The following is a 144,179-nucleotide window of genomic DNA, read 5'->3' on the forward strand; positions in this document are numbered from 1 at the left end:
TTAGCTCTCCTCCATGTCTCTCCTTTCTCTGTAGCACTTCATTATCCTTCACTCACTTTTCTCTATTTCTTGTCCCAGCTTCTTTCTGTCTATTTAATCTGTCCTCTCTCCTCTTTCCTGAGTTTCTCCTTGTTTCCCTCTCTCCTTTCCTGTGTTTATCCCATTTCCTTTGTCTCTCCCACTTAATTTATGTTTGTTTCTGTCCATTTTCTCCTCTCTTTTCTGTTTCTCTGTTCATGTTTCTCTTTCTCTTCTGTGCTTTGCCCTGTTCCTTATCAGTTTGTTTCTTCCATTTTGCCTGACCAGTTCTGTCTCTCCTTTCTCTGTGTTTTGCTTTTCCTTCCTCCCTCTTGTTCACTTTCGACCTGTCCCTTCCCTCTCTCTCTCTTCCCTGTGGTTCTCATTGTCCTGTTCTCTTTTTTATCATGTTTCTCTTTTTCTGTTATTTTCATACTCTATTTCCATTTCTTCCCTGTCTTCTCCCTCTCTGTGTGTATTTGCTGTGATCCTGTCTCACACTTCGCTGTTTCTTTCTGTTCCTTTCCTCTTTTCCCTGTTTTCCCTCCACTTTTCCCCAGTTCCCCATCCCTTTTCCTCTCCCTCTTTGTTCTCCAGCTTCTTTTACTTTCCTTTTATGTTTCTTGCTGTCTTATATCGCTTCCTCTTTGCTCCCCCGTCCCTTTCACTCTTCCTCTCTTCTCTTTCTTTTCTGCATTGTGCCTTTTCTCTCTCTCTCTCTGCTCTTATCACTGATCATTTCCATTTCCTCTATGCTACCTTCACTTTGCTGTATTTCACCTTGTTTATTTCTCCCTTTTTCTGTTTTTTTCTTCCTACTCTGTTTTCAGTGTTCCTCTCATCTAATCTGTGCTTCTGCTTGTTTCCCTCACTCTTTTTCCTGTAATTCTTCCTATTCTTTCCCTTTGTGACTCCTCCTGTTCTTCTCCCCACCTTTGATTCTCTGTCCCTTTTTCTCTGCATTTGACTTTATTTTATTGATGCTCTCTAGTGGTCGGGACGATGGGCTGAGACCAGGCGAGTTCTCCCCATCCGGAGGGGGCGCTGTGGCCGGAGGTTCTCCCTGTCCGGAGGGGGTGCCGTGTCAGGAGGTCTCCGTGTCCAAAGGGGGCGCCGTGTCCGGAGGTCTCCCTGTTCGCAGGGGGCGCTGAGTCCGGAGGTCTTCCTGTCCGGAGGGGGCGCCGTGTCAGAAGGTCTTCGTGTCCAAAGAGGGCGCCGTGTCAGGAGGTCTCCGTGTCCAAAGAGGGCGCCGTGTCAGGAGGTCTCCGTGTCCAAAGAGGGCGCCGTGTCAGGAGGTCTCCGTGTCCAAAGGGGGCGCCGCGTCCGGAGGTCTCCCTGTTCGCAGGGGGCGCTGAGTCCGGAGGTCTTCCTGTCCGGAGGGGGCGTCGTGTCAGGAGGTCTTCGTGTCCAAAGAGGGCGCCGTGTCAGGAGGTCTCCGTGTCCAAAGGGGGCGCCGCGTTCGGAGGTCTCCCAGTCCGGAGGGGGCGCTGAGTCTGGAGGGTCTCCTTGTCCGGAGGGGCGCCGTGTTCGGTGGTCTCCCTGTCCGGAGGGGGCGCAGAGTCTGGAGGTCTCCCTGTCCGCAGGGGGCGCTGAGTCTGGAGGTCTTCCTGTCCGCAGGGGGCGCTGAGTCTGGAGGTCTCCCTGTGTCGGCAGGTGCGGCCGCTCTCGCGAGTTTGCTGAAGTCCCGTGTTTCGTGGCTGAAGAGGAAGCTCCACGTCAGAGGATCGATCCGTGTGGCCCGGCCTTGGTGTGGGAACGGTTGAGGCGCGGAGGAGATGGTAGGTGTGACAGGGGCATTACTCGGAGCTGTAAGTGGCAGGGAGCTGGATCCCAGCTGTAGGCCCGGTGTTATCATCACAAATTGACTGGGACAAGAGACACTGCGAGCGGCTGCAGAGTTTTCCCGGTCTGGGAAGGCCGGATCTATGGATGTGGTCGGCAGAGGCCGAGCTGTGCTTCATGTGTGAGGGAGGGATGGAGATGCAGCCAGGAGGGTTTCATAACAATAACTGTAGGCAGATAGCAGCAGGGCCTCCACCAGACTTTCCAGGTCTGTGATTTAACAGGGACAGTGTGTTATTGTGGGGTTTGGAAATACGTTTTGCTTCACTTTAGATGCAGTGATCATGTTTATATTATCTTGGGCATCTAACATTGAGCCCGCAGCTAGTTTGGACTAAGTTCTTGGGTTGGAATCTAATTGAAGTGGTTTAGTATCTTGTAACACAAAGATGAGGCTGACGAGTTCTCTAAATAAACAGTGAGATTAAACGCTTCAATTCTCTTAGAGTCAAAGAGAGATACAGCACTGAAACAGGCCCTTCGGCCCACCGAGTCTGTGCCGACCATCAACCACCCATTATTTTGTGTTCTGTAGGATTGCCAGCTATTAGTCAGGTCTGGAACGTTGTTGTTTACATGCCCCTTTAAAGCTCCCGTTTAAACGACATTGTATCTGAAGTCTAAGTAGATAAATCAAGGTACTGCAAATTTCTGGCTGCAGGTCAGAAGAAGTTATGAAGCGACTTGTGTACTTAAAAATAATTTTGCAGTTTATTATTTTGGAAGTTATTAATACCTGGAGTGTAATGAATATGCATTACGTGCATGATTTCTATGTAAATCAAGTGATAAATTTTGCTGTTCGACCAGTCTGGTGTATTGCTTCATGATGGTGTGACCCTGCCAGGTGGAAAAGATGTTTAGAATGTACACTAGCACGCAATTAGCATCTTGTTTCTGTTGGAAGTTCCTCTACTATCCTTGCTTGGTTTCACTCTTGCCTGTCAAATCATTGAGCATCTGCACAAATGATTGCTCTTCCTGCCCCTGCTTCGTTATCTCTGGAGTTTCCCAAAGATCTGTCCTTGGCTGCATTCTCTCTCTCATCTGCATGCTGCCCTGTGACAACATTATCCAAAAACATGGAGTCAGTTTTCACATGTATGAAATTGCCCACTTTGGCAGGAAGAATAAAAAAATAAGCATATTATCTAAATGGTGAGAGATTGCAGAATTCTGAGATGCAGAGGGATCTGGGTGTCCTAGTGCATGAATCGCAAAAGGTTAGTATGCAGAAATAGCACGTAATTAGGAAAGCTAATAGAATGTTATTGTTTATCGCGAGGGGAATTGAATACAAAAGTATGGAGGTTATTGAATACAAAAGTAGGGAGGTTATGCTTCAGCTATACAGGGCATTGGTGAGACCACATCTAGAGTACTGTGTACAATACTGGTCTCTTAAGGAAGGATGTAATGCGTTGGAGGCCGTACAGAAAAGGTTTACTAGACTAATACCTGGAATGGGCGGGCTGTCTTATGAGGAAGATTGGACAGGCTAGGCTTGTATCTGCTGGAATTTAGAAGAGTAAGAGGCGACTTGATTGAAACATATAAGATCCTGAGGGATCTTGACAGGGTGGATGTGGAAAAGATGTTTCGCCTTGTGGGAGAATCTAGAACTAGGGGTCACTGTTTAAAAATAAGGGGTTGCCCATTTAAGACAGAGATGAGGAGAAATTTTTTCTGAGTGTCATGAGTCTTTGGAATTCTCTTTCTCAAAAGGTGGTGGAAGCAGAGTCTTTGAATATTTTGAAGGCAGAAATAGATAGATTCTTGATAAGCAAGGGAGTGGAAGGTTATTGGGGGTAGATGGAAATGTGGAATAGTTAGTTCAGCCATGAACTTATTGAATGGCGGAGCAGGCTCGTAGGGCCAATCGGCCTACACCTGCTCCTAATTTGAATGTTTGCATGCTTATACCCAGTTCTACTTCTCGACCATCTCTCTTGAATCCTCCATTATCTGTGCTGTCAGACTGCTTATCTGACATCTTGTCTTAGAGCTGCAATTTCCTCCAGTTAAATCCTCAACTTCGATCCCTGTCAAAAACTTTACCCTTGACACTGATTCCATCCCCTTCACTGGCCACTCTTGTGGTGAACTAGGCTGTTGAGATAAAATTATGATATAAACTGTAAGAAATTGATAAAATTGCAAGATATTGCTATTTTCAGTGACCATGGGATTAAATAGTCAGAAATATATTAGCTTATTTTTCATTATGGAAATGCATTGGTAATTTAAATTAGTTACAGAAAAATCCATATGCAGTAGGATTGAACGATTAATGGTGGATTTTAACTGTTGTCAATGGAAATACTGTTCCTACCGAAAGATTTACTGTGTTTGTTTCTTCTCTTGAACGTAGCGAGTCACAGCGTATGGTTCATTGGAAGTCAATGGCCCTTTGTTACCATGCACAAGTGGCTGTCCATATATGAATCTGGACAATGAGTGTGGTTGGCTCAAGTTTCAAATTGATCAAACTTTCTGAACTTATCCAGTAAAACTCTGCTACCACAATTCTATGTAAAGAACTTTTTTGATATTTATATAGCACTTTTCATGACCTTAGATTAACCACATATAATATTATATTAAGTCTTCCTTGGAGCCCCACAGAGGCTAGACTTGGAGCACTTAACCCAGTGTCAGGATCAAAGACCCATATTTTTATGGGGCTATGAGTTCAGTCATGCTTGCAAAGCTGACTCATGGTTATTAAAGTAAAAAAATGCAACAGACTTTAATTGGATCAATTCATGAAAACTAAAGGGAATTCTTCTACCTATAAATTGGCTTCATGTTGGAGGGGACTGCTTTTATTTTTTTAAAAAACCGTGGTGCTGCATCTTAAACTTTATAATTAAGGCACAAATAATCTTACTTCCATCAAGTAAGAAGTGTTAAAATTGTGATGAATAAGAAATGTTTGGGTATAAATGTAAATGATAATGCAAAGTCGGCAGTAGCAATTAGACTCACCTTTTGCACTTCTCCCGATTTTCTATTCAGATGCGCTACTGCTTGATGCATTTATATCTCATTTGTTTAAACTGTCCCAATGTGCAATTTGTTTAAGTATCCATTCTTTGGCATAATATTAATGCTGTTTTAACTTTTGTTTTCTAGCCTTTGAGACTAGACATCAAACGGAAGCTGACCGCTCGGTCTGACCGAGTGAAAAGTGTAGACTTGCACCCAACTGAGCCATGGATGTTGGCCAGTCTTTACAATGGCAGCGTCTGCGTGTGGAACCATGAATCCCAAGTACAGTTGCTTTTTATTCTCTTCCATTTCTGGTGCATGTTACCATTGTTAAATAGTATTTAATAAAATATATAGTATTTCAGACCTGCTCACTGGGATTCTCTCCTAAAATTGCTTTGCTTCACTATCTGTTTCTCCCTCCTAAATATCATTTGGTGTTTTTCTTCTTTTCCCTCCCAAGAAAGATCCTTCTTTTCTTGTACGGTGCCCAGCTTTCCTCTTGTAAAACATTGACACATTTTTTATTGCTGAAGAACTGTGTATTATTGAAGTTTTCCTATATTTGAAATTTTAGTTTTTAATGAAGGAACTTTCAGTATGGGGTCAGATACTTCAGAAGTGAAAAATCATCTTGCATAGAATAGTAATAAGTAAATTACTTTCTTGTATCTAGTTCCCATGAATAATTAGCAGCATCTACAATACATTTTACACTGTATCTTTATGTAACATGAATATACAGGGTGATGGAATGTAAAGAAATAGATTACAAATCTTGCACTTCTGAGATTCAAGTTAGCACATCATGCAAATTCTCCCCTCAAGTGAATGAAAATTTAGATAGATTCATTAAGAGCCCAAATTACAAAGCAGCTCAGAATGAACCTCAATTTACAATGTCACTTAGAGAGACCACAGTGGACAATAGAAATTTGTCAGTCATGCTGTAGCAAATGCTGTTTTAAGTTTGTGTTAAGAGACCTCTATATAACAGTTCATATCTGCAGTTCCTGATCTGGGAATGCCTAATGTCACTGGGCAGAAAATATGGGTAAATATTTCATTTTCCAGCTCAGATATCCATTATGTGATCAAATTAAACATGTTTATATTTTGAGTACTCAAAGATAAATAGTTCTATCACACGGATCCATTTATTTAGTTCTCCTTGTTTTCATTTCTCAGTGTTGTGTAGGTTTTGTATAGTGTAAGCAAATGAACATGTATGTAATGTTTTAAATTGAATGACTTACAGTTAGCAGTGAAAGTGGGTTTTGAATAAATGGGTCACATTTTTTTGTACTATTTGTGTACTCTTCCAGACTCTAGTGAAGACATTTGAGGTGTGCGATCTGCCTGTGAGGGCATCCAAGTTTGTGGCACGGAAAAACTGGGTCATCACAGGAGCTGTAAGTACCTTTCGTTGTGAATTTTGAGAGTCCAAAGAAATGAGCTCCCTTGATAGCTCAGTCACTAAATATGCAGCTGGATGTGATTACAGAGCCATTCAGAACTGAAGATTATGGGAGCAATCCATAGTCTCTCGAGCTAGCTGATCTCAGCTAGACAGTGATGGATGGGATCAGTGCTTTTGGCCTCTCAGTCCCCAGTCAAGAGGATGACAACAACAACTTGTATTTATATGTTGGGACTGTTTTCCTTGGAGAAGAGAAGCTGAGAGGTGATTTGATGGAGGTATTCAAAATCATGAGGGTCTGGACAAAGTAGATAGAGAGAAACTGTTCCCACTCATGAAAGGATTGAGAACATGAGGGCACAGATTTAAAGTATTTGGTAAGAGAAGCAAAAGTGATATGAAAAACTTGCACATGCAGAGAGTGGTTAAAGTTGGCAATGCACTGCCTGAGAGTGTGGTGGAATCAGGTTCAATTGAAGCATTCAAAAGGAAATTGGACTTTTATATGAAAAGGAAGAATGTGCAGGGTTATGGGGAGAAGACGGGGGAATGGAACTGAGTGAATTGCTCTTTTGGAGAGCCGGTGTGGACACGATGGGCCAGATGACCTTCTGCACTGTAACAATTCTGTGATGTCGTATCTTTAACTTAGTGAAATGTCCCAATGTGCTTCACAGGCATTTTATTAAACAAAATTTGAGATGGGTAAAACCAGGCATGTTTGCTTCCCCCAATCACCATCCTTTTAAAGTGCATGTGTTGAACTTCTATTGAGAAGCTACCAGCCTAAACTGTGATGACCCATTTGAATTGAATAGCAAATTGACACTCAGTTTTATGATTCAGATTTGAATGGTTATTTGGTTGAGGAAGAAAATGATTGTTGACAACAGTGGAACCAGTAAGAAATCAGTACTTTCAGGAGAGAAGGGGTTTTAGAATTCAAAAATGGATTGGTGAAGGACAAAGTAACTTATTTTAAACAAACCTATATGCCTTAACTTAAAAATTGCCTGAACTTTAATTATTTGGCCAGACCTTCCCCCATGTAAGCTGTTTTCATTGGGTTACCGGTTATGAAAGTGACTCTGTTTGGTTAAATTAATCTTTTAAAAGGAATTTATGGTTTGGTTTAGTTTAGAGATACAGCACTGAAACAGGCCCTTCGGCCCACCGAGTCTGTGCCGACCATCAACCACCCATTTATACTAATCCTACACTAATTCCATATTCCTACCACATCCCCACCTGTCCCTATATTTCCCTACCACCTACCTATACTAGGGGCAATTTATAATGGCCAATTTACCTATCAACCTGCAAGTCTTTGGCATGTGGGAGGAAACCGGAGCACCTGGAGGAAACCCACACAGACACGGGGAGAACTTGCAAACTCCACACAGGCAGTACCCAGAATTGAACCCGGGTCGCTGGAGCTGTGAGGCTGCGGTGCTAACCACTGTGCCGCCCTCTAAATAAATGTTAGATCATATTTTTAATCGAGGATTGAGGTAGCCGGATTGGCAACAGTGTTGCTGTTTGTCACATAGCTCGGGCTAGGCTTAGAGCAGAAGCCCTGGCAATGGGCAGAAAAGTCACAAGCGCTCCTTTGATTGGACAAGCTCAGTAGTAACAGAGAACATCTGGGTGGGCAGAAAATTGTCAAGCTTTCTGGTTGTCAGTCAGTGCGTGTTATGTGATACCTTCTGGAAGGAGACAAAAGTCATGTTTGCTGCAGAAGAGGGAGAGAATTCCAAGGAAGAACAGAAGACCACAACCCAGCTCGTTTACTCATAATTCCCTAGAAGATTGTGCAGTTCAGTGTGTCAGCTAGTCTTGTTTCCTGTATTTCAAGAAGGCCTGCTAAATTACTTTTCAACGCCGCCTGTTGAGAGTTAATTTTGGAAGATTCTAAAGATCCTGCCTGCGTGTGCTCGGAAGTTGGACTGTGTGTCAGTTTGGTGCAGTGTGTCTAATCTATTTATTTTTTCAGGAGTGGGCAAGTGATCTACTTGAGTGTTTTTTTGGTCTGTAATAGAGCTCTGATCTAAAAATCCTTTTTACTTTCTTGGTTACCCAATATGTGTGTGAGTGTGAAGGGACTAAGGTAAAGGGGACTTTTTAAAATTTAATGTTGGATATTTAAAGATTTGATCTATGTGATGTTGTTTTACTTCATTACTAGTTAAGACTTGTTTTATAATAAAACTGTTAATTTTGTTGTCCAGTAAAGAAACCTGGTTAGTGTGTTTTATTCTTGGGAAAACAGTGTATCTGATTTGACTGTGTCAGTAAGTGGGAAAATGTAAAGAATATGTTGTGACCTGTGGAGAACTGGGACTGAATTAACAAAGCACTCCTCCCACCTTGGAAAGCAATTATGGAAAATAGATTAATTTCATGGTACTTTGATACCTTTATTACACATGTACAAAGAATCATCTTGTCCTTCAGGTGAGATAAGTGAATCGAGGTTATGTCTGCTGTTTATGTGGACAATAAAAACATGGTGGAGTGGGCATTGTGAAAGAGTAAGATTAAATGGACACTTTCATCTGAACCAGTCTTTTCACCTTTATGGTGTTATAGAGTTGATCAAGGATTCATGTACGTTAAAATTAGAAATTGGGATCTGGAATATAATTACAGTGATTAGTAACTGTTGTAAATGTAGACATAGGAATTATTAATGGAAAATGTGGCGAAAATGTCACAACAGGAAGTAGGTTTTATAGACAAGGAGTTCCTACCAAAGAGACAACATTTCTTTGTATATTGTAGATATCTCAATAATGGTAAAAGTCGCGTCTCCCATTTCCATCTGTTTGATGAGTTATGTTAGTTCCATATGTGAATTCACTTAATTTGTTGGTCACTGTTAAGTCCCTGCCTTGCTGCATTTTGATGTATTAGTAAAAGTCAGCTTCTTTGTAGGGACATGAGGGGAAGATTATCTTAAAAATAAAGTATCACATTTTATTGCGATTTTCAGTTTAGTGCTTGCTCTGTCATTTTGAAACAGTGGTCCACAGAAACTGTTTTATATCTTAAATTTGCTGAAATGTTTAAGGACAAAATAAAACCTAGCTTTCAGAAGCCAATGGCTATTCTTGGATTTTCATGGCATAATTTGTTCTGTTGTCATTTAGGATGATATGCAAATCCGTGTATTCAATTACAACACACTCGAGCGAGTTCACATGTTTGAAGCTCATTCAGATTACATCCGTTGTATTGCTGTTCACCCAACTCAACCTTACATCTTGACCAGTAGTGGTGAGTGTATATTACTTCAGACTTATTTCTTAACTTTTCTAGCTTTTCAATATTATATCTGTAAAATTAATATATAAAGTTCTTATTTTTGATCAAAAATCTTTTGATTTTGTCTTTGGTAGTTATAGAATCTTGCTGATTTATGGAATGCTTTCAAAACCTGGTAAATTGTTTCCTTGGTAGATGACATGCTTATCAAACTGTGGGACTGGGAGAAGAAGTGGACCTGTACCCAAGTTTTTGAAGGACACACCCATTATGTTATGCAGATTGTCATTAACCCGAAGGACAACAATCAATTTGCAAGTGCATCTTTGGATAGGACCATTAAGGTATGTGAACAAAGTTGAAGAGTGGAGCAAAGTCATTTGGAAGGAAGAGTTGAGACGCCTTTTATATAGTAACTAAAATTTATCAGAGTAAATGAGCATAACGCTTAAAGCCCTTCAGCCTAAAATATGGAGACAAACGTAATGCTGTTCTGGTGTGTTGAACATTTGGTTTTGAATTTTTTGTAAGTGGTTTGTATTGTACTTTTTTTTGGTAAAGATCTTGTGTTATGTAAATTGTGGGTTGATCTTATTTCAGGTATGGCAACTTGGCTCATCCTCACCTAATTTCACCTTGGAGGGCCACGAGAAAGGAGTGAACTGCATTGACTACTACAGTGGTGGTGACAAGCCGTACCTGATTTCTGGAGCTGATGACCGTCTAGTTAAAATCTGGGACTACCAGGTAAAGAGAAATTATTAGATTGGTAAGTAATTGTTCATGCAGGTTGAGTAATTATGTAGGATTATTTTATTGTGAAAGGCACTGGATTTTATTTAATACTAAAGTTTTGATTCTGCAAAGTCCTGTAAACATTTGAGAACTAAACTTTGCTTCTGTGATATAATTATACAACAGCTTGACTCTATTCTTCATTTTGATTAGAAAGCAAAACATTTAGCCACTTTGGCCAATAGCTGACAAAAACACTGATGCAGTAACTAGGGCGGCACAGTGGCGCAGTGGTTAGCACCGCAGCCTCACAGCTCCAGCGACCCGGGTTCAATTCTGGGTACTGCCTGTGTGGAGTTTGCAAGTTCTCCCTGTGTCTGCGTGGGTTTCCTCCGGGTGCTCCCACCACCAAAAGACTTGCAGGTTGATAGGTAAATTGGCCATTATAAATTGCCCCTAGTATAGGTAGGTGGTAGGAGAATATAGGGACAGGTGGGGATGTGGTAGGAATATGGGATTAGTGTAGGATTAGTACAAATGGGTGGTTGATGTTCGGCACAGACTCGGTGGGCCGAAGGGCCTGTTTCAGTGCTGTATCTCTAAACTAAACTAAACTCAGTATTTCCACCAACATAAGAGAAACTACGATACTTTGAATAAAATTGTCAATGTTTGCAAAAAGCCTGCACATTGCAGCACAAGCCAGTGAACTTGATCACCATTGCTGTGTGCATTGATTGCTCCATTGCCAAATGCACTAATCCAACTAATATTTACTATTTCAAGGCTAAAATATTATAAGCATTGTATATTTTAACTGAAATAATGCTGTTTTGGCTGTAGAATAAAACTTGTGTTCAGACACTGGAGGGCCATGCTCAAAATGTCTCTTGTGTCAGCTTCCATCCTGAACTTCCAATTATCATCACTGGATCAGAAGATGGTGAGTATTGTGCATATTGTAATAATTGTAATTAATGCTTACTGTATTAAAAGTTCCAGTTTAGTTTTGCACCACTTGCTGTATTTAAAAAATCCAAGCAATTACTTTTTATAGGATAGATTTATTGTAGTTGATTTTTTTGTCTTCATATAGTATGGACACCTCTCAAAAGGGCAGATGGGAATTGTACCCGTTATTGTAAATTCTACCTTGCAATTATATAATTATTTTATAAATCAAACATCCTAAATAGTCCTATCTCAACAACAGCTTGTTTTTCTAAACATATATCAATAGATTGTGAAATGGAACAGTCAAATTTTGGAATGGAGTGTGGAAATGCGACTGCAGTTCTTGAATACTGTAACTCTGGTAACATATCCATAACTCTCATCGTTTGGATGAAAAGGCTGTTCCTCTTAACTTCATAATTTATTAACTTTTGACCTCTGGTATTTAAATTCTTAATCATAGCAAATAATGTCCCTCTCTCAAAGGTTGAAGAGAAATTTCAAATAGTCATTTGGAATTTTCCATACCTCTGTTGAAAGAATTGATGATTTCAACTTTTTTATGATTGAAACATGGGTGTTTTTGATTGACTTAGAGGGTGGCTATCAGTCGCTTAGTGAAAGCAAAAACTTGCTGCAAAGTATAAACCAAGAAACAATTTCAAGGACAATGGGATATTACTGATGAAAGTTGTTGTATGATTGCCTTAAGAGTGATGCCACTTTAAGACATCAGTATGCAAATGAGCTAAGGACCAGGATGTATTCATGTAACTACAAGCCTGAGTCACTCTGCAAATGTAACACCTAGAGGAATGTATGAATACATATATTTTTCCTGTGCAAAGCACAGAACAGAGTTGTACTATTATATAAGAATGGGAAGGGTCAATTATATTTTTAACCAAAGTTCTAGCTATGGCAGTTATTGAATGATGCTTCAGACAGATTGTCTGCAGGCAGAGCTCAGTCTGAACATCTCTATTGCTTAAAGCACTTAAGATATTTTATCTATTGTGAAAATTATATATATGTACATAATAGTTTAGCTATTAATAAACCTGTTAGAGATCTTCAGCATAACTGGACTCCACGCATCTTATTTATGTTGCATCAGACAACATAATGAACCCATTATATGGTGGCAGCTGGGGTAACGAGACAAAGTCTAAGCTTGAAGACCATTGGTAAAGCAGTTTGGAAGATGACCCTTCCTATAGCCAAAAGAGAGAAATTTCAAAAGAAATACTGGCTCAAAAAGTGGCAAGAAGAAAGAACCTACCTTCAGATGTAGAAGACAGCGCTGAACGACAGGCTGCAAATAAATTCCTGCGATCGGGTTAGTCATTGTGCCAACAGTCGAGGGATACTGGTTTTTAAAAAAAAACAAGCTTTGAAGTGCTTAAAAGATTGAATTTTCTTCAAAAGTTCCATTTAAAAAAAAAACAGGGAAGACCCGATTCCTCTCCCAGGCCGATCGAAGTCGGCGCCATTACAGGTGATGTCCCGATAAGAAAAGGCGTGGGAAACCTATGAACACTGCAGAGTCACCATTTATGTAGCCAAAGTTTAAAAAAAAAATAAACCACTCGAGCATGAAGAAGAGTCGCTATTCATGCAGCCACTGCTATAAATAACATGAAACTGCTCGAGCATAAGCAAACTCTATCAAAACAAGCAATTAAACTGCCTATTTAACAGTTGTGTAAACAGACAAGCTTAAGTGCTGTAAGCAAGATAAACAGAGAACACTATCAAACACCTGTTACTCTCCATCCAAGCAGCTAGTCTAGACAACAGTGAGTTTCTTAAAGGGGAAACAGCGCAGAGTAAATAGAACAAGTTTTAAAACCAGTTTCAAGCCACAAATAAAAAAATCATAAATAAATGTTGTAGGCACACACACACACACACACACAGCTGAAAAAGTTAAATATAGAGTAGAAAGCAAAAGAACAGCAGAAAGATGGATGCCAAATTTCCCAGCATGAACTGGAAGGCCATTGATATCCTATCTGAGTTCAAACTTTTTAAACAAAGAATACAGTTACGCTTCACAGACCAAGTAATTGTAGAACCAGAGAAGCAGGCTGTAAAAATACTGACAGCAGTTGGAAATGAGGGGTTACACAGAATCAATACTTAAATGAAGAGGACCAGAAAGATCCTGCAAAGATATGGAAAGTGTTAGATCAGCTCCAATTAAAAGTGAATTTTAGAATTCACTGCCAGGAATAGACCAGTTTGTCAGTAGATGCCGTAGTAAGGGCAATGAATGCCACTTTTCAGAAACTGAGCTGTTGGAGCAACTAATGGAGCTGGTGATTGTCTCAACACCCATTGAAACATTTCAGAAAGGCCTCTTGGGGGAAAAAGAAAGGTCACAGCATTGAGGTACTGCTGGAAGATGGCAGGAAATATGAAGCCGTTGTAGCCGAACAACAGCATCTGCAAGCACTAGGTACAGCCAACAGTATCGGCACGATAACCAGGTGGAAGAAAGCTGTGGGGTTTGTCCCACTCACACAAAGTGGTCCTGCATTTCGAGATCTGTGCAAGGCGTGCGGTGTAAAAGGACACTGGGCCTGCCTATGCAAGAAATCTGGCTCCAAAGACACAGCCAAAAGTCACAGTAGGACACAAGCAAACAGAAAACAGTCAGTGGGAAGCCGAACATCTGGTGCCCTGACGGACGTCAGCTCAGTTGAGGTCCTCTTCTTCCACTTAAGTGTAGCATTCCTTCTTGTAGGTTTGCTGCACCTGGGTGAATAATCTTAATTTTGCACATACCAGAACGTGAGACTGAATTGTATCATAAAAGGCAAACACTATCAGAAATAAAAGCATCATTTAAGAATAACTACATCCTATGGGCTTTTAATGACCTAAATGTGAGAAGCCACAGACTAATATGCATTTGGAATCTGTAATCATTTTGTTGGTAACTATTATATGAAAAGATATGAAATTGAATTAATAATACTGAATGAACCAAGAAAATATATTTATATTCTAGCTGCATTGCAAACCGGAAATATTTCATCAATAATTATGATCAACTGCTGCAGAAGCAAAGTGTACGTGAACATGTGTATCTGTGTCAATCTGTCATAGATGAAAAACCAGGACAACAGCACAGATTTCCTCACTAGTCCTGCATTAGTTTTCAAACGTGCAAAAAAAAAACTTGCAGCCAGAAGTTAGAGCAATTACACTGTGGAATAACCTTTGCACATGAAGGACCAGGCCAAAAACTGAAGACGGCAGAGGGGCGCTCCAGTGCGGCTCATGGTTCAGCGATGCCTTCCTGCTTGCTTTCCTCCAGGCTGTGCAGGCACGGTGGGAGTTCCTTTTCCCCAGCGATGGTAAGAAATGGCCCTCCCACCTGACCAAGGTTGCCTGGCTGGAGGTGGCAGAGGAGGCAAGTTGCTGGGGGGCCATCCGGTGTCAAAGGGTCCAATGCTGGAAGAATCATTCCTCCAGCCAGCCAGAGCCCTTCAGGCCTCGTGCGCACAGAGTTCGACTGCCAAAGTCATTCACAACTAAAGGGCAATCTGATCAGCAGGCTTCCTCCAGTTAGGCTGCTAGCGCAGAAGTGGCACTGCGAAGGAGCACCTGCAAGTGTTTCCAAAAGCCACCCTGACACAAATGGGTCTGCATGGGTGACACAAAACTGTAAAAACTCAAATTTCTATATTTTCTTCACTAACGTCTGTTGCTTTTACTATGTGAATGACGTGTGCCAGCATGTACTGATTGTGTCTCCTCCCTTTACATCATTGGCCTTTCAGAATAGCCAATGTATAGAATAACATCATTGCCATGTCAGTATTAGTCATGTGCACCTCCACAAATGCAGTAACATGGAGAATGGCTCAGTCTGCTGCTAACCTGCAATGGTGGACGCAAAGGTTTACGGATGCGGACTGCTGCACAACAGGTGAACGAGGGTGCTATGTGGCTTGCAAAGCCCATGGTGGTTCCTATGGCATGGAGAACCTTTGATCAATAAGGCATTGCTGGGCATCTGTTGCCTGCTGCTCACCCTGCATGCGGTGCCTGGATGCCCTCTCTATTCCCATGTGCCTTTCTTGCTGTAAGTCCTCATTGTCCGAGGAGGAGTCCTACTCATGTCTCTCCTCATCCTGCAAGGACTTCACCACCCCCCCCCGGCAATTGAGTGCGTAGTTGTGCCGTGCACAGGAAACAGCAGTGATTCAAGATGCCCTTTCCGGCTCGTACTGCAGGGTACCACTTGATCTATGCAGGCAGCGGAAGTGCATTTTCAGTATACCGATTGCCTACTCAATGGTGCCTCCTGTAGCTCCATGGCTGGCGTTATATCTCTCCTCTGCAGCAGTGTTGGGCTGTCTCGCCGGTGTCAGGAGCCATGTCTGCAAGGAGTAGCCCTTGTCTGCAAGAAGCCACCCCTTCCTCTGAGCCAGTTCGAGTGTGCAGCAGCGCCAGCTGGGACTTGCGCAGGATGAAGGCGTCAAGGCAGCTGCCTGGAAACCGGGCACAGATTTGCATAAAGCTGTTACGGTGATCACATACCAACTGTACATTGAGCAAGTGGAAGCCCTTATGGTTTACTTCTGTAGCGGTCGCTTGGCGGAGGCCTTCATAGCCACATGGGTACCGTCTATGACCCCTTGCATCTGTGGGAATCTGCGATGGAGCTGAAACCGATGACCCTCAGGGTCTGGCTCCCAGGGTTCGTCATGAAGCAGACATAGTCACTGGCCCTCCGGTAAAGGGCATCGGTGATCTCCCTGATGCAGTGGTGCACTGCTGACTGAGAGACCCCACAAAGGTCTCCAGTGGGCCCCTGAAAAGTTGCAGAAGCATAAAAGTTTACAGCCACTGTCACTTTGAGGGTCACAGGCATAGAATGTCCACTGAAGCCCTTGGCCACAGGTCAACGAGCAGGGCACAGAGATGTTTCACCGCCTCTCTCGACATCCGCAGTCGCCTCTGACACTTTGACGTCTGCAGGTATGTCACGCGGGACCTGTAGATGCGTGGCAATCTGTAGTGGTGAGCTTTCCTTGGAGGCAGCTGCTGCTCATGACTGGAGGCCTCTACGTGGCCTGCACCTGTCTGCTGGTTTTGCCTCACTAGAAGCGGATCAAATAATATCGGATGAACCATCCCATCTCCAAGTTGCAATTAAACTCGGTTCCTTTACTGCTTCAAAGGTTCCTAATAGGGCAGCCATTGATGTTGACTGTTAGATCAGGTGTTTTCATGCATCAACTATGTGGCGTGGCATGGAATTGCCCGTCTTAGCTCCCACTGAGAGTGGCACAGCATGACCACATTAAGATTGTAACAGCTGCATCAATTGCCCTACCAGCCATATAACCTTTACATGCCTACCGTTTCTGGCACCATCCCCACACACAGGGTGATTGGAGTGCCATTGCTCCTTCACTCACAAACAAACAATGGCGCAGAGCAGCCACCGTTACGGAGGGAGGGTACGCAGTACCTCTCTTCATGCCTGCAGAGCTGAGACCGTGGCGTGCCGCCGCCGGCGGTATATGGGGTGGGCCTTCCTGGCTTCGAGGAGTGTGGCAGGCCTCTCCCGGAAGTATTTTCTGGGCTCCCCTACCATGACCTCCGCATCAGGGGGGTCAGTAAAATTCAACCCATTGTGTTGATGCTGTCAAACAACTGGAAGCTTTTGCTACTGTTAATATCATGTGCCCAAAGAAAGTTGGCAAACAAACACTCAGGGTTAAGATTGACTCCGGAGCTTGTGCAAATATGCTACCAATCCGAATCCTGAAGGATATGTACTGGAGTTGTTGGAAATTAATGATGCAACCAACACATGCAAAGTTGTCTACATACAATGGGTCACCCATCCCTTGCACTGGCACACTAATAATGCAAGTCGGCATGGAAATCACAAATATTTTACCTGGTAGATATGAGTGGACCAGCAGTGGCAGGACTACCAGCATGTAAGGACCTCAACATCATAACTATCCACGAAGTCACCAAGGTACCAATTACAGCAGAAGAGACCAGTGGTATTTGCATTGAGTCAAGTTCATCCAGGATCTCAGTGGTCTGGTTTGGAGAGTTATCAGCCCCTTCTCGGATGCTGCACCAAAAGAATGAAGATCCAAATTCAGATGGTGAAAGTTCTTTGTCAACAGGCAATGTTTCCTCGCTCTCCAGCGATTTTAGCAGAAGAGATTGATGTTGACGTTGCCACTACTGAGGCTGGCAGTGGGGAGCATTTCCAAGGGGAAATCTCCAAGGACCGAAACCAGTTTGCAGACTCTGGCCAGCATCAAACGGTGCAGTCTGGAAATCTAGCAACAGCACGACTCGACCACGCCTTCACCTCTGCTTTCTAGAGAACCACCAGCACTGTAACGAGCCAGAACAGATCGGTACCTCCATGAGGCCAAGTTCCCCTCTCCTGACAAGACCTCGACCTTGAGCCCCAGGCCTTCAGACAAGGAGGATGAGAGGTGAAGGACACGCAATGTCCTGAAGAGGCAGAGGAGAAATGAAATGAAGCATTGTATGTTGGCTCTGAGAAATGAGGTGCTGGAACTTTCCAAGAACGACAAGGCCTCAAAAGTGGTCATCTTGAGAAAAGCAACAGAGTATGTTAGCAGGCTGAAGGCAGAACAGCAGAAACTGAATGCAGAGAGGGGAAATTTCAGAAAAAACAGCAACAACTTATACGCAAATTCCCCAAGCAAAGGTTGTCAAAGCACCAAAGCAATATATGGACTTTTAAGCCTCTGCACGTATAAATCTCTCAATCCCTATCCTTGTACCTGTAAATTTTATAATCTATCATGTATAACTAATTTTGATATCTAATTTTTGTGTTTTGTAGCATACGAAACTTATCTTTGGAAAGAAAGGGAATGTTGTATGATTGTCTTAAGAGTGATGTCCCTTTAAGACATCAGTATGCTAGTGAGCAAAGGACCAGGTTGTAGTCATGTGACTATAAGCCAGTCACTGCAGCTATAACACCGAGAGGAAGGTTCAGTAAATAGTTTGCTCTGTACTGTACATAATAGTTGAGCTGTTAATACACCTGTTAGAGTGTCGAAGGCGAGGTGAGTCGAAGAGACTTAGCAGTTGGCAGGAAAAAAGACAGAGGCGCAAGGGGAGAGCCAACTGTGCAACAGCCCCGACAAACAAATTTCTCTGCAGCACCTGTGGAAGAGCCTGTCACTCTAGAATTGGCCTTTATAGCCACTCCAGGTGCTGCTCCACACACCACTGACCACCTCCAGGCGCTTACCCATTGTCGCTCAAGATAAGGAGGCCAAAGAAGACCTGTTAGAGATCTTCAGCATAACATGGACTACATGCATCTCATTTATTTTGCATCAGACAACATAACGAACGCATTGCACAAGTAATTATAGATGACCCATGCAATGTCTCAATAACCTGCTATTTCATGATGTCACCTGTTTGCTCCATGTTGTGAAACACATCAGTAATTTTTTTTCAGAAAACCAGCATTGTAAAGGCAGGGAAAGATATTCTTAGGTTGTAAAAGCAGTTTGTATCAGAATTCTGATACTTGAATGTATCCCTCACCTAGTTCAGTGTTTCTTTGTGTTATTTTATTTGAAGGGCAAATCTTAAGTGTGTTAAAATGCTTTCATTTCTTTGTCCATTTTCCCTTTTACTATGGCAGGAAAGGATTTTGATCATCTATATTTGTAGACAGTCAAGCAAGAAAATAAAATGTGATGTAAAACTAGGGACTCGATAGGCCGAATGGTCGCCTCCTTTGCTGTAAATAACTCTATGTATGACCAAGAGTGAAAGGAAATTATATTTAAGTTATATTTGGCCTTGCTGAAGCAGCATCTGGTGTATTGTGTTCAGGTTTAGTCTTTATATTACAGGAAAATGTAAAATTATTGGAGGGAGTCCAGACGAGAGTTATGTGGCTGATTTCTGAACTAAAAGGGCTGTGTTTTGAGGAAAGATTGTTTCTTCCCCAAGACTTCATTTCATGGGTATGGAAACTTTGAATAGAGGAGAACGTTTCTGTTGGGCTCAAGATTCAAAGACTAGCATTGCACAGTTTAATATTAAGGACATCACAGGAAAAGAAGAAACTTAGGCAGTTTTAGTTTTGAAATAAGGGGGTGATCGAATTGTGAATCAGTTTGCCAGTTAAGTTGGTGGAAAAGGAAACAAGTTTTAAAGAAGGACTGAATGGATTCTTCTTAGTAAAGAGATATAGGGATAATAGTTCTAGAATCATGTTTGAGAAAAAAAACATGAGACATTTGAAAGAATAAGCTAAATGAACCAATATTCTCTTCCCCAAAATATTAGTATGTTACTATGTACATAACTGACCAATCGTTTTCAATTCCGTAAAGGTACTGTCCGTATCTGGCATTCAAGCACTTATCGTCTAGAGAGTACGCTGAATTATGGGATGGAACGAGTCTGGTGTGTGGCAAGTCTGAGGGGCTCCAACAATGTGGCACTCGGTTATGATGAAGGCAGCATCATCATTAAAGTATGTGAGCCAAAATACCTCTGTTTTGAACATTTATAATCTGCAGTATGAAAATGTAATTCTTTTGTGCTCCAGTTATTTAATGGGAATTTGAATGGTGTGATGTTGGTTTCTTACGCATTCAGAGAGTACTACAGGTTGGCTATACTATTTTCTAACTACCTGTCTAATACATGTAGGTTTGTGACTGCATTATATCAAGTCTGTTTGATTAATAAAATATCACCATGACTTGATCTGTTGAGTTTATCATTGCTGACAAATTTTAAAGTAATTCATACTGTAAAATGTGGGGAGGTTCTTCTTATGATCTTTGTTTTAGTAGGGTGATGAGAAATGTCTGAACTGATAATATTTAGGCATATTAATTTTTGAGATGAAGCATATGCTTACTATGCAGGGAGTCATACCCACAATCACCTGTTTGGAATGTAGTTGTATTGTTCACTAGTTATAGTGAGGTTCTTGGGGAGCCATCGAATTCTAATGTATTTCACTTACTAATATACACACAGGTTTAAAAACAAAGGCTTATATATAAATACTTTTAATTTTTTATACAGTCATTTCAGTTTTAAACTTAAAAAATTTGTGGTGAAATTTGTGCTCCACAAGGTGAGGAATGTTTCAGGGAATGTAACACGCTTTCACTTTTGTGCCCAATATCTGTGTAAGTACTCCCTAGAGCAGATGTAAGTGAACAATAGAAGCAAGGTAAAGTTTATATTACTCTACCAAGCACTGTATCTAAAATTCCTTCACCGACTTCAGAAGATTATACCTTGCAGTATCAGTGTGAAATTTCCATTCCCCACACTAGCTTATCCTATGCACTCCCTGAGTAGTTCACCAAGCTACAAACAACGGTTTATGTGCACTGGATATAAATTCACATGGAGCTGGGATGAGGCTGCTGAATTACTTTCGATTAAGACCCTTGTAACTGGTAGAGAGGAAACTTTCATCTCAGTCTGGATTTGAACCCAGATTTTAGGAGAAAGAGTCCCATGCTAACTCCACTGCTCAGTTCTTCCTGCCTCAGCCTCATCCATCACTTGAAAATATTTGTGCTTTTAACTAGTGAATGTTGCACCGTTTAATCCACATGTTGTTCTGACTTTGCTTTCAAATACGATGGAACTGACAATTTTTGTCAACATTTGTACTAAATTATTTTAGCTTGGCCGTGAAGAACCTGCAATGTCTATGGATGCTAGTGGTAAAATTATTTGGGCCAAGCATTCTGAAATTCAGCAGGCTAACCTCAAAGCAATGGGAGATACTGAAATAAAAGATGGTGAAAGACTGCCCTTGGCTGTGAAAGACATGGGAAGCTGTGAGATCTATCCACAGACAATTCAACATAATCCCAATGGAAGGTATGGCTTTAGTGCAAAATAAACTAAAATCAATATTTAGTTTTTATTGAAGCAAAGATGGGGAAATAGTTATAACAAATTTTAACTATTGGGGCTGTTACTTGGATAACTTAGTAAGTTTTTTTTAAATTTAGGAAATTACTGTTTGTAATTTTAGTGAACTTTGCTTTAGTTTCTATTTGAAAATAACATGTTCACAAGTCACCTTTTTTTAATGAAGTATTGGAAATGGCAGTAAAAAGGAAATACAGCCTCTGTCGTTCAGGTTCTACATATGTCACTTAACACCAGGAAATGGGACAATCAATAACTTTTACCTCCCTTGCACCAGTTAAGATAAATAATAAGACAAACTGCAAAAGAAAATAATACATTGTTTATCTTTCAAAGGGGGAGAACCATCTCCCAATTCCTTTGGAAAAATCAGGCCCTTTTTTCTCTTCTAAGTGTAAATATCTTTATTATTGCTGTTAGTTACCTTTATTCTTCAGTGCTGAACTGGATTATACAGATTTCATAACTCAGGTGTTTAGAGTTGTATATCATTACAAGTTGAGTTTTTTTTTGCTTTGCAAGTGAGATATTTTAAGAATATGAAATTATTCACACATTTCAATTTTGATATTTAGGTTTGTGGTGGTCTGTGGTGATGGTGAATACATTATCTACACAGCAATGGCTTTGAGAAATAAGAGCTTTGGATCTGCACAGGAGTTTGTATGGGCACACGATTCTTCTGAGTAAGTAAAATTCCAAGTGCGTGATTTCAATCTGTGATCAGGAAATAACTGAATAACTAATGGATTTGCTTTTATTTTCAGATATGCAATCAGGGAAAGCAACAGTGTGGTAAAAATATTCAAGAATTTCAAAGAAAAGAAATCCTTTAAGCCTGATTTTGGAGCAGAAGGTAATGAATTTCAGTTTACACAACACCAACTGTATTTAAGGAAGATGATGGCCAGAGTTAGCAAATATCCCTTTCCTGTAGAGTTTTGAAAACTGCCCATTCTCCATTTTGTTATGGCCAGGAAATGGAACTTTTTCCCAGTTTCCTCAAAAAAAAAATCATGTACCTATGTAACATTTTGTAAACTGTACTATTGAGAGACTTTTGGGTCAAACACTAAAATGAGATGATTGCCAACCATTTTTTAGTAGAACCAGAAAGTCGTCATACGTTGGAAATAAAAGTGGAGGAAAGGAATTTGACTGTTTCTGACTCTAGTATTTAAAATTGAAAGGTTCACTTGGAAATGGTTAAATACTTTTATAGCCAATCTGTAATTTGTATGAAATGCTATATAGATGGAGAGTTTAAAGTGAAGAATTAAAAAAAATATTTACATGAAAGATGACTGCTTTTTGATGAGCAATACATTATAAATCAATTATGTAAAATCTTGAACTGCAATTCAAATAAAAGATGCTCACACATTTATGAGTCACACACTTCAGGCTGGTGAGGGACACCTATTTTATAATTCAGAACTAACATGATACCTGTGCTGATGTCCTCTCCCTGATGGTAAGTTAGAAAGTGTCTTTGTGCTTTGAACTGTATGAAAGTAGAAAGTGACTAGAGACCCTGTTGAGAGCAGGAATTAGAAAGGAGAGACAGCTGGAGCATAAACAGAGCAAGATAAATGAGATGGATGGGATCAAAGGAAAAGTACATTGGGTTAAAAGAGGAAGTGAGCAAGAAAGAGAGAGAATGAAGGATTATCAAATACCATGTAGGTCTTACCGGTTGAATTATTTAGTTTTTCATGCTGCTGATTTTGGGTGATTCACAAGGATATGATGTAGTTAGACTATGAAGACTGATAGTAATTTTCAGTTTTATGTAGCATGGGCCAGATTTAAATTGTTAAAATCTGAAGATTGAGTTCTGGAATGCCAACATAAATACATGTTTTTTCAGATACATTTACAGGCGTTTGGCTTATTTTCCTGTTATTGTTTTGTCTGGCATTCTTATGGAGTGAAAATTCATTTGTTTGACCCAAAATTTTAAAGATTTTCATGTTCACAGGCATCTATGGTGGGTTCCTGCTGGGTGTCCGCTCAATGAATGGCTTAGCATTTTATGATTGGGATACCACTGAACTCATCCGCAGAATCGAAATACAGCCCAAACATGTAAGTGATGTGATCTGACGATTCGCGGTGCATAGAGGGATAATGTTCCAATATAAGAATAGAATTTTATTTTTAAGTACTTATCTTGATTTAAATAAATCACTTTTTTTAGAATTTTAAGTTTATGTATTTCCTCTGGAATGATTTACTTCTGAAGTTTTCTTAAAATGCAAATTTATGCAACTTATTTGAGCTAATGATTTTTGTATTGCATTCTTACTAGCTGGTAGATATGCTGCCATGGCAATTAGCTTCTGTATAAGTGTATTTATAGTATTGATTTATTGCTGCAGTTCATCTTGAGATTTTGCGCTGGATGCATCCTAGGAACGTAGTTGGAGCTTGCTGCATACAACGCCTTACATTTTCTGCCCATAATGCTGATGGGAACTCATTTAAAATGAATGGACTGACATTGGTGTTGTAGTCAGAAAGCCTAGGGCAGCTTGTGTATATGGTTGGAACTTGCTGTCCACAATCTCTGTATATGCTTGGAGTTGTGGAGAAGTGATTTAAACTAGAAGAAATTAGCTGAATTTTACTTGAGGGATACCTTCTAAGTATCTTGTGGAAAAGACTGCCATATGCAGGATTAATATAGACTTTGTTGAATTATTCCAAGTTCAATGGGGTAGAGGTAGAATGTGGTTGGTAGCAAGCGAGTAGAAATAGAAATGGTCTGAGTTCTGCATGAATTTAAATAACCAGTAATGGGCCTTTTCCTGTGCCTACATTCAAGTGACAGTAGTGTAGTGTTTATGTTACTGATTATAGTTGTATTTCAATTCTCCTCTCCCAATTGTCACTCCTTTCCTGAAAGTATTGACCCATGTTAGGATGCAGATTCATGGGCAGCAGCTGCCCTCCGTTCCCTCAAGTGACAGTTTATCCTCTGAGTCCAGACCTTGAGTGATTGTAGATTATTCCGCGGTCCAGGGCATCACGGCCAAGCCTGATCTTGTTTTCGCACATGCTCTTTCCTCTTGGGATCACTGGATAGCGATCAGGCTTAGGAATCCAGGCTGATTTTTGTCCTTCCCCAACCCATAGCCACTAAGACCCATTGAAATGCCTATACCACTATCCTAAACAAGATCAGACAATACAAGATCGAACTAGTCAATATCATTTGATACAAAATTTTGAGTGCATTTGCTACAGCAATATTAATCACCTTAGCACCAGATAGCAACATGGTACTCTTTTTCCTTGCAGATATTCTGGTCAGACTCTGGTGAACTGGTGTGCATTGCCACAGAGGATTCCTTCTTCATTTTGAAATATCTTGCTGAGAAGGTGGCTACGGCACAGGAAACACATGAAGGAGTTACAGAGGATGGCATTGAAGATGCCTTTGAGGTAAGATGCAAGTACTTAATGTTAGAATTGAGAAGTTACTTAGAAGAAACAATGAAAATATGGAAATCATAGGCTGTAAAAGCTGCTTGAATAGAACCTGTCTGGCACAGACATGATGGGCCAAATGGCATCCTGTGCTAAAAATCTTCCTATGTTTCTAATTACAGGAGGCTGTAATTATGCTGTTCAAAGCTTGACATGTTTCTGACAATGTGTTTTGAATCTTTCTAACTGTTTGGTACTGAGCAAGGCTTTCACTGAGTTATTCGATTTGTTTAATTCTTTTGGACATATTTTTTCCAGGTTCTTGGTGAAATTCAGGAAATTGTGAAGACTGGATTGTGGGTAGGAGACTGTTTTATCTACACCAGCTCTGTGAACAGGCTTAATTACTACGTTGGTGGAGAGATTGTCACCATTGCCCATCTTGACAGGTGAGTGGGAGAGCAATGGGAAATTCACATGGCATACATATAAAACTCTATGAAATACTTCGGCAATTTATTTTTAATTGTTCATGGGATGTGGGCATGGCTGGCAAGAACCACATTTATTGCCCATTCCTAATTGCCCTAAGGGTGGTGGCGCGCCTCCAACTGTTTGTATGGTTGCTCCATATATTACATACTATTCAGCGAATATTCTGGAAGAAAGCTTCAAAAATTTGTAATGTCTAGTGTGTTGATGTCATGTCATTTACCGGATCAGTTGCAGCCATGAATATGAAAAATGAAAATATTCTGCATTTGACAGCTTGCAAGTGAAAGTCAGCTACTTTCCCCAAAGCATACCTTGGGAACAGGAGTGACTGATTAAAACTGTAAACCAGTGACCATACAATTGTAGCATAAAATAATAATGTAACAACCGACTGTAACTGTTCACACCTACGTAAATACTTTCTAACTTCCTTACCCTTTAAAATGAGCTTTTCAGTCTTAGCTGAAAAAAACCTTTATTCCTTTGCATGTTAGAATACAGTTCCATGGACACCAGTTGCCCTCCTATCCACTACTAGCCATCCTTTATGCATGAAGCCTAAGACGCTGAGTGTCAGCAGGCTGTTTACCACGGATGCGTCAGACAAGCCGAATCCTATTTTCATCCAGCATTCACTCTTATGATTTCCAGCAGGAATGTTTGGTTGTGACTGATGCAGGTGCCTTGTATATTTTTGTCCCTACTCCCTAACCTAGCGACTTTGTAACCAGTTGTGCCTTAATTAAGATCAGCTAGCCTAGCACAGACCAAGGGTTGATCTGGACCCATCTCTCTATGGCTTACTCTATATTTACTTGGTAGGTTATAAGGGGAGCTGTGAGGAGTTTGCGAACTAGCCTTGTGTACAGATGAAAATTACCTGCAATATTCAAGCTGCTATTTTTCATTGGTCCTTAATGTTAAAATGACAAAATTCAAGTGCCAACATTATCTTTTCAGGACTATGTATCTCCTGGGTTATATCCCAAAAGATAATCGACTGTATTTGGGTGACAAAGATTTGAACATCGTCAGCTATTCTTTACTTGTCTCTGTGCTCGAATACCAGACTGCGGTCATGAGGAGGGACTTTTCCATGGCTGACAAGGTTCTTCCCACAATTCCAAAGGAACAGAGGACAAGAGTAGCACACTTCCTAGAGAAACAGGTTAGATGGAATATAGCCACATTAAAAGTCAGGCATGCTCCTTGTAGACACTTTCATTCAACAGAGGCGTTTCTCAGCAGAACGATCAATCCACACCTTTGAGTCCCTTCGTAATATGTAACATTGTATAATTTTAAAAACTCAAGCAGTTAAATTACAGTTCTTGAACACTTCTGTAGCTGCTGATAGTCTCACATAAATAAGATATATAACATCAAGCTTTAACTATGACAGTGGAAGACTTTTATTTTTGGATGCATAATTTAGCTGTCCTGAATTGAATGATACGAGCAATTTTTCTTCAGTAATGTGAAAGACATTCCAAAGTACAAGCAGAAGGACAAACTGATTGTCTAATGATAAAGGAAAATTCTTGTATATCCATGCATATTCCAAATGAATTAAATGCTTGTTTGTATTAATTTGTATTCTGATTTGTCTAAAATGGATTGGGATATGGAAAACTAGGCATCAGTAGTAGGTTAAAAAAAAATTCCACTGGTCCAAGATGCAAGCCAGCAGGAAATATTGTTTCGATATTGAACAATGGATCCACAGATTGAAATTTGGTGGGTGGTGGAGGAGAGAAAATCTTTCGGGAAAATTTACTAAGAAATGGAAAATAGCAATGGAGGGAAGAAATACAAAAGTAAAAATAATGAAAATTTATAGTGATAAAATCTGTACTTTTGGCTACAATATCTTTAATGACTTAATAATGTGACTAGTAAATTTCTTTGTACTTTTTGTTTATCTAGAAATCAATGTTATGTGTATTTTAACCTGTAGAGCTGTGTTTTCATTTGTCAATCTTAACACCGAAAGTCATTGGAAAAGCTTGTTCATACACCAAGGCATTTTCTTATTTACATGCTGTCTTAATTCTCAATAACAAACCATATTCTTGACAATTTGTTTCCTTCTGCTGATGGGTTTATTTTATTATCACAGCGCTAACATCATAATCAGAGGAGTAGGAAAACTGTAATAAGATTGCGCGTACTGCCTCATGTACAGAACCAAATCAGTATTTGATTCATCATTTTAGCTTTAACTAGTGCCTGTCCCAAAATGTTACTCACAAGTAAAGGCTTAGTAATTGTAGCAGAAGCGTTTTTTCCTATTTCTGTCTTGAATATTCATCATTTACCTTGTGGGCAGTTTTATAGAGAATATTTCTATAACTCTCTGTACTTAAAAGTTGTATGATCCCACAGTTTTCAATAATCTATTAAGATTTCTTTAATGTTTTCTTCAAAAAAAAGTTTACTCTATAACTCAAATTCCCATCTCATCTTTTGTCTATTTGCAGAAATTGGATCAGTACTATTGTTTATGGAAACCATGTCGCTTTCAAATTAGCTACATTTCCCTGTATTGAAGCTGCTATGCAGATGCAAGTTATTGTTGAATCCTGTTGGGTTGTGGTGACTGAGATTTCACTTAATCCCATGTAAATAAGAATGGTATTTAAGTATTGCACAATGAATTTCGGGCCCAAAAGAATAAAGACTGGAATCTGCTATTTTCAGTCTGAATAGAACTAGGACTGGTAGTGAATACCTCAGTGGAGTTCATTGCAACAAATCCTGTAAGATTTTCTCCATAGCATCTTGGAAAAGCTGGAAGTGAGAGTGCATTTTTTCACAAGAATCTTCAAACTGTTTTACTTTTTCCACGCACAGGGTTTCAAATCACAGGCTCTTGCCGTATCCACTGATCCAGAACACCGCTTTGAACTTGCACTGCAACTTGGAGAGCTCAAGATCGCATATCAATTGGCTGTAGAAGCCGAGGTAACACTTGTATTCGTCATTTCCAAAGTGTTTGATTCAAAAATTAAAACTGTAGTAGAGTGACTACATTGGATGATGAAATTCAGTGGGAAGATGTTGATTTTTTTTCAATCTTCTTAGTTTGAACTATACTGAGTTCAATTAATCAGATCCATGAGCTACAATATGAATAAGTTTGTTTGTTTACATGGTTTGTTACAAACTTCAAAGAACCATATTTGGCTGGTCATACGTTGCTATCTGGCTTATCCTATTGTCCAAATACCAGATAATGAAGCAAACACAAATCCTTTTAAGCATTTTTTTTATATTGTCATTTGTATAATTTCATAATTGCCTCTTTTCGAGTTCTTTTGTTGTCACATCTTTTTTTGTTTAAAGTGATATCTTTCATTCAGTCTTATTCAGACTGCTCCCTGCAAATTGACCTCCACTCAGCAGCTTTGATTGGGAACCCATTTTTAAGAACCTTGAACTAACATTCTGTGGTGATGTGCACCAATCTACAGTTAACCCTCACTTTTTTCCATTTTTGGAAGGGGTAACTTTATCCAGAGCATGTATGTTTGTAAAACAAAACCGTAAATTGCTGGAAACACTCAGGTTAGTCACTATCTGTAGAGAGGACAGACAACTTAATATTCCAGCTCTGGACCATGCATTAGAACTGGAAGATATTATAGATGAGCAGAATTTATAAAGGAATAGAACAAAAGGGAAGGAACACATAGATATGTACACATGCGGGGAAATAGAATGCTTAAGTATAAAACAGGAGAAGGTTAAATAGCTCAACTGATATTAAGATATGACAATAGGGAGGCATAATGGGAGCAATTAAAAACATTTATAAGGCACAAATAATGTATGAATACCTATGGTTGGTGGGGAGGTGTGGTTAAGACAAATGAAGATAGAAACACAAGAAAAATGGGCAAAGTGCAGGAGCCTAGGAAAAAGTATGTTGATAAGAATGGAGACCATCATAAGGATGTTGCCTGGTTTGGAGGGCTTGAATTATAAAGAGGGGTTGGATAGGCTGGGTCTATTTTCCCTGGAGCAAAGGAGGCTGAGAGGGGACATGATAGAGGTATATAAAATTATGAGAGGCATAGATAGGGTAACGAGCCAGAGTCTGTTTCCCATGGTAGGGGTGACTAAAACTAGAGGGCATAGATTTAAGGTGAGATGGAGGAGGTTTAAAGGGGATCAAAGGGGTAAATTTTTCACACAAAGAATAGTGGGTATCTGGAATGAGCTGCCTGAGGAGGTGGTGGAGGCAGGAACAGTAGCAACGTTTAAGAGGCATCTGGACAGGTACTTGAATGAGCAAGGCATAGAGGGATATGGAATTAATGCAGGCAGGTGTGATTAGTATACTAGGCTTTATGGTCGGCATGGATGCGGTGGGCCGAAGGGCATGTTTCTATGCTGTACGACTCTATGACTCTACCCTGCCAGAACAGTGTTCCAGTGGAGGGTCCTCGCCCCCGAAGCACCAACTCCATCTAATAACTTAGCTTTCAAATATGCATTTTCTTTATTTCATATAATCTTGCAGTTGATTTTAGGTCCATGATCCTAGACAACACTTTCTGAAAATATGTGCAAAATTGCATCAGGAATCAATAAGCAAACTGGTTTATTTTCATGCAAAATGTCCCTTTTTATCTCCACAGTCAGAACAGAAATGGAAGCAGTTGGCAGAGCTTGCGATTAGTAAGTGCCAGTTTGCCCTTGCCCAGGAGTGTTTACACCATGCGCAGGATTATGGTGGTCTATTGCTACTGGCCACTGCCTCTGGCAATGCTCCAATGGTTGACAAATTAGCAGAAGTAGTTGAAAAAGATGGCAAGAACAATGTGGCCTTTATGACTTACTTCATGCAAGGAAAGTAAGTACTTCAACTATAGACCTTACCTTAGCTTCTTTGAACAGACTGCTTTTAAACTGCAGATTACTTGACATTGACTACTACATGCACTTCATTTTAAAAAAAAGTATGTATTTTTGGGATGTAATTTTCAACATTTTCAAAAAATGATTTCCATGGCAATATGGATCTAATTTTCTAATTTTAAGGTAGTGCCCCCTTCTCCTGTTTGCTTCCATCTGTGAAAATAGTTTGTCTCTACCTACTGTTAAGACCGATCGCTCCAGTCAAAGCCCCCAATCAAAGTATACGATTCAGATTGTGGTGGGAGAAACGCACTGTTAATTCAATCCCATCCCTCCATAGATCACCTAACATTTCATTTTACACTTTCCAAATTAAAGAAAGACCCAGCCATCTATTAGCCCCCGAATGAGGTTAACCAAACCAGATGTCTTTAAATCAACAAATTAACTTCAATTAGAAAAACAAATTCTTAAACACTACGAAGATATAAACAATAGTTAAAATAGAAAAAATTAGAGTCCTTGCAAATTTACATTCCTGCTGGAGGTGAAAAAGCCAAGGTTGCTTGAAGTCCTCACATCCGTCTGATGGGGAAGAAAAAGATTCTTCAATAGTAGAACAGTCCGTAGTCTAATTCCAGCAGTAAGTGATGCTTTCCTTCTCCAGCGATGAATTTCCACCGTTAACGACTTGCAGACACTTAATAGAATCAATCTGACTTTAGATTGTCACAGTCTAACTTCCCTTCCTTCAGTTTTAATTATCAGAGAACTCTGTTTTGGCTTGACTTTTTTAGAATTTTGAGAGATAATAAATAAAGACTAAATTCCTTCAGTTTAAAATGGTCTGAGAGATTTCCTTTCAGGTGCTAATGCACAGCTGTCTGTCTGTCTGTCCTCTGTTAGAACAGTCTGTTTGCACTATAAGCCAGTTCAAAATTAAGTTGTAACAAATGCATGTCTCGATGCTCAGTCCAAGTGCCTGTTTCCAAGGCAACGAGAATGCACCTTCTCGGTAACTCCTGAGGCCTGCTTGGTCTTAAAGCAGTACTGATCCTTTGCTGTCTTAAAGGCACACCACATATTTCCCGGAAAGAGAGAAAAAGACAGGATCATGACGCTACACTATTGAATCCTTTAATAATTTTAAGTATCTCAATTAGATTACCCTTAAACCATCTATACTCAAGGGATTACAAGCCAGATTTATGCAGCCTGGGCCATAATTTTACCCTTTAAGCCCTGGTATCATTATGGTGAATCTACATTGTTTCCCATCCAAGGTCATTATATCCTTCCTGAGGATTGGTGCCCAAAATTTAATGTATATGAGAACGCAAGAAATAGGAGCAGGAATAGACCATCGGCCCATCGAGCCTGCACCACTATTCAATACGATTATGGTTGATCTTAGGCTTCAACTCCACTTTCCCGTCTGCTCGCATATCCCTTGATTCCCTGAGAGACCAAAAATCTGTTTATCCCAGCCTTAAATATATTCAACAATGGAGCATCCACAACCCGCTGGGGTAGGGAATTCTAAAGATTCACAACCCTTTGAATGAAGTAATTTCTCCTCATCTCAGTCTTAAATGATCGGCTGAGACTGTGCCACCCTGTTTTAGATTCCCCGACCAGTTTCAACAATCTCTCAGCGTCCACCCCCTCCAGCCCCTTGAGAATTTTGTATGTTTCAATGAGATCACCTCTCATTCTTCTAAACTCCAGAGAGTATAGGCCAAATTTACTCAGCCTCTCATAGGACAATCCCCTCATCCCAGGGTCTAATTTAGTGAACCTTCGCTGTACTGCCTCCAATGCAAGTATACCCTTTCTTAATTGTGGAGACCAAAATGGCGTGCACACTACTCCAGATGTGGTCTCACCAAAACCATGTACAATTGTAACAAAACTTCCTTATTCCTGTACTATAACCCCCTTTCAATAAAGGCCAACATGCCCTTTGCCTTCCTAATTACTTGCTGTACCTGCATGTTAACTTTTTGCATTTCTTGAACAACCACACACAAGTCTCTTTAACATCAACACTTACAAGTTTCACACCTTTTTAATAATCTGCTTTTCTATTCTTATAACCAAAGTGAATAACTTTACACTTCCCTACATTATCCTCCATCTGCCATCTTGCTGCCCACTCACTTAACCTGTCTATATCTCTTTGCAGCCTCTCTGTGCCCTCCCCACAGCTTACCTTTCCACCTACCTTTGTATCATAGCAAACTTAGATATATTAATCTCTCTCTCCATCTAAGTCCATATAGATTGTATATAGCTGAGGCCCCAGCACTGATCCTTGTGGCACTGCACTATTCACTTGCCAACTTGAAAACGCTCTTTTTATGCCCACTCTTTGCTTCCTGTCCATTAACCAATCCTCTATCCATGCTAATATATTACCCCCAACTCCATGAGCCCCTTATCTTGCCATTAAACTTATGTGTGGCACCTTATTGAATGCCTTGTGGAAATCCAGGTATACTACATCTACTGGGTCCCCTTTATCTACCCTGCTGGTTACATCCTCAAAAAACTCTTAATAATTTGTCAAACAGGATTTCCCTTTAGTAAAACCATGTTGACCTGTCCCAATCATACAGTGCTTTTCTAAGTGCATTAAGACTTCCTTAATAATAAATTCCAGCATTTTCTTAGGATATACAGCATATTCTGCATAAACAGGCCATTTGGCCCAACTAGTCTGTGCTGGTCTTTAAACTCTGACCTGTACAACTGACTTGAATTTCAACCCAATGTGAGGTAAAGGTCAGCATTCCATTGGCTATTTTGATTTATAATTTTCTCATCTCATTTGAAGATTGCTGAGACATGATTCCATCCATGTAGGCAGCTCTTGACTGTACCTCTCTTGAGTAGCCATTCTTTAAGTATGTGCCTAGTGTGACAGTCAGGCATCACAACTAAGCCTGTGCTTGACTGATATTCACATGTTCACTAGATGAGCAGATCACTGGGTAATAAACAGAAGTGGGAAACCTTCCTCTCTCCACCCCCCCCCCCCCCTCCCCAACCAATCCTTCTCTTCTCCCACCACCTCCCTCCACTCCCTTTTATCCCCTCCAAACCCCTCCCCCAATCACCTTCCCCCAACACCCGGGATTATATAATATTGACTGGAGTTGCAGTGAATTCAATATGCATGTTTAGATATTTTGTTTGAATTTCCAAGAATTTTATCTTTTCTTTTTAAAAAAAAATTATGCAGGCTTGACAATTGTCTGGAATTGCTGATAAAAACAGGACGTCTCCCGGAAGCTGCCTTTTTTTCCAGAACGTACCTGCCAAGTCAGGTCTCCAGGTATGAATCAGCAGTTACAGTTCAATTGTAGCACAATGTAATTGTGTGTGTTTATATGTAGAAATACACATAAATGCACATAGTAAGTTTCTGCTCTGATGCTAACTTTTCCTTTCAGAGTTGTGAAACTCTGGAGAGAGAATCTCTCCAAAATAAACCAGAAAGCTGCAGAGTCTCTTGCTGACCCCACAGAGTATGAAAATTTATTCCCAGGCCTAAAGGAAGCTTTTGTAGCAGAGCAGTATCTGAAAGAAACTAGCAGGCCTAAAGAGAGACCTGCCAGGGATTATCCCCTTGTCACTGTAAGTAATAGCATCCTTCTGTATTATATCAATGCTGAGAGTTTGGATTTAAATGGAATTTGCCAGTGCTAATCTTTTTTCCTACTATTTTTGCTTACTAGCCAAATGAAGAAAGAAATGTTATTGAAGAATCAAAAGACTTTGCATCATCTGTGCATGAAACATCAGCGAAGGTAGCTGGCTATTAAACACATTCTTAATTTCAGAGTTGGAAAGCTAATGTTGTAATTTCATTGCAAAGTAATCAAATTCTCCAACACAATTACCACTGAATGTGGAGATGGCATATTATCTAGCTGTTTGAAATAATTCATACTGAAGTTGGAAATTACAATTCAGAGATCCAGAACTTGCAGGTGTAAGTTGGATGAGAGCAAAATACTGCAGATGCTGGAACTCTGAAATGAGAACAGAAAGTGCCAGAAGTACTCCAGTCTGGCAGCATCTGTGTAGAGAGAAACAAGAGTTAACGTTTCAGGTCTGTGACCTTTCATCAGAACTGGCAAAAGTTAGAAATGTTGAGAGTCTTTGAGCAAGTGAAAGGGGGGAGTGGGGTTGGGGTGGGGGGGGGGGGGGGAGGTGGGGGGAAGAAGAACAAAAGAGAAGGTCTGTGATAGGATGGAGGACAGGAGAGATTAAATAACGGAGATGTCATGCAACAGATTGCAGATGGAGTATTAAAAAGTTAGAGTAAAAGACAAAGCATGTCAGGTGTAAGTTGAACTGCTTACTATTTGCATTTTACCACTAGAGGACTCTGTGAGGGACTTGTGACAAACTCAGTGAGGAACTCTGGTGGCAGAATCATAGCTCTGCAGCATTACAAGTGCAAAAATCTTTGAAAATGAGTGTTTATTCCCTGACCAGTAAATTATATTTTTTAAAAAATTTCTGCCAGCTTCCAGATGTATACAAAAATATTTGCTGGTTATGTAATTACAAGATTTCAGCATTTCTAAATACTTTAAATTTTTTGACATTATAGAAACTTTCTGACGAAGAGGAAACAGTACCAGGTTTGTCTACACCAGTTGCATCAGTGATAGAAGCAAATGCTGTATCAGAATCAGCACCTGTTTATGTGCCAACTGCAGCTGACTCAGTGGTAAAGGACCTTCAAACTAGCAAGGTAATTAGCTTGAGCAGTACATGCACACAACTCATTTAAACAAAATCATGTACTTCAAATTTTAAAAGGGCTAAATTTGCATAGACAGACTATTGATTGGGCAGCCTTACTAGGCAGGGACAGTAGTGACTTGGGGAAAAAATGGAATGTCTGCAAAGCCATTCTTTTAGAAAAGGAAACCATGTATGTCCTTGGAATAAAAAAGGGCCATTGTAAAACAAATTGGCTAATGTATGTAGGTAGTTTGCTCATTATTGTATATCTTGATTTTCAAAAAATTTGACACTGCCACACAGCTACTAAATAAGGGTGTGTCCTTTGGGATAAGGAGGCATATTCTGGGTTGGATTAAGAATTGATTGCATTCTTGTAGATAGAAATGGTAGTGGTTCTGCATGGGGAGTCATTATTAGTGGAGTCTCTCAAAAATTGACATTCTTCGTCTTTATCAATGATGGAATAAAGGCGTCAGAGGAACTGTCTGCTACTTCACGGATGACTCGAAGTTTTTTGTTAGTTTAAGGAACTTAGATGAGCAAAACAGATTAAAATTGAATTGAGAATAGAACTAAATGCAATGGAGGAATGGGCTCATATCTGACAGATGTCATTTAATATAAGTAAATGTACTGTTATGCACGTGGATAGGGACGACGTCAGTCATGTGCACAACAATACATGAATCTGTAGGTCCACAACCAGTGCCATGAATCAACTGCCAGGACGATTAAATACAAAACACAATTTATTACATTGTCTTTGTACCGTGCCTTGGTTGGATCTCATTTAGAATGCAGTATCCAGTTTTTAGAATTAGAATTAGAATATTACAGCGCAGTACAGGCCCTTCGGCCCTCGATGTTGCGCCAAGCTGTGAAACCATCTGACCTACACTATTCCATTTTCATCCATGTGTCTATCCAATGTCCACTTAAATGCCCTTAAAGTTGGCGAATCTACTACTGCTGCAGGCAGGGCATTCCACGCCCTTACTACTCTGAGTAAAGTTTTGATGCCCCCAGATTGCTGGGTGAAGTAGAGACCCTGGAAAAAGTTCAGAGGAGGGCCATAAGATTGACATATAGTTTTAGAGGCCCTCAGACACCACAAACCGCTTAAAGAGCTGGAGTTTTTTTTACTCTAGAAGAGTGTAAACTTTGAGATTGATTTAGGCTGATAATGAAAGGATGAGATTCACTTTCTCTGGGTAGGCTATTTGAGTTGGATAAGGTAGGATCTGGGGATATGAGTATAAGTTACAGAAGCATAGAGCTAGGTTAGATATGAGGAGACATCTTTTGGGGCCTTCAAGTGTATTGAACAAATGAAATAATTCAGAAGGGAGCTGGACAAATGCCTGAATGTGGGTAACATAACTAGATGTAGTTTGGTAGGTGTGGATAAGGGATGTGCCTCCCAGTCACTGTGATTACTTTGAACTTGATTGTCTTTGGGAGTAATTTCTCAGTTAAGTTGGCCTGTTTTTGCCTTTCTGAGGAGACTCTTGTCTGCCTTAACTCTAGACTTGATTATTCCAAGGTACTCCTGGCTGGTATCCCACATTTTACCCTTTGTAAGTTTGAGGTCCTTCAAAGTTTTGCTGTCCATGTCTTAACTCGCACCAAGTGTCTGCGTGGGTTTCCTCCGGGTGCTCCGGTTTCCTCCCACATGCCAAAGACTTGCAGGTTGATAGGTAAATTGGCCATTAGCAATTGTCCCTAGTATAGGTAGGTGTTAGGGAAATATAGGGACAGGTGGGGATGTGGTAGGAATATGGAATTAGTGTAGGATTAGTATAAATGGGTGGTTGATGGTCGGCACAGACTCGGTGGGCCAAAGGGCCTGTTTCAGTGCTGTATCTCTAAACTAAACTAAGTCCTGATCACCTATCACTCCTGTGCTCACTGACTTACATTGACTCCCAGTCGAGCAATGTTTTGATTTTTAAACACTCATCCTTGTTTTCAAATCCCTCCATGGCCTTGCCCCTCCCTATGTTTATTATCTCCTCCAGCCCTACAACCCTCAGTCATAATCTGTGCTCATCTAATTCTGGTCGCTTAAGCATCCCCGATTTTAACTGCTCCACCATTGATGGCAGCTGCTTCAGTTGCCTAGGACCTAAGCTCTGGAATACTCTCCCTACACCTCTCTACCGTGCTTTCCTCCTTTAGACACTCCTTGAAACCTACCTCTTTGACCAGACCTTTCGTTATCTCTTCTAATACCTTAAGTGGCTTAGTGTCATATTTTGTTTCATAATGCAGTCTTTTTATTATGTTAAAGGCGCTAGAAGTTGTTGATGTGGGAGCATGGTGTGCAGGAGTGAACCAGCTGCCCTTAACTGTTGTATGTTTATAAAACATGATACTGAAAATTAACTTTGGGAAGCAAATATTTTAATGCAGTACATGCCATGTTTGAAATTGTCTGCAGCAAAGGGGAAATTGGAGTGCAGATAATCATAGATCTGGAATACATTTGTTAGGGCTTTCCCCATTTGATTTATCTATAAAGTATCTTTGACTCCAAATGTAATTGTGAAAGTGCAAAATAGCCTTGGTCTTAATTTTATTCTCTTGTTTTCAGTCTCTAACTGATCTTGACGATGATTTGGATAACTTGGAGCTGGATGACATAGACACTTCTGATGTTAATTTAGATGAAGAATTCCTGGATGACTAAGTTGAAAACCAAGTCTATTTAAATGTGACCAAATTTCTTTTCAATGAGTGAATAGTCAACCTTTGCTTTTAGAAAGCTGTTGCAATTTACTCAACTTTGGACAATTCTAAAATGGTAAGAGCTGATTGGGCAGCAAGTTGACATACTGAAGTGCATTTTGTACAACACTACAGTAGGTGGTGCTGTTGCCAAGCAAGCAAATAAGATTGTATTGCTGCCATTGACCTTTGTAAAGTAAGTTGTGGAGTTACTGTTTCATAACTGGATAGATGTGCTCGTACTGTTGTGCTGTATTAACACCAAATAAAGCTGATTACGTTTTTTATGACTCTGGCACACATGTTCTGTTAAAGAGGGTGATTGATTCATGCAGGAAACTGGTATCAGGTTTGAATTTAAATCAAAGTTTATGAATGCTGCTTTAGCACTAAAGCTGTTAAATCTAAACTAGACTTTTGTAAGAAGTCAGTGAAGATTTTTTATATTGGGAGTGTCTGCAAAGCAGTGACAAAGATGGGAAACTACATGTTTAATGTTTTATTGCAAATTTAAGTTTCGCAAAAGGTCACTGCAAATAGTGAAAAATAAATCTGTACATAAAGCAATAATTGAATATTCAATAAACATTTATGTAGTTCCTCTAACATTCTTCTACCACTATTTTGAGGGCAATTGTTTGTTTCCACAGTGATTTTATTGCAATGTGAACAGTAGGACATCTCTATACTGAAAATAGTTACTACGAAGCCCAAGTTTTCTTGGGTGACAATCTCAACAATTTCTCTCAGAAGGTCTCTGTATGCCTGGAGATGGCATACTATTGTAATTCAATAACTTAATACCAGACTGATTCCTGGGATTGAGTCAGATAGGATTATCTTCGGTGGAGTTCAGAAGAGGGGGGGGGGGGGGATCTCACAGAAACCTATAAAATTCTAACAGGACTTGACAGGGTAGATGCAGGAAGGATGTTCCCGATGGTGGGGGAGCCCAGAACCAGGGGTCATAGTCTAAGGATATGGGGTAAATCTTTCAGGACTGAGATGGAGAGATTTCTTCACCCAGAGAGTGGTGCCTGTGAAATTCACTACCACAGAAAGCAGTTGAGGTCAAAACATTGTATGTTTTCAAGGAGTTAGATATAGCTCTTGGGTCTAAAGGAATCAAAGGGTATGGGGTGAAAGCGGGAACAGGTTACAGAGTTGGATGATCAGCCATGATCATAATAAATGGCGCAGCAGGCTCGTAGGGCCTACTCCTATTTTTTATGTTTCTTTCATTAAACTAAGGACCTTTCAAAGTAAACATTTTGAACTTGCATTTCAGTAACCTCAGTATTTGTTTCCAAATGGAGGCAATCCAAATAGAGTTTCAATCTTCAACTTTACATAATTAAAAATGGAACTGGGACCTGTGCCAGCCCCTTCACAGTGCATAGGCCATATACGCAAGTTCGTTACCTTGTAATTTATTGGCATAGATAAATCATACATAATAGATTCAGATACCAAATACATGGGCCTAGATTGCTCTATTGCCAACTCTCCCCAGAATCCATTCGGCTAGACATTTGAACTTTTCTTACCATTAGGTTTAAAAGATATTGTACATTTGTGGAGAGGATGACAGTCAAACAGCTCACTGACAGAAGATCAACAAAAGTCACTTGGGTAGTCATTCATGGAACTGTGCTGTAACACTGCACCTTAACATTGTGGTAGAAGTCCAAAGATGGCATGATGTTGTCTACCCCCACCCGCTCATATTCAAAGTTAATTTTTTTTATGAACACCAATAGGACACCAAGAATTTTATTTCAATACTCCATGAAGAAAATGTTTGGAAACACTTCCAGTAAATTTTCCCCCCAAAAACAAGTGAAATTATAGTAAAGTTTTGATTCTACCATCTCAAGTTCTTACACAAGCCAAATTCAGAACAGCTGGATTGGACGGACTGACTAATTTTGTTCTTCGTTCTTATGTAAAGCTTGATTCGCAGAGCTGTTGCGTGCTTCGTGATAAACTTGCAAAGCTAATTCAATATAGCCTCCCTTTTTGGAATCGGTACGGGAAAATATCTAGAAAAATAAAGAGTTAAATTAAGCCATAATATTAAACAAAGTGCAATCTTCCTTTGATAGATGTGTACCTATAAAAGGTCAAGTTAGAGATTTTGCTGTAATGTTTGTTTTATGAAAATCCAATTGACAATATGATGAAAGTCTGGTTTAATCACAAAACAAAAATGCAACACTGAAATCTCTGGTTAAAACACTTTTTTCCAAGCTTCAATAGCTGAGTTTTTGTCCATTGAACAAGTTGTATGAAGTACCATTAACCTGTTTTTCAATAAATTATTGCTGCAATTATCTTGCAATTTAAAAGTTGTGAATTCCAAATCAGTGTTGTGCTTAGAATTTTCAAAAGGTAATTTATCAGTTTTTTGCTACTTTCCCTGGTTACTTCAACCTCCACAAATAACTTATGTAATCTGCAATAATTAGGCATCCCAGGAATTGGGTCAGCTGCCTGTTTTGAATTAATTCCAAGAAATGGTTGAACTTATAGATTTTACTGTTTCTAGGTCCAATCTAGCAACTGATAAATGAAGATTAATATTCCCTTTCTACAACCCTATTAATGTGGCTTAAAACCAACCCCAAATACATTACCTCCTGCAACAGTAATGTCATTACATTTCCCAGATCCTTGTGGACATCCTTAAAATGTTTTTTTAAAATATAGGCCTTATAATCCCTAGCCAGGAGAGAGATCTTTCATTCCATCGGTCAGATCTAGGAGTGATCTGCCTGTTCTAAATTTCCAAAAGCAGAACTTAAATTGCCACTCAAAATGCCAGAATTTGATGATTATATGCAGGAAAAATTTGAAAGTCATGTATGCACTCAAAGAAAAATATGTAAATTGTACCTTAATTAGGTCAATACCCTGGGCTTGCTGTTGGCTTGCTTCCTTTGATGATTGACAATCTGGGTGCAGCTTGTGATATAGCTGAAGCACACTTAGGGCATCATCCATTCTGCAAAAAATTATAAATTGTGTTTTAAAATGCTAACCATAAAACAAACTGTCCAATATTCTCAATCACAAACCAAATGTATCAAGTTTGGAAGAACTGCAGCAATTTTACTTTATAGATCCAAACTCAAATAAATTACTAGTAAATTATTTTGTTTCTTATCCCCCTCCCAACCTCAAAGAAGTGATAAAAATTCTTGAATGACCTGGATTTTGCTCTAGGAATAATTGAGGCTATCCGCATTCACCGTTATTCAGTAAAGCTGATGGCAACTTCCAGCGACTGCACATGCTCTATTAAAGTTAGAAATCAGGAAGTTCCTGTCCGATTTGCCCTGCTCCTCCACAAGCTTTGCTTCACCAGTACATCACCAAGAGATTCAGCATTAAAACGTGACGAGCATGATGTTGCAGTACTTACCTGCTGATCATGCCAGGAAAGGTTAGGGCTAATTCATTAAAGTGTAAGTGTATTTTTAATGCTGTGAGTAATTCTTAGTTTCTATTAAACAACCTATCTAGCCTTTACTTTTACAAATGTGGAGTCTTATTCCATCAGATTTTATGTATTTTTGGAAATATAAAAAAATTACTTTGTCTCATCTATCACTATTTTGCTTTCTGTATGTATCCGTGACGGAGGGAGCCTGGAAGGTTTTTCTGGGAGAGGTCCTGCCACTTGACGGGGCCTTCATTTACCGAATAAACCTTATGCAAATACGTGTTAATTAACTTACCTGGCACGGGTGGCCATCCCACACCAATCTTCCGGCCGGCGGTGGGAAAAATGGAGGAAACTTATTCCATTGGCTGAGGGGATGGTGGAAAGTGGTTGAAGGGCAAAGGTAACAAGGTTCGGGGGGTTTGGTAATTTATTTTGGGTGGGATAGGCCCAACAACAAACATCGGGGAAGACGGGATTCCAGCTTTTTAGTTTTTTTTTAAAAAAGCAAATTTCAAATTTTACTGCAGGGCTTGAAGGCCTTTAAAAATGGTGCCGGCGCTGTTGCCAGGGACCGAGCCGCCACCCCCGATGATGTACAGGGGGCAGCTGTTCCGGCCCCTCCGTTTAAATGGGCCCCGTGCAAAATATCACAGGGCTGAGCTGCGGCTGCTGCACGCGAACAGAACTGCCGAGATCAAAGTGATTTGCTGCAATTTGCAGCACGCTCATAAAATTCAGCCCAAGCAGTTGCTTATCCTTTTCATACAGGCAGGGCTGAAGTGTGGCGAGTCGAAGAAGAGACTTAGTAGTTGGCAGGAAAAAAGAAAGAGGCGCAAGGGGAGAGCCAACTGTAACAGCCCCGACAAACAAATTTTTCTGCAGCACCTGTGGAAGAGCCGGTCACTCCAGAATTGGCCTTTATAGCCACTCCAGGCGCTGCTCCACACACCACTGACCACCTCCAGGCGCTTACCCATTGTCTCTCGAGATAAGGAGGCCGGGGATATACCTGACAGCCGATGATTGGAAGTTGCCATGCAAAAACCTACAAAAAGTCTCTGGGTTGTTTTAAGCATAATGAACAGTGAGCATCAGTTTGCCATTAAGCGCAAAATCCAGGCCAATATATTGGTGCAATTCCATTTCGCAATTAATTATTTAAGTAGTATGTTCCTCCCAGCAGGTGGTGCTGTTGCTTTAAAATCATTGGCCAGAATTTTATGGTAGGCAGCCGGGAGCCGGCTTCCCCCTCGCCTGGGGACCCGACCCGTATTTTGCAGGTCCCCGGGCTTCATTTGAAGTGAGGCGGGACTTCCACCACTTGAGGTAGGAAGTCCCACCTAAAGGAACTGCTGGCCAATCAGCGGGCCGGGAGTCCACCTGCTCTGTACTCTCGTCATTCAGATAACTCAAAACAAAGTTAGATTCTCGATTAAAGCATCTGCAATAACATTTTTGCCCGCAATATGGATAATCTTTTAAGTGATAAGATTGTAATAGTAAACTCCATCAGAATAGTCTGGCATTCTGGTTTTTGAATTTTTCCACAAAGGCTAGGGGGTTATGATCACTATACACCACTGTCTCTCTGTAGTCATGGCAGTCATAGACTTCAAAATGCTTAAGAGCCAATAATAGTCCTAGGGTTTCTTTTTCCACTGTTAAACATAATTTTTGGTGTCGATTTAGTTTTTTGGAAAAGTATCCCACTGGTCTTTCTATACTTGATTTATCGTCTAACAGGACTGCACGACCCCCAGGTTACTCGCATCAATGCTAGCTTGAAGGGCTTAGGTGAAATTTGGAGCAGCCAACACTAGTTTATTAAACAAAAATGGCTTTCAGCCTCTCAAAAGATGCTCGGCACTCCCCTGACCACACTACCTTGGTGCTCTTTTTCTGTAGTAAATCTGTCAGTGGGCAGTTATGTTACTGAAATTTGGTACAAACTTTCAGTAGAAACCACACATCCCCAAAAACCTAATGATTTAGGGAACTCCACCAATACTTGTCCTTGCCCTACTATATGCCTGAGGTAGGTCACTCTTGTTTTCGCAAATTCACTTTTGGCAAGGTTTATAACTAAATCAGCCAATTGTAATTTTCTAAACAGAGCTTCTAGTTGTTCCAAGTGGTCCTTCCAAGTGTCACTGTATACCAGCACTTCAAGGTAAATCACAGTTAGGAACACTGGCTACCACTTGGTTCATTAGTCTCTGAAAGGTTGCTGGGGCAATTTTTAGTCTGAATGGCATCACTCAGCACTGGAAAAGACCGTCCAGTGTGACAAAAGCCAATATTTCTTTAGCTCGGTGTGTTAAAAGAACCTGCCAGTATCCCAAGCGAGGAATTGAGTAGGAGTCTGCGTTTGTTACTGCATTAGCTTTTCTGTAGTCTATTCTCAGTTTAGTTGAATAGTCAGGTTTAGGCACTAATACCACTGATGAACATACGAATTAGGAGGAGTAGGCCACTCAGCCCTTCGAGCCTGCTTCTAATTCAATAAGTTCATGGCTGAACTAATTACTCCACATTTCCACGGTAACCTTCCACCCCCTTGCTCATCAAGAATCTATCTACCACTGCCTTAAAAATATTCAAAGACTCTGCTTCCACTGCCTTTTGAGGAAGACTCACGACCCTCAGAGAAAAAAAATTCTCCTCATCTCTGTCTTAAATGGGCGACCCCTTATTTTTAAACAGTCACCCCCTAGTTCTCGATTCTCCCACAAGGGGAAACATTCTTTCCACATCCACCCTGTCAAGATCCCTCAGGATCTTATATGTTTCAATCAGGTTGCCTCTTACTCTTCTAAATTCCAGCAGATACAAGGCTAGCCTGTCCAACCTTTCCTCATAAGACAGCCCGCCCATTCCAGGTATTCATCTAGCCTCCAACGCATTTACATCCGTCCTTAAATAAGGAGACCAGTACTGTACATAGTACTCACCAATCCCCTGGAAAGCTGAAGCATTAACCTCCCTACTTTTGTATTCAATTCCCCTCGCGATAAACGATAACATTCTATTAGCTTCCCTAATTGCGTGCTATATCTGCATACTAACATTTTGTGATTCATGCACTAGGACACCCAGATCCCTCTGCACCTCAAAGCTGCTTTGACTGGGTTCTATTAGGTGGTTTTCCAGCACGTATTGGATTTCTGCTTTTACCTGGGCCTGTTTCTCTGGATTAAAAAAGGTAAGGATGTTGTTTTATAGGAAAGGATTCCCCTACATCCACATCATGTGTGGCTAAGGTTGTACATCCTGGCTTATCCCTACAGACTCTTTTGAATGCTATGAGTAGCCTTGTTAGATCTTCTCGTTGTTCTGCATCTAAATATAAAAGCATTGTGACTAATCTCCCTAACAATTCTGTATTAGCTAACCGGTAGTTCACTTTGTGAATTGTCTAGGCCTCCTTCTGCCTCATCCTCACTATCCTTTTCATCCTTCACTGTCCTTACTACCCGACATACCTGTACTTGCTTATTCTCCTCCCGGCGATAATATTGTTTTAACATACTGATATGACACAGCTGATTCTATTTATGGCGATCTGCGGTATCAAATAATTTACTTTACCAATTCTCGACCACTTTACATGGACCACTGAACCATGCTTTCAGCAACTGAACCCTGTAAAGGTAGTAATACTAACACCTCACCCACTGGTTGAAATGTTTGGGTCCTAGCATGCTTGTCTGCCCATTTCTTCATTGTCGTTTGGGAAGCTTTAAGGTGTTCCTGAGCCACTTTGCAAACTCTTCTGAACCGTTCCCGCAACACAGATACATAATCTAACACAGAAGATTCATCCCTCTGTTCTAAAAACCTTTCTCTAATTAGTTTTAGAGGACCTCTTAACTCATGTCTGTAAACTAATTCAAAAGGACTAAAACCTGTAGATTCATTAGGTGAATCTCTAGTGGCAAACAAAAAGAAATTCTAGCCCTTTATCCCAATCATGGGAATATTCACGACAGTATGCCCTGATCATTATTTTGAGGGTCTGATAATACCGTTCTAAAGCTCATGTCTGTGGGTGGTAAGATGAAGACTTTAACTGTGTTTTACCCAAATTACCCATAACTTCCTAGTAGTGGGAAAAGATAAATGTTGAGTTAATTAACTTTCTACCCATTGGACTGCACCTGATTAAGCCACTGAGGTGATGCATGCTATGAGGGAATAGCAATTCACCCATTTCATCTGGCACTTCCAGTCCCTCGATTTCTTGTGAATTTTGTGTAACACATAGTCCTTGTGATGTTCTAGCAATAGCATTTAAAAACTCTTTTCTGAGTTATGATACACCTCACATCATTTCTTTGCCAGTGTTTATGGGATGTTGCAATGTCAACTAAACTCTGCAAAGGGAATGGTAATGGGAAACACATTTCTTGCCTTCATCGGCCATATAGTAGCCCATTAATGATCTAACATTGCTCCCTTGGCAGAGACCAGCTAACTCGGCAGAAAACAGGAATCACAGCTTTCACCTTCTGTTTTGCATGGTTTAGTATTGCACTAGTAGGGCGGCGCAGTGGTTAGCACCGCAGCCTCACAGCTCCAGCGACCCGGGTTCGATTCTGGGTATTGCCTGTGCGGAGTTTGCAAGTTCTCCCTGTGTCTGCGTGGGTTTTCGCCGGGTGCTCCGGTTTCCTCCCACAGCCAAAGACTTGCAGGTTGATAGGTAAATTGGCCATTATAAATTGCCCCTAGTATAGAGAAGTGGTAGGGGAATTGAGGGAAGGTGGGGATGTGGTCGGAATATGGGATTAATGTAGGATTAGTATAAATGGGTGGTTGATGGTCGGCACAGACTCGGTGGGCCAAAGGGCCTGTTTCAGTGCTGTATCTCTAAATAAAATTAAAATAAATAATAAAAATAGTACTCTTTACCCACTACATCAGGCATATCCTGGATTCTTTATGGGCTGTAAGATGCATACCATGGAGACTTGTGTGCCACATATAAAGTTGAAATCAATGTTCTATTCATGTTTACACTGAATTCATCCATTAAGAGGCAAAAGTACCCAAAGCCGCCTTATCCAAATCTCCAAGTCTATAAAATTCAAACAGAATAATCCAAGAAACAAAAATATAGAACTCAAGTTATCAAGGCTTTTTGCACCAGATTGTTGGGGCTTTTGGAATGCACGTGATTCTAGAATTACAGTTTGAATACTTGTACCAAATTGTGGCCATTTAAAAAAAAAAATAAAGCCATAGTTAATTTATAAGCATACTATATAAATTTTGATAAGTCTGGTGATAGAAAATGTAATTGTATTTAAATTTGTACTTACAGGTCTCTTTGAATCATATCTATTAGTAAACCATCAATCTTCCTCCTCTTGACCAGGTACCACACCAACCCGCCAAAGTGTCTCGTTGAACACAAAAGATTGTACTTGCCATGTTTATCAATATCTTCGTATGTTTGGTTGTGGACCTGATAAAGGTTTTGAAAGTCAATTTGTTTTTCAAAGCAATCAGGTTCTTAATCTATAGAAGCAAATTGGCTAAAATGTCTGCAAAGGTAAAGGAGTTTATAGTGAAACAATGTCAAGGTCATACCTTGTAACTATATCTCCTGTAGAATGAATTTACTCTCCCTCTCCAGTACAAAGTAACTGTAGCTGAGCAGGTGGTCTGCTCAGAAGTGTCCAGTAGTCACTACAGGTAAATGAGAGCAGCCTGAGGGGGCTACACACATGCACTCCCTCACAGTGGTGAGGTGTACAGCGTCAGTTATTCCCTCCTCACAGCAGCACAGCTGATTTTGGGAGGTCAGTAATCAAATCTGTGACTCAGCCTCATTGAGTTTAAATGTTCAAGCACTAAACTGGGATATAAAATAGAATATCGAGTAGAGACTTTTACACGGAGATGAATGACACACTAATTTTCAAAGCCATGCATTGTTTGTCATGAAGCTATGATGCACTTATCAATTTGAAATGCTTTTGACTTGCAGTCATTCAGTATGCATTTCACTGACCATCATTTAGTTTGACTTGAGGTGTACTCACCCTGATGTAATCAGCAGAATTTGGCTCAAATTGGATAAGACAGAGATCAAGAACATCTTCATAGCGATCTTGAGCAAAAACAACCTGAAATGGGCAACACTGATCGCATTAAAACAAAAATACAACAGGGCAGTCGAATCAAACATTAATATTGGTAATTCAGAAAGAAAGTGACCAGCTTGGAGTCAACACTGAGCAGAATCCCAATGTAAATGATCAAACTGCAAGAGGATAAATGTAACAGTGTGACGGCAAGAACGCATCTTTCCAGATGCTGTTGGATGTGTGCATTTTTATTTGCGCAATGATGCTTATAGATAGTTTCACCATGTAGGATTTATGTGGAGATGAAAATTTTAGCAATATAGCCCCAGACTCATTTCCATAACCAGTGGGATTAATTTGAGTTTGGACCACCAGGTAAATGGAGAGTGCAGCATGTTTTGCATCAGTTTGTTTCAGAAACTTCCAGTGTCAGCCTCACATTAATAATTTCAGCAAGCTCCTGGCTCATTTTAACTTATCGATGTGAGCTTTTAAAAGGGATGCTATTAAATCTAAAGGGATGTGACTGTATATTAGGACAAAAGATGTGTTACTCTACAAAAGGGCTGTAAATATTTTCAATGATTATTTCATCCTTCTCAAAGGCTGTTTTCAGCAGATAGCAAAGCTCTAACTGGCTCTTTGCTGATGCCTATTTTTACAACCAGGAAGGTGCAGGTTGTGGTATCCCAGTGGATTTGGCAATTCAGCTGTCGTGCCAGCGGATCTCCCTTTTATTCCTTCTTTCAGCTTGTACCACTTAAAACATTTTTAAAAAAGGCAGGCCAGCAGCCAGGTAACAGTAATTTGCCAAAGGGTACTAAATTTAATGTAGCTTCCATTTGTGTCCTGTGGTGCAAACAAAAGTAGCGTGAGGGATACAGCTGCTGTTGTCTTTAAGGATCTTTTTATTCTGCCAGACTTGGAAAGAGTTTCAGCACAGCTTCTCTGTGATATTGGGAACAATGAGTCAGCTGCTTTTCATTACATAAATATTGGCATGATGGCTTATCCCAGGAAAATGACATGGAATATTTGTTGAAAAATATTCATGGACCTAAAAGTTGCAAAATAAATTGATGCTAAATATTTTCTGCAACAAAAAAAAATACTAGGTCATATTTCAAAAATGCTATCACAGCATATGGGAAGTTTTGGAGCCTCGAACTTGACAGATTATTTTGGTGGTGGTGGTGGTGGTGGTGGGGGGGGGGGGGGGGCGGGGAAGGGGAAGTCAAAGAGGAATTTTAAAAGATGATTCCTGAATTGGTTCAAGGTCTTTTTGTTTTTTCTGGGAGTTGAGAAAAGGACAAAGAGACATGCTGATGAGATCCAACAAGAAATGGGAAAAGCACATATGGGTTTGATGGACGAGAAAAAGACATTATAATAAATACTATTTAAGGAAAAATAGATTTAAGATGTTAAACAAATAATTTTTCATTTTTCCCCTTTAAATTAGGACTTCATGCAGCTTGCCTTGAATGCTTGGTTTTTATGGGTTGAAGTGCCATTGAATTGAACTTTCCCCAAACATGACATGCTGAATGCTCACTTAATTAGGCTGTCACTTAAAATAACTAGGAGTGCCACACACAACAGGTCACAGACTGGGAATTTGCAGTGAGTAACTCCCCTTCCGACTCCCCAAAGCCTGTCCACCATCTTTTTTTTTAAGAGATACAGCACTGAAACAGGCCCTTCGGCCCACTGATTCTGTGCCGACCAACAACCACCCATTTATACTAATCCTACATTAATCCCATATTCCCTACCACATCCCCACCATTCTCCTACCACCTACCTACACTAAGGGAAATTTATAATGGCCAATTTACCTATCAACCTGCAAGTCTTTGGCTGTGGGAGGAAACTGGAGCACCCGGCGGAAACCCACACGGTCACAGGGAGAACTTGCAAACTCCGCACAGGCAGTACCCAGAACTGAACCCGGGTCGTTGGAGCTGTGAGGCTGCGTGCTAACCACTGCGCCACTGTGTCGCCCCAGTGGAATAGGAATAAGTCAGGAGTGTGATGGAATACTCCACTTGCCTGGATGAGTGCAGCTCCAACAACACTCAAAACGCTCGACACCATCCAAGATAAAGCAGTCGGCTCCCTCCGCTACCGATGCAGAGTGACAGCAGTGTGTACTATCTACAAGATGCACTGCAGCAACTCACCAAACCTCCTTCAACAGCACCTTCCAAACCCGCAACCTCTACCACCTAGAAGGACAAGGACAGCAAATGCATGGGAACTCCACCATCTGCAACTTCCCCTCCAAGCCACACACCATCCTGATTTGGATTTACATGGTCATTCCTTCACTGTCGCCAGGTAAAAAACCTGGAACTCCCTTCCTAACAGCACTGTGGGTGTACCTCTGCCAGATGGACTGCAGCAGTTCAAGAGGCATCTCCTTACCACCATCTCAAGGGCAATTAGGGATGGGCAACAAATGCTGGCCTCGCCAGCGACACTCTAATCCCATGAAAGAATAAAAAAACATTGTATTAGCATATGATATAATCTGTTACAACTTGATTTGACAAACAAAATGAACAGTAGACCTCATTTTCATCTTTGATAAATAAAACAATGAGAAAAGTGATTTTTAAGGATGAATAGAACAGTGAGTTTTAACTCTTTATTATGATCCACGTATTTACTACTTTTGTCAGAATTCTTGCTGGCACTCTGGTATCTTTGTTGTAAAAAGATATCGGTCTCGCTCACAGCTACAGCTGTTGATGGCCCTCTCTGATACACTCAAAGTACCAGCATCTCGGAACACAGACACTCAGAAGAGAGCTCTGAACCATCATATTACTCATTTACCCTGAAAAATTCAGGCCATTTTTCAAATTAATTCAGTATCTTAGTGATTGAAAGGATAACTGGTGTATTGTTTAGGAGATGCTATTCCATCTTCAGATCTAGAGGTCAGACATTTGGCTAAACATCAGATAATCTTTGTATGGAAATGATGATATGCAGGCATTGTACATAAGACTGTATTTCCATGTAATCTACTAGTCTCTGTATAACAAGGAGAACAAAGCATATATAGGCCAGGCACATCTAGACAGGCAGCAGTCTGTTGTCTGAAGTTCTTTGTGTGCACTGCTACCGTGTTGGCAAAAGACCAAAAATGACAGCACATCCAAAACCTGGGCACACCTGCTGTATTTAATCATTACCTTTCTCATGTGTAGTGTCTTTAAATACTAAAGAGAACTGCCTCAGAAATTCACAATTTGAGAAGTAAATGTGGCTTGATATTTGTTTAGTTTGCCACCATTTCGTACTTTCAGAGCTAATAATTAATCCATATACAGAGTTAGTTAATGTAATAAGCTATCGAAAAGTTCCATTTCTGAAACTTGACACCGACACTACAGGAATACACTTCAGCCCCGAATTCTGAAAAGAAAGAGTTTTCTTTCTCAGACAAATTGTAACACTGCAGGAGGCCGACAGCAATAGCCACTTTGATCGTAAAGAGCCAATTAGATGAGCTTCAGAAAAAGGAAACCCCTGATGATTCATGATATCATTTGTGCATTAGTTCTTTTTTATTTTATTAATTTCCAGCATTTATTGCCTATGCCTAGTTGCCCTAAGAAGGTGGTGGCAGGACTTCTTGAATCGCTGCTACGTAGCATAAATGACTGTGCAGGGTCAATGAGTAATATGGCTGCTTCAGAGGCAGTTAAGTGGCAACAATGTTGGTGAGAGACAGGAGTCACATGCAGGCCAGGCCAGGTAAGGAAAACAGCTTCCTTCCCTAAAAGGCATTGGTGAACCAGTTGGACAATCCGACAGCTTTCTGGTCACTTTCACCAATAACAGCTTTTTATTTCCATTACTTTTAAATTGAACTTCTCAAACTGCCGTTTTGGGATCTGAACTCAACACTGCCTGGACTAACAATCCATTAACACAACCACTACATTACTATACCCATATTTGTTTGTTACATAGAGAAGTGAATAGGCTAAATTATTTATTCCAAATTGTTTAGAAGTATTTAATAACTAATACCAGATCATCACAATTTCATTCAAAAAAGTAGGAAAAATTAACAAGGAACTGATTTGTAAAGTTCAGAGGTAAATTCTCCAGCTCATAAAATCCAAACAGTTGTAGTGTATGCTAAACATGCAAATGTGCCTGCCGGTTGTGGTGAAACAAGCACAACCAGAACTGGTGGGTAAGCACACCCCGTTTTAATTCAGTTAACATATTTAAACCAAAGAAAGCGAAACACTTGCTCCAATTGCTTAAGATATAGAACATTACAGCTTTACTGAGTTGCAATAAAGACAAAAATACTTTACCAAAAGATTTTCGTTCTTAAAAATTGGTGGTGGAGTGATCCTTCGACCATCGCGAGGGAAGTAAACCTGGATCATCCTATCCCGTTCTTCCCAGGTTGCTTTCCGCAACACCCCATTAGGTTCTCGTACCACAATAAATCGTTCCTTGGAAAAAGAACAAGTGGAAAATTTCTTCTAAAAATCAGACAAGAATAAAAAGGCATTGAACCAATAATGCTATACTTTAATTGTATTTTTCTTTCGTGCTCCTCAAGCAAGGGATCTTAGAGCAGGGAAATGAAATTAATTTCTTTTCAAGTATCCACTGTGTATAATCAACAACTATAATCATCAGCTGATCGCCTGTCAGGAACAAATGTAAAAATATTAAATAGAATATTCATCTGTTATCTGATTTTTGCATTGTTTGTTTCCATACCTGACATTCCATCTTCAAGACTTTTAATATATTACTAGTTAATCTCCTGCAGTGTTACATCTGGAACAAAGACCAAGTGTAGTCTTCAGGTGAAAGTGGGTCAGAGAGTGAGGGGATAATTGGGCTAGGGTGTGCAAATGTCATTCAGATCCCAATTTAAGTCATATCTTCTGCTTTTATATAATTTATACTTTGACACAGCTAAGACTGTGGAATTCACTTCCAGGTGTAGTGGTTAACCAGATACTGTGTCAACATTTAAGATTAAATTGGATAGATGGATGAAGGAATGTGTGAACAGGGCAAGTAAATGTGATTAGAACTATTTGCTCAACTAGAGGGTAAATGCTGATGCAGACCGGCTAGGCCAAATGATCTCTGTGTTTTAGTGCAAAAGACAAGGCTGAAGCATTTGCTTCCATCTTCAGCCAGATGTGCAAACAGTGTTGTTAGGAAGGGAGTTCCAGGATTTTGACCCAGAGATAGTGAAGGAATGGCGGTATATTTCCAAGACCGGATGGTGTGTGGCTTGGATGGGAACTTGCAGGTGGTGGTGTTCCCACGCATCTGCTGCCCTTGTCCTTCTAGGTGATAGAGGTCGCGGGTTTGGAAGCCGTCTAAGGAGCCTTGGTGCATTGCATCTTGTAGATGGTACACACTGCTGCCACTGTGTGTCGGTGATGGAGGGAGTGAATGTTTGTAGATGGGGTGTCAATCAAGCAGGTTGTTTTGTCCTGGATGGTGTCGAGCTTCTAGAGTGTTGTTGGAGCTGCACCCATCCAGGCAAGTGGAGAGTATTCCATCACACTCCTGACTTGTGCCTTGTAGATGGTGGACAGGCTTTGGGGAGTAAGGAGGTGAGTTACTCGCCACAGGATTCCTAGCCTCTGATTTGCTATTGTAGCCATAGTATTTATGTGGCTGGTGCAGTTCAGTTTCTGGTCAATGGTAACCCTCAGGATGTTGATAGTGGGGGATTCAGCGATCGTAATGCTATTGAATGTCAAGGGGAGATGGTTAGATTCTCTCTTGTTGGAGATGGTCAATGCCTGGCACTTTTGTGGCGTGAATGCGACTTGCCATTTATCACCCAAGCCTGGATATTGTCCAGGTCTTACTACATTTCTACATGGGCTGTTTCAGTATCTGAGTCGTTGCGAATGGTGCTGAACATTGTGCAATCATCAGCGAACATCCCCACTTCTGACCTTATGATTTAAGGAAGGTCATTGATGAAGCAGCTGAAGATGGTTGGGCCTAGGACACTACCCTGAGGAACTCCTGCAGTGATGTCCTGGAGCTCAGACGATTGCCCTTCAACAACCACAACCATCTTCCTTTGTGCTAGGTACGACTCAAATCAGCAGTTTTCCCCCACATTTCCATTGTTTATGTTTAGAGATACAGCACTGAAACAGGACCTTCGGCCCACCGAGTCTGTGCCGACCATCAACCACCCATTTATACTAATCCTACACTAATCCCATATTCCTACCACATCCCCACCTGTCCCTGTATTTCCCTACCACCTACCTATACTAGGGGCAATTTATAATGGCCAATTTACCTATCAACCTGCAAGTCTTTTGGCTTGTGGGAGGAAACCGGAGCACCCGGAGAAAACCCACGCAGACACAGGGAGAACTTGCAAACTTCACACAGGCAGCACCCAGAATTGAACCCGGGTCGCTGGAGCTGTGAGGCTGCGGTGCTAACCACTGCGCCACTGTGCCGCCCATTGACTCCAGTTTTGCTAGGGCTCCTTGATGCCATACTCGGTCAAATGCTGCCTTGATATCAAAGACAGTCACTCTCACCTACCTCGAGTTCAGCTCTTTTGTCCATGTTTGAACCAACACTGTAATGAGTTCTGGAGCCGAGTGGCCCTGGCGGAACCCAAACTGAGCGTCACTGAACAGGTTATTGCTAAGCAAGTGCTGCTCGATAGCACTGTCGATGACATCTTCCATAGCTTTACTGATGATTGAGAGTAGACTGATGGAATTGGCTGGGTCAGACATGTCCTGCTTTTTGTGTACAGGACATACCTGGGCAATTTTCCACATTTTCTAGTGGATGTCAGTGTTGTAACTGTACTGAAACAGCTGAACTGGAGCTGCCACACAAATACTGTGGCTACAAGGGCAGGTCAGAGGCTGTGAACTCTGTGGCGAGTAACGCACCTCCTATCTCCTCAATGCCTGTCCACCATCTACTCGGCACAAGACAGGAGTGTAATGGAATACTCTCCACTTGCCTGGATGGCTGCGACTCCAACAACACTCAAGAACCTTGACTCCATCCAGGACAAAGTAGCCCGCTTGATTGGCACTCCGTCTACAAACATTCACTCCCTTCACCACTGATGCACTGTGGCGGCAGTGTGTACCAATAAGATGCACTGCAGCAACTAACCAAGGCTCCTTTGACAGTACCTTCTGAACCTGTTGTCTCTACGACATCTACAAGGGCAACAGGTGCTTGGGAACACCACCACCACCTGTAAGATCCCCTCTAAGTCACACACTATCCTTCACTGTCACTGGGTTAAAGTCCTGGATCTCCCTTCCTAATAGCACTCTCGATGTATCTACATCCCAAGGACTGCAGCCGCTCAAGAAGGCAGCTCACCACCACCTTCTCAAAGGCAATTAGGGATGGGCAATAAATGCTGGCCTAGCCAGTGATGCCCGCAATCCATGAATGAATAAAAGAAAACTTCTTCTGTATGAGATGAATACTGGAGGTGTTGTGGCAGGAAGGGTACCCTCCTCCTCATACTTTCTCATGCCCTGCTGGACAGTAGTCTGTGAAAACACCAGGACCACCGTAAGTCTCAAGTGCCTGACACCGGAGAGCACACTGGCATAACTCTTGCTAATAGCTACCAATCCGGGACCTATTTCTGGAGGATCAATCAGCACAAACTATCTCTTCCCTTCCCTCACCAGCACAGCACGAGCAGAAAGTGATTTCCCCACTGTCTGAATTCTGAATTAATCTCCAGAGACAGACAAAGGCCCAACAAGCTACCTCATTTTTCCCCGATCTACATTGTTTCCAGTGGAAACAGTCATGTCAAGAAACTGAGATCTGCAATACGTTAAATAGGATTGTACTTATTCAAGAATGGAAAAACAATTTATGGTTAAAACTAATGGTAAGTGGTACACAGACAGGACACATACATCAGTTTATATTTGGAAATGGATGTTTGTATAAGCACCTCTGTCCCAATTTTGTCATTAACTTGAATTGCATTCATGTTTACAAAATCCTGTTGTAATATCACAGACTTACTAAATTTAAAAAAAGGAGACAGGGTTACATATCCTAGCAAATAATAATAAGTGTTGAGCCTATTCAGACCCTAGAATAGTACTCACTCTGTGTGGAATGTCAAACGTTATATCTGTGAATACATATTTAGCCGTTTCCAAACCTTCAAGAATTTTATCTTCTGCTAGTACATCGTTAATTAGTTCCCTTTCGTTCAAAACTGGTGGCATTCGGAGATAAGCATTAGCCTCTTCCACTGCTTTACGTCGAGCCTGGAAAAACAAATCACGCTTACTTCAATCATGTTACCCCAATCACAAGTCATTACCAAATCCGTGCCATCATGTGAAATTGGTGAATGTGGCTTGCAAGCTATTTTGTCAATCAGATGCCTGGAATCCCACCACCAGACTTAAGTTTCTCCAAATCAAGCTACTGAGAAATTTAATCAGATAAGTTTTCTGCTTCGTTGATATCGAGTGCGCACACACTCCCCAAAGACATAATCCATTTACTTAATCCTAAGAGCCTAAATACAGTTTGAGATCAGCCATGGCTCAGATACCCCAACAGTGTGCAGGGGTACTGCAGGAAGCTAAGCAGATGAAAACACGCTGCTTACTATTGCAGAGTAAGCCGCCCAATGGTTGACCAGCTAGGTTCACCATACTGGGTTGGACATTGCATTAGCCTGTGGGAGTGGGAAGAATCTCAGCCTGCAGCTATAAGTCTACCCTGCATGCTGCTAGTCAATCTCAACTGTGCTTTCCAATACAGCTGTCCCACAAGGTTCAGATATTTGATTACTGAGTCTGACAAGTACTAAATAAAGCAAAAAGTAATAAACCAGCAAGAATAAAATTATGCAACAAATATCTATCATTTCGCTCGCAGAAGAGTTTTCTATTATGTCCAAAATAACTGGGCAATGACTATCCAAATTGACAAGGATTAACTCAGTTTCTCCTCACAAATACTTCAGTTGTCAAAACAGCATGTGTTTTTACTTGGTCATTTATTGAACAGCAAATCAAAGAACACAATTAGAAACTAACAATAAATGTACCTCCTCAAGCTGCTCGTTTGTCATTAGTTTGTATGTAGGTGGCTTCAGTCGCCGTTTAACAGGTTTGAAGACCTTTTCAAGATCCAGGCCTGTTATTCTGGTAAGGATACTCTGGACATCGTCATCCATAAACTGGGATTTTCTGATACCAGCTGCTTGTGTGTCTGTCAAACAAGGGGAAAGAGAGAGAAAGGAAAATGTTCTGTATACTCTTCATTAGATCAGAGTAAAGTCAGAGTAAGATTTACTTACATACAGTACTCTATCAAACCCCAACAGAATGTTGCAAAGACCCTGTAAATTCCTCATGCAAGACACCATGTCATCTAGATAAAGAAATTCGGACCCATACACACTATTAATGCGCAATTTGCCCCCATTAATATACAGTTTCTACAGTACATGATCAAAGCATACAGTTTCTTGGCAAATTTTGGTACATGCTAATCAGGATTCAGTTACTACACACAATGTTATATAGATTGCTGAATGAAAATATCACTATGGATGCTGCCAGAATATCACAAAAACCGAAGTTCCGAAGAAGGGTCACTGACCCGAAACGTTAACTCTGCTTCTCTTTTCACAGATGCTGCCAGACCTGCTGAGTGGTTCCAGCATTTCTTGTTTTTATTTCAGAATTCCAGCATCCGCAGTATTTTGCTTTTATCATAAAAACCCAACTGGTTTACTAACATCCATCAGGAAAGGGAACCTGCCATCCCCTACCTAAATATACCTACATGTGACTCCAGTTTCTTGCTACATGGTTAATGCTTAGCAAAACATAGCAAGCCTTTCCATTGGGTGGCACAGTGGTTAGCACCGCAGCCTCACAGCTCCAGGGACCCGAATTCAATTCTGGGTACTGCCTGTGCGGAGTTTGCAAGTTCTCCGTGACTTAGGCAGCCACGTCTCAAACAACTTGCTTTACTGTGCTCAACTGTCTGATTCTAACAACCAGGTCCCAATACTGCCACTTTTCAGATCAATGTGAACCTGAAATAGTTTGCATTGGCAGGGAGTAGAATTGTAACTGGAACTTAAATCACTGCAACTTTTAAGTATTTCCTCCCTCCATCATCCAATTTTTTTATTTTCCAAAAAAAAAGCCAAAAGCTCAACACTGAAAACTGGCCGTCATCTCCCACATCCTTGCCAATCTTTCCAGACCTCCACATCAGAATTCCTCCAATCAGATTTCCACCCATGCCACTATACCTAAACAGCTCTGGTCAAAGTCACAAATGGCAATGTATGTGACTGAGACAATGGTAAAATACCCTTCCTTATCCTTCTCAAATGGTCCGCAGCCTTTGACACATTTGACCACACCATCTCCTCCAACGCCCATCCAGCTGGGTGGGACTGCACTTGTTAGTTCCATTCTTATTGTCATGCAGGCCCCCACCTGCCAAGCATGAGGCAAATTAATTTTGCCACATGGACATTAAATTTCAAACTGTTGTTGAAGTAAAGAAGGGATTTGCTTTAAAAAAATTGCCAGATCTTGGCTGGAAAGATATTTGCATATTAACAGACAGTGTTTGGAAGGACAAAGCAGCCATTCCCTGACACATTCAACCCACAATGGACTTCTGATCACCAGACGTTGAAGGTGGGGGAGCTCGCATTCCAGGTTGACTGTTAAGTTGGCCGAATACACAAACGGATATGGTCAAACCAGCTAGTCACATGACTAACCTGCTGGGCAACCTGAGCTTTTTGAATTTATACAAACAGTTTGGGCAGAAAGACTGATAAGTATTTCCAGCACTTTTTGTTTTTGTCTCCTTACCTCTCTTTCCTCTTTTAAGAGTGTCCTTTAAAACCTCTGACGAAACTTTTGCTCATCTACTCTAAAAGCTCCTTATGCAGTTTGAGGTCAAATTTTGCTAGATAATGTTCCTGTAAAGCACTATGGAACATTTTACCACACTAAAAGGTGATATATAAATACAAATTATTATAATATTCATCGTTGGCCTGGATGATTGCAGCCACAACTACATTCAAGAAACTGATGCCATCCAGGACAAGGGAGTCCATTTGATTTTCATCCCTCCCAGTGCACGCAATATCCACCCTGTTCACTAGTGGTACTTTGTAATTACAATTTACAGCTATCCTGCAACAACTCCCAGCCCTGCAGCCTGGATCGCCAAGAAGGACAAAAGAAGCAGGATCATAGGAACACGGTCACCTCCACATTCCCCTCCAAGACACACATCATTCTGACTTGGGCATATATCATCCTTAATCATTGCTGGGTTAAATTGCATATGAACACTAGAAAAGATGAGCAGAAGGACCCAACACTACTTTCTCAAAGCAATTAGGCATAGGCAATTAATGCAGCCTTGCTGATACTCAAATCCTGAGAAAACAAAGAGTCCACATTGTCATGAAGGACTGAATAGTCTCTGTTATGGGCAGGTGGGAAATGGTGTGGCTGGTGTCCACTTGAAACTTCCCAACTGACCACAGATAGTGTTTTTGTTACTGCAGTTTCAGCCCCTGTGCTTTGTTTGCCAAATAAACAGACAGTGACAGGTTTTTTGTAGGTTTGAACAATAATCCCCCGAAATGATCGCACCACCACCCAAGCACACATTCACACTCACATGCACTCTCAAGAGAAGATAGGTAAAAGGCGTGAAGAGTTCAAGGTGTAAAGGTCTGCTGTTTTTCAGGAAAAACCTGTGGGATCCTCTTGGAAGGTATGTTTTTAAAGTTGTAGGCCTGCTTGCTGGTTGTCTTGCATTTGCTGGGACGCTGAAGTCTTCTGGCAGTCAACACTTCAGTTTGATGACAGTGCTGGTATTTCTTAGTTCAATTTTCACAGGTGGAGGAGTTATTTAAAAGTCACTCTCATTTCTCTGCTGCAGTTAGTTGCAAACTCATCTCAGCAGGGTTCTACTGTCCTAGCTGGAATTGATCTCTCTCTCTCAGCCTTGTGCTAGAATTGAAGATGGCTTTCGATGTTCTATCTGTGCTGGAGATTCCTGGCTGATGTCTTGATGTTCTCCTTTGTTCTGCGAAAAGGTTGCCTTTAGAGGTAAAATTAATTGTTAGTTTCACCCATGTGGCTTAGGTTTTGGTTCCTGAGGGGTTATACAATTGCATCTGATTGCAGCTCATTTTGATAAGATGAAGTGATTGTAACTGGAGACATGGTATCTCGAGTGCCTTTGTTTTAGCTCGTTTTGTGGACAACTCACATCCATGTGTGATGAGCTGTTTACAATTTCATTGTAGGCGGGGTTAACGAGTTTTGGTTCTAGCAGACATAAATGTTTATTTCAGTGCAGGAGAAGGTGGATGTCATGTGACTTTATCCTCCATCTTGTTGAAAGCAAGTGTACCAGTCTTTTAATTTTTTTTTATATAACTCTGCAGTTTATATTTGTATTTCCATCATTGCACTCCCCATAAGCGTGACATCTTGCTCTGCACTGTAAATTTTATGGCATGGATTGGAATCCACATTTCAGCACTTTGATGCACAAGTCCTACTGGATATCACAGTTTATATGGCTTGGCAGGACAAACTATAGCCACAGCGATACAAGAAATACTTAGAACCATGTTTATTTATTTGTTTGATAACAAATATTATCTCCACTACCCATTTATGGATGAAATGTTTTAAAGTTTTCTGAAATTTAGCCAGTTTTAATCAAAAACCTTATCAGTTAGAACAATGGCATTCAGATACATTCTGGAATTGGAATCAACTGCAGCTACAACTTTCTAAATATAAAGGCTGGGGCTAAGTACAAAGAAATCATGAGTAATAGCTCTAGATACATCAGGCTGTAGAGATCCTAGCTGTGCCCAAATCAGATACCAATATTACAAAGTTAAAAGACGTGCCATTACAACATATTTCTTCATTTATTGTAGTCTTTAAACAAAATATAAAAATAGCTTTGTTTGACAGCACTAATTGGCTTATGTTTAAAACATCACATATAATCTTTATAATGATGCAGCAAAGTGGATACTCCAATCCACTCACCAATGTTAAAAATTAGTTGTGAGTAGAGCAGGTCACAGTACCTCTGTGCCAGTCAGATTATGGTCAGTCTGCATTCTAACAAGAGTCTATTGGCTGTCTGACTGCAATTCAGTAACTGCAGCCCAAGATAATGATCACCCGCTTTCATTCGCTGGCACCTTTCATGGAAAGGTGTGCCATAAAGAGCCATAAGGAAATGGACACCAATCCAAGAATGGATAGATTAGAGAAGGAACCAAAAACATGGTCAAAGCAATATGTTTTGGGGTGATTTCTAAAGATGGAGACTGATGGAGATGCAGAAAGGTTTAGGGAGGGAGTTACAAAATAGGACTGAGGTAGCCTGAGGGTGGGTGAAGTGAAGGTAGCATACGCAGAAGGCACGAATCAGAGAAACAGAGTGATTGGGAGAGGATACAGGGATAAAAGAGGATTGAAAAGGGAAGGAATATCAAACAGCAAGTACTCTCTAATGGGATAAATATTGCAAATGATGGACATTTACCCTGAAATGCAACAGTTTACTTCTGAAAATAGTTACATATATTTACAGGGGTTTTTAATGCAGTGACAACAGTAAAAGCATGCAAGAACTTGGGGGAAAAATATAAAATTAAATTGACGAAGTAGTTTTCTTTGTGTTGTCAGCTGTGTGCTCAGGGAAAAAAAAAGATCTATTAAATTAACATTCATAACTTTATTGCCCATACACAAGCTGCCACTGCACTTACTTTTAACTTAATCCATCAAATGTTTGACAGATGTATTTTGTGAAGATACTAAATCTTGTATATGTTAATAGCACAGTGCATGAAAGAGTAAATTAATACAACAGGTTAGTCAGCATGCTGGTGTATGAACTAGAAGCAGCCCGAGTTTAAGAGTGGAGTTATTTCACTTTTCTTTCGATTTTTCAATATCTGCAGCTCTTGTATTTCTCCTTATTTGAATTCCATCACTCTGGCTCACTCCTTTCTACACTGCTCAGAATCCCTTTCAACTCTCAGCATATGTACAACACCAGCTAGCTGGGCCCATGCAATACAGGCTTGATCCACCTGACCACTTTCAAAGTCCAGAAAACATATAGCTTTAATTTTGTTAGCACCTTTTTCTAACTTTGGCACCTGTGGCCTGTATTTAAAATGAAGTAGTTTCTACACAAAGAAAAAGACTTGCATTTATATAGCAAGTTTCATGATCGCTGAATGTACCAAAGCCAATAAAGTACTTCTTGAAGTGTAGTTACTGTTAGAATGTAGGAAACTTGAAAGCCAGTTAGAACACAGCAAGATCCCATGAACAGCAATGTGATAATAACCAGATAATCTGTCTTTATGATGTTGATTGAGGAATAAATATTGGCCAGGACCTCAGAGATAACGCCCCTGCTCTTCTTTGCAATAGCACCACAGGATCTTTTACTTCCACCTGAGAGGACAGATGGGACTGCAGTTTAATTTTTCATCTGAAAGATGGCACCTTTGACAGTGCAGCACTTCCTCGGTACTGCACTGGAGTGCCAGCCTTGATTTTTGTACTCAAGGATTGGAGCTGGCTTGAACCTAAAACCTTCTGACTCAGAAGCGAAAGTGCTACCAACTGAGCCACAGCTGACACTAAACTCCATAGAAACATCAGATGTTAGAATCATTTTTCCATATCTGTATTTGGTATTATATTAATGAATGAAGGAAGCCACATAGAGGCAGGGGCACTGCATTAAAAAAGTTACATTTACATTTTGAAAGTCAATTCTGCATCTCTATCATGTTCATAACTTGAAATAAACAATAATGGGGGATACTGGATCGGTGCATTGCCATTCACTGCAGAATGACCTCCCCCCCTTCACTGACAAAATATCTACTGTAGTTGGGTTGCAGAGAGACAAGTAGCTTCAATTGGTTGAATCCTTGTTCAGTGGGTTATAGTGGTTTTATTATGCAATGGTCATGAGGATGGTGGTAATGCATTTACACAAGTTGTGCTACACATCATACCACTCACAAGGAACTTCTTATGCCGGTCATCCACCCAAAAATGCCTCAAATGGATGTCTCATGCTATGTATCATATGAAATTAAAATCAGACAGGGTGTAAAATGAGTGGCCAATATGCTAACTGCCCGTTTCATGGCCGATGGCTAAAGTGATAATTCTAGCTAGTTGGACAGGTTCACAGTTTTTCACTGTAGATGCTTGACCAACCAAACCTGGAGGAACTGGCCAGTGACTGATCCTGGGATTCTTCCCACTTGGCTCCAGCTAACTCTGCAAGGCAATGCTTGCAGATAGGCTGGCACTGGTTGGACAGAGGGAATCTTGTAAAAGCTATGCTGCAAAGCTGTGCAGGTTTAGCTAGTAAATGCCAGCATTATCCCTACATCAACTAGGCTTCCCTAATTTTTGGCTCCGTCAATCTGCACCCGACATCCCTGGACTTAGGTCAATGGCGGGCGGGGAGGGGGTGTTGCAGAAATATGGAGCAGAAATGTGTCCTCCATATCAGGCAAACAAACTCTACATGAGATTATATGAACAAGCTCACTTTGGAGGCTTTTAAACAATGTGGTGAGTTTCCACATGTCAGACATCCAGTTGACCGCCAATATATTCCCTACAGGACATGCTCCAAGATGAATTGGAGGAAGGCCGAAGTGGAGACGGGTTCCATGTGGACAACAGTTAAACATGGGTCAGGCGGTGCTAAGAGATCAGCCAATGTTCAGACAGCCTCACCTAAATAACTTACCCAGTGTTTTGGTTTCAATATCAAATCTACTTTCATGATCCTCAGTCTGAATAAACAGCATTTTAAATCAGGCTTGCCACATTTCATTCTCATTGCTGACAAAAAATCTTACCAACATTTGTTTGACGGTGACAAGCTTTGTAATGGACATACAGTAAATTTTACGCAGGAGAATGTGAGGCATTGCTGCATTAAGGGCAGGCTCGTAATGCAACAACAAGCAGCCACTCACCTGGATCCCCGGGGTTCTGGGTGCAGAGGGCGCGCTCACCCTGCCCAACTGCACCCATACAGGAGAACTCAGCACTGACAAGCCAAGCTCTCTGAATGACACACCGTACTATTCTGAACGCTGCCATCTTCATTTCTGACCTTCCGCTGGGAGGAGCGCCGCAACATAGCAGTCTGGGAGATGGAGTTTTTGCAGAGTTTGCGCAGTTAGATAGCGTGTATTATGACTACGGTTCAATTAAAAACGATGGTCACACAGATCTGGTTTGAAATGATAGTTGCCGTGGCACCGCTTTAACTTTAATTGGAATTTAAATTAGAAAATGCAAGTATAAACTATCGCTTCAGAAAATACTCCAAACTTTCTGTTTGCGACTTCTTCCTGAAATCTGATTCCTTCGCAGAATATGCCTCAAACCTAGAAATATAAAGGTGAAAATTGGATAACCGAGCTGACTCTGACATATTGTTGAAAAACTTGGAGTATCAACAACTTATAATTATATAGCACCTTTGACGTAATAAAACGCCCAAGGTACTTCACAGAAGTGCGATAAAACAAAATTTGATACCCAGACACACAAATTAGGACAGATGACCAAAAGCTTGGTCAACCAGTTAGATTTTTAAGGAGTATCTTATAGGAGGAAAGTGAGGCAGAGAAGTGCAGGGAGGGAATCTGAGGGTTTGGGGCCCAGGCAGCTGAAGGTACCACCACCAATGGTGGAGCAATTTTTTAAATATACATTCATGGGATGGGGGTGTCGCTGGCGAGGTCAGCATTTGTTGCCCATGAGAAGGTGGTGGGGAGCTGCCTTGCAGTCCTTGGGATGTAGGTACACCCACAATGCTGTTAGGAAGGGAGTTCCAGGATTTTGACCCAGTGACAGTGAAAGAATGGCAATATAGTTCTAAGTCAGCATGCTGTGTGGCTTGGAGGGGAACTTGCAGGTGGTGGTGTTCCCATGCATCTGCTGCCCTTGTCCTTCTAGGTGGTAGAGGTCACAGGTTTGGAAAGTGCTATCAAAGGAGCCTTGGTGAGTTGCTGCAATGCATCTTGTAGATGGTACACACTGCTGCCACTGTGCATTGGTGATGGAGATAGTGAATGTCTATAGTTGGGGTACCAATCAAGCAGGCTGCTTTGTCTTGGATGGTGTCAAGCTTCTTGAGAGTTGTTGGAGCTGTACCCATCCAGGCAAGTAGAGAGTATTCCATTGCACTCCTGACTTGTGCCTTGTAGATGGTGGACAGGCATTTGGGAGACAAGAGTTACTGTAGAATTCCTAGCCTCTGACCTGATTTTTATTTATTTATTTTTTTAGATACAGCACTGAAACAGGCCCTTCAGCCCACCGAATCTGTGCCGACCATCAACCATCCATTTATACTAATCCTACACTAATCCCATATTCCTACCACATCCCCACCTGTCCCTATATTCCCCTACCACCTACCTATACTAGGGGCAATTTATAATAGTCAATTTACCTATCAACCTGCAAGTCTTTGGCTGTGGGAGGAAACCCACGCAGACACGGAGAACTTGCAAACTCCACACAGGCAGTACCCAGAACTGAACCCAGGTCGCTGGAGCTGTGAGGCTGCAGTGCTAACCACTGCGCCACTGTGCCACAATGTTTATGTGGCTGCTCCAGTTCAGTTTCTGGTCAATGGAAACCCCCAGGATGTTGATCGTGGGAGATTCAGCGATAGTAATGACATTGAACATCAAAGGGAGATAAAAGCAAAATACTGCGGATGCTGGAAATCTGAAATAAAAACAAGAACCCATCCCCCACCAGGACGGTTTGAGGGCTCTCCGCTTCTTCCTTGAACAGAGGTCCAACCAGTCCCCATCCACCAGCACCCTCCTTCGCCTGGCTGAACTTGTTCTCACATTGAACAACTTCTCCTTCAACTGCACTCACTTGCTTCAAGTAAAAGGTGTTGCTATGGGTACCCACATGGGTCCTAGATATGCTTGTCTTTTTGTGGGATATGTTGAACATTCCTTGTTCCAGTCCTACTCAGGCCCCCTCCCCCAAATCTTTTTCCGGTACATTGATGACTGTATCGGTGCTGTTTCCTGCTCCCGCCCCTAACTGGAAAACTTTATCAACTTTGCTTCTAATTTCCACCCTTCTCTCACCTTTACATGGTCCATCTCCGATACTTTCCTTCCCCTCCTCAACTTCTCTATCTCCATCTCTGGTGATAGGCTGTCTACTAATATCCATTATAAGCCCACCGACTCCCACAGCTACCTGACTACACTTCTTCACACCCTGCCTGCTGTAAGGACTCCATTCCATTCTGTCAGTTTCTTTGTCTCCGACACATCTGCTCTGATGATGCTACCTTCCATGACAGCGCTTCCGATATGTCTTCCTTTTTCCTCAACCGAGGATTCCACCCCACTGTGGTTGACAGGGCCCTCGACCGTGTCCAGCCCATTTCCTGCACCTCTACCCTCACCCCTTCCCCTCTCTCCCAGAACCGCGACAGGGTTCCCCTTGTCCTCACTTTCCACCCCAACAGCCTCCATATCCAAAGGATCATCCTCCGCCATTTCTGCCACCTCCAGCGTGACGTCACTGCCAAACGCATCTTCCTCTCCCTTCCCCTGACAGCATCCTGAAGGGATCGTTCCCCCCGCGACACCCTGGTCCACACTTCCATTACCCCCACCACCTCATCCCCTTCCCACGGCACCTTCCCTTGCAATCGCAGCAGGTATAATACCTGCCCATTTACCTCCTCTCTCCTCATTATCCCAGGCCCCAAACACTCCTTTCAGGTGAAGCAGTGATTTACTTGTACTTCTTTCAATGTAGTATACTGTATTCGCTGCTCACAATGTGGTCTCTTCTACATTGGGGAGACCAAATGCAGACTGGGTGACCGCTTTGCGGAACACCTCCGCTCAGTCCGCAAGCAGGACCCCGAGCTTCCGGTTGCTTGCCATTTCAACACTACCCCCTGCTCTCATGCTCACATCTTTGTCCTGGGATTGCTGCAGTGTTCCAGTGAACATCAACGCAAGCTCGAGGAACAGCATCTCATTTACCGATTAGGCACACTACAGCCTGCCGGACTGAACATTGAGTTCAGTAATTTCAGAGCATGACGGGCCCCCCATTTTACTTTTATTTTTAGTTATTTTTTCTTTTTTCTTTTTTTATACATATTTTTTGTGTTTATATTATTTTATTTCATCTTAGTTTGTTCAGTTTGCTTACCCACTTTTTTTTTTCATGTTTGTACTTGCGGCTGTTCAATTTTGAGTCCGTTAACACCCTATCTGTACTAATGCTTTGTCTTTCAATACATCATTAACATATTGTTTGCCTTTGCTCCACGACCTTCTGGTCAGCTATTCTGTGACCTTGTCCTATCTACACCTTCTCCTTTGTTATCTCTTGCCCCACCCCCACTTCACTTGCTTATAACCTTTCACAATTCCAATATTTGCCAGTTCTGAAGAAGGGCCACTGACCTGAAACGTTAACTCTGCTTCTCTCTCCATAGATGCTGCCAGACCAGCTGAGTATTTCCAGCATTTCTTGTTTTTATATCAAAGGGAGATGGTTAGATTCTCTCTTGTTTGAGATGGTCATTGCCTGGCACTTGTGTGGTGCAAATGTTACTTGCCACTTATCAGCCCAAGCCTGGATGTTGTCCAGGTCTTGCTGCATGTAGACACAGACTGCTTCAGTATCTAAGGAGTCATGATGGTGCTGAACATTGTGCATTCATCAGTGAACAACCCCCCTTCTAACCTTATGATGGATGAAGCAGCTGAAGATGGTTGGGCCTAGGACACTACCCTGAGGAACTCCTGCAGTGATGTCCTGGGACTGAGATGATTGACCTCCAACAACCACAATCATCCTCCTTTGTGCTAGGTATGACTCCAACCAGCAGAGCATTTTCCCCGATTCCCATTGACTCCAATTTTGCTCGGGTTTTTGATGCCATACACAGTCAACCATGCCTTGATGTCAAGGGCAGTCACTCTCACCTCAAGAGGCCAGAATTAGAGGAGCTCTGATATCTTGGAGGGTTGTGGGGCTGGAGGAGATTCCAGAGATAAGGAGGGGTGAGGCCATGGAGAATTGTGAAAAAAAGGATGAGAATTTTAAAATTAATGCATTACTTAAACAGGAGCCTCAGTGAGCAAAGGGGTGATGGCTGAATGGGATTTGGTGCTGTTAAGGACATGGACAGCAGAAATTTGGATGTTGTCAAGCTTGCAGGTGGGTGGAATGTGGAAGGTTGGCCAGGAGTGCATTGGAATGTCAATTGGAGAGATAACAAAGGCATGGAAGAGGGTTTCAGCAGCAAATGAGCTGAGGCAGTCTTAGTGATGGCATGGATAGATAGTCGTAAGCTTATCTTGGGGTCAAATATGACATCAAGATGGTGACAATCTGGTTCAGCCTAGATAGTTGCTAGGGAGAAGGATGAAGCTGGTTGCCAGGGACAGAGTTTGTGGCAGGGACTGAAAAAATTGGCTTTGCTTGTCCCAATATTCAGTTGGGGGAAATTTCTGCTCATTCAGTACTGGATGCCAGACGAACAGTCTGATAATTTAGAGACAGCGCAGGAGTGGAGAGAGGTGGTGAAGTAGAGCTGGATGCTGTCAGTGTACATGTGGAAATTGATGTATTTTCAAATTATGTCACTGAAAGGCATCACGTAGATGAGAAATTGAAGGGTCCAAGGATCGATCCTTGGGGGACACCAAAGGTAATGTTGCAGGCATGGGAAGGGATGCCATTGCAGCTGATTCTCTAGATAGCTAAGAATGGAACCAGACGAGTGAAATCCCACCCAGCTGGATGACAGTGGAGAGGCATTGGAGGAGGATGGTGTGATCACCTGTGCCAAAGGCTATAGACAGATCAAAAAGGACAAGGAGGGATAGTTTATCTTTGTTATAGTCACAAAGGATGTCATTTGTGCCTTTGATAAGCACCATTTCATACTGTGGCAGCGGCAGAAACCTGATTGGAGAGATTGATACATGGAGGGGAGAACATGTTCTAGGATTTTGGAGAGGAAAGGTAGTTTGTAAGAATGGAGGGCTCAAGGGTTGATTTTTTTTTGAGAAGAGGAGCGAACACAGCAGATTTGAAGGAGAGAGGATCAGTACCTGAGGAGAGAGAACTGTGAACTATATCAGCTAACATGGGGGCCAGGAAGGGAAGTTGGATGGTCAGTAGTCCAGTGGAAATAAGGTTTAGAGGGCAGGAGGTGGGTCTCATGGACAAGATGAGCTTGGAGAGGGCATGATGGGAGATCAGAAAGAAACTAGAGAAAGATTGCAAGTTCACGGCTAGAGAAAGTCTTCAAGGAAGTTGGGCCCAGCGGGGTATGGGGAGGGAGGGAAGTGGCAGAGGCAGCTGATCGGATGGTCTCAATCTTAGTGGCAAAGAAGTCCATGAGCTCCTTGGAATTGTTGGAGGTGAGAATGAAGAAGACGGGGAGAGTGGTTTAAGAAGACAGTTTGCAGTAGAGCAAATAAACTGGGGGTTATCTTTGCATTTTGGGATGATCCTGGAATAATGAGCATGTTTGGCAGTCAACAGCAGGACCCAATAGTGCTTTATGTTGTCCAGCCAGATCTGCTGTAATATCCGTTATGGTTCTTAATATTTTTATCCAGCTAGCGTTCTCCTTCTGTATTCTTTTTGAGAATGATGCACATAAAAGTGTGCTTTTAAGGCAGTTAACACATACTGCAGGTCAAATAGAAATTATGACTAAAGCTTTGGTGCTGTGGTTTAAGGTATTGTCTAAATCTTTTGATGTCTTGTAACATATTACTAGATGTCTGCTCAACTAGCTGTAGCTGCAAGACTTGGAGTCCTGATAATATTGTTGATAGCTCTGTGCCAGTAAATGTTACTTTGCCCTTTGAAAAGCTGGTATGATTTTTAGGAAGTTTGATTATGTTTTGAATTTCTCTGGCTGAGTGGCTAGCCATGACTACAATAGTGTCAACAAAAGTTAGTTTTACTTATTTGTTGGCTGGTGGCCTAGTATTGGTTGTCTAATTATTTGTGACCCTGTGATAGGTATTGGGTAGTCTGATTAGAGTCATAGAGTTATACAGCACAGGAACAGGCCCTTCGGCCCATCGTGTCCATGCTGGCCATCAAGCAGCTGTCTATTCAAATGCATTTTCCAGTACTTGGCCCATAGCCTTGTATGCTATGGCGTTTCAAGTGCTCATCTAAATACTTCTTAAATGTTGTGAGGGTTCCTCGCTCTGCCACTCCTTCAGGTCATGTTTTCCATATTCCAACCACCCTCTGGGTGAAATTGTTTTTCCTCAAATCCCCTCTAAACCTCTTGCCCCTTACCTTAAATCTATGCCCCCTGGTTATTGACCCCTCCGCCAAGGGAAAAAGTTTCTTCCTATTTATCCTATCAATGCCCCTCATAATTTTGGATACCTCAATCAGGTCCCCCCTCAGCTTTCTCTGCTCGAAGGAAAACAACCCTAGCCTATCCAGTCTCTCTTCATATCTGAAATGCTCCAGCCCAGGCAACATCCTGGTGAATCTCCTCTGCACCCTCTCCAGTGCAATCACATCCTTCCTATAGTGTAGCGTCCAGAACTGTACACAGTACTCCAGCTGTGGCCTAACTAGTTTCATACAGCTCCATCATAACCTCCCTGCTCTTATATTCTATGCCTCGGCTAACAAAGGTAAGTATGCCATATGCCTTCCTAACCACCTTATCTACCTGTGCTGCTGCCTTCAGTGATCTATGGACAAGTACACCAAGGTCCCTCTAACCCTCTGTACTTCCTAGGGTCCTACCATCCATTGTATATTCCCTTGCCTTGTTAGTCTTCCCAAAATGCAGCACCTCACACTTCTCAGGATTAAATTCCATTTTCCACTGCTCTGCCCATCTTACCTACCCATCTACATTGTCCTGTAATCTAAGGCTTTCCCCCTCACTCTTTACGACACCACCAATTTTCATGTCATCTGTGAACTTACTTATCATACCTCCTACATTCACATCTAAATCATTAATGTACACTACAAATAGCAAAGGTCCCAGCACCGGTCCCTGCGGTACACCACTGGTCACAGGCTTCCACTCACAAAAACAATCTTCAACCATCACCCTCTGCCTCCTCCCACTAAGCCAATTTTGGATCCAATTTGCCAAATTGGCCTGGACCCATGGGCTCTTACCTTCTTAACCAATCTCCCATGCGGGACCTTATCAAAAGCCTTACTAAAATCCATATAGACTGCATCAACTGCTTTACCCTCATCTACACATTTACTCACCTCCTCGAAAAATTCAATCAAGTTAGTTAGACATGATCTTCCCCTGACAAAGCCATGCTGACTATCCATGATTAATCCCTGCCTCTCCAAGTGGAGATTAATCCTGTCCCTCAGAATTTTTTCCAATATTTTCCCTACCACTGATGTTAGACTCACTGGCCTGTAATTACCTGGTTTATCCCTGCTACCCTTCTTGAATAATGGTACCACAGTCCTCTGGTATCTCTCCTGTGGCCAGAGAGGATTTGAAAATTTGTGTCAGAGCCCCTGCTATCTCCTCCCTTGCCTCACATAACAGCCTGGGATACATCTCATCTGGGCCTGGGGATTTATCCACTTTTAAGCCTGCTAAAACAGCTAATACTTCCTCCCTTTCAATGCTAATTTGTTCAAGTATATCACAATCCCCCTCCCTGATCTCTGCATCTACATCGTCCTTCTCCATAGTGAACATAGATGAAAAGTAATCATTTAAAACCTCACCTATGTCCTCCAGCTCCTCACACAGATTGCCACTTTGGTCCCTAATGGGCCCTACTCTTTCTCTGGTTCTCCTCTTGCCCTTATTATACTTATAAAACACCTTGGGATTTTCCTTTATCTTGCCCACCAGTGTTTTTCCATGTCCCCTCTTCGCTCTCCTAATTACTTTTTTAAGTACCCACCTACACTTTCTATACTCCTCTAGTGCCTCTGCTGTTTTCAGCGCTCCAAATCTGCCATAAGCCTGTTTCTTTTTCCTGATTCAATCCCCTCATTCCCTTGACATCCAGGGTTCCCTGGACTTGTTGGTCCTACCCTTCACCTTTACGGGAACATGTTGGTCCTGAACTCTCACTATTTCCTTTTTGAATGACTCACACTGGTCTGATGTAGACTTTCCTACAAGTAGCTGCTCCCTGTCCACTTTGGCCAGATCCTGTTTTATCATATTGAAATCAGCCCTCCCCCAATTCAGTACCTTTATTTCTGGCCCCTCTTTGCCCTTTTCCATAACTACCTTAAATCTTAGAGTTATGGTCACTATCCCAGAAATGTTCCCCCACTGACATTTCTACTGCTTGTCCGGCTTCATTCTCTAGGATTAGGTCCAGTACCGCCCTTCTCTTGTAGGACTTTCTATGTGCTGGCTCAAAAAGCTCTCCTGTCTGCACTTTAAGAATTCCACCCCCTTTAGGCCTTTTGCACTAAGACTATCCCAGTTGATATTGGGGAAGTTGAAATCCCCTACTATTATTATCCTATTATTTTTACACCTATCTAAGATTTGCCTACATATCTGCTCCTCTATCTCTACTGGTTCAGTGTGAAATTGTTTAATGGTGGCGATGTATTAATCTGGTTTGTACTTCACTTGTCAAAATAATGTTGCTCGTGGATTTCAACATTAGGAGAAACTGGATTACAGCTTAATAGAACAACTTTATATGTGCTCAAAATTATGGCTTTTAACTGCCATTATTTCGACTTGTGTGTGGCAAGGACCAGGCTTTGTAATCCTCTGAAATTGATTCTTTCCCTGAGGCACTTCTTTAGCAGTTATAGCTGATCTACATAAAACTTTGTGAAACCAGTTCGACTAGAGATGAAGGGTCGCAGACCTGAAATGGTAACTCTATTTCTCTCTACACAGATGCTGCCAGACCTGCTGAGTATTTCCGGAACTTTCTGTTCTCATTTCAGAGTTCCAGCATCCAGAGTATTTTGCTCTTATATTAGACTAGAGACTTGTGTTGGTTACCAGACACTGGGGGTACTGTCTGTATATGAGCTGCAGTAGTTCAAAGAGCAGGCTCATCACTTTTTTGGGACAACACGGAATAGGGAATTTGGTCTTGCCAGTGTTTCCCATATCCTGCCAACATTTTTTGTCAATGGAACTTGTAAAAGTACTTTATTATCAACCATTGAGTTCTGTTTTCTACATTACAATTTCTTAATGTACTATAGAATGAAGAAATTCAGAAGGTGAATAATTACTGACTTTTGGACAAATTGATCAGGTCAATCACACTTCGTGGTTGTATATTTCCAAAAAAGGAGCATTTATGCATTTTTCACCCAATTTGTTTCTAGCTGTTCATTGTCCATGTGCCGTTTACTGACTGAGAGAAAATCATCTATTCCTTGGCTTCTGCTATTTCCAATTTTCACCATGCCAAGTAAAGGCATATGAAGGTAACATGGGCCAAAATTTCCCTCAAATGCTTCTTCCTTATGAACATTACCTCGCATTTGCTTGGTGCCTTTTGACAGCTTAGATGAGTTTGAGAGTTCTTGCAATGAGAGCACAAGAGCACAAGCATGCATCCTAATGTTCTGCAGTATGGTGTATTAGTGCAGCAAATTGCCGTGCATCTACGTGATATTTTCCATCCATAGTATTCAGTTTTGAAATATTGTTGACACAACCATATGCATTCCAAGCCTCTGACGATTTTATAGATGTGTAAGGGATTTTTTTTTTTTGCCTGTAATGTTTTGTTCATAGCCTCATGCCCTTCCCTGCTGCACTTGATATAATCAATGTACATCTGTTTTATCAGTTAAAAATTAAGACAGAATGATACAACTAAGGTTCATAGTTCTGTTAATGCCTATCCCAACGATGTCAAAGGAATTACACAAACCCCATGAGTCAGTGGTTTATTCATAATCCTTGGCAAGGAAAAGGTGACCTCCAAGTGAAGGTATTCTTAAAGTAAATAATGTTACAACCGAGGTGGGAGGAGTGCACTGTCTTTTCTAGTTCCACTTCTTCACAGGTCACAACATATATTTAAATGTTTACCCAGTTACTGATACAGTCAATCATATACCCTACTGTTTATCCCAGGATTGGTTAACGGAAAGGAAACATAGATTATGGATTAATAGCATTTTCATGTTGGCAGACTGTAACTAGTGGAGTGCCACAAGGATCAGTGCTGGGGCCTCAGCTATTTACAATCTATATTAATGACTTAGACGAAGAGACAGAGTAACGCATCTGAGTTTGCGGACGTTAGAAAGCTAGGTGGTAATATAAGCTGGGAGGAGCACACAAAGAGGCTTCAAAGAGATAGAGACAGGTTAAGTGAGTGGGAAACAAGGTGGCAGATGAAATACAATGTAGGAAAGTATGAAGTTATTCACTTTGGTAGTAAGAATAGAAAAGTGAAATATTTTTTAAAAGACATGAAACTTCTAAATGTTGATGTCCAGAGAAACTTGGGCGTACTTATATAAGGAACACAGAAAATTCTAATGAAAGTTTATTGACCTGAAACATTAACTCTGCTTCTGTCTCCATAGATGCTGCCAGACCGACTGAGTATTTCCAGCATTTTCTGTTTTTATTACAGAAAGTTAGATGCAGATTTAGCAATCAATTAGGAAGGCAAATGGCATGTTGATCTTTATTGCAAGGAGATTGGAGTACAGGAATAGGATACAGCTACAATTGTATAGGGCTTTGGTGAGCCCTGGAGTACTGTACACAGCTTTGATCTCCATATCTAAGGAATGATATACTTGCATTGGTTGTGGTATAGCTAAGGTTCACTAGATTAGTTCCTGGAATGAGAGGGTTATCTTATGATGAGAAATTGAGTAAATTGAACCTATGCTCTCTGGAGTTTAGAAGAATGCAAGATGATCTCAGTGAAACATTCTGGATTCTGAAGGGGTTTGACAGGGTAGACTGAGAGGTCATTTCCCCTGGCTGGCGTATCAGTCTCAGGATAAAGGGTCAACCATTTAAAACTGAGGTGAGGAGAAATTTTTTTACTGAGAGGATTATGAATCTTTGGAATTCTGCACCCGAGAGAATTGTGGATGCTTCATCGTTGAGTATATTTAAGGCTGTGAGACAGATTGTTCTTCTCCGAGGGAATCAAGGGATATGGGAATCAAGATGGAAAGTGGAGTTGAGGCAGAAGATCTGCCATGATCATATTGAATGGTGAAGCAGTCTAGAGGGGCTGTATAGTCTACTCCTGCCCCTATTTCTTATGTTCCCATCCGTGCAGTGATTTGGGACATCCAAAGAGTAATTAACTGCACAAATATAAGTCTTCTCACTGTAACTTGACACATTATGTGACCAGATGATATGTTAAAAATTCAAATACAATAAACAATGTGGAAAAAGAAATAAGAGACTGCAGATGCTGGGAAGCCGAAACAACAGAAATACTCAACAGGTCAGACAGCATCTATGGAGAGAACAAACACAGCAACATTTTGAGTGTGAGAACTATTTCTCAGAACTGATAGATATTACAGATGAACACCATTTAAAAAGGAGCAGAACAAAGAGAAGTGTGCAAGGGGGGGTGGGGGGGGGGGGGGGGTTGGGGGATGTCACAAAAAACACACACGCACAGTCAACGAAATAGAATGACCTATAAATTGGTTGTGTGGAAAGCAGAAGATGGTTAACTGTTAGAAATGATATAAGTATGTGACAATTGGAGGCAAATTGAGGTAAAAGGTATTAGGTAAAAGGATAGAGGATAGGTAGGTGAAAGAGGAGCATGACAAACTGTCAAAGCGGAGCAAATTCTAGTAGATTTATGGCCTAGTAGCAGAAAAAAATGAAAGTTGGCAGGAAGGATGCAGACTATTCCGCCATTGCTTAGGGTGGGGATTTCCAAAGACAAATGACTCCGATATGCCAACAGTTTAAAAACTGCAAGTTGTTTTCAGTTCAGTTCAGTTTAATTGATATTTTTTCAGAGCAGGGGGAGAAGGTCTCCATAACAAGAAGCTTGCACTGTCTGCTGGTACATTGAAATCCATTTGGCACCAAGACAAAGGGCACGAAAGATTGAGAATGGGCAGAATTGACCCAATCCAGAAAAATGTTTACTTTCAAAATATCTTTTATTTAAAGGGATAATTGGCCTTTAAATAGAAGTTCTTAGAATGTCACCACAGTCAACCCATTACAGACTTTTTAAATATTTCTTTGCCTATTATGTTACTATGTTAAATTCAATCACTATTTGCATTCTTCCACACTTTTTGCTTCCATATAATTGCAAATACATTAAGGGATATTTTATCATTGGATGAACCACCGACCTACCAGGAGGTGCAATTTCGGATGCCCAGCCCATTTTGAGGACATATATGAGACACAGAAATTGTGTGAATAGGTAAAATGATCGAGGATAGGTAGGTGTAAGAGGAACATGACAAACTGTCAAAGTGGAGCAAATTCTAGTAGATTTATGGCCTAGTAGCAGAAAAAAAATGAAAGTTGACAAGAAGAACCTGTGAGCTGCTGCCCTAAACAGGATTCCCTGGTCAACTCACTGGAATCTGGCCGGTGCAATGTCAAGCAGCTTGGAGGCCACCTGACTGGCAGCAAGATAAGTCCTAGGAATGTGAGGGGGTTTGTAGTCACTTTGGGGGGGTGGGGGACGGGAATCCTGAGAAGGCAGCAGCCTAGATTATGTTTGTGGAGCTGAGAAGAGTGTATCTGCTTGTCCTGACCCCGCATGATTTATTTTCACCTATTTTTGAGGGCCTCAACCTTTTGGCCAACAACTTCTACTGAATGGAAGATCAATGGTGGATGCACTGCCTAGTAGGCCATAAAATTGCCTTTGGGGTCCTATTGATGTTACAGGACCCCCAATTTAAATGTATTCATGAGACTGCCACCTGAGTCAATGGGGGTCGAGGGGGTTACTTAATTTTTTTTCTACGTTTCATGGGATGTGGGTATCGCTGGCTAGGCCAGCATTTATTGGCCATCCCTAATTGCCCTTGAGGAGGTGGTGATGAGCTGCCTTCTTGAACCTCTGCAGGCTATGTGGGGTGGGTACACCCACTCTACTATTTGGAAGGGAGTTCCAGGATTTTGACCCAGTGACAGTGAAGGAATGGCAATCTAGTTCCAAGTGAGGATGGTGTGTGGCTTGGAGGGGAACTTGCAGGTGGTGGTGTTCCCACGCATCTGCTGCCCTTGTCCTTCTAGGTGGTAGACGTCGTGGGTTTGGAAGGTGCTGCCTCAGTAGACTTGGTGCGTTGCTGCAGTGCATCTTGTAGGTGATACACACTGCTGCCACTGTGCGTCGGTAGTGGAGGGAGTGAATGTTTGTGGACGGGGTGCCAATTAAGCTGCTTTGTCCTGGATGATGTCGAGCTTCTTGAGTGTTGTTGAAGCTGCACCCATCCAGGCAAGTGGAGAGTATTCCATCACAGTCCAGACTTGTGCCTTGTAGAATATGGACAGGCTTTGGGGAGTCAGGAGGTGAGTTACTCACTGCTGGATTCCTAGCCTCTGATCTGCTCTTGTAGCCGCGGTATTTATATGGCTACTCCAGTTTTGTTTCTGGTCAATGGTAACCCCCAGGATGTTGATAGTGGGGGATTCAGCAATCGTAATGCCGTTGAATGTCATGGGGAGATGGTTAGATTCTCTCTTGTTGGAGATGGTCATTGCCTGGCACTTGTGTGGCGCGAATGTTACTTGCCACTTATCAGCCCAAGCCTGGATATTGTCCTAGTCTTGCTGCATTTCTACATGGACTGCTTCAGTATCTGAGGAGTCCAAAATGATGCTGAACATTGTGCAATCATCAGCGGACATCCCCACTTCTGACCTTATGATTGAAGGAAGGTCATTGATGAAGCAGCTGAAGATGGTTGGGCCTAGGACACTAACCTGAGGAACTCTTGCAGTGATGTCCTCGAGCTGAGAAGATTGACCTCCAACAACTACAACCATCTTCCTTTGCGCAAGGTGCGACTCCAACCAGCAGAGAGTTTTCTCCCTGATTCCCTTGACTCAAGTTTTGCTAGGGTTCCTTGATGCCATACTTGGTCAAATGCTGCTTTGATGTCAAGGGCAGTCACTGTCACCTCATCTCTTGAGTTCAGCTCTTTTGTCCATGTTTGAACCAAGGCTGTAATGAGGTCAGGAGCTGAGTGGCTCTGACGGAACCCAAACTGAGCATCACTGAACAGATTATTGCTAAGCAAGTGCCGCTTGATAGCACTGTCGACGACACCTTCCATCACTTCGCTGATGATCGAGAGTAGACTGATAGTGCAGTAATTAGACTGATAGTGCAGTAATTGGCTGGGTTGGATTTGTCCTGCTTTTTGTGTACAGGACATACCTGGGCAACTTTGCACAGTGTTGTAGCTGTACTGGAACAGCTTGGCTCGGGACGCGGCAAGTTCTGGAGCACGTCTTCAGTACTATTGCCGAATGTTGTCAGGGCCCGTAGCCTTTGCAGTATCCAGTGCCTTCAGTTGTTTCTTGATATCACGTGGAGTGAATCAGATTGGCTGAAGACTGGCATCTGTGATGCTGGGGATCTCAGGACGAGGCCGAGAGGACTCTTGACACTTCTGGCTGAAGATTGTTGCAAATGCTTCAGCCTTATCTTTTGGACTTATTAGAATTAGAATTAGAATATTACAGCGCAGTACAGGCCCTTCGGCCCTCGATGTTGCGCCGATCATCTGACCTACACTATTCCATTTACATCCATATGTCTATCCAATGACCACTTAAATGCCCTTAAAGTTGGCGAGTCTACTACTGTTGCAGGCAGGGCGTTCCACGCCCCTACTACTCTCTGCGTAAAGAAACTACCTCTGACATCTGTCCTATATCTTTCACCCCTCAACTTAAAGCTATGTCCCCTCGTGTTTGCCATCCTCATCCGAGGGAAAAGACTCTCATTATCCACCCTATCTAACCCTCTGATTATCTTGTATGTCTCTATTAAGTCACCTCTCCTCCTCCTTCTCTCTAACGAAAACAACCCCAAGTCCCTCAGCCTTTCCTCGTAAGACCTTCCTTCCATACCAGGCAACATCCTAGTAAATCTCCTCTGCACCCTTTCCAAAGCTTCCACATCCTTCCTATAATGCGGTGACCAGAACTGCACGCAATACTCAAGGTGCGGCCTCACCAGAGTTTTGTACAGCTGCATCATGACCTCGTGGCTCCGAAACTCGATCCCCCTACTAATAAAAGCTAACACACCATATGCCTTCTTAACAGCCCTATTAACCTGGGTAGCAACTTTCAGGGATTTATGTACCTGGATACCAAGATCTCTCTGCTCATCTACACTACCAAGAATCTTCCCCTTAGCCCAGTACTCTGCATTGCTGTTACTCCTTCCAAAGTGAATCACCTCACACTTCTCCGCATTAAACTCCATTTGCCATCTCTCAGCCCAGCTCTGCAGCCTATCTATGTCCCTCTGTACCCTACAACACCCTTCGACACTATCCACAACTCCACCGACCTTCGTGTCATCCGCAAATTTACTAACCCACCCTTCTACACCCTCATCCAGGTCGTTTATAAAAATGTGCTGGGCTCCCCCATCGTTTTAAGAATGAGGATATTTGGGAAGCCCGCCCCTCCAGTTAGTTGTTTAACTCTCCACCACTATTCACGACTGGATGTGACAGGTCTGCAGAGCTGAGATCTGATCCGTTGGTTGTGGGATCGCTTAGCTCTGTCTATCGCATGCTGCATATGCAGTTTGGCATGCAAGTAGTCCTGGGTTGTAGCTTCACCAGGTTGACACCTCATTTGGTGAAGCTACGACCCAGGACACAAAATCTATCCCATTTAGCATGCTGGTAGTGCCACACAACACGATGAAGGGTAGCCTCAATGTGAGGATGGGACTTTGTCTCCACAAGGACTGTGCAGTGGTCACTCCTACCAATACTGTCATTGACAGATGCATCTGTGACATGCAGATTGGTGAGGACAAGGGCAAGTATGTTTTTTCCTCTTGTAGGTTCTCTCACCACCTGCCACAAACCCAGTCTAGCAGCTGTGTCCTTTAGGATTCGGCCAGCTCGGTCAGTAGTGGTGCTACTGAGCCACTCTTGGTGATGGACATTGAAGTCCCCCACCCAGAGTACATTCTGCACCCTTGTCACCCTCAGTGCTTCCTCCAAGTGGTGTTCAACATGGAGAAGCACTGATTCATCAGCTGAGGGGGGATGGTAGGTGGTAATCAGCAGAAGGTTTCCTTGTCCATGTTTGACCTGATGCCATGAAACTTCATCAGGTCTGGAGTCAATGTTGAGAAATCCCAGGGCAACTCCTTCCTGACTGTATACCACTGTGCTGGGTCTGTCCTCCCGGTGGGACTGGACATACCCAGGGATGGTGATGGTGGTGTCTGGGACATTGTCTGTAAGGTATGATTCTGTGAGTATGACTATGTCAGGCTGTTGCCTGACTAGTCTGTGGGACAGCTCTTCTAACTTTGGCACAAGCCCCAGATGTTAGTAAGGAGGACTTTGCAGGGTCGACAGGGCTGGGTTTGCCGTTGTCGTTTCTAGTGCCTAGGTCGATGCCAGGTGGTCTGCCCTGTTTCATTCCTTATCGACCTTTTAGCGGTTAGGTATAACTGAGTGGCTTGCTAGGCCTTTTCAGAGGCCATTTTAAGTGTCAACCACATTGCTGGTGGGTCTGGAGTCACATATAGCCCAGACTAGGTAAGGACAGCAGATTTCCTTCCCTAAAGGGACATTAGTGAACCCGATGGGTTTATGCGACAATTGACAATTGCCTACTACACCAGCAGCAGAAAAGTGGAGGTGGGTTGAAAAACCAGCGTTAAGTTCACCAGCTGGAGGGAGTTAAAATACCTCATGTTATTTTAATTGGTTTAGGCTGTAAAAATTATTATCTGTGCATAATATTCAACCAATCTGAAAGTAGTGGCATTGTAGTTCATGATTCAAATAATTCAGTCTTTTTTTTAGTCTATAGTTTACTGTAAATATGTTATTTCTCTGGTCTCACATCTCTGCAAGGCCAAATTATGAATAGGTTTGTGTTTCAGATCATAAGCAACATAGTCTGCTTACAGGTATGACTATGAAACATTCACCTGTGGGAAAAAAAATCGAACAATGTTGTAGGGACAATTTGGAATCTTTCGCTGATCTCTGAAAGTACTTTTAAATATCCTGGGAAGGGTGAGTGGAAGAGTATGCTATAAATTAGGCATGACTAGATGTTCATATTTACTATTCACAATGACTATTTGTACATAAAAATGTATTTTATTTATTTAAATATGAAAAGTTCAATGTCTTGTCAACAAAGATATTTTCTTCCTCACTTGGTTGCTCCAGTGCATTAATTATAGGGAACAGCCTATGAGCCCTGGAGCAGCTCTATTGCAAATGGCAGGGTTGCAACTTCAGAACAACCTATGGACCACTTCAGAACAACGTAACCACAGAAAACCATGATATAGGCTCTCACTGTTGGTGATACAGCAGTGTTAAGATAAGCCTCATAACTGATATCAACAGACTGGTCAATTAGGTAGGGTCTACGCAGGGGCCACCAGGATGGACTTCAAATTCATATTTTTTTTTAAAAGAATAAAAATATGTAAAAATATCTTTTTCTTGTACAAAAGGGAGGGTACTTTGAAGAACTTAAGCATACATTTTAACAAAGGGACATGGGTCCCATCATCCAAGCATGAAAAGTTACCAATATGATAATATTGTTTCTAGCATGAGATTTTCCCTGAATGAAACCTGCCCAGGAACTTGTCTATGAGATCACTTTGAAATTGTAATTCTGTGAAAGTGCTCTGCTTGTTTTACATAGTACACGGCATTAGGTGGTGCTGATGTGTTTACAATAATAGTAATACTAGCAACCTCATTGTTAGCACTGAGTCCGAGGGCCTGATTTTCCTTTCGAGGTTGGGAAATGGATGTTGGGACTGCTTTCAGCTCCCAACCCCGGGGGAACCAGTCACAGGCTCCAATTTGATGGGGTCGGCCTGTTAATTGGCTGGAGGGCCTGTTGAGCGACCAATTAGTGGCCATGGCGGTGGGAATGTAGGCGGGACTGAGCGAGTGCGGGTCCGATTAATACAGACCATGGCAGCCATTACTGTGGATGCTGTTGAACATCAAGGATGCAAGCACTAGAGATCCCAGAGAGGCAGAAGGCTGAGACCCGAGGCAGGGCTGCCCCATGCTTCACAGACACTGACCTGGAGGTCCTCTTTGAGGCAGTGAGGGAGAAGAGGGAGGTCCTGCTACTGAAGGGTGATAGGAGAAGGCCACCACGTGGTGCTCCCCTTGTGGCTAGACCCTCTGGGTATTCAAACTCCAGCAGACATACCAGCTGAGGGCACATGCTACTCCTGAACATGGGAAGAATGTGTGCCTAGTGTACTTACTGCCCCCTCAGCAAGGCTGAAGGCCATAGTGCTGTTGAGGATCTTCCAGCAATAGTACAGGCAGCTTCTTAAGTCAGTGAGCTACTGGAATTGGCCATGGAGGCCTGCAGTGCCTTATTATCCTATCTATTAACCTTGCAGGAGAAAAGGGCACATGTCTGCAAAATGACACAGACCGAAGGAAGAGTGGCCAACCTGCACATTGTCACCGCCATAGAGAAGAGAACAATGGAGATTGCCACTATAGCTGACCATAGCAAGTCAGGGAAGGCAAGATGGACATCCCTGGTGGAGACGGTGAATTGAAACTGCAATGGTTAGATGAAGTGGGTGCAGTGCACTCCAGCCCATGCGACAGCATGCCAAAGACACAGCTGCCTTGGGAAGCCTCAGCACTGCAGAGGCTTCTACTCACCAAGGCTAGTTCTCATGATCTCTTCTTGTGTCTCCCACAGGTTCAGACTTCAAGCGGGAAGGACATATTCCTGTGTCTGGACTGGGGTAACGCTGCCAACAGAGGCATCAGAGCAAACACCGTCACATCTTACAGACACACCCTACATCAGCTGAAATACATTCAACTCTGTGGGTTCTCGCACACGCTTTGATAGGATGGCACTGGGATATGAGCAGGTCATGAGTGAGCAGGAGGAGGTGACAGGCAGAGGCAACCATGGGCAGTCCCCCTCAGAGGACAGACACAGCAATACTCAGGCACAGATGCTTGGCCATTGGAGTCTCAAGAAAGGAGCTCTACTTAGATCAGCAACAATTGATGTGTTCTCACATGTCAGAGCTCCCTGAGGCAGTGTGGGATCATGGGCTGAAAATGGAGGAGTTCATCCAGCTCATGTGTGCCACCATGGCTCAGGGCTTTGAGTGCATGAGCTCCTCCATTGAGAAAGTGGCCAACCTCATGGAGAGCCCTACGTGGCAATGCTCTGAGTGCATGCAGGAACAGCGCACTGATGTTCACAGAATGCATGCCACACTCTGTAGCATGGACCAGTTAGTGGCACTGATGGCGCAGCGTTGTTTGGAGTGGATGAGAGTCGCACTCCAGCTGATGCTCCCCTGCATCCCTCCGGAACGCCAGCCAAGGGCTGAGGCAGTCACCAAGGAGGATGAGGGTGCCCCCCTCACAGGGTGCCATCATCATCATTGGCTTGTTTGGCCCCTCTAACTGAGGGCACATCTGTGCAGCAAGGCCGGTACTACAGCCTCTGGAGGGGCCCCCATGTGCATCTCAGCCGCAAGCAGAGACAAGCGAGCAGGCTGCCTCCACCTCATTCGAGGCCACAAGGGGAGCACCACATAGAAGTGGCCGAAAGCGGAGGCCACCGTGTTGGGTGGAGCACTAGGTTTTCTTCGCCTGTAAATGTGCACTTCTCTTTTTCAACACTATGTAAATATAGACACATGATGCCAGACATGTGAGCATCCATACTTTAATGAGATAGGAAAAGAGGGAAGAGGTGGTGAAGGGAAACAAGGATCATTGACGGGGGACAGTGAACCCTCTGAATAGATCTGCAACATTCATTGGTGGTAAGAGTGGATCTATTCCAGGCTGTGTCTTCAATGGGAGTGCTCTCACAGGCAGTTCAAAGTGAGTTCCAGATATGCTGTCTTCCTGGGTTGGAAGGGCTCAGCTGAAATGTGCCTGGATTAGATGATCCCTGATTTTGACGGCATCCTGATGAGATCCTCGAGTCCTACGCTGGGCCCTGCTATCTCCCTGTGCAACCGGGACACCTCTGTGTTCTGCATCTTTCTCTTCCTCCTCCTCTTCCAGGTCCTGCTCCTCCTCGTCCTCTGATGGCCTGTGTTGTTCCAGTGCCTCACCCTTTTCAAGATGCACACCACTCTGGAGGGCCATGTTATAGAGAGCCACCACAATGCAGCAGACCACCACAATGACTGAGACCCTTGCAGGAATGTACTGCAGGGCGCCACCCGACTGGTCCAAGCACTGGAACCACATCTTCAGATGCCCGATGGTCGGCTCGATGGTGGTTCTTGTGAGCAGATGGCTTTGGTTGTAGTGCCTCTGTCTTGGGGTTTTGGAAAGGGGTGAGTGGCCATCTCTTCAAGGGAAAACCCTTGCCCCAAGAATCCATCCACCGAGTTTGGGGAGGGGTGGGGGTGTAATGAAGGACTGGCGGCAGATGAAGGAGCCATGGCAGCTGCCAGGAAAAATGAGTGCCCACATGGAGGAAGCTCTTGTTGTGGTCACAGATCAGTTGGATGTTGAGGGAGTGGATGCCCTTCCTATTGATGAATCTGACTGGGTGGTCACTGGGTGCCTTGATGGCCACATGGGTGCAGTCGATGATGCCCTGAACCTGGGGGAATCCAGCGATGGAGGCGAAACCCACTGCCCTCTGTGCCTGCAAGGCCGCATCTGTCTGGAATTGTATGTACTGTCCAGCTCTTGAGAAAAGGGCATCAGTGACCTGAGATGCAGTGGTGTGCAGCTGTTTGCGAGACACCACCAAGGTCCACAGCTGATCCTTGGAAGGAGCCAGTATCAAGGAACTTCAAGGTCCCAGTGACTTTGATGGCTACTGGCAGGGCATGGCGAGCAGTGCAGCAAGATGCGAGGCTTTCACCATGAGGGCACAAATTTCTGTGGTCATCTGCCTAGAGAGTTTTTTTTTAAATTCATTCATGGGATGTAGGCGTCACTGGCCAGGCCAGCATTTATTGCCCATCGCTAATTGCCCTTGAGAAGGTGGTGGTGAGCTGCCTTCTTGAACCGCTGCAGTCCATGTGGGGTAGGTACACCCACAGTGCTGTTAGGAAGGGAGTTCCAGGATTTTGACCCAGCGACAGTGAAGGAATGGCGATATAGTTCCAAGGCAGCATGGTGTGTGACTTGGAGGGGAACTTGCAGGTGGTGGTGTTCCCATGTATTTGCTGCCCTTGTCCTTCTAGTTGGTAGAGGTCGCGGGTTTGGAAGGTGGTATCTAAGGAGCCTTGGTGCATTGCTGCAGTGCATCTTGTAGATGGTACACACTGCTGCCACTGTGCGTCGGTGATGGAGGGAGTGAATGTTTGTAGATGGGTGCCAATCAAGCAGGCTGCTTTGGCCTGGATGGTGTCGAGCTTCTTGAGTGTTGTTGGAGCTGCACCCATCCAGGCAAGTGGAGAGTATTCCATCACACTCCTGACTTGTGCCTTGTAGATGGTGGACAGGCTTTGGGGAGTCAGGAGGTGAGTTGCTCGCCTCAGGATTCCTAGCCTCTGACCTGCTCTTGTAGCCACGGTATTTATATGGCTACTCCAGTTCAGTTTCTGTTCAATGGTAGCCCCTCGGATGTTGATAGTGGGGGATTCAGCGATGGTAATCCTGTTGAATGTCAAGGGGAGATGGTTAGATTCTCTCTTGTTGGAGATGGTCATTGCGTGGCACTTATGTGATGCGAATGTTACTTGCCACTTATCAGCCCAAGCCTGGATATTGTCCAGGTCTTGCTGCAATTCTACACGGACTGCTTCAGTATCTGAGGAGTCATGAATGGTGCTGAACATTGTGCAATCATCAGCGAGCATCCCCACTTCTGACCTTATGATTGAAGGAAGGTCATTGTTGCAGCAGCTGAAGATGGTTGGGCCTAGGACACTACCCTGAGGAACTCCTGCAGTGATGTCCTGGAGCTCAGATGATTGACCTCCAACAACCACAACCATCTTCCTTTGTGCTAGGTATGACTCCAGCCAGCGGAGGGTTTTCCCCCTGATTCCCATTGACCTCAGTTTTGCTAGGGCTCCTTGAAGCCATACTCGGTCAAATGCTGCCTTGATATCAAGAGCAGTCACTCTCACCTCACCTCTTGAGTTCAGCTCTTTTGTCCATGTTTGAACTAAGGCTGTAATGAGGTCAGGAGCTGAGTGGCCTTGGCGGAACCCAAACTGAGCGTCACTGAGCAAGTTATTGCTAAGCAAGTGCCACTTGATGGCACTGCTGATGACACCTTCCATCACTTTACTGATGATTGAGAGTAGGCTGATGGGGCGGTAATTGGCCAGGTTGGACTTGTCCTGCTTTTTGTGTACAGGACATACCTGGGCAATTTTCCACATTGCAGGGTAGATGCCAGTGTTGTAAATGTACTGGAACAGCTTGGCTCGGGGCGCGGCACGTTATGGAGCACAGATCTTCAGTATTATTGCCGTAATATTGTCAGAGCCCATAGCTTTTGCAGTATTCAGTGCCTTCAGTCGTTTCTTGATATCACGCGGAGAGAATTGAATTGGCTGAAGTCTGGCATCTGTGATGCTGGGGACTTCAGGAGGAGGCCGAGATGGATCATCAACTCGGCACTTTTGGCTGAAATTGTTGCAAACGCTTCAGCCTTATCTTTCGCACTGATGTGCTGGGCTCCCCCATCATTGAGGATGGGGACATTTGTGGAGCCACCTCCTCCAGTTAGTTGTTTAATTGTCCACCACCATTCACGGCCGGATGTGGCAGGACTGCAGAGCTTAGGTCTGATCCGTTGGTTATGGGATCGCTTAGCTCTGTCTATTGCATGCTGCTTACGCAGTTTGGCATGCAAGTAGTCCTGGGTTGTAGCTTCACCAGGTTGACACCTCATTTTGAGGTATGCCTGGTGCTGCTCCTGGCATGCCCTCTTGCACTCTTCATTGAACCAGGGTTGGTCTCCTGGCTTGATGGTAATGGTAGAGTGGGGGATATGCTGGGCCATGGGGTTACAGATTGTGGTTGAGTACAATTCTGCTGCTGCTGATGGCCCTCAGCGCCTCATGGATGCCCAGTTTTGCATTGCTAGATCTGTTCAAAATCTATCCCATTTAGCACGGTGGTAGTGCCACACAACACGATGGACGGTATCCTCAATGTGAAGGCGGGACTTCGTCTCCACAAGGACTGTGCGATTGTCACTCCTACCAATACTGCCATGGACAGAAGCATCTGCGGCAGGCAGATTGGTGAGGACGAGGTCAAGTATGTTTTTCCCTCGTGTTGGTTCCCTCACCACCTGCCGCAGACCAGTCTTGCAGCTATGTCCTTTAGGACTCGGCCAGCTCGGTCAGTGTTGGTGCTACCGAGCCACTCTTGGTGATGGACATTGAAGTCCCCCACCCAGAGTACATTTTGTACCCTTGCCACCCTCAGTGCTTCCTCCAAGTGGTATTCAACATGGAGGAGTACTGAGTCATCAGCTGAGGGAGGGCGGTAGGTGGCAATCAGTAGGAGGTTACCTTGCCCATGTTTGACCTGATGCCATGAGACTTCATGGGGACCAGAGTCGATGTTAAGGACTCCCAGGACAACTCCCTCCCGACTGTATACCACTGTGCCACCACCTCTGGTGGGTCTGTCCTGCCGGTGGGTGCAGTCTCCTGCGCCACTGGTCCTTGGTAATCTCAAGGTAGCTCCTTCTTCACCAGTCGATCCTATGCTGGGAGTAAGGCCTCCTGGCTTTCCTGTCCCTCGTCCCTCTTCTCTGCCTTCCTCATGCCCCGGGCTCTTTCTTTCCTGTGGAGGATGTTGCTCCTATTTGCCACTGGACCCAATATCTGAGAGTTATGCTTCCATTGCCAGCTACTGCCTTCCTTGTGCTCAGGTGGACTCCTAATTGTATCTGGAAGCCTTGTCCCCTCATCTTATGCTCCACTCGTGCCAGGACTGTGATGACCCCCTGCAGTGCCTGAGCATATAGTCAACACTATCCCCGCAACCTGTGCACACCCAATGGCACCAATGTGCCAATGGCTGATGCTCCTCTCTGCCGTACTTCCTTTCATGGGGTCCACCTAATTTCCTGGGGAAGCATGACTGTCTCCCCACTGTGTTGTTGCCTCCATGCACCTGGTCTGCCCCTGACCCAACGTGCAGTCCATGTGCACTCCCCCGCCCATCAAAATCTCAAACTGGCTCTCTACGAGCTCGCAATGAGCTCTTCAACTAGCTTAATTGGACTTATTTGCGAATCAGGCTGGTTTTCGGGCTGGTTTACCCCCGCCCTGATGAAACTCACCAGCAGCTGGAACAGTGATGGGAAACTGGCACGCCTGCCAGCGCCACTATTTTCAGTGACCGTCTTACCTAAGTTCCTGCCTTAGGCGAGACTTAAAAATCAGGCCCCTAATGTTTTCCATCAAAAAAAGCAAGTTGAATTTATACGGCATCTTTAATGTAGGAAAAAGTTTCAACGCATTTCACAGCAGTGAAATCGGACAAAAATTAACATAGAGATAAAGAAGTTTTCAATATATTAGGCCAAGAGACTAAAAGCTTGGAAAAAGAGTTGGGTTTTAAGGAGGGTCTTGAAGAGAGAGAGATGGAGAGGCAGAGAGATTTAAGGAGGGAATTTAAGAGTTGAGGGTCTCGGCAGCTGAAGGCCTGACTGCAACAATGGGATGAAGGGTGTGGGGGATGCACAAGGGACCATAGTTGGAAAAATGCAGAGTTCATGGAGGGTTATAGGGTGGAGGAGATTACAGAGATTGGGAGTGGAGAGGCCATGGAGGGATTTGAATACAGAATGAGAACTTTAAAATCGAGGCATTGATGGACCTGGTGCCAATGTCAATCAGCGAGCAAAGGGATGATGGGTGAGTGGAAGTCAGTGCTGGTTAAGATACAGGCAACAGAGCTTTGCATGAGCTCAAGTTTATGGAGAGTGGAAGATGGGAGGCCGGCCAGGAGAAAATTGGAATAGTCAGGTCTGGAAGTAACAAAAGCATGCCAGTAACAGATCACCTTTAAATTACTTCCTGCTGAAGTTAACAGGTGTTATTCATAAATGTTGCTGTATCAAATATTCTGAGATTACGAGAGGGGTGCTATAAATGAAAGTCAGACTTTTTCAGTGTGAACTCAGGCAAATAAATAATAAACAACTTAAATTATTGGAAAATATAAGCCTTCAGTTTACTGAAATAATTGAATATTTTGAAGTTGCAGGTTTTGTTGCCTCAGTTTTTCCCCACCATTTCCGTTACCACATGCTTGAAGTTTTGAGCTGAAAAATATTTCTTTAATACCTATTTCCCATTGAATCTTTGACTCATGGTAACCTTTGACACTGCATATGGCTTGTCTCCAAAAAAAATTAGTTGTATCTTTACCCCTAAAAGTTTTTAGTTCAAGAGGCAAATACTCCCTTGTTAAAGTTATACAAAAGTATTCAGAGTTACCAAGGGTTTAATTTAAAAAAAATCTTGGGGTCCAATGCCACGTTTATATTTTCAGGAATGCAGGGGTCAATTTAGACATAGGCTGCGAATCGAGGATGTAGCTGCCAAAGACAACAGCGATCCGTCTGGCCACCCTGAGTGTGAGGCCCGGCAGATTTTAGCTTTCTGGATTTATTTGAATACCCGAAACTGCCTCTCACCTGAAGCCATCGCGAATGATGTCAATGCAAAAGGGAAAGCTTGGAACATGGCAGATTATCAGGCCGCCATTGAAGACCCATGGCAAGGTCCCTGGCAAGGTAGGTGAGGAGGGAGGGGAGTTAATAATGATCACCACTGGGGGTGGGGGAGAGGCCTGTGACAGGGGTGGCCCAGAGGAGGGTAGACCCTCCAGTGGCACAGTGGCGGCATCGTAGCGACGTGGGCTGTGGAGTGGACATAGAAGAGGCCCAACCCCCTCCCCCAGGAACCTGCTGCCAGGCCACGCCAGGGTTTACCTGGCAGACTCCCCCACGTGGCGCTAGCCCCTCCCAATGCTGGTAAAATGCTGGCGGGGCAGAAATGCCTCTTAATTGGGCAATTAATTGGTTCAATTAGCTGCCCATCTCTGGTCAGTGGGTGGCTGTGCCTGTTCAGTTCCCTCTGCTGGTAATATCCCGTGGCAGTAGGAAGCAGTCGGGCTCCCCTCCCGACGCCTTCCGCTGCCATTTTCCAAGGCCTCTCACCTCCCAGTCCGTTTTCAAAGGGCTGGCAAAATCCACCCCCGTCAAACCCTACAACCACAGTTGCAGTCTCTGGCCAGAATTGTATTGGTGCGGCGGGGGTCCCGACGACAGGGGCAAAAGCCAGGGCAACCCCTTGTTGGCTGTTTGTAGGACACCTGACCGCATTGTCCGGCCATCCGGCAGCTAATTAGTTTGCCGTTGGGGCTCTGGTCCCTTTAAAGGACAGGAGCCCACCCCAAGAGCTGCTGGGCAATCAGAGGGCTGCTGTCTCAGCAGCACCACTGGGAGCGGTGGCCACTGTTGGGACTGCTTATAGCAGAGAGGATGCCATGGCCGCCCTCCCAACCAAGTAAGTGGGGTCTGGAGGTGCCGGGGCCAGTCAGGCAGGCCGTGGCCCTGGTTAAATGCCAGCCGTGGTGAGATGAGGCCCTTTAATGGCCATTTAAGTGGCTCAATTAGCCCATGTCATAAAAAATATCACAGTTCCATCTGCCCTCGCAAAATTTGTTGCAGAGTTCAGTGTGTTTGTGTGGTCAACGGTATAATCTAAGCTGACCAGCTGTACATTGGATTGCAATAATACCAATCATATATCTGTAGTATAACAGATATATGAGAGAGCCATCCTCCACCTGGCCCGTCATCGGTAAAATGCCATGGCGGTGTGAAGACGATGGCACTTCGCCTCCCAGCCTGTCCCTAGCTGGTTGGTAAAATCTAGCTCTCTGTCTACTTATAAGGACACAGGTGAATCTCCAGTTAATGCCCACCACCTCCCTACAATCAAACACAATTAATATAAAATTAACACCTTTTATTATTTTGCTATGAGTAAAGATACAGTTATACTACAGATATATGATTGGTATTATTGCAATCCAATGTACAGCTGGTCAGCTTAGATTATACCGTTGACCACACAAACACACTGAACTCTGCAACAAATTTTGCGAGGGCAGATGGAACTGTGATATTTTTTATGACATTAAAAAGTTTGGGAAATTAAGTTATATAAATTTTCGAGTAGGCCCAATGCCCTGTTTTGAGCTTATAAAATCCATCTTTGCAGCACATAGGAGTTATACTGTACCCTCTGTGGTCTCCAAACAGTGAGAGGCAGTTCCCACTTTGTCTCTGGTGTGCTTAGGAGCCCAAATGATGATCTGACTCCTGAATTATACTTCAACTTTTGCACTGATTTGTTTCTTATCAACATGAAAATGGCAGTATAACTGCGGTCTTCGACCTCAAGGCTTATGGTGTCAAAGATGTGGGCATTTCATTTTCTTTGATTAATTTTATTAAATAGGTTGTAAAGTGTTAAAGTGTTCAGTATGATCTTGTTAGGCTACATCCATTCTTCACTTTTAGTTAAGTGAATGGGACACTTTCCAATGCCCAAAATTAATATTTGGAGCTGAAGTAAATTATCCATTTTCCAGATGTTTCTGACCCGTGCTCAATGTTTGATATTATTTGGCTGCATCATCATGTAGAAATTCATACTCATTGCACCATCTCATTTTAAACACTTTCTGTACCAGGGTCTTAAAACTGCAAAAATTCTTAACTTTTAAGCCTTTCCTTCGTCTTATAATCTATTTCACAACTCAAAACTTTGTATCACCTACATGGCCTCCTTTGCCACTCTTTTCAGTATAGGTGAGATCCTGCACTGTGGTCCTTAACCCTTCATTTAGGCAACCTAATATTTAAAAGAAGAACTATAAGATATTTTCTTTGCATAATTGTTGTGTATGCATCACACGCAGTAAGTTGGAGAATATGGTAACCTTCTTGCCTGGCTCTGCTGTCTTTGTGTTGCAGTTTCTCCCTCTGTATTTCCTCTTCGGCTTCTCTTTTTCTCTTTATCTCTGCTCTGCATTCCCTGACTCTTTTTGCTTCTTTCTGTGACTTTTCTGCTTTTTTTTCCTCTTCTTTCCCTGTGGGTTGGTGGATGATGGGTTGTATGGCATGCTGTCATGGAGTCAGGCTATATTTGGGGTGGAGTTGAAAGGAAAGTCTGCTTCTCAGTAGTTCCCTTCTCAGTCATTCCTGCTTCCTTTATCCCATCATGTCCTATACATCATCGTTCCATTACCCCCTCCCCTTTTTATCACCCCCTATACTCCCATTGCTTCTCTTAACTCTTCTCCTTTGAATTACTGACTCAACCCCCATTAGTCTCTTTACTCTGCTGTCACTCATCTGATACTTACCTCTCCATCCATGCCACCACTCCCATTTGTGCTTACTCTCTCTGATGTTAGCAAATAGTAATGCTGTCTCACAAGCACAAGTGGTAATTACCTAATTATCAACAAAACACAGGCAAGATAATTGGTAGGAGATTGTAATTACAATGTGATAAGTTTACATAGGCAGTTTCCATTAAATATGTAGATATTCTGATCAAAGTTGACAGGAAGCAGTGGAACTATACAGTCACAGCACAAGATTTAATTATGCAACTTTCTTGGCAGATAAAACAATATGAATTCACAAGTTTCAGTTGGGATTATAGAATGAAATGTAATGGGTTCATCTGTGTCAGTTCTGATAACACCAAGATGATGCTGTGGCACCTATGTTTTACTCACCATGTAGTAAACTGAAGCTATCATGTCATCAGAACTTCCTGTTGAATTTAACTGGACAAAGGCAATGTACAACAGCTAATGTATTGTGTCAAGTACTTAACCATAGGTTTACATCTTTGATTCCCAACATAGGGAATTTAAGGAATATGGTGGGTGGGGGGAGGTGAAGGGTTTTGGAAGAGACCGTTGGCCACAATTTAGAGATTTGACTTGTCTTACCAGAAAGCTTGGAATGAGAAAAGGAGAAAAAATGTGCAAAGCAAGGTGAAATTGTATTTGTGAGATGTAGAATTTTCTTATAATTAGTCTACAAATTATCATTGAATAAAACCTGTAGGAATGACATCAGATGGTTAATCTGTTTGTGTAAATCTCATTGTAGCTCAAGGCTTCAAGAGCCCTGACAGCTGGGACAACACCTGACTGAACAGGAAAAAAAATCATCAAACTGAATCAGTGTACATCATACACAAGAATTACTTCAAGGCTGAAAGATAATCTGTTTCCGATGACGCTTTTTGCTCCTTACTTATGGCTTGTAACATCATCTGAATCTGTCAGTTATATTACTGCTTTGCAATACCCTCTTGCAAGATTTATATAAAAAATGAAACCATTGCATGCCACTTGGAATTAACGTTGGGTGGAGTATAACTCCAATTGAGTGTTCAATATGGGGTTGGTGAAATTGGAAGAGGCAATTGCCCATAATTTGAAGAGAGATTTGACTTGTCTTACAAGAAATCTTTCAAAAGTATATAGCAGGTCTTTTGGGCAGCTTATCAACTTTATAACTTGGTATTCAGTCTTTTTAACATTATGAGAAAGTGGACATTGTTGCCTGCACTCTCCTAACTTGATTGTGGAACAGAGCTCTGTATACATGCAAGCAGACAAATTGAGCTCCCTTCTGGTGCTCGGCTGCATTTTACATTCTGCAGCTACATTCCTTAGGCAGGTAGAGTGATATAATTGTAGCATAAAGTAATCTTTTTTGGCTGTTCTCATGTGCACGTCACTGTGGTGGCATGGCATCCTGCAAGGAAGCAGGTCTTGCATTGCTTGACTTTAAAACGCTTGGGAGTCACGTCAAGACCGGTCACTGGCATTGGTGTTGGTGTTATGGGAGTCTGGAGAGGCTAACAATGGTGGCCGATCCACTTCTGGCATGGCCTGTGCGAATCACCATTGTTGGAAGGGCAGTAATATGCGCATGCTGTGCGTTTGCTGGAAGTATGCAGAGTAGGCAGATTGTGACCTCAGTCAGTGTCTAACACTGATTTGGCACCAGACTTGTGTTACGACCAGGTGAGAAAGGGTCTGTTACTATTTTCACCTGGTCTTATTGGAACAGGGTTTAATTTTAAACACACTATGTTTTGAGCTCCCCCTTTGTGAATCCTTGTTCACAGCTTTCCAATTATAAGGCAAAGAAATGAGCACAAACAGGCTTTCTTTCTTTCATTTAAAGACGAAAGATGAAATTTATTAAACCTTGAACTCCAACTCTAATACGATTAACGCCTATGGATATACATGCGCACAAGCAAGCATGCACATGCAATATACACATGCAAATAGGGAAGAAAAGATAAGTAGAACAGTTTGAGGCAATATCTTGTTACTGTTTCTCGAGCTCACTGTTGTCCTTGATTGAAGATATGGTCTTGCATTTTGTTGGGGCCCAGTATTCTTCGTAAACCTTGTTCATGTAGGATATTTTTCTCTCTCTTGAGTTTATGTGTCTTCACAAGATTCAGTTCTGTGGGAAAGAGATGGAGGCAGGCAGACAGGCAAGGAGATGTTCTCAGTCCATGAGCACACAGCTTTCTGATCTCGAATACTGTTTTCTCCAATTTAAATCTCTCAGTTCAAACCTCTGCAACAGTCAGTGGGTCATGTGATTAATATAATATAGTCATGTGACGAAAACTGATCTGACCACTTCTGTGTATTGGGGAAGCAACTACTGAGTCCGCATTGTTTCAACACCGTCTGTTACTATGCAAAAATGTCTTCCTGTCAGGGGCTTGCACTTTTTAAATTTTAATGTTCATGTGGCGAAATAATGTGTGCCTGAGTCTTGGCAGGTGGGGGTTTGCCTGACATTTGCTATTTTGGACATCACAGGTCCTGTGAAAAGCCTGTCTTAACTATTAATGCATTCAGCCCCCTCCCACCACCCCTTCACCACCGCCACCCGTACTAGCGCTATTTAAAGGCATCAAGATGGGACTTTCAGGTGAGGTGTTTTTAACTTTCTTTTGTTCTTGTAGAGTTAGTGGAAGCACTGTGTATTGTGTTATTAGAGTCAGAAGGGAGGGGTGCTGGACTTTTACAAGGTGTTTAGTGGAGTTTGAAGGCCTCCCGAGCAGAAAGCTTTCTCTCACTCATTGGGGCTATAGTTGCAGTCTCTCTTGGGCTGCAGCATGACAGGGAGATGGAGCACAGGCAGCAGAAAGAGGAAGCTGTACACAGAGGGAGGAGGAGGAGGGCTCTTAACAGAAGACCATACCCACTTAGAGTATTATTCTACTTCCAGCTGCCAGGAGCAGTGACTGAGGCAGCTACGATTCACCAAGGATCAGTCTCAGAACTTTGCCACCTCCTCCAACCGGACCCACAGCCACAGAGCAGTGAAAGGACCACGCTGATAGTGGTCGTCAAGGTCACTTTGACCCTCAATTTCTATGCCTCAGGATCCTTCCAGGCTGGAGCAAGTGACATCGCCGGCATCTCTTAGTTCACCGTGGATCGCTGCATCAGGGAGATTACTGAGGCCCTGTATGTGAGGAGAGGGGGACTTCACTGTCTTCTCTCTAAGCAGGCATGTGGCTTTTCCAGGGTAGCAGGATTCCTAATGGTGCAGGGAGCCATTGACTACATGCACATGGCTCTGTATACGCTACAGCTCAATGGGGAGATGTATCGGAAGTTGATGTGCGACCATGCCCAGACCATCATGTTGGTGAATGCCCGATATCCTGGCAGCAGCCACGATGCTTTTATCCTGCACCAGTCAGCAGTTCCTGCCATCATCGAGCCACCACCATCAGCCATGATCATATTGAATGGCGGACAGATTGTATAGTCTACTCCTGCTCCTATTTCTTATGTTCTTACCACGACAAACCAGAGGGTGGCTGCTTGATGACAAGGGCTAGCCACTCTACATGCATGAAGTTTGTATGCTGCCTGCATCACCTTGATCGGGTGCCTAGTACTCACACTTACCTGCGAGCGGAGCGGAAACTGGTGGACCTGCAAGGAAGCTGATCCGGAACGGCGGCTCGAAATAAAGAGCGGGGCTCAAGGCCCTTACTTAACTGGGAGCGGAGCAGCGACTGGCGGACCTGCGAGGAAGCTGATCCAGAGTGGCTCCCTGTGTCTCTCGGCGCGCGCTGAGACCCGAAAGAGGAAAAAAAAGACTTACAGTGACATCACGCGAAATCTGCAAGGTGATTGGTTGGGTAAGTAACAGCTGTTATTCAATTTAAAGAGCTGAAAAAAATCAGGGGAAAGTTGTTTCATTAAAAAGAAAAAACCTCAAGTGATAAAGTGAGTACTACTAGTGTGTTTTTTTTAATTAGTGTAATTTAGATTGCAATGGGTAGTATTTGGAGTAGAACAAGGCCCCTAGTGTAATTAGTATTTTTTTAAAAGGGAGTAACTAATTAATCTAAAGGTAAGTTATGGCAGGAGAGCTTGTACCCATGATATGCTCCTCCTGCGCTATGTGGGAAATCAGGGACGCTTCCAGTGTCCCTGACAACCATGTGTGTATCCAGCTGCAGCTACTGGCTACCTGCATTACGGAGCTGGAGCTATGGGTGGATTCACTGTGGAGCATCCGCGATGCTGAGGACGTCGTGGATAGCATGTTAAGCGAGGTGGTCACACCGCAGGTAATGGCTGCACAGGCAGAAAAGGGATGGGTGACCACCAGGCGGAGTAGTAGCTGCAGGCAGGTAGTGCAGGAGTCCCCTGTGGCCATCCCCCTCTCAAACAGATATATCACTTTGGATACTGCTGGGGGGGATGGCGTCTCAGGGGAAAGCAGCAACAGCCAAGTTCATGGCACCACGGATGGCTCTGCTGCACAGCAGGGAAGGGAAAGGAGTGGAAGAGCTATAGTGATAGGGGATTCTATCGTAAGGGGTACAGATAGGCGTTTCTGTGGCCACAAACGTGACTCCAGGATGGTATGTTGACTCCCTGGTGCTTGGGTCAAGGATGTCACGGAGTGGCTGCAGGACATTCTGAAGAGGGAGGGTGAGCAGTCAGAGGTCGTGATGCACATTGGTACCAAGGACATAGGTAAAAAGAGGGATGAGGTCCTGCAACAAGAGTTTAGGGAGCTAGGTAGCAGATTAAAAAGCAGGACCTCAAAAGTTGTAATCCTTGGATTACTCCTGGTGCCACGTGCTAGTGATTATAGGAATAGGAGAATAGAGCAGATGAAGGCGTGGCTGAAGAGATGGTGCAGGAGGGAGGGCTTTAGGTTCCTGGATCACTGGGTCGTTTCTAGCAAAGGTGGGACCTGTACAAGTTGGACGGGTTGCACCTGAACCAGAACGGGACCAACATCCTTGCTGGGAGGTTTGCTAGTGCTATTGGGGGGGTTGAAACTAATTTGGCATGGGAATGGGATACAGAGTGGAGGTACAGTAGGGGGTGATGCTCAGTCAAATATAGAAGAGAAACTGAGTCAGTCTGGAAAGCAGAGCAAATATAGACCTGTTAAGGCACAAGGGAAAAATGCAAGGCTGGATTGCATCTATTTTAATGCAAGGAGTCTTACTAGTAAGGCAGATGAATTGAGGGTGTTGATTAGCACATAGCATTATGATATTATTGCTATCACAGAGACATGGTTGAGGGAGGGGCAGGACTGGCAACTCAATATTCCAGGGTATAGAATCTTCAGGCGTGACAGGGGAGGGGATAAAAGAGGAGGTGGCATTGCACTGTTGATCAAGGAGTCAATTACTGCAGTAAGGAGGGATGATATCTTAGAAGGTTTTTCAAATGAGGCCATATGGGTAGAACTTAAAAACAAAAAGGGGCAGTCACTTGGCTGGGAATGTACTACAGGCCTCCAAACAGTCAGGGAGAGATACAGGAGCAGATATGTAGGCAAGTCTCAGACAGGTGTAAAAATAACAGGGTAATAATAGTAGGGGATTTCAACTTCCCTAACATCAACTGGGGTAGTTTTAGTGTAAAAGGCTTAAAGGGGGCGGAATTCTTAAAATGCATACAGGAGAGTTTTTTGAGCCAGTAGGTAGAAAGTCCTACAAGAGAAGGGGCAGTACTGGACCTAATCCTAGGGAATGAAGCTGGGCAAGTGGTAGAAGTGTCAGTGGGCGAGCATTTCAGGGATAGTGACCATAACTCTGTAGATTTAAGGTAGTTATGGAAAAGGACAAAGACGGGCCGGAAATAAAGATACTGAATTGGGGGAGGGCCGATTTCAGTATGATAAAACAGGATCTGGCCAGAGTGGACTGGGAGCAGCTACTTGTAGGAAAGTCTACATCAGACCAGTGGGAGTCATTCAAAAAGGAAATAGTGAGAGTTCAGAGCCAACATGTACCTGTTAAGGTGAAGGGTAGGACCAGCAAGTCCAGGGAACCCTGGATGTCAAGGGATATAGAGGATTGAATCAGGAAAAAGAAACAGACTTATGGCAGATTTGGAGCGCTGAAAACAGCGGAGGCACTAGAGGAGTATTGAAATTGTAGGGGGTACTAAAAAAAGTAATTAATAGAGCGAGGAGGGAACATGAAAAAACACTGGCAGGCAAGATAAAGGAAAATCCTAATAAGTAGGATATTAAGGGCAAGAGGATAACCAGGGAAAGAGTGGGGCCCATTAGGAACCAAAGTGACTATCTGTGTGTGGAGCCAGAGGACAGAGGTGACGTTTTAAATGATTACTTTGCATCTGTGTTCACTATGGAGAAGGACGATGTAGGTGTAGAAATCAGGGAGGGGGACTGTGATATACTTGAACATATTAGCATTGAAAGGGAGGAAGTATTAGCTTTTTTAGTGGGCTTAAAAGTGGATAAATCCCCAGGCCCAGATGTGATGTATCCCAGGCTGTTATGTGAGGCAAGGGAGGAGATAGCAGGGGCTCTGACACAAATTTTCAAATCCTCTCTGGCCACAGGAGAGGTACCAGAGGACTGGAGGACAGCGAATGTGGTGCCATTATTGAAGAAGGGTAGCAGGGATAAACCGATAATTAGAGGCCAGTGAGTCTAACATCAGTAGTTGGGAAAGTATTGGAAAAAATTCTGAGGGACAGGATTAATCTCCACTTGGAGAGGCAGGGATTAATCATGGATAGTCAGCATGGCTTTGTCAGGGGGAGATCATGTCTAACTAACTTGATTGAATTTTTCGAGGCGGTAACTAGATGTGTGGATGAGGGTAAAGCAGTTGATGTAGTCTACATGGACTTCAGTAAGGCTTTTGATAAGGTCCCGCATGGAAGGTTTGTTAAGAAGGTAAGAGCCCATTGGATCCAGGGCAATTTGACAAAGTGGATCCAAAATTGGCTTAGTGGCAGGAGGCAGAGGGTGATGGTCAAGGGTTATTTTTGCGATTGGAAGCCTGTGACCAGTGGTGTACCACAGCGATCGGTGCTGGGATCCTTGCTGTTTGTAGTGTACATTAATGATTTAGATGTGAATATAGGAGGTATGATAAGTAAGTTTGCAGATTTCACAAAAATTGGTGATGTCGTAAATGGTGAGGAGGAAAGCCTTAGATTACAGGACGATATAGATGGGCTGGTAAGATGGGCAGAGCAGTGGCAAATGGAATTTAATCCTGAAAAGTGTGAGGTGATGCATTTTGGGAAGACTAACAAGGCAAGGGAATATACAATGGATGGTAGGACCGTAGGAAGTACAGAAGGTCAGAGGGATCTTGGTGTACTTGTCCATAGATCAGTGAAGACAGCAGTACAGGTAGATAAGGTGGTTAGGAAGGCATATGGGATACTTGCCTTTATCAGCCGAGGCATAGAATGTAAGAGCAGGGAGGTTATGATGGAGCTTTATAAAACGCTAGTTAGGCCACAGCTGGACTACTGTGTACAGTTCTGGGCACCACACTATAGGAAGGATGTGATTGCACTGGAGAGGGTGCAGAGGAGATTCACCAGGATGTTGCCTGGGCTGGAGCATTTCATCTATGAAGAGAGACTGAATAGGCTAGGGTTGTTTTCCTTAGAACAGAGAAGGTTGTGGGGGAACATGATTGAGGTGTACAAAATTATGAGGGGCATTGATAGGTTAGATAGGAAGAAACTTTTTCCCTTGGCGGAGGGGCAATAACCAGGGGGCATAGATTTAAGCTAAGAGGCAGGAGGTTTAGAAGGGATTTGAGGAAAACTTTTTTCACCCAGAGGGTGGTTGGAATCTGAAACACACTGCCTGAAGAAGTGGGAGGGGCAAGAAGTATTTAGTTGAGCACTTGAAATGCCATAGCATGCAAACGAAGTGCTGGAAAATGGGATTAGAATAGTTAGGCGCTTTTTGGCCGGCACGGACATGATGGGCTGAAGGGCCTGTTTCTGTGCTGGATAACTCTATGACTCTATGACTCTAATGTGATCCCTGCGCCCACAAACTGGCCCTATCAAATTTTTAGCCCCTTTATGTTTTCTACTCGGGAACTGAATTTCTGCATTACAATAGTTAGCAGCTTACCTTTTTCTGAACTACAGATAATAATGATGTAATGTCTGAAAAAATACTCAGTACTCACCAAACTTAACATGGGAACAGCAGTCAGTAGAATCCTAAATACAGCATTTTCTTTTTAGAAATTGCAAACAATGAGAAATAGTGTATATTAACACAACAGTAGTATGGGATGAGCTGTAATAGTCTTGAGGGAGGGGAATAATATACTATGAACTGCTATGTACTTTCCTCTTTGTTTCAGTTCATTCTTTTTTTAATCAGAACAGCTTGAATTTGCCTTGTGATGTACTCTTACATCGTAATTTTCCTATATCTTTATTTTTAATACATTAACGAGCATAGTGGAATAACTTGTACGGCAATTCACCATAAAACATAATTTATTTCACTTAGTTATTGCCTCACAATTTGACATTGAAACTCGTTTTGAAAACTCCACTATTTCTAGTTTATTACCAGTGCTTCCTGCATATTTAGATGTATATATGTGTTCTGTATCTAGTAAAGATGTGTTAATCTAAGACCATCTAAATTGAATGCAATCAGTAAATGGAATATTGAAGGCACAGAATTCAAGAATGTTTTTAGAGGTAATTCATTTTCTTGAACTTCTGATGGATTATTTTCACTCAGCACAAAGATGAGTTCTACCCTGAGGTCTAGGATTGGATTAAAAACTCAAACCAGGTTTCAGTGTGACAAAGGCAGGCAGATAATGATCTTTCTGAGCCAGCAAAAGCACGTCACTTTGCTTTTTTATCTCATACAGCCTGCATTAACCTCAATAGAGTATAGTAGAGGAGTTGATTTACCAATTTGGTTCTAATGCATGGCAAATATGAGAGAATTTCATTCTAACTGGTGCTTTACATCCAGAGAAACAAAATGGTGATGAAAAGCATAAAGAATACTGGTAGATATTATGGGTTGTTGCTCAAGGTAAGTTGTGGAATATGTTGTTTTGCAATGTTGAACATATGATACTCAATATATTGCCCAGAATTTGCTGGGAAAATAACTGTCAGCTTAATACGCACATAGTTATTACTGCATTTATATAAAAGAAAAAGCAATTTGTGGTGAGGAAGAGATACACCGTGAGATTGAATCGCCACAAATTGCTAGGGGAGTTGTGCTGCTCGCTGTTAGCCTTGCAAAAGCAGCTCACCGTCAACTTCCCTGACATTTCTAGAAATTGCTGCATTTGCACAGTAAATGTGAATTAACTCACCATTGAAAGTTAGGGCTGGTACGTAGAAATGTAAGGACCCTTTTAGTGCTGAAATTTATGTCTCTCCAAGAGCACTCAACCTCTCCAACCCAGAAAGGCTGATTTGACTCTCATTCTCTTTACTTCCATCTGTTGTTTCTCTCCTGTTTTCTTTCTCTATCCTTAAATATTATTGGTGAATGAGAATGTTGATCCTGTTGTTCACCAAGGTCCCAGATCCCCTGTTGGCCTCACTGCGTTGTTATAAGCTTGCACTTCCAGCAATTTGTGATACAAAAAATTATGTCAATAATTGTGTGACATGAGTTTGAAATTTGCCTTTCACTTATTTGACCCATCTTGTCTTATTGTAAATTTTCCCTGAGTAGGTAACTTTTAAAATATTTTGCGTACATCAATAAGGACCCCGCTCAGTTGCTGCCCGTCAGGCTGAAGAATTCACATTGAGGATACCCTCCATCGTGTTGTGCGGTCTCTGGGTTACCCGGGAGGCGGTGGCGTAGTGGCATTGTCACTGAATTAGTAACCCAGAGACCTAGGGTATTGTTCTGGGGACATGGTTTCGAATCCATGGCAGAAGGTGCAATTTGAATTCAATTAATAAAAATGTGGAATTAAAAAAACTAGTCTAATGATGGCCATGAAACCATTGTCGATTGTTGTAAAAACCTAACTGGTTCACTAATATCCTTTTACGAAGGAAATCTGCTGTCCTTACCTGGTCTGGGCTACATGTGACTCCAGACCCACAGTAAGGTGGTTGACTCTTAAATGCCTTCTGAAATGGCCCAGCAAGCCACTCAGTTGTACCTAACCGCTATGAAGTCAATAAGGAATAAAACCAGACGGACCACCTGGCATCGACCTAGGCACTGGAAATGACAACTGCAAACCCAGCCTTGTCGACCCTGCAAAGTCCTCATTACTAACTTCTGAGGATTTGTACCAAAGTTGGGAGAGCTGTCCTACAGACACATCAAGCAACAGCCTGACATAGTCATACTCACTAAATTATACCTTACAGACAATGTCCCAGACACCGCAATCACCATCCCTGGGTATGTCTTGTCCTACTGGCAGGACACATCCACTAGAGGTGGTGGCACAGTGATATACAGTCGGAAGGGAGTTGCCCTGGGAGTCCTCAACATCGACTCCAGATCCCATGAAGTTTCATGTCATCAGGTCAAACATGGGCAAGGAAGCCTCCTTCTGATTACCACCTACCATCCCCCCTCAGCTGATGAATCAGTGCTTCTCCATGTTGAACACTGCTTGGAGGAAGCACTGAGGGTGGCAAGGGCACAGAATTTACTCTGGGTGGGGGATTTCAATGTCTATCACCAAGAGTGGCTCTGCAGCACCACGACTGACCGAGCTGGCCGAGTCCTAAAGGACATAGCTGCAAGACTGGGCCTGTGGCAAGTGGTGAGGGAACCAACAAGAGGGAAAAATACTTGACGTTGTCCTCACCAATCTGCCTGCCGCAGATGCATCTGTCCATGACAGTATTGGTAGGAATGACCATTGTACAGTCCTTGTGGAGACAAAGTACCATCTTCACATTGAGGATACTGTCCATCGTGTTGTGTGGCACTACCACCGTGCTAAATGGAATAGATTTCAAACAGATCTTGCAATGCAAAACTGGACATCCATAAGGCACTGTGGGCCATCAGCAGCAGCAGAATTGTACTCAACCACAATCTGTAACCTCATGGCCCAGCATTTCCCCCACTCTACCATTACCATCAAGCCGGGCAACCAACCCTGATTCAGTGAAGTGTACAAAAGGGCATGCCAGGAGCAGCACCAAGCATACCTCAAAATGAGGTGTCAACCTGGTGAAGCTGTAACCCAGGACTAGTTGAATGCCAAACAGCGTAAGCAGCATGCAATAGACAGAGCTAAGCAATCCCATAACCAACAGATCAGACCTAAGCTCTGCAGTCCTGCCACATCCAGTCATGAATGGTGGTGGACAAACAACTAACTGTAGGAGGTGGCTCCACAAATATCCCCATCCTCAATGATGGGGGAGCCCAGCACAACAGTACGAAAGATAAGGCTGAAGCATTTGCAACAATTTTCAGCCAGAAATGCTGAGTTGATGATCCAACTCAGCCTCTTTCTGAAGTCCCCAGCATCACAGATGCCAGTGTCATGCAGGCCCCCACCTGCCAAGCATGAGGCATATTAATTTCACCACATGAACATTAAATTTCAAACTGTTGTTGAAAGGAAGAAAGGACTTTGTCGTGCAGGTCCCCACCTGCCAATAATGAGGCACATTAATTTCACCACCTGGACATTAAACTTCAAATTGTTGCTGGGAAGAAACGAGGGCCTATTACAAAGAATTGCCAGGCTCCTAGCCGGAAATACATTTTTGCATATTAACAGACAAGTACTTGAAAAGACAAAGGGGCTATTCCCTGTTCTAATTTAGCTCATAATGGACCTTTGATCACCAGGTATTGTGTGTGGAGGGGACATTCCAAGGTCTGCTAGGACAAGACAATCCACAAGGGCCAGGACTGATTAGGTGAGCCGGTCACATGACTAACTGGCTGTTGCAGGTTTTTTTGAACTTGCCAGAGAGAATTTGAACTCAGAAAGCTGTTTTCTCCTGGACTGAAGCAGGCCTCCTCTCCTCCTGTCTGCTCCAATCTCTTTCTCACCAGATTTGGAATCCATTAAAGGCACAAGAACCCCAAGAGAGAAAGGTCTCCTACAGTGAACAAGGTTTAAGAAGAATACTGGGCCCCAATGAAAAGTAAGAATTACCCAGAAGCAAGGACTCTACTGTGAGCTCAAAGAACTGTAACAAACTCTTCAGATATTGCCTCAAACCTCTCCACTTTATTTTTCTTCTCTTTTCAGTCCCTATCTGCATATGTGTATCACGAATTCATGCTAGCGTGGGTGTATTGTGTATCATAGGCTTTAACTGAATTAGAGTTTTAATAAATTTCACTTTTCTTCTTTAAACCTAAGAAAGCCTGTTTGTGATAATTTCTTTGCCTTATAATTGGAAAGCGGTGAACAAGGATTCACCAAGGGAGAGCTAAAAACAGTGTGTTTAAAATTAAATCCTGTTACAGTAAGACCATGTGAAGGCTGAAAGGGACCCCTAGAATCTTTCTCACCTGGCCCTAACAACTTGCTTTAAAAAATTGCTAGATCTTGGCTGGAAAGATATTTGCATATTAACAGACAGTGCTTGGAAAGGACAAAGGATCATTCCCTGACACATTCAACCCACAATGGACTTTTGATCACCAGACGTTGAAGGTGGGGGAGCTCACATTCCAGATTGACTGCTAAGATGGTCGAATACACAGATGGACATGGTCAAACCAGCTAGTCACATGACTAATCTGCTGGGCAACCTGAGTTTTTTGAATTTGTACAAACAGTTTGGGCAGAAAGCAGAATGCTGCTGGACTGAGAAGATCTCTCCTGGCTGCTCGCCACAGTCTCTCCTGTCTGCCTGCTCCCATCTCTTTCTCACAAGCCTCTGAAGACACATGAACCCCAAGACAGAAAGGTCTCCTACAGCAAACAAGGTTTTAGAAGAATACTGGGCCCCAACGAAAAGCAAGATCTACCTACAATCAAGGACTTTACAATGAGCTCGAAGAACCGTAACAAATTCTTCAGATATTGCCTCAAACCTCTCCACTTTATTTTTCTTCTGCTCTTTTCTGTCCCTATCTGCATGTATATCGCTTATGCATGCTAACGTGGGCGCATCGTGTATCCGTAGGCGTCAACCGAATTAGAGTTCAAGTTTAATAAATTTCAAAATTTCTTCTTTAAACTTAAGAAAGACTGTCTGTGCTGGTTTCTTTGCCTTATAATTGGAAAGCGGTGAACAAGGATTCATCAACGGGGAGCTTAAAAAAAAGGTGTGTTTAATATTAAACCCTGTTACAGTAAGACCAGGTGAAGGCTGAAAGGGAACCCTAGACCTCTTTCTCACCTGGTTGTAACACTGAATGGAGGGATGTGACTAGTGGTGTTCCGCAGGGATCAGTGCTGGGACCTTTGCTGTTTGTAGTATATATAAATGATTTGGAGGAAAATGTAGCTGGTCTGATTAGTAAGTTTGCGGACGACACAAAGGTTGGTGGAGTTGCGGATAATGATGAGGATTGTCAGAGGATACAGCAGGATATAGATCGGTTGGAGACTTGGGCGGAGAAATGGCAGATGGAGTTTAATCCGGACAAATGTGAGGTAATGCATTTTGGAAGGTCTAATGCAGGTGGGAGGTATACAGTAAATGGAAGAACCCTTAGGAGTATTGACAGGCAGAGAGATCTGGGCGTACAGGTCCACAGGTCACTGAAAGTGGCAACGCAGGTGGATAAGGTAGTCAAGAAGGCATACAGCCTGCTTGCCTTCATTGGTCGGGGCATAGAGTATAAAAATTGGCAAGTCATGTTGCAGCTGTACAGAACTTTAGTTAGGCCACACTTAGAATATTGCGTGCAATTCTGGTCGCCACACTACCAGAAGGACGTGGAGGCTTTGGAGAGGGTACAGAAGAGGTTTACCAGGATGTTGCCTGGTCTGGAGGGCATTAGCTATGAGGAAAGGTTGGATAAACTCGGATTGTTTTCACTGGAACGACGGAGGTGGAGGGGCAACATGATAGAAGTTTACAAAGTTATGAGCGGCATGGACAGAGTGGATAGTCAGAAGCTTTTTCCCAGGGTGGAAGAGTCAGTTACTAGGGGACATAGGTTTAAGGTGCAAGGGGCAAAGTTTAGAGGGGATGTGCGAGGCAAGTTTTTTACACAGAGGGTGGTGAGTGCCTGAACCTTGCTGCCGGGGGAGGTGGTGGAAGCAGGTACGATAGCGACATTTAAGAGGCACCTTGACAAATACATGAATAGGAAGGGAATAGAGGGATATGGGCCCCGGAAGTGCAGAAGGTGTTAGTTTAGGCAGGCATCAAGATCAGCGCAGGCTTGGAGGGCCGTATGGCCTGTTCCTGTGCTGTACTGTTCTTTGTAAGTGCTGTAAGCCACAAATCTCAGGCTGTATTTAACTGCTACCAATTCCATGTTCCTTCCACAGGTCCGCTTCTGTTCGCTGCTCTCCTGCAAGGTAAGTGCTGTAGGCCACGATCCTCAGCCTTTATTTAACTGAACCCCGCTCGGTGTTCCTCCCTCATGTCTGTTCCTCTCCATTGCTCTCTCGGAAGGTAAGTGCCATTTTGGTTGATATTTGCTAGGTTGTCAGACAGACAATGTAATATTTAATTTGAGACTTCTAATAATCATAGAAATCTATTTACACTGAATTCCCATTATTTCAGTTTTCAGCACCAAAGTGAAGAAGGTCTGTTATAGGATTTTACTAAAACATCTTTAGTGCAACGCTGGGCTGGGTAGCACCCATTGTTTGGGCACTATGGTTTCTGTTTGTGGACCAAAATGCTGTCCAATGCACATGCAACTAATGTCTGCTGGAAGTATGCAGAGCAGGCAGATCATGATGTCAGTCATGATGGCAGTGCTGATTTGATGCCAGCGGTAGCATTTTGGAACTCAATGCACCACCTGATGCCCTTAACATTGCACAGCTGAACATGTGTTCAGCAGCTGGAAGGAACTCCCATCAATGTTATTTAAAGGGATCATCAACTACTTTCAGGTTAGTTGCTAGTTGATTTCTTATGGCTGTTGCTATGATTGTACAAATGGTTGATGTTTTCTATTGTTGTTTAAGTTGTAAAAGTCTCCAGAGCGTGATGTGGCAAGTGCTGAAGGACTTTTTCCTGACTTCAAGCTTCTGCACAAACCAGGTACAGTTGAAGGCATCCCCTTAGAATAGAGCATAACTGGGAGAATGAACAGAGGCCAAGCAGAGCAGGACAAGCTGCTGGAAGGAGGGAAAAGGGCTCTCAGCAGGAGGTAATGTCCACCCAGGGTGTTCAAGGAGCAATTCTCCTACCTGAACCTCAGCGAGGAACAGTGTGTGAGATGTCTGTTCTTCAGTAAGGATGTCCTCACTGAAATCTGGCACCTGCTGCAGCCACAGCTGCAACTTCAAAGCAGGGTGAAGACTGCATTGCCAGTGGCTGTGAAGGCAACCGTGGTGATTTTATGCTCTGCAGCTTTCAAGGGTGGAGCTAGAGAAGTTTGCAACATCTCGCAGTTTGCCATCTTCTGTTGTGCATGGGAGGTCACTGAGGCTCTTCTTTCAAAGAGACCTAACTACATTTCATTCTCTCATGCCAGAGCCAAGCAGGCAAGGTGAGCATACGGCTTTGCTAGGATTGCAGACGTCCCCATGGTACAGGGTGCCATTTATTATATAGCTTTGCGGGCATTGCTTGTGAACTCTGCCCTATACCAAAGCCAAAAGGGATTCCATTCCCTCAATGCCCAGCTACTGGGTGACATAGGCAGCAAATCAGGCCTTCATTCTGCAGCTACCCACTGGGCCATCTGCACTGAACCACCATGGCAAACAAAAGGGTGGCTGCTGGATGATGAGGGATATTCTTTGACTGCATGGCTCCAGAATCCAGTGCACAACCCATGCACACATGGGCAGCATGAATTTAGGGAAAGCCTTGCTGCCACACAAAATGTGATGGAGCAAGACCATTGGCATGGTGAAATTAAGCTTCCACTGCCTGGTCTGCCCTGGGGGAATCCTGCATTGCTTGGCAAAGCAGGTGTCAAGATTCATGGTGATCTGCTACAAGCTGAACAACCTCACTGTCATGAGGTGACAGCCTTTGCCACCAGCTGACCATATGGCAAGCATCTGAGGAGCTAAGAGCATGAGGAGGAAGGGTGGAGGCAACCTAGATAAACACTTTCTGCCCAGGCTGTCCATGAAGAACTAATTTGGCTGTGATACCAGTACCAGTAACACTTGGTCACCATGCAAAAATAAAAGCCACCACAAAGTAAATATTCCAAGCCAAATTTATAAATGAAATCATGTCATATTGCATTCAAACATCAACTAATTACCGAAGTGTATTCCCCCTTAGTGCCTGTCTTCTGAGTGCTTTGCCTGTTCTAGTGCTCCTATGCAGTGCTGCCACAGTGGCTGCAGCATGGCTGGTGGAAGACCCAACTTTCAGTGGGCGAAATTGCAGAAAGCCTTGGAGAATGCCCTTGAGCAGCTCTGGGTCTAGAAGGCCTGGCTGTGGACTGCACCATCTCAGCATGTATGGCAGCAGTCTGGGTTGACTGATGATAAGCAATAGTAAGGGTACTGTGGAGTAGCAGGGCGGGAGGATGAATGCTATCATTCTTTTTTTATTATTCATTATTGGGATGTAAGTATTGCTGGCAAGGCCAACAGTTATTGCCCATCTGTTATGAACAGGTAGCTAATTTTTTTTTCTCTGAACAAATTTCTCTGTTTTTCCAACCACCTGTACGTAAATAGATTAGTGATTGTATTTTCTTTCCTCCCTTCAACCCTAATAATAAATGACTGCATCAACAACACGGTTTTTAAAGTCAAAACAAAGGCATAGGGATTTATTAATATGCTCTTAAACTCAGGAAGGGGTTTAACTTTGCCACACACACTTACAAACATTCAGGGAAATGTTAAAGGCAAGGAGATTTACTAAATAGGACTATAAACTAACATGAATTTCAGTTAAAACTTGTGTCCATTTAAATTATTATAAAGAGTCCAAAAATTGGAGATCACCGATTGGAAATGCTGGGTAGGGGAAGAAGTCTCTGAGAATAACTCTTCTCTGACAATTTCTTCTTCTGGCACTCTCAGATATAAATGGAGGCAGCTAAATTTCTGAAGTGACCTTCTTTTGGACGGAGAGGAAACTGGTAGAAATCAGACTTTCCTGCTGTTTTTGCAGCCTATCTTCTTGTAGATTTTTCTTGCTGGATTTTTCAAAGTGTGGCTCCTTTTTAATTTTTCTTGTTGAAAAGGCCTAAGAGAGAGATGTGGATCTTCAGGCAGCTGGGCTAATCTGCTAGGCAGCTGTGTCTTCCAAACTAGATTTTCCCTCAACTGCTACAGTTTCAAATTCAGCAGGCTGGAAAAGGTGGTCTCTTGGGCAAACTGTACCACCTGACCCCTCTCCTCCATTTTGACAAGTGGAACCCTGCTAGAACTTAACATGCTGTACAAAAATGGTGGTTTACATTAATACTCAAATGCACAAAACGCAATTTACAGGGGGTTCTCATCTATTCGTGACAACGGCCAGAAATTTACACCCCCCCCCCCCCCAAAGAGCGGGAAGGTGGCGGGGAAGGGGTGTAAAATGGAGCGGGAGCCTCGGGGCCCTTCCCGACCCGTTCCTGCCTCCGCCTCCATGGGCGACAGCGGTGAAAAACAGCCCGCCCATCCCAGGCCAATCAAGTCCCTTAAGTGGCCCGTTAACAGTCACTTAAGGGCCTCTGCCCGCCGCCATGGGTATTTTACCCGTGGTTGGTCGGGCGACCCAAGCCCAAGAGAAACCGCCTGACAAAAGCAGGCAGCTCTCTGACGGCCTGAGAGGGCCCTCGTGATCAGGCACCCTATGCCTGACGGAGGGCCGCCCCCGCTACCCCAACCACCTCCAACACCCAACACGCACCCCCCCGTGCCCCCCAACAGCTCCACTGGGAGTAGTGGCCACTTCTGTGACTGCAACCCAGTCACCGCAAAGAAAATATCGGGGAGTCCGGAATGAAGGTACGTTTTTGGTGCCTCACCGGGGGTGATCAGTCAGGCCCCGGTGAGGCACCAAAAACGTACCTTCATTCCGGACTCCCCGATATTTTCTTTGCGGTGACTGGGTTGCAGTCACAGAAGTGGCCACTACTCCCAGTGGAGCTGTTGGGACTAAGAGCTATCGGCCTGCTGATTGGCCGGCAGCTCCATTAGTAGGGACTTCCTGCCTCAAGTGGGCAGAAGTTCTGCCTCAGACCAATTAAAGGCAGGAGAACTGCAAAATGTGAAGGCGGGTTCGCCACCAACTTTTCAGTTGGTGGACGGCTCCCGTCTGTCAAGGGAAAAATCCTGCCACCATCTCTAATTGCCCTTGTACAGGTGGTGAACCGTCTTCTTGAACCACTGTAGTCCATGTGCTGTAGGTACACCCATAGTGCTGTTTGGGAGGGAGTGCCAGGATTTTGACCCAGTTCCAATGAAGGAATGGCGATATAGTTCCAAGTCATGATGGTGTGTGGCTTGGAGGAGAACTTGCAGGTGGTGGTGTTCCCATGTGTCTGCTGCCCCTGTTCTTCTAGATGGTAGAAGTCATGGGTTTGTAAGATGTTGTCGAAGGAGCCTTAGCACATTGCTGCTGTGCATCTTGTAGATGGTACATACTGCTACCATTGTGCACCAGTGGTGGAGGGAGTGAATGTTTATGGTGATGGATGAGGTACTAAACTATGCAATTATCAGCAAACATCCTTACTTTTAACCTTGTGTTGTAAGACAGGTCATTGATGAAGCAGCTGAATGTGGTTGGGCCTAGGACACAACCCAGTGGAACTCCTGCAGCGATATCCTGGGCTCAGATGTTTGGCCTCCAACAACCACAGCCATTTTCTTTGTGCTAAAGCAACCAACCAACAGAGAGTTTTCCCTCTAATTCCCATTGACTTCAATTTTACGAGGGTTCCTTGATGTCACACTCGGTCAAATGCTGTCTTGATGTCAAGAGCAGTCACTTTCCCCTCTTGGATTCATCTCTTTTGTCAATGTTTGGACCAAGACTGTGATGAGGTCTGGAGCCCAGAGGTCCTGGCAGAACCCAAATTGAGCCTCGATAAGCAGGTTGTTGCTGAGTAAGTGCCGCTTGATTGCGCTGTCAATGACACCTTCCATAACTTTTCTGATGATTGACTGATGGGGCCAGATTGACTGATCAGCCAGATTGGATTTGTCTTGCTTTTTATGGACAGGACATACCTGGGTAATTTTTCCACATTGTCGAGTAGATGCCTGTGTTGTAGCTGTATTGGAATAGCTTGGCTAATGGTGCAGTTAGTTCTGGAGACCAAATTTTCAGTACTACAGCCAGGAGGTTGTCAGGGCCCAGAGCCTTCAGCTGTTTCTTGATAGCTGATCCAGAGTTAAATAAAGTGGCACAATCAGCTCCAGCAGAAGCTGAGGAAAAAGAAGTTCCAGAAGGCTATTATATTAAAAATGGATTCTCATGAGGAAGTGGAGACCTCCTCACAGACCTGTGGATGAAGAATTGATGGTAGTTCATCAGATAGTGGTACTGCCAAAGTATTGCCGGGAACTATTAAGGATAGCCCATGAAATTCCAATAGCAGAACATGTGGAGATCCAGAAGACCAAAGCACATAGAAGTCAACATTTTCCTGGCCAGCTCTTTCCAAGGACATGGTGCAGTTTTGTACAACGTGCCAGATTGTGGGTCAACCACAACCTGCCATAAAACCGGCACTTCTAATTCCCATACCAGTTTTTGGGGAACCATTTAGTAGGGTGTTGGTAGACTGTGTAGGACCTTTACTGAAAACAAAAGTGGGACACCAATATATACTCACTATCATCGATATGGCTATTCGATTCCCAGAGGTCATTTCCGTGAGAACAATTTCTGCTAAGGTAGTGGTAGAGTAGTTAACTCAGTCCTTCACTAGATATGGATCACCAATTGAGATTCAGTCAGATCAAGGTTCCAATTTTATGTCTTGAATTTTTCGGGAAGTGATGGGTAATTTGGGTAAAACACAGTTAAAGTCTTCAGCATGCCACCCACAGACACAAGGAGCTTTAGAACGGTATCATCAGACTCTCAATACAATGATCAATACTGTCATTAATGTCCCCATAATTGGGATAAAGGGGTAGAATTTCTTTTGTTTGCCACTAGGGATTCACCTAATGAGTCTACTGATTTTAGTCCTTTTGAATTAGTTTACGGACATGAGATAAAAAGGTCCTCTGAAACGAATCAAAGAAAGGTTTTTTAGAACAGAGGAATGTTCTGTGTTAGATTATATATCTGTGTTCCGGGAATGGCTCAGGAGAGTTTGCAAAATGGTTCAAGAACACTTGAAAGCTTTCCAAACAACAATGAAGAAATGGGCAAACAAGCATGACAAGAACCAAACATTTCAACCAGGGGATGAGACACCTTTACATTGAAAGCACAGTTCAGTGGTCCATATAAAGTGGTCAAGAGAATTGGTAAGGTAAGTTATTTGATTGACACCACAGATCGCCGGAAAAAGAATCGGCTGTGTCACATCAATATGTTAAAACAATATCTTTGCCAGGAAGAGGTTAATCAAGCACAGGTATGTCAGGTAGTAGGGACAGTGAAGGATGAAAGGGATAGTGAGGATGAGGCAGAAGGAGGCTGAGACAATTCTCAAATTGAACCTCCTATCATCCGGTTAGCTAATACTGAATTGCGAGGGAGATTAGACACCATGCTTTCATATTTAGATGCAGAACAACGAGAAGACTTAACAAGGCTACTCACACCATTTAAGAGAGTCTGTCGGGATAAGCCAAGATGTACAACCTTAGCCACACATGATGTGGATGTAGGGGAATCCTTTCCTATAAAACAGCATCCTTATCACTTTAGTACAGAGAAACAGGCGCAGATAAATGCAGAAATCCAATACATATTGAATCCAGTCAAAATAGCTGGAGTTTGCCAGACTTACCTCCCGGGAGAGCAGCGGAGAGGAACGGACCTGTGGGGAGAACACTGAGAGCGGAGCCGATAAATTGAGCCTGAGGATCGAGGCCCAATCACTTACCTTCCGGGAGAGGAGCGGACCTGTGGGGAGAACGCCGAGAGCGGAGCCGATAAATTGAGCCTGAGGATCGAGGCCCAGTCGCTTACCTTCCGGGAGAGCATTGGACAGGAGCGGACCTGTGGGGAGAATGCTGAGAGCAGAGCCGATAAATTGAGCCTGAGGATCGAGGCCCAGTCACTTACCTTCCGGGACAGCAGTTGGGGCGCGCCAGAGTTTGAAAACAAAGTGAACAGTGACGTCACAGGAAAGCTGCAAGGTGATTGGTTGGTGAGTAACTGCTGTTAGGGAATAACTCTAAATAGCTGGGTAAGTAACTAAAAGTAAAGAGAAATGTCTGCAGTTTTTATTTTAATATAGTAGGTCGTGTTTGTTTTTAGGGAATCAAGGTCCCTAGTGTAAATAATCTAATTTTTGGGTAATTTAACGGGATAAATTAAGGGTAAATCATGGCAGGGCAGCTCGGCAACATGGAATGCTCCTTCTGTGCAATGTGGGAAGTCAGGGACACTTCTAGTGTCCAGAGCGAACACGTGTGCAGGACGTGTCTCCAACTGCAGCTACTCAGAATCTGCGTTTCAGATGTGGAGTGGCGGCTGGAGGCACTGTGGAGCATCCGCGAGGCTGAGATCATTGTGGATAGCACATATAGGGATGTGGTCACACCGCAGGTAAAGACTGCTCAGGCAGAAAGGGAATGGGGTGACGCCAGGCAGAGTAGAAGAGCTAGGCAGGTAGTGCAGGAGTCCCCTGGGTCCATCTCCCTATCTAACAGATTTTCCACTTTGGATACTGTTGGGGGAGATAACATCTCAGGGGAATGCAGCAAGAGCCAAATCTGTGGCACCATGGGTGGCTCTGCTGCACAGGAGGGAGGGAAAAGGAGTGGAAGAGCTATAGTGATAGGGGATTCTATCGTAAGGGGTACAGATAGGCATTTCTGTGGCCACAAACGTGACTCCAGGATGGTATGTTGCCTCCCTGGTGCTAGGGTCAAGGATGTCACGGAGCGGCTGCAGGACATTCTGAAGGGGGAGGGTGAACAGTCAGAGGTCGTGGTGCACATTGGCACCAACGACATAGGTAGAAAGAGGGATGAGGTCCTGTTACAAGAATTTAGGGAGCTAGGTAGCAGATTAAAAAGCAGGACCTCAAAGGTTGTAATCCCCGGATTACTCCCGGTGCCATGTGTTAGTGAGTATAGGAATAGGAGGATAGAGCAGATGAATGCGTGGCTGAGGAGGTGGTGCAGGAGGGAAGGCTTTATTTTCCTGGATCACTGTGTCTGTTTCTGGCGAAGGTGGGACCTGTACAGGTTGGACAGGTTGCACCTGAACCGGAACGGGACCAACATCCTTGCTGGGAGGTTTGCTAGTGCTATTTGGGGGGTGGGATGGGGGTGGGGGATGGGATGCAGAATGGAGGTACAGTAGGGGGTGATGCTCAGTCATATATAGAAGAGAAACTGATTCAGTCTGGAAAGCAGAGCAAATATAGACCTGTTAAGGCACAAGTGAAAAATGCAAGGCTGGAGTGCATCTGTTTTAATGCAAGAAGTTTAATAGTAAGGCAGATGAATTGAGGGCGATGATTAGCACATGGAATTATGATATTATTGCTATCACAGAGACATGGTTGAGGGAGGGGCAGGACTGGCAGCTCAATATTCCAGGGTATAGAATTTACAGGCGAGACAGGGGAGGGGACAAAAAGAGGAGGTGGCATTGCTCTGTTGATCAAGGAGTCAATTACTGCACTAAGGAGGGATGATATCTTAGAAGGTTCCTCAAATGAGGCCTTATGGGTAGAACTTAAAAACAAAAAGGGGCACTCACATGGCTGGGAGTGTACTACAGGCCTCCAAACAGTCAGGGAGAAATAGAGGAGCAGATATGCAGGCAAATCTCAGACAGGTGTAAAAATAATATGATAATAATAGTAGGGGATTTCAACTTCCCCAATATCAACTGGGATAGTCTTACTGAAAAAGGCTTAAAGGGGGCAGAATTCTTAAAATGCATACAGGAGAGTTTTTTGAGCCAGTACGTAGAAAGTTCTACAGGAGGAGGGGCAGTACTGGACCTAATCCTAGGGAATGAAGCTGGGCAAGTGGTAGAAGTGTCAGTGGGGGAGCATTTCGGACATAGTGACCATAACTCTGTAAGATTTAATGATGTGGTAGAGGCAGGGACCCTCACAACATTTAAGAAGTATTTAGATGAGCACTTGAAATGCCATAGCATACAAGGCTACGGGCCAAATGCTAGTTAGGTGCTTGATGGCCGGCACAGATACGATGGGCCGAAGGGCCTGTTTCTGTGCTGTATGACTCTATGAGTAGTATTAGTGTCTTAACCTGACAGTTCAACTGGACTCTGTATAGACTACAGAAAATTTAATGCATTAATAAATGCAGACTGCCACCCGATTCCTTGCTTGGAAGATTGTGTTGACAGCATGGGCAGTGCCACATTTGTGACAAAGATAGATTTATTAAAGGGATACTGGCAAGTTCCTTTAACACCCAGAGCTAAAGAAATATCGGCCTTTGTCACACCAGACAGTCCTTTCCAATGCCAAGTGATGCCATTCGGGCTAAAAATGCCCCTGCAATCTTTCAGAGGCTAATGAGCCAAGTGGTAGCCAGTGCTGCTAGCTGTGTAGTTTACCTTGATGATGTGCCAGTATGCAGGGACACTTGGAAGGACCACTTGGAACAATTAGAAGCTCTGTTTAAAAAAATTACAATCAGCTGATTTAGTAATAAACCTTGCCAAAAGTGAATTTGCGAAAACGTGAGTGACCTACCTCAGGCATATTGTAGGGAAAGGACAAGTGTTGCCAAGAACAGCAAAAGTACAAGCATCAGTGGAGTTCCCTACCCCTTAGACTGAGTGAGAAATCATGAAGTTTTTGAGGATGTGTGGTTCTTACTGAAAGTTTGTACCAAATTTTAGTATCATTGCTGCTCCACTGACAAATTTGCTATAGAAAAAGAAAACCAAGGTAGTGTGGTCAGGGGAGTGCCAAGCATCTTTTGAGAAGCTGAAAGCCATTTTGACCAATGAACCAGTGTTGGCTGCTCCAAATTTCACTAAGCCCTCCAAGGTTGCAAATAATGCGAGTGACCTGGTGGGTCGGTGCAATTCTGTTACAAGACAATGAATCGGGCATAGAAAGGCCAGTGGGATACTTTTCCAAAAAGCTAAATTGACATAAAAAAAATTAACAGTGGAAAAAGAAATCCTAGGCTTATTGTTGGCTCTTAAGCATTTTGAAGTCTATGTTCACCATGACTACAGAGAGACACTGGTATATACTGATCACAACCCACTAGCCTTTGTGGAAAAATTAAAAAAAAACAGAATGCCAGACTATTCTGATGGAGTTTACCAACCTTATCACTTGAAGATTATCCACATTGCGGACAAAAATAATGTTATTGCAGATGCTTTACCGAGAATCTGAGTTTGTTTTGAGTTATCTGAATGCAAAGATGGTACAGAGCAGAATTGTATTAACTACAGATAAAGAGTGAATGAGTGAGTGTGAAAATGTATTTCAAAAATGTTTCCATCTTCTGGTTTTTTATACTTGGTAATGAAATGCATTTAAAAATGGCATTTCATTCCTCCAAGGGTGGAGGTGTTAGAAAGTGCTTCTGTTTTAGTTAAAAATATTTTTTGAGAATTCATAGTCAAACTGAAGAAATGTTGGACCAGTATTTTTTCCAAGAGAGTCATCAAGAGGACCTGTCCGCAACAGATAGATTGGTGAGAAAGAGGTCAAGTAGGTTTTTCCGTCTTGTTAGTTTTTCACCAACTGTCACAGGTCCAGTCTGGCAGGTATATCCTTCAGGACTTGGCCAGCTTGGTCAGAAGTGGTGTTACCGAGCTACTGTTGGTGATGGAGATTCTTTGCCCTTGCCACCCTTTCCTAAGTGGTGTTTAACATGGAGGAGCAATGATTCATCAGCTGAGGGAGGGTGGTAAGTGGTAATCAGCAGAAGGTTTGCTTGCCCATGTTTGACCTGATGTCATAAGACTTCATGGGGTCTGGAATAAATGTTGAGCACTCCCAGGGCCACTTACTCCTGTCTATCACTGTGCCGCCCACCTTTGGTGGTCTGTCCTGCCAGTAGCTGATACCCCAAATTACAAACAAAGGTATTTACTTATTCACACACTTGAAAACCTCACACCACACTTGTACTTTACACAGTCCCTTTTGATGATGAAATCCTTTGAGGTTAAAAGTCCCAAACTCCTCCCAGTTGTAATAGGTTGGATCTCCCAAACTTTTCAAAAATCACTATTCTCTTCACTCTTCTCTGAGCACTTCCAACCTGTACATCGGTAAATAATGTGATTTCCAGTGATCCAGTAACTCCTTGGCCGGAATTTTACCTGCTCAAAACCGGCGTCCTCCGAGGTGGCCGAGGCGAAAAATGGCAGGCGATGACGTTGGGTTGGTTCCCCGACATCATGATGCCCAATCCCCAAATTACGAAGGTCGGACGGCAGGCAAGATCGAGGTGCTGTTTGCCATCTGCTTTGCAGCAATTAAGGGCCGATTGAAGTAGTTTACAATCCAATTGACAGCCATTTTAAGTCAGTTGTCCCATTTTACATCTGGCAAACGAGTCGAAGGGGGAGTTAGGAACCCGGCAGCTTTAAAAGAGCGGCAACCAGTGTATCTGTGAAGGAGTTGGAGGTACTGTTTTTTTCATTGCTCTCTGATAGATTTGTGCACTGTTTTGAAGGTTGGGGCTGTATGTGCTGGTTCACCAGGGTTCACCTGAGTGATTGAAACTCATGTGAGGGCCACAGAATCACTGATTTATTCTATGTAGGGGAGGAGGGGTTGTGAGTGTCTGTCCTTGCAGCAAGCTGAAAATAGCTGTCCTCATTACATCTCTGGGAACTGCAGCCTTGGGAATTGTCCACTCTGGAGGCGCCTGTCTACTGAAGAAGACTATGCCACAAGGAGGGACAGGAGGACAAGTGGCCAGGGAAATCAGCAACCTGCTGGCCAACTGCAGCCTGCTAATGGGGGAGGGGCACAAGGTCACAGAGTGCGCCAGGAACAACCACCTATGAGGAGACGAGTCTACCCAGCAGGCAGGGTCTACTGTCTGTGGTTGAGCTTTCTGCAGAAGTCAGAGTGTCAGTGCTGTGGAACACTGCAGCTGTCCCGAGAGACTGTCACATCTCTGTGTTAGATGCTGGCAGAGGAGGTTGCTTCCAACTGTATGGGTGGCCATCCAATGACGGTCACACTATAGCTAACAGTTGTTCTGAACCTTTACGAATCAGGCTCCTTCCAGGCTTCATTAGGAGAGATGTGCGGAATCTCGCAGTCATCAGTGCAGCACTGCATTAAAGTGGTAACTGATGCCATATTCCGGCATGCCAACCAGTTCATCAAGTTCCAGGTGGACTCTGCCAGTTAGGCCAAGAGAGCTCCATCTCATGCAGGGCAAGAGGATCGCCTAAAGCATCATCATAGACTTGAGACAGATACAAATGCCAATTGAGAACCTTAATAAGTTTTGTGTGACGTCTAAGCAAATAAATAATTCTAATTTGCACCAGTGACCCCTAAATGCAGTTACTGTGATTTCTTGAAACATTTCCGAGGGCTCATGCATGTTGTCAACCCCTCGCAGAGGCAGGTGGCTGCACAGGATGCCCCGTGGCTTGGGATGACCTTGGCAGGAGTCCTCTGCCTGCCCGAAGCCGTGAGGACCCTGGCATGTTGAGGTGACCTTGAGCAGTATCAAGACCACCCTCCGACATCCTAGGATTCTGAGGTGCTAATGACACTGGCAGGGGGGGACAAGGAGCCGCTGTACACATCAGGAGCGCCCTGAGAGGAGCTCCCAGATGTATACTGCTGTTGAGCCTGTGCCCCTGTGAGGCGCATTTGGGCCTCCCTGCTGACCTCAGAGGGATGAGCAGCTGTTGGATGAGGCACTGCTCCATAGAGCTCACTTTCCCTGTGAGGGTTTGCAGGGCCTGCAGGATCGGGCACTCCACTGCGGCCGCCAATCTGTTAATGGAGGAGGCTAGTTGCGCAGATGACAGGGATGCTCATGGCCTGGAGGAAGATCTCCGAGCTCCGAGACAGAGCACACATCATCTCTGGTAACTCCGTCAGATCTCCATACACCGCACACTGATACTTGCAGCATCTCCCGCCAAATGGATATCTGCAAAGGTTGATCATCAGCATGGGGCTCAGCACTGGCCTGGCCTTCCACAGTCCTCCAAGTGTCAGAGGTTTTGGCCGATTCTGTCTCTGGCAGCTGGCACTTGTGCTAGCACAAGGTTGTGAGCACGAATCTGAAGACGCAACCAGCCCAACCAAGGTGATTGCATCTGAGCTTGTGCTTGATGCGAGGCGAGGATGTGACGCCGCACCGTCTGAGGACCCCTCGTCCTCCTTAGAGGTGGATGGATATGCCCCGGACACGTTGCCTGGCCGCTGCTGTGTTTCACCTGCAGAGGAAAACAGAATGATCAGTTGTGAGTGACACTCCAGACTGAAGGACATGTCATAGATTGCAGTGTGGCAACATGTCTGTGAATTTGAATTCGCGAACAACCTTCATTGCTTGAGCCACCCCACCCCACACTCTGGGGAATTCACCCTCCTGGCCAGGTGCTCCGGCCTCACCATCAGCAACTGAATGGCTCTGACAACGTTCTGGCAATAGTACTGAAGATTTGTGCTCCAGAACTAGCCGTGCCCCTTGCCAAGCTGTTCCAGTACTGCTACAACACTGGCAACTACCCAGCAATGTGGAAAATTGCCCAGGTATTCCTGTACACAAAAAGCAGGACAAATCCAACCCTGCCAATTACAGCCCCATCAATCTACCTTCGATCATCAGTAAATTGATGGAAGGTGTCGTCGACAGTGCTAACAAGCGGCACTTGCTTAGCAATAACTTGCTCAGTGATGCTCAGTTTGGGTTCTGCCAGGGCCACTCAGCTCCTGATCTCATTACAGCCTTGGTTCAAACATGGACAAAAGAGCTGAACCCAGGAGGTGTGGTCAGAGTGACTGCCCTTGACATCAAGGCAGCACTTGACTGAGTATGGCATCAAGGAGCCCTAGCAAAACTGAAGTCAATGGGCATTACAGGGAAAACTCTCCGCTGGTTGGAGTCATACCTAGCCCAAAGGAAAATAGTTGTGGTTGTTGGAGGTCAATCATCTCAGTCCCAGTACATTACAGCAGGAGTTCCTGCAGCAGTGTCCTAAGCCCAAACATCGTCAGCAGCTTCAACAATGACCTTCCTTCAATCATAAGGTCAGAAATGGGGATGTTCGCTGATGATTGCACAATGTCCAGCACCATGCATGACTCCTCAGATACTGAAGCAGTCCGTGTAGAAATGCAGCAAGTCCTGGACAATATCCAGGCTTGGGCTGATGAGTGGCAAGTAACATCCATGCCACACAAGTGCCAGGCAATAACCATCTCCAACAAGAGAGAATCTAACCATCTCCTCTTGACATTCAATGGCGTTTTGATTGCTGAATCCTCCGCGATCAACATCCTGGGGGTTACCATTGAGCAGAAACTGAACTGGAGTAGCCATATAAATACTGTGGCTACAAGACCAGGTCAGAGGCTAGGAATCCTGCGGTGAGTAACTCACCTCCTGACTCCCCAAAGCCTGTCCACCATCTACAAGGCACAAGTCAGGAGTGTGATGGAATACTCTCCACTTGCCTGGATGGGTGCAGCTCCAACAACACTCATGAAGTTCGACACCATCCAGAACAAAGCAGCCTGCTTGATTGGAGTCCCATCCACAAACATTCACTCCCTCCACCACCGATGCACAGTGGCAGCAGTGTGTACCATCTACAAGATGCACTGCAGCAATGCACCAAGGCTCCTTAGATAGCACCTTCCAAACCCACGACCTCTTCCACCTAGAAGGACAAGGGCAGCAGATGCATGGGAACACCACCACCTGTAAGTTCCCCTCCAAGCCATACACCATCTTGACTTGGAACTATATCGCTGTTCCTTCACTGTCGCTGGGTCAAAATCCTGGAACTCCCTTCCGAACAGCACTGTGGGTATACCTACCCCATATGAATTGCAGCGGCTCAAGAAGGCAGCTCACCACCACCTTCTCAAGGGCTATTTGGGATGGGCAATAAATGGTGGCCTAGCCAGCGATGCCCACATCCCATGAATGAATAAAAAAAAAGTTATTGTTTTTAAAAGCTTTCCCACCACCAAGGTTAAACTGACTGGCCTGTAGTTGCTGGGCTAGTCCTTACACCCTTATTTGAACAAGGATGTAAAATGTACAATTCTCTAGTCCTCTGGTGCCAGAACTATATCTAAACAAGTTTGGAAGATTATGGCCTGTCCCTCCACAATTTCCATCCTTACTTCCCAAAGTATCCTTGGTTGCATATCATCTAGTCCTGGTGATTTATCAACTTTAAGTACAGTCTATCTAATACCTTCTCTTTATCAACTACCTCATCAGTGTTCTCCGTAACATTGGTGGAAGATCAGCCAAAAACCCATTTTTGTGTCCACTTGGGCTTTCCACAAGTTATGGCAGCTGAGCAGGGATGAACTGTTGGGAAACTTCCCAGAGTCAGTGTTTAGTAAGACAGTTCCCAATACAAAACGTGAAATGTGTGATGAGGTTTGTTATATTTATGATAGAATGAACATCCCATTAATTTTTCCTATCTTTTTAATATGTATTCATGGAAGTTGGACACCAGTGACTGTAGTTATTTTATGTACACATGTTGAGTGCTGTGTTTTACTCCATAAGAGAACAGTGTCATGTTGGTACCAACAATATAACTGCACTACTAGCAGCCTACAGGATTTCAACATGTGGCATTAATTTGAGCAATTGGTGTTCACCAGGAGCAATTGGACATTCCAAGACCAATTTCAAAATTCATATATTCTTTGCTTATGGGATTTTGAGGTTTGGAGCTTAGCTGTAGGCTGGAGTTTTCTAATTCTATGCTTGCCAGCTATTATTTTCCTGCTTATTAATATGGATGTGGGGCAAGCGGTAAGGAATTGTTGGCCATGAGCACATAAGTAGAAAACTACAGCTGTAATGTCTAGCTGCTGACATGATGTGCTGCTGTAGGATCATTGCTCAGGATTGTCTATGGGTAAGTAACCTAAATGAATCCTGAAGTGACTTAGATGCCAGTTGGTTTTATTGGAAGTTTCTCTGTATTAGGAGTGGTTCAATTCCTTGCCTTGTTATATTAATAACCTCCCCATGCTTGCTTACCTCAAGATCATACACTTGTAGGGCTGGACCTTGTTGTCCTCCCGACATCGGGTTCTGCAGCGGGGGGTGGTGGTGGAGGGTGATGTCGGAGAATCGGAGCAGCAGTGGCCACCATGGAACCCGATGCCGGGATTGCCGGGCCTCATCGTCCCGGGGGCAGTGAAGCTCCTTGACGGCACCACCCCCGTTCCGTGATGAGACCCTAGTTTAAATATTTAAAATACTTCTCCACATAAATTTCTATGTCATCTGCCACGATCTTCCCATCCGTTCCCAATCTTGAGCTCGATGTGCGGCACTCAAGCGCCTTCACTTTCCCATCCAGGAGAAGCTGGTGCCACTGAGGAGGGAAAGGGGTCAACTCTGCATTCTGTGTATAGATGGGAGGGGAGGGGAATGGGTCAACTCTGCATTTTGTTTGCCAGGCTGGCAGCCATTTAAGATTCCACCAGCACCCGTTCCCGCATCAGTTGACACCATTCATGGCGTCGCCGATACCACCCCACCACGTGATTGGGGGGGTGATCTCTGTCAGTATGTTAAGTGGCCACCCGCCACAGAATCGCGGAGGCGTGGCAGCACAGGTTCCATGCAGGGCAGCTGCCATTTTCTGCACCCGCATCCGGGAGTGGTGGCAGGACAGCAAGATCCAGTCCATTCACTTTCTTGAGATTGTTCGATTGTGACTTCTTGTAGTTGGTTGCTGCATTATCTAACTTTTTTTCAAAAAATGGTGCACCTAAAGAAGAAAGAGACCAATTATTTCTTGCGGTATTTTTTTGAATTTGAGATAGGCTGGAGAGCTTGACAAGGAGAGGAGAAAAGCAGCTGCCAAAGAGAAATGTTCAACCACCGGAGTGATCCTCAAAACAACCTCAGTATATGCTTGTTTTTTAAAAATGTTTTTAATGTTAGTGCTTGGAGTGCTTTGTGCTTCACAGTCAATTCACAGTCTCTCTGTCCTAACGCTTTGTCTTTCAGCACACCATTAACATACCATTTGCCTTTGTTCCATGACCTTCTGGTCAGTTATTCTCTGTGACCTTACCCTATCAACACCTTCTCTTGCCCCACCCCCCCACTTTACTTGCTTAAAATCTTTTGCATTTCTAATATTTGTCAGTTCTGAAGAAGGGTCACTGACCTGAAACGTTAACTCTGCTTCTCTCTCCACAGATGCTGTCAGACCTGCTGAGTATTTCCAGCATTTCTTGTTTTTAATCTCAGGATATGCTTGCTTACAACAACAATTTGCATTTAAATAGCACCTTTACCTGTAGTAAAATATCCCAAGGCACTTCACAGGAGCATTATCGAGCAAGATTTGATGCCGAGTTATTTGGACAGGTGACCAAAAACTTGGTCAAAGAGGTCTGTTTTAAGGAAGAGAGAGGTGAAGAGATTTAGGGAGGGAAATCCAGAGCTTAGAAACTTGGAGTTGAAGGCATAGCCACCAATGGTGGAAGGATAAAAATCAGGGATGCACAAGAGACCAGAATTAGAGGAATGCAGAGATCTCAGAGGGTTGTACGGCTATGTCCTCACTGGAGTACTTGAGTATTATAATAAAACAGAACAAACCACAGTTGGTTTTCTGTTTGATTATAGCCTGTGTTTTTTTAAGATTGGTGAAAAATCCAGTTTGCACTTCAACGCAATTGTGTAGTGTACAGTTTTTGTTTAATAGGAACATATAAGATCATTATGGGTAATGATTTGTTCACCAAAAAAGTTTCACTATTTTATACATATTTTTAATGAATTTTACATGAAACAAGGTATTGGAACATTATTTTAGAAAATGAAAAACAAAGCTTAAACATGCATTTTGGATATGGTTCATAAAAGAAAGATTACAATTCTGGAAGAGTTCGTTAGTAAGCCTGTTCCATCATTGATGCTGGTGATATTGAGCTAGGTTTACTTCCAATTTACAAACAATGGGTAGAAAATCTAGCCTGTATTTTTGTACACTATTTAAAAATCAAGGAAAATAATGAACCAAGAATTTTACACTCATGAAGGAATTGTATTAGGTTAAGTAAATGCATTTGATATTTGTTATTAGAACAGTATTAGTAATTGTGGTTTAAATGATCATATCCTTAATTCCTAGAAAACAATAAAGGCTAGAATTTTATGTTGGGCGGGAAGTCACGCCAGGCCGAGACTTTTCGCTCCCCAGGCCCTTAAATGGTCTTGGGTGGGACTTCCACTTCCTCAGGAAAGGAAGTCCCGCCTAATGGATCTGCCAGCCAATCAGTGGGCTGGCAGCTCTCAGTTGCAGCAGTGTCACTGGGAGCGATGGCCACTGCTGGGACTACACCCAGCCATCGGAGGCAGGAGGAAGGATGGCCCCAGATCTCAGGTAAGTTTTTGGGGCCTCACTGGGCAGAATCGGCCAGGCCCCAGCGAGGCAAGGGAGGGTCAGTTGGGAGGGTTGCGGGGGGAAGTGTTGTGCGTTGGGGTGGTTGGAGCTTCATGGGTGGCCCTCTGTGGGGCACAGGGTATCCAATCAGGAGGGCTCCCCTCCCAGCCCGCAAGAAGGCCATCTGGTTTTACCAGCGGGGTTCTTGGGGCATTTTCCATCTGGCCTCTGAGGGCAGAATACCCATGGCGGCAGGAGGAGGCCCTTAAGTGGCAGTTGATGTCTACTTAAGGGCCTTCATTGGCCTGGGGCAGGTGGGCCATTTCTCCCCACAACTGCCCCATGTGAAATTGCAGCAGGGGCGGGAGGCAGTCTGGAATGCCCCCCCCCCCCACCCCACCCACCCCATCTCCCACACAATTTTACGCTCCCCCCCACCACAAGCCCATTCGTTGGGGGGGGCTGTAAAATTCCTGCCGAAGTGTTGGAGTTTCTGAGCAAGTAATAATTGATATAATGCAGTGAGTTTGTGCAGCACTTTTATTGTGCTTGATATAATTAGTTCCAGATTTATTTTATATTTGCATATTTATCCCAGTTAGGTTTGTGGAAACAATTTAACGAGATAGGCTAAAACAATTGATGCTGACTATGCTTGCTACCCATTGCTGAGTTTCCATACTGACATTGTACATTATGTTAGGAAATGATTCCACAGTGATTTAAATGTAGAGTTTTAACTTCAGTTAATTTTAAAATAAAAATCTCTGGAAAACTAGTAAAAGAGAATGGTTTATCTCTGGAAGTTTAAGGACATTCCTATAGAGAGAACATAACACGGAAAGTAAACTGATTCAGAAGGTGTGTTTGTCATAGTTACAATAACAGGAACCTGTATTTTAGAAGGATGTAGTGAGGTATGAGAGGTAGAAGAAAAGAGTAAGCAAGGTTTAAAAGGAGCAAGCCTGCTTCTGTTTAAAAACAAAAGTACATTTTTGCACCTTCATCGAATGTTAAAAATATTTAATTCTATTTCAATTTTAAAGTACTGAAACACAGCTCCTACTTAAGTATCAAGTGAAATGCAAATAGTTTGTTACCTGTGGTGTGTGTGTATGTCTGTGTGTGTGATATATATATATATATGTATAAATTTATTTTTAAAAGTAGCTTTAAGTGAAGCATTGTTGTAACCCACTGGTTCTTTCCCCTGAACCTATTAGTGCTTAAACCAAAAGGCTTGGTTTACAAAAAAAAAGTTGGCACAGTGGCGCAGTGGTTAGCACCACAGCCTCACAGCTCCAGCAACCCAGGTTCAGTTCTGGGTACTGCCTGTGTGGAGTTTGCAAGTTCTCCCTGTGACCGCGTGGGTTTCCGCCAGGTGCTCCGGTTTCCTCCCACAGCCAAAGACTTGCAGGTTGATAGGTAAATTGGCCATTGTAAATTGCCCCTCGAGTAGGTAGGTGGTGGAGGATGGTGGGGATGTGGTAGGGAATATGGGATTAATGTAGGATTAGTATAAATGGGTGGTTGTCAATCGGCGCAGACTCAGTGGGCCGAAGCGACTGTTTCAGTGCTGTATCTCTAAATAAAGTCTCCATTTCTGTTTGTCATTCTTGAATTAAATGGTGATTGGTATTTATCTCAGTGAAGCAACAAACTTGGAGGAATTATTGGGCCCACTGGTATAAGGGAATTCAATTAGGCACAATCCAGTCGTTTCAGCTCCCTCACTATCTGCTCTTTCATCAGCAAGTTCTCCCAAGCAGTCACCATTTAAATGAATAATATAGTTAAACAGAACAAAAGATTACAATTCATATTCTAGGTAAAACAATCAATAATTTGAACAGTTTCATACATGCAGATCTTTCATTTGCTGTCTGAGTTGGCGTTTGAAGTTTTCTAGCCATGATATTTGATAGTTTTGAAAATATCAGACAACAGCACAGACTGTTTCTGGAAATGGTGGATGTAGTACTTAAGCCTTTAATATTGTCTTTGATTTGCTAATCTATGAGAATAGAAACTTAAAAGGCAAATGTAGGAGGAATCTACATAGTTACCTACTTTTTTAAGTGGATGCCTCAGTGGCGATTGCTTTCTGTGTAGATAAGTTTTGGGAAAAAAGTAAACTGAAAACTAAAATATCTAACTTTACCTGGAGACAAACTGCGCTTTACTAAAGTTCAACAGCATGTGCAGTGAAAAAGCTAAATCAAAGTTACTTTGTGGTGTTGTGGTTGTCTAAATATTGATGGGGAATAGTTTCCTGGAGTGGAAAATGGAACAGAAATTTCTCCCAAAATTATACCTCCGATTAATCCCTGATGTTACATGAATAAAAGAAAGAAAACAAATGACTGCAGCTGAAAATGCAATGTAAAATTCATCCTTCTGTAATTTATTTTAAAAAGTCACGGGATATGGCTAAGCTTTAATCTATGTGTGGGAGGAGGAGAAAATCCTAATGTGATTAATTTGAAGCTATCAAAGGCTGAGAAATAAACACATGACAGGAATTAATTATGGGGTGCTGCAGTATAAAGATAAATATTTTCCAGTGAATCAGTTGAAATAGTATCCAGCCTTTCTGGTTTACCCATTCAACTATGTTAATCCTAATATGAACAAGGAATATAATTTGTTGCATTAAACTCCACTCGACTCCTAACTCAGATTGTTGTAAAGAAAATCCAAATCTTTTTTTTAATTGTGCTTTCTCCTCCTTGATGTGTAGGTACTTGTTCATTCAACAAAAATGGTTTACAAGAATGCAAATATAAAATTATTTGTTTTGTAATATAGCATTTAATTTTCTATCTTGCATCTAGTGATGTAAACTACTTCTACTAACACTACTTTGGATCATCTACTAATATTTTAGAAATCAGCTGCTTTGTGTTTTTCAGCCTGTGGATGACATTGTTTTTTATTATGCATTGTACAAAGTAGCCCTCTCCAAAGATGCAGGGAACTGGCATGTGGGACAATTGCAACTTTGAGTTTTTTTAAAATTTAATCAATTGATTTTTGGAATGGTGTTAGCAACTATTGCTGACCAGCAGTATTTTTCTAAATTATACAGCTGCTCCAGGAGTCTCTTTTTATGATGTGCTATGAATGACAGAACAAGAAGTGCACAAGAGCAGCTAAGAGCACTCTACAAGTTTCCACCCCCCACCACTCCGCCCCCCCCCCCCCCACCCATCCTCCACCCCCTCACCCTGCATTATCTCTGAGGAAGCACCTTTCCTTTTTGTGAAATTATGGGCTTGTATATATGTCTGACCATTCACATCAACATAATGCAACACACTGGGCCCCTCTTACAGTGCTGTCTGTCTTTGACAGTTAATCTTAATTTTATCAATTTTTATGCTTAATTTTCCTGCTACTATGAAGCTAGTTTCTATTTGGAAGTTGGCTTAGGCAGGGTATGGGAAGTTTTATTTGTTTGCTTTGTCCACCATGCACTTCTCTTCAAAATCAATATCATGCTGAGATCGATTGTTAGATTTTTGTTAGGTAAGGGTATAAAGGGATATGGAGGGAAGGTGGGTAAATGAGGTTTATGGATCAGCATAATCCAATAGAATGGTGGAACAGGTTCGAGGGGCTGAATGGCCTACTCCTGTTTCTATATTCTATCAGCAGTTTCTATTCCCTGGTCTGCCACTAGAATGATGGACACAAAGAAGTTTCTTACCCTCTCTCACCAATGTTTCTCTCCTTTTTCATAAAGTTACTGATTCACGATGAGGTCTGTATCCATGGGAACCAGCAGCTCTATTCTGCTTTGCCCAAACAGTCATTGGGGTATATCACTCTGACCTCATCTGATATCCACATGTTTGGAATTTTCATCAGAGGGTCACTGAATTATGATCAGGAGTGGGAACACTGGCTGACTGGCATTTGTTTTCTCCATTCAGGCCAAGGACATTATGATAAAACATAGTGAACCTATTGCAGGTCTAGCAAATCAACCTCTAATCCTCTCTATTCCAACAAAAACAGCTCCAATTTGTCAAGGCTTTCTTGGTATTAGTATAGAGCTGTTGTATAATGTTCCAAAAAGAAGTTTGGTGATTTGTTATTTCCATAATTTATTATTTAAGGCAAAATATTTCATCAACGGAGAACAGTTAAATGATTACTTATGCTTTTCTGAGAGTCTCAAAGTTCCCAGTTTGATAATTGGTCCATTGCTGTGTCCTAATGTTTTCAGTATACATAGAGGCAAGAAACAATTTTATCATAGATTTGCTTATCTCTTAATTTCACTTAACTTGAATGATCAGGTTCCAACTCTTATCAAGAACGTGTGGAATGGAGCATGTTAGCAATAGATTTACTGTGCAACAGATGGCTATGAAATTATTTACCATACAACAATGTACTGGATGATAAATGTTTGAATTTAGGGAATGACTGTGCTTTTACTGTGCTGCAGAGGCAAGCTTAGCACTTTGTAATTTTACATTTGGGTTCTAGGTTGCATTTACACTTCAGTTTAACATTGGTGAAAAGCAATTGCCTAAAGAGACTTTTAGGAGATCTGTATTGCATAGAATCATAGAAAGTTTAAGGCACAGAAAGAGGCCACTTGGCCCATTGTGTCTGTGCCGGCCGAAAATGAGCCACCTATTCTAATCCCACCTTCCAGCATTTGGTCCGTAGCCCTGCAGATTACAGCACTTGAGATGCATATCCAGAATCCTTTTGAATGAGTTGAGGGTCTCTGCCTCAACTACCATTTCAGGGAGTGAGTTCAAGACCCCCACCACCCTCTGGGTGAAAAAGTTTTTCCTCATCTCCCCTCTAATTTTTCTACCAATCACTGTAAATCTATGCCCCCTCATCACTGATCTCTCTGCTAAGGTGAATAGACCCTTCACCTCCACTCTATCCAGGCCCCTCAAAATTTTGTACATTTCAGTCAGATCTCCCCTCAGCCTTTCTGTTCCAAGGAGAACAACCACAGCCTATCCAATCTTTCCTCATAGCTGCATTTTTTCCAGTCCCAGCAACATCCTCGTAAATCTCCTCTGTACTCTCTCTAGTGCAATTACATCCTTTCTGTAATGAGGTGACAAGAACTGCACACAGTACTCAAGTTGTGGCCTAACCAATGAGTTTTACAGTTCCAGCATAACCTCCCTGCTCTTATATTCTATACCTTGGCTAACAAAGGAAAGGATTCCACAGGCCTTCTTAACCACCTTATCGACCTGTCCTGCTACCTTCAGGGATCTGTGGACATTCACTCCAAGGTCTCTCACTTCCTCTACACTTCTCAGTATTTTCCCATTAATTGTGTATTCCTTTGCCTTGTGTGACCTCCCCAAATGCATGACCTCACACTTCTCCAGGTTGAATTCCATTTGCCACTTTTCTGCCCAGCTGACCAGACCATCAATATCTTCCTGCAGCCTACATCTATCCTCCTCGCTATCGACCACACAGCCAATCTTTGTGCCGTCTGCAAACTTCTTGATCATGTCCCCTACATTTACATCCAAATCGTTAATATATACCACAAAAAGCAGGGGACCCAGTACTGAGCCCTACAGATTTCCACTGGAAACAGCCCTCCAGTCGCGAAAACAGCCGTCAACAATTACCCTATGTTTCCTGCCACTGAGCCAATTTTGTATCCTCCTTGCTGCATTTCCCTGGATCCCATGGGATTTTATTTTTTAACCAGTCTGCCATGTGGGACCTTGTCAAAAGCCTTGCTAAAATCCATGTAGACAACACCAACTGCACTACCCTCATCTATCTTCCTTGTTACTTCTTCAAAAAATTCTATCAAGTTGGTCAAACAAGATCTTCCCTTAACAAATCCATGCTGACTATCCTTGATTAACCTGTGCCTTTCTAAGTGACAGTTTATCCTGTCTCTTAGAATAGATTCCAATAATTTTCCCACTACATTTACGTCCAAATCGTTAATATATACCACAAAAAGCAGGGGACCCAGTACTGAGCCCTGTGGAGTGCCACTGGAAACAGCCCTCCAGTCGCTAAAACAGCCGTCAACAATTACCCTTTGTTTCCTGCCACTGAGCCAATTTTGTTACTGGCCTGTAATTATTTGGTATATCTTTTGCTCCCTTTTTAAACAGGTACAATGTTAGCAGTTCTCCAATCCTCCGGCACCACACCTGTATCCAGTGAGGATTGGAAAATGATGGTCAGACCTTCTGCTATTTTCTCTCTTGCTTCTTTTAACATCCTGGGGTACATTTCATCTGGCCCTGGTGATTTATCAACTTTCAAGGATGTTAATCCCATTAATACTTCCTTTCTCCCTATGTTTATCATGTCCAATACTTCACACTCTTCCTCCTTAACTACAATATCTGCTTCGTTACCCTCTTTTGTGAAGACCGATGCTAAGTATTCATGAAGAACCATACCAACATCTTCCGCCCCTACACATAGGTTACCTTTTTGGTCTTATATGGGCCCTACGTTCCCCTTAGTTATCCTCTTACTCTTAATGTATTGATAAAACATCTTTGGGTTCACCTTGATTTTGTGTGCCAATATTCTTTCATGCCCTTTCTTTGCTTTCATAATTTCCTTTTTGATTTCACCCCCCTCCACTTTCCGCACTCCTCTCGGCTTTCTGTAGTATTGAGTTCTTGGTGTCAGACATAAGCTTTCCTTTTCTACCTTATCTTACCCTGTAGGCTCCTTGACATCCAGGGGGCTCTGGATTTGGCCATCTCACCCTTTTTCTTTGTGGGAACATGTTTACTCTGAAACCCTTGAATCTCCCCTTTGAATGCCTCCCATTGTTGTGACACTTATTTACCTTTAAGTAGCTGTTTCCAGTCCACTTTTGCTAATTCACTCCTCAGTTCAGTAAAATTGGCCTTGCCCCAATTGAGAACTCTAACTCCTGTTCTATCTCTGTCGTTTTCCATAATTATGTTAAAACTGACTGAATTATAATCACTACCACCAAAATGCTCTCCCACTGCCACTCCTTCCACCTGCCTATCTTCATTTCCTAAAACTAAGTCTAAAACTGCGCCCTGTCTTGTTGGACTTGCTACATACTGGGCAAAAAATTCTCCTGAATGCACCCGAAGAATTCTGCTCCCTCAGTTCCTTTCACACTAAAACTATCCCAGTTAATATTGGGGTAGTTAAAATCCCCTGCTATTACTGCCCTATTGTTCTTGTACTTCTCAGAGATATGCCTATGTATTTGCTCTTCTATCTCCCTCTGACTGTTTAGGGGTCTATAATACACTCCCAACAATGTGATTGCCCTTTTTTTGTTCCTTAGTTCAATCCATATGGCCTCATTTGATAAACCTTCCAACATATCATCCCTCCTCACAGCTGTAATAGTTTCTTTGACCAAAATTGCCACTCCCCCTGCTTTCTTATCCCCCTCCCTATCGCGTCTGAAAATCCTGTAACCAGGAACATTGAGCTGCCATTCCTGTCCCTCCTTAAGCCATGTTTTTGTAATAGCTATGATGTCCTACTGCCCCGTGTCTATCTGCATCTATTGTAGCTCCATGACAAATTTTGATGCAAGTTTTTAATGAGCCCATTATTTTCAAAGATAATGCAAGATATTTCGAAAATTAACAGGTCACTGACAAACTCATCAGGAATGGAATGCTAGTGAAATGAAACATTTTATCTCGTGTATTGTTAGGGATCATCATTAATATTCAAGATCAACTTGGAATGTAGATATAAATTTTATTCTTAATATGAAGCTGTGAAATGATAAGACAGCAAATAAATAAGGCAGCAAAAATATTATTTGCAGTCTCTACTTTTAAGGTAGGCAGGGTTACACTGAAAATATTTAATCAGTCTTCACCACACCAACACGTTTTATGTAATGGCTGTTGTATCGCTTGGAAATCAGGCAAAGGGAGGAAGGCCATTCTGAAAACCTGACATATTGGTTAACCTCTGACACAGCCTCATTTTTGTAACTCATCTCAATGAAAATATTTATCAGTGGAAATTAGACTGGTCATGCATCTTGCATAAAGAAGTTAATCACTTAGCACAGCCCTGCCTTTCTTCAAAGTTACAAAGTATTTAAGGCACAGTCCAACAGGTCCAAGCTGGTGTTTTTTTTATTTGTTTCATGGGATGTGGGCTTCACTGGCAAGGCCAGCATTTATTGCTCATTCCTTGTTATCCTTGAGAAGGTGATGGTGAGCGGCCTTCTTGAACCACTGCTAACCATCTGGTACACCCACAGTGCTATTAGAGAGGGAGGTCCAGGATTTAGATCCAGAGACAATGAGGGAACGACGATATATTTCTAAGTCAGAATGGTGCGTGGCTTGGAGGAGAACTTGAAGGTGATGGTGTTCCCATGCATCTGCTGCCCTTGTCCTTTTAGGTGGAAGAAGCCATGGGTTTGGAAGGTGCTATCGAAGGCGGTGTGGTGAGTTGCTGCATATGGTATATGGAATATGGTAAAAACTGCTGCCACTGTGCGCCAGTGGTGGTGGGAATGAATGTTGAAGGTGGTGGATGGGATGCCATTCAGGAGGGCTGCTTTGTCCTGGATGGTGTTGAGCTTCCTGAATGTTGGAGCTGCACTCATCCAGGCAAGTGGAGAGTATTCTATCTCATTACTGACTTTTGTCTTGTGGACAGGCTTTGGGGAGTCAGGAGGTGGGTTACTTGCTGCAGAATTCCCAGTCTCACACCTGCTCTAGTTCAGTTTCTGGTCAAAGGTAATGGTTGATAGTGGGAGATTCCGTAATGGTAATGCCGTTTGTAAATCAAAGGGAGATGGTTAGATCCTGTCTTGTTGGAGATAGTCATTGCCTAGCACTTGTGTGGCGTGACTATTACTTGTCACTTATCAGCCCAAGCCTGAGTGTTGTCCTGGTCTCGCTGCATATGAACACAGACTGCTTCAGTATCTGAGGAGTTGTGAATGGTGCTGAACATCATACAATCATCAGCGAACATCCCCACTTCTGACCTTATGAAGGAGGGCAGGCCATTGATGAAGCAGCTGAAGATGGTTGGGCCTAGGACACTACCCTGAGGAACTCCTGCACTGTTGTACTGGCACTGCGATGATTAGCCTCTGACAACCCAGCCATCTTCCCTTGTGCTAGGTATGACTCTAACCAGTGGGGAGTTTTCCCTTTGATTCCCATTGACTTCAATTTTTCTAGGGCTTCTTGATGCTATACTTGGTCAAATGCTGCTTTGATGTCAAGGCAATCATTTCCACCTCACATTTGGAGTTCAGCTCTTTTGTCCATGTTTGGACCAAGGCTGTAATGACGTTAGGAGCCAAGATGCCCTGGTGGAGCCCGAACTGAGCATTTTAAATGATGCTTGGTAGCACTGTCGATGATGACTTCCATCACTTTGCTGATGATCATGAGTAGACAGATGGGGCGATAATTGCCAGTTTGGATTTGTCCCGCTTTTTATACTCCTCGCAAGCCTCCACCCACTCTTCCTCCTCTAACCCCATCAACATATTCTTCTATTTCTTTCTCCCTAGTGTGATTATCTAGCTTTCTCTTAAATGCATCTAGGCTATTTCCTTGAAATACTCCTTGAGATAGCAAGTTCCACATTCTTACCACGCTTTGGGTTGGATTTTGTCGAGCTCCCAAAGTTGGGCTCACAATGCAGTCACCTCTACATTGGGGAGACCAAATGCAGATTGGGTGACTGCTTTGCGGAACACCTCCACTCAGTCTGCAAGTATGAGCCCAAGCGTCTGATTGCTTGCCATTTTAATTCGCCACCCTGCTCTCTCACCCAGATATCTAGCCTCGGCCTGCTGCAGTGTTCTAGTGAAGCTCAACGCAAGCTCGAAGAACAGCACCTTATCTTCCAATTAGGAACTCTACAGCCCTCTGGACTCAATATTGAGTTCAACAACTTCTGACCTTGACTGCCATTTTGATTGTTTTTTTTTAACCATGTGCCTGTCTTAAACTTGTTTTTCATGTTTTTGCTTTCAGACAGTGATGTTCATTATTCTGCCATTAACACTCTCTCTGGACAGATGCTTTGTCTTTTACTATGGCTATTCCTACTCTCTTTGCCTTTTGTTCCATGCCATCTTTGTCATTTAATCTCTCCTCCGCTCCACCCTATCACAGACTTTCCTTTTTGTTCTTCTTCCCTCCTCCCCCCTTTTCACTTGCTCAAAGCCTATTACATTTCTAACCTTTGTCAATTCTGATGAAAGGTGACAGACCTGAAACATTAACCCTATTTCTCTCTCCTAAGATGCTGCCAGATCTGCTGTGTATTTCCAGGACTTTCTGTTTTTACTAGCATACGAATTAGGAGCAGGAGTAGGCCACTTGGTCCCTCAAGCCTGCTCCGCCATTCAATAAGATCATGGCTGATCTGTTTGTAACCTCGACTCCACATTCCCGCCTACCCCGATAACTTTTCACCCCTTGCTTATCAAGAATCTATCTACTTCGGCCTTAAAAATATTTAAAGACTCTGCTTCCACTGCCTTTTGAGGAAGAGAATTCCAAAGACTCATGACCCTCTGAGAGAAAATAAAATCTCCTCATCTCTGTCTTAAATGGGCGACCCCTTATTTTTAAATAGTGACCCCTAATTCTAGATTCTCCCATAAGGGGAGATGTCCTTTCCACATCCACCCTGTCAAGACCCCTCAGGATCTTATATGTTTCAATCCAGTTGTCTCTTACTCTAATAAACTCCAGCAGATACAAGCCTAGCCTGTCTAACCTTTCCTCAGAAGACAACCTGCCCATTCCAGATATTAGTCTAGTAAACCTTCTATGAATTTCTTCCAATGCATTTACATCTTCCATAAATAAGGAGACCAATACTGTACACAGTAGTCATGATGTGGTCTCACCAATGCCTCCTATACCTGAAGCATAACCTCCCTACTTCTATATTCAATTCCTGTCGCAATAAATGATAACATTCTATTAGCTTTCCTAATTACTTGCTGAACCTGTATGATTCATGCACGAGGCCACCCAGATTCCTCTGCATGTCAGAGCTCTGCAATCTCTCACCATTTAGATAATATGCTTTTTTATTCTTCCTGCCAAAATGGACAATTTCATATTTTCCCACATTATGCTCCATTTGCCAGATCTTTGCCCACTCACTTTATCTATATCCCTTTGTAGCCTCCTTATGGCTTCTTCACAACTCACTTTCCTACCTATTTCTGTGTCATTGGCAAATTTAGCAACCATACCTTTGGTCCCTTCATCCAAATCATTTATATAAATTGTAAGAAGTTGAGGCCCCAGCACTGATCCCTGTGGCACACCGCTTGTTACATCTTGCCAACCAGAAAATGACTCATTGATGCCTACTCTCTGTTTCCTGTTAGCTCGCCAATCTTCTATTCATGCCAATATGTCACCCCTACACCATGAGCTTTTATTTTCCACAATAACCTTTGATGTGGTACCTTATCAAATGCCTTCTGGAATCAAAGTACAGTATGTCCACCAGTTACTTCTTCAAAGAACTCCAATAAATTGGTTAAACATGATTTCCCTTTCACAAAACCGTGATTTCAGATTTCCAGCATCCGCAGTATTTTGCTTTTATTTATCCCAGCCTATTCCAGCTGCCAGTTCTGGTATCATCATTGGAAATCTAATTTGCAACTTCTCTATTTCATAATTCTGCGTTAACATTCCTTCCCAATTGCTATTTGTGAAACATCATGTGATGTTTTCTACATTAAAGGTGCTATTCAAGTTGTTGCTGTTGTTGTCCTTCATCCCCAACACAATGTCCAATTTTGTTTCTAATCTTCTCAGTTCATAGCTGGGGAAGGCTCATACAATAGGTAATGTTTAGCATTTCCTAAATACTGTAGCTGCGACTACATAACATTTGATTTCAGTCATCCTTTCTTTAGATATTCTAGTTTTAAATATTCTAAATACCATAGCTCACTGATTTTTGGAGTACCATGATGCTTTGAAGTAATTTATAAAGGTTTGTCAGATACAGAAGACAGTAGAAAAGCAGACAGCATACAGACAATGTCTATGGAGAGCGAAACACAGCAATTCTGATGAAAGGCTATCGACCTGAAACGTTAACTCTGCTTCTCTCTCCACAGATGCTGCCAGACCTGCTGAGTATTTCCAGCACTTTATATTTTTAATTCAGATTCCAGCACCTGCAGTATTTTGCTTTTGTTTTAGCATAGAGTATAGGGGGGGGTAATTGAAGAAAAGAAGAAAGCCAAAGAGAGTATGAGAAAAGATTAGTGGGTAACATAGGGAACCCAAAAATCTTTTTATCAACTTATGAAAGTAAAAGGATAGTTAAAGGAATGGTGAGGCCAATTAGGAACAAAAATGAAAAAATAATTTTGTGAAGGCAGAGGCCATGACTGAAGTACTGTCTTCACATAAGAAAACAAAGTTAATGTCACAGATGAGGATAGAGAAGCGATATTAAATATCACAAAAATAGATAGGAATGCATAGAAAGGAGGTGCTCAATAGGTTGGCACCATTCAAAGTTAACAAATCATCTGGTTCCAGATGGGATGCATCCCAGGTTGCTGAGGGAGGCTAGGGTGGAGATAGCAGAAGTCCAGGAAAAAAAATCTTCCATTCCTCCTTGGGTATGGGAGTAGTGTCAGAGGACTGGAAGATTGCAAATGTTACACCCCATCTAAAAAAGGGGAGGGGATACACCTGGAAACTATAGGCCAGTCAGTTTAACACCAGTGGTGGGAAAACTAGTAGAGACCATTGTCAAGGGTTTCTAAGAGATAGCCAGCATGTATTTGTTAAAGGCAAATCATGTCTGATTAACCTGATTGAGTTCTTCAAAGAAGTAACAGAGAGGGTCGATGAAGGTAGTGCAGTAGATGCAAATACGGACTTCAAAAAGGCACTTGATGAAGTACCATGTAACAGAATTATTCAAGAAGTAGAAGTACATGATTTTAAAGAGATGATGGTAACTTGGGCATGTAATTGGCTATGGGATAGGAGGCAGAGAGTGGTGGTGAATAGATGTTTTTCTGACTGGACCGGATTTCCCAGGGGTCAGTATTAGGTCCATTGCTTTTCTTGTTTTATATACAAATAACCTGGACTTTTTTTTTATTCATTTATGGGATGTGGGTGATGCTGGCCAGGCCAGCATTTATTGCCCATCCCTAATTGCCCTTGAGAAGGTGGTGGTGAGCTGCCTTCTTGAACCGCTGCAGTCCATTTGGGGTAGGTATACCCACAGTGCTGTTAGGAAGGGAGTTCCAGGATTTTGACCCAGCGACCAGTGAAGGAACGGCGATATAGTTCCAAGTCAGGATGGTGTGTGTCTTGGAGAGGATCTTGCAGGTGGTGGTGTTCCCATGTATTTGCTGCCCTTGTCCTTCTAGGTGGTAGAGGTCGCGAGTTTGGAAGGTGCTGCCTTCATGTCAAGGGCACCTCATCTCTTGAGTTCAGCTCTTTTGTCCATGTTTGAACCAAGGCTGTAATGAGGTCAGGAGCTGAGTGGCCCTGGCAGAACCTAAACTGAGCGTCACTGAGCAAGTTATTGCTAAGCAAGATCCGCTTGATGGCACTGTTGATGACACCTTCCATCACTTTACTGATGACAGAGTAGGCTGATGGCGCAGTAATTGGCCGGGTTGGATTTGTCCTGCTTTTTGTGCACAGGACATACCTGGGCAACTTTCCACGTTGCACAGTGTTGTAGCAGTACTGGAACAGCTTGGCTCGGGGCGCAGCAAGTTCTGGAGCACAGGTTTTCAGTACTGTTGCCAGAATATTGTCAGGGCCCATAGCTTTTGCAGTATCCAGTGCCTTCAGTCGTTTCTTGATATCACGCGGAGTGAATCGAATTTGATGAAGTCTGGCATCTGTGATGCTGGGGGCTTCAGGAGGAGGTCGAGATGGATCATCAACTTGGCACTTCTGGCTGAAGATTGTTGCAAATGCTTCAGCCTTATCTTTCGCACTGATGGGCTCCCCCATCATTGAGGATGGGGATATTTGTGGAGTCACCTCCTCCAGTTAGTTGTTTAATTGTCCACCACCATTCACGGCTGGATGTGGCAGGACTGCAGAGCTTAGATCTGATCCGTTGGTTATGGGATCGCTTCGTTCTGTCTATCGCATGCTGCTTACGCAGTTTGGCACGCCGATAGTCCTGTATTGTAGCTTCACCAGGTTGACCACCTCATTTTGAGGTATGCCTGGTGCTGCTCCTGGCATTCTTCATTGAACCAGGGTTGGTCTCCTGGCTTGATGGTAATGGTAGAGTGGGGTATATGCCGGGCCATGAGGTTACGGATTTTGGTTGAGTACAATTCCGCTGCTGCTGATGGCCCACAGCGCCTCATGGATGCCCAGTTTTGCATTGCTAGATCTGTTTGAAATCTATCCCATTTAGCACGGTGATAGTGCCACACAACATGATGGACGGTATCCTCAATGTGAAGGTGGGACTTCGTCTCCACAAGGACTGTGCGGTGGTCACTCTTACCAATGCAGTCATGGACAGAAGCATCTGCAGCAGGCAGATTGGTGAGGATGAGGTCAAGTATGTTTTTCCCTCGTATTGGTTCCCCCACCACCTGTAGCAGTCCCAGTCTAGCAGCTATGTCCTTTAGGACTCGGCCAGCTCAGTCAGTAGTGGTGCTACCGAGCCACTCTTGGTGATGGACATTGAAGTCCCCCACCCAGAGTACGTTTTGTGCCCTTGCCACCCTCAGTGCTTCCTCCAAGTGGTGTTCAACATGGTGGAATACTGAGTCATCAGCTGAGGGAGGGCGGTAGGTGGTAATCAGTAGGAGGTTACCTTGCCCATGTTTGACTTGATGCCATGAGACTTCATGGGGTCCGGAGTCGATGTTGAGGACTCCCAGGACAACTCCCTCCCTACTGTATACCACTGTGCCACCACCTCTGGTGGGTCTGTCCTGCCCTGGCAGGACAGACCCAGGGATAGTGATTGCAGTGTCTGGGACATTGTCTGTAAGGTATGATTCCGTGGGTATGACTATGTCAGGCTGTTGCTTGACTAGTCTGTGGGACAGTTCTCCCAACTTTGGCACAAGCCCCCAGATGTTAATAAGGAGGACTTTGCAGGGTCGACAGGGCTGGGTTTGCCGTTGTCATTTACGGTGCCTAGGTCAATGCCGGGTGGTCCGTCCGGTTTCATTCCTTTTTATTGACTTTGTAGCGGTTAGGTACAACTGAGTGGCTTGCTAGGCCATTTCAGAGGGCATGTAAGAGTTAACCACATTGCTGTGGGTCTGGAGTCACATGTAGGCCAGACCAGGTAAGGACAGCAGATTTCCTTCCCTAAAGGACATTAGTGAACCAGATGTGTTTTTACAACAATCGACAATGGTTTCATGGCCATCATTAGACTAGCTTTTATTTCCAGATTTATTAATTAAATTCAAATTCCACCTTCTGCTGTGGTGGGATTCGAACCCATGTCCCCAGAGAAATACCCTGGGTCTCTGGGTTACTAGTCCAGTGATAATACCACTACGCCACCACCTACCTTGTGTATAGGGATTACAATTCTGAAGTTTACGGATTGTACAAAACTTGATAACGTGGTAAATAGTGAACAGGACAGTAGTGACTTCAGGTATAGATAGATTGACGAAATGGGCAGACGTATGGCAGATGCAATTTAATGTGGATAAATGTGAAGTGATGTACTTTGGGAGGAAAAATGTGAAGAGGCAATATAATCTAAATAGTACTATTTTGAGTGAAGTGCAAGAGGAGAGCAGAGGAACTTGGGGGTGCATATTCACAAACTTTTGAAAGTGGTAATTGATAAAACCGTTAAGAAAGCATGTGAGATAGTTGAATTTGTACATAAGGACATTAAATACAAAAACAAGGAAGTCATGCTAAACCTTTATAAATCACTGATTTGGCCTCAGCTGGAGTAATGTGTGCAATTCTGGGGACTGCATTTTTGGAAGGATGTCAAGGCCTTGTACAGGGTGCAGGAGAGGTTTACAGGGGTGATACCACTTATGTGGAGTGATGGGAGAAGCTGGAATTGTTGTCCCTGGAGTAACAAAGGCTAAGGGGAGACCTGAAAGAGATATTCAAAACACAAATGTATTAATTGTGGGAGACTTTAATCTGCATATAGACTGGGACAATCAAATTGGCAACAGTGGTCTAGAAGATGAATTTGTAGAATGCTTTTGTGACAGTTTCTTGGAGCAATATGTTGTAGAACTGACTAGGGATTAATCTATCTTAGATCTCATATTGTGTAATGAAGCAGTGTTAATAAGCAATGTCATAGTAAAAATTGGGAAATAGTGGTCATAATACCATTGAATTATATGTTAAGTTCGAAAGTGACACATTTCAATCACAAACAAGAATCTTAAACTTAAACAAAGCCAATTACAAAAGTATGAGGGCAGAACTGGCTAAGGTTAATTGGGTAAATAGACTGGAAGGTATGGCGGTAAATGAACAGCAGGAAACATTTAAGGAAACAATTCAAAGGGTTCAACAAAAGTACATTCCGTTCGAAAACAAAAACTCGTCAGGAAAGACCCATCCGTGGCTCACTCAGAAAGTTAAGGAGAGTATTAGACTAAAAGAAGAGGCTTACAATGTTGCAAAAAATAGTAGCAAGTCTGAGGATTGGGAATGTTTTAGAAACCAGCAAAGGGCCACCAGAAAGTTGATAAAAAGGGAAAAAATAGAATGAGAGTAAACTAGCCAACAATATAAAAACAGATTGTAAGAGCTTTTATAAGCACATAAAAAGAGATCAGCTAAAGAAGACATTGGTCCCTTCGAGGCAGAGACAGGAGAACTCATCATGGGGAATGAGGAAATTGCAGAGGCATTGAACAAATATTTTGTGTCAGTCTTCACAGTAGAAGACACAAGTTGCATACCAGAAATAGGCAGTAACCTAGCGGCCAAAAACAGTGAGGAAATTAAGGAAATTGATATCAGTCGAGAAAAAGTATTGAAGAAACTTGAGGGACTAAAATTTGACAAGTCCCCAGGACCAGATGGCCTGCATCCTAGAGTTCTAAAAGAGATAGCTGCAGAGATAGTGGATGCACTGGCTATGATTTTCCAGAATTCCTTAGATTCAGGAATGGTCCCATCAGATTGGAAGTTGGCAAATGTTATACCGCTTTTCAAGAAAGGAGGTAGAGAGAAAACGTGGAATTGCAGGCCAGTTAGCCGAACATCAGTCGTTGGGAAGATGCTGGAAACTATTATTAAAGAAGCCTTAACATTGCACTTTGAAAAGCATAGTCTGATTAGAACAAGTCAGCATGGTTTTACTAAAGGGAGATCCTGTTTGACAAATTTATTAGAATTTTTTGAGGATGTAACTAGTAGGGTGGATAAAGGGGAACCAGTAAATGTAGTAAACCTGGATTTTCAAAAGGCACTCAATAAGGTGCCACATAAAAGATTAATAGGTAAGATAAGGGCTCATGGTGTTGGGCGTAATATATTAACATGGATAGAGGATTGGTTAACAGACAGGAAGCAGAGAGTGAACATTAAGGGGCATTTTCAAGTTGGCAGGCAGTGAATAGTGGGGTGCTGCAAGGATCAGTGCTGGGACCTTAGCTATTTACACTCTATTTTAATGACTTGGCTGATGAGACAGAGAGTAATATATATAGGTTTGCTGATGATACAAAGCTCGGTGGAAAGGTAAGCTGCGGGGAGGATGTAGAGAGGCTGCAAAGAGATATAGACAGGTTAAGTGAGTGGGCAACAAGATGGCAAATGGATATAATGTAGGGATGTGTGAAGCTGTTCACTTTGGTCGTAAAAATAGAAAAGCATAATATTTTTTAAAAGGTGTGAAACTGTTCAGTGTTGATGTTCAGAGAGAATTGGGGGTACTCATACAAGGAACGCAAAAGTTAGCGTGCAGGTGCAGCAAGCTATTAGGAAAGCAAATGGCATGTTGGCCTTTATTGCAAGGGGATAGGAGGACAGGAATAAAGAAGTCTTACTAAAATTGTTTGTTGAGACCACACCTGGAATACTGTGTGCAGTTTTGGTCTCCACACTTAAAGGATATACTTGCACTGGAGGCAGTGCAGCGAAGATTCACTAAATTGGTCCCTGGGATGAGGGGGTTGTCCTATGATGAGAGGCTGAGTAAATTGGGCCTATATTCTCCGGAGTTTAGAAGAATGAGAGGTGATCTAATTGCAATATACAAGATTCTGAAAGTGCTTGATAGGGTAGAAATTGAGAGATTGTTCCCACTGGACAGGGAATCTAGAACACAGGAACACAGTCTCAGGATAAGGGGTCAATTATTCAGGACTGAGATAAGGAGAAATTACTTCACTCAAAGGGTTGTGAATCCTTGGCATTCTCTACCTCAGAGGGTTGTGGATGCTCTATCATTGAATATAGTTAAAGCTGGAATAGATAGATATTTGGTCTCGCAGGGAATCAACGGATATGGGGAGTGGGCAGGAAAGTGGAACTGAAGCCCAAAATCAGCCATGATTGTATTGAATGGTAGAGCAGGCTCGATGGGCCATATGGTCTACTTCTGCTCCTATTTCCTGTGTTCTTGAGGGGTTTTGATAGAGTATGTTGGGAGGAACTGTTTCCTCTGGCAAGTGGGTTAATAAACAAAAGTCCTAGATTTAAAATAATTGGCAAAAGAATTGGAGGGAAAATGAGGAAAAATTATTTCACACAGATGTTTGTTCTGATCTGGAACTCCCTACCTGAAAGGGTGGTGAAACCAGATTCTGGAGGAACTTTCAAAAGGCAATTGGAATGTATTTGAAGAGCACTAATTTGCACGGTTGTAGGGAGAAAGCTGAGGTGTGGGACAAAATTGGACAGCTCTTTCAAAGTATTAGCACAAGCATGAAGGACTGAATGTTTCCAGGATTCTATGATTCTCTGTAAAACTGGCCTCAATTTTCCAATCAGTTATGCACAATTTTCAGATTCATGTCCAACCTGGAGATTAGTTAGTAATAATGAATTTTGAAAAACAAGAAGTAAAAGAGAAATATATTTGAATCAATGGGGGGGATTTTATCTTGCCAGGGTGGGCATGTGTTAGTGTGTGCGGGAGGTTAAAACATTAAAAAAAAAATGATAGCATGCCAGGAAGCCAGCAGGAACCAGCTGGCTTCCACATTTAAGTGTGTTCGTGAGCGTGCGGGAAGATCCTGTGGGACAGGTGTGTCTGCAATTAGCATATTCCAAAAAATACTTTGCTGCATTTTAACCATGGGTTTCTTGGACTTCCTGAAACTTGCCAGGTTGAACAAGGCGAGAGGACAGCAGGGATTGACAGGTTGGAAAGTCTTTATATAGAGGGATATGACAGCTGGTTCCTTGCCTATGTGAAAAACTTTTGCTCACTGGGCTTGCTCTGAGAGTGTGCTTTCGCTGCTTTGGAGGTCATTTCTACAATCTTGGAATTTTTTGACTTTGACCTGTACTTCCCAGCTGTCAACCTTCTCAGCAGCATGGGAGCAGTTTATACAATTCTACCTTGGACCGCTGATGAGGAATGAAGAGTGGCAACACCAGCAGATGCTGCAGCAGCCTTGTCCTCAGCCACCTGCCACTCTACAGTGACTACACTACATAGGTACTTCATTAGCTGTAAAGCACTTTGAGACATTTGGTGGGGGCGAA

General features: G+C 43.0%; 2 protein-coding genes across 3 annotated transcripts; one reads left to right on the plus strand and one right to left on the minus strand.

Annotated features, from left to right (window-relative positions):
* Nucleotides 1–1,414: 1,414 nt before the first annotated feature.
* On the plus strand, nt 1,415–37,758 carry copb2 (COPI coat complex subunit beta 2). The gene is made up of 22 exons (XM_068042105.1): nt 1,415–1,796; nt 4,996–5,133; nt 6,177–6,263; nt 9,421–9,547; nt 9,731–9,879; nt 10,136–10,282; nt 11,114–11,213; nt 19,612–19,754; nt 20,934–21,133; nt 21,763–21,873; nt 21,955–22,043; nt 23,169–23,275; nt 24,491–24,634; nt 24,938–25,068; nt 26,075–26,282; nt 27,968–28,078; nt 29,758–29,972; nt 33,222–33,314; nt 33,433–33,616; nt 33,718–33,789; nt 34,602–34,745; nt 37,335–37,758. Exons 1-22 carry the CDS (start codon nt 1,794–1,796, stop codon nt 37,428–37,430), a joined length of 2,799 nt encoding a protein of 932 aa, XP_067898206.1. The 5' UTR covers nt 1,415–1,793; the 3' UTR covers nt 37,431–37,758.
* A 1,030-nt stretch (nt 37,759–38,788) lies between these two features.
* Nucleotides 38,789–63,259, minus strand: mrps22 (mitochondrial ribosomal protein S22). 2 transcript variants are annotated; one of them, XM_068042106.1, is made up of 8 exons: nt 63,120–63,259; nt 56,112–56,275; nt 55,153–55,317; nt 51,349–51,492; nt 46,961–47,044; nt 46,235–46,380; nt 40,364–40,472; nt 38,789–39,510 (listed from the first exon to the last, which is right to left on the minus strand). In XM_068042106.1, the coding sequence occupies exons 1-8, from the start codon at nt 63,250–63,252 to the stop codon at nt 39,391–39,393; spliced, it is 1,065 nt and encodes a 354-aa protein (XP_067898207.1). In that variant the 5' UTR covers nt 63,253–63,259; the 3' UTR covers nt 38,789–39,390. The 2 variants fall into 2 exon arrangements, with proteins under 2 accessions (XP_067898207.1, XP_067898208.1); XM_068042107.1 differs by lacking the exon at nt 63,120–63,259 and adding an exon at nt 58,736–59,012.
* Nucleotides 63,260–144,179: the final 80,920 nt, after the last annotated feature.

Source organism: Heterodontus francisci, chromosome 11 (genome assembly GCF_036365525.1).
Source record: "Heterodontus francisci isolate sHetFra1 chromosome 11, sHetFra1.hap1, whole genome shotgun sequence".
Lineage (NCBI taxonomy): Eukaryota > Metazoa > Chordata > Chondrichthyes > Heterodontiformes > Heterodontidae > Heterodontus > Heterodontus francisci.

Coding starts and splice junctions, on each gene's coding strand:
- copb2 (XM_068042105.1), top strand. Junction 11,214..19,611: donor CATCACTGGATCAGAAGATG/GTGAGTATTGTG, acceptor AATTCCGTAAAG/GTACTGTCCGTATCTGGCAT. Junction 28,079..29,757: donor AATTGGCTGTAGAAGCCGAG/GTAACACTTGTA, acceptor TTATCTCCACAG/TCAGAACAGAAATGGAAGCA.
- mrps22 (XM_068042106.1), bottom strand. CDS start 63,252: ATGAAGATGGCAGCGTTCAGAATAGTACGGTGTGTCATTCAGAGAGCT. Junction 55,318..56,111: donor CAAACGAGCAGCTTGAGGAG/GTACATTTATTG, acceptor TTGTTTTTCCAG/GCTCGACGTAAAGCAGTGGA. Junction 40,473..46,234: donor GATATGATTCAAAGAGACCT/GTAAGTACAAAT, acceptor AATTTTTTGCAG/AATGGATGATGCCCTAAGTG.